The sequence below is a fragment of the Solea solea genome, unplaced genomic scaffold (assembly GCF_958295425.1).
Source record: "Solea solea unplaced genomic scaffold, fSolSol10.1 scaffold_26, whole genome shotgun sequence".
Lineage (NCBI taxonomy): Eukaryota > Metazoa > Chordata > Actinopteri > Pleuronectiformes > Soleidae > Solea > Solea solea.
In genome coordinates, this window is record NW_026704112.1 from 101,167 (window position 1) to 245,345 (window position 144,179).

Below are 144,179 nucleotides of genomic sequence, written 5' to 3' on the forward strand. Positions count from 1 at the left end.
TTACGGATTTTTTTAATTTTTCTGCTGTCCCATAACATAAACCTCACAAATGAAGTTAACATCTTAAAAGATTTAGTTCTGTACACTCACTGTTTGATTTTGCATTGATTTCACTGTTTGGATGTGTTTTTCTATTGGTGTCTGTTTGTGTGCGCATACAGCTGAGATAAGGCTGTTTTCGGATTTTTTTCATTTTTCTACTTTCCCATAATATAAACCTAACAAACGAACTTAACATCTTATAAGATATACTTCTTTACCCTCAGTGTTTAATTTTGCAAAGATTTCACTGTTTGGATGTGTTTTTCTATTGGTGTCTGTTTGTGTGCGCATTCAGCTGAGATAAGGCTGTTTACGGATTTTTTTAATTTTTCTGCTGTCCCATAACATAAACCTCACAAATGAAGTTAACATCTTAAAAGATTTAGTTCTGTACCCTCAGTGTTTGATTTTGCAATGATTTCACTGTTGGGATGTGTTTTTCTACAAGTGTCTGTTTGTGTGCGCATTCAGCTGAGATAAGGCTGTTTACGGATTTTTTTCATTTTTCTGCTGTCCCATAACATAAACCTCACAAATGAAGTTAACATCTTAAAATATTTAGTTCTGTACCCTCAAGTGTTTGATTTTGCAATGGTTTCACTGTTGGGATGTGTTTTTCTACAAGTGTCTGTTTGTGTGCGCATTCAGCTGAGATAAGGCTGTTTTCGGATTTTTTTCATTTTTCTACTTTCCCATAATATAAACCTAACAAATGAACTTAACATCTTATAAGATATACTTCTTTACCCTCAGTGTTTAATTTTGCAAAGATTTCACTGTTTGGATGTGTGTTTCTATTGAAGTCTGTTTGTGTGCGCATTCAGCTGAGATAAGGCTGTTTCCGGATTTTTTTAATTTTTCTGCTGTCCCATAACATAAACCTCACAAATGAAGTTAACATCTTAAAATATTTAGTTCTGTACCCTCAGTGTTTGATTTTGCAATGGTTTCACTGTTGGGATGTGTTTTTCTACAAGTGTCTGTTTGTGTGCGCATTCAGCTGACATAAGGCTGTTTACGGATTTTTTTAATTTTTCTGCTGTCCCATAACATAAACCTCACAAATGAAGTTAACATCTTAAAAGATTTAGTTCTGTACCCTCAGTGTTTGATTTTGCAATGATTTCACTGTTGGGATGTTTTTTTCTACAAGTGCCTGTTTGTGTGCGCATTCAGCTGAGATAAGGCTGTTTACGGATTTTTTTAATTTTTCTGCTGTCCCATAACATAAACCTCACAAATGAAGTTAACATCTTAAAAGATTTAGTTCTGTACACTCACTGTTTGATTTTGCATTGATTTCACTGTTTGGATGTGCTTTTCTATTGGTGTCTGTTTGTGTGCGCATACAGCTGAGATAAGGCTGTTTTCGGATTTTTTTCATTTTTCTACTTTCCCATAATATAAACCTAACAAATGAACTTAACATCTTATAAAATATACTTCTTTACCCTCAGTGTTTAATTTTGCAAAGATTTCACTGTTTGGATGTGTTTTTCTATTGGTGTCTGTTTGTGTGCGCATTCAGCTGAGATAAGGCTGTTTACGGATTTTTTTAATTTTTCTGCTGTCCCATAACATAAACCTCACAAATGAAGTTAACATCTTAAAAGATTTAGTTCTGTACCCTCAGTGTTTGATTTTGCAATGATTTCACTGTTGGGATGTGTTTTTCTACAAGTGTCTGTTTGTGTGCGCATTCAGCTGAGATAAGGCTGTTTACGGATTTTTTTCATTTTTCTACTGTCCCATAACATAAACCTCACAAATGAAGTTAACATCTTAAAATATTTAGTTCTGTACCCTCAGTGTTTGATTTTGCAATGGTTTCACTGTTGGGATGTTTTTTTCTACAAGTGTCTGTTTGTGTGCGCATTCAGCTGAGATAAGGCTGTTAACGGATTTTTTAAATTTTTCTGCTGTCCCATAACATAAACCTCACAAATGAAGTTAACATCTTAAAAGATTTAGTTCTGTACACTCACTGTTTGATTTTGCATTGATTTCACTGTTTGGATGTGTTTTTCTATTGGTGTCTGTTTGTGTGCGCATACAGCTGAGATAAGGCTGTTTTCGGATTTTTTTCATTTTTCTACTTTCCCATAATATAAACCTAACAAATGAACTTAACATCTTAAAATATTTAGTTCTGTACCCTCAGTGTTTGATTTTGCAATGGTTTCACTGTTGGGATGTGTTTTTCTACAAGTGTCTGTTTGTGTGCGCATTCAGCTGAGATAAGGCTGTTTCCGGATTTGTTTAATTTTTCTGCTGTCCCATAACATAAACCTCACAAATGAAGTTAACATCTTAAAAGATTTAGTTCTGTACCCTCAGTGTTTGATTTTGCAATGGTTTCACTGTTGGGATGTGTTTTTCTACAAGTGTCTGTTTGTGTGCGCATTCAGCTGAGATAAGGCTGTTTTCGGATTTTTTTCATTTTTCTACTTTCCCATAATATAAACCTAACAAATGAACTTAACATCTTATAAGATATACTTCTTTACCCTCAGTGTTTAATTTTGCAAAGATTTCACTGTTTGGATGTGTGTTTCTATTGAAGTCTGTTTGTGTGCGCATTCAGCTGAGATAAGGCTGTTTCCGGATTTTTTTAATTTTTCTGCTGTCCCATAACATAAACCTCACAAATGAAGTTAACATCTTAAAATATTTAGTTCTATACCCTCAGTGTTTGATTTTGCAATGGTTTCACTGTTGGGATGTGTTTTTCTACAAGTGTCTGTTTGTGTGCGCATTCAGCTGACATAAGGCTGTTTACGGATTTTTTTAATTTTTCTGCTGTCCCATAACATAAACCTCACAAATGAAGTTAACATCTTAAAAGATTTAGTTCTGTACACTCACTGTTTGATTTTGCATTGATTTCACTGTTTGGATGTGTTTTTCTATTGGTGTCTGTTTGTGTGCGCATACAGCTGAGATAAGGCTGTTTTCGGATTTTTTTCATTTTTCTACTTTCCCATAATATAAACCTAACAAACGAACTTAACATCTTATAAGATATACTTCTTTACCCTCAGTGTTTAATTTTGCAAAGATTTCACTGTTTGGATGTGTGTTTCTATTGAAGTCTGTTTGTGTGCGCATTCAGCTGAGATAAGGCTGTTTCCGGATTTTTTTAATTTTTCTGCTGTCCCATAACATAAACCTCACAAATGAAGTTAACATCTTAAAATATTTAGTTCTGTACCCTCAGTGTTTGATTTTGCAATGGTTTCACTGTTGGGATGTGTTTTTCTACAAGTGTCTGTTTGTGTGCGCATTCAGCTGACATAAGGCTGTTTACGGATTTTTTTAATTTTTCTGCTGTCCCATAACATAAACCTCACAAATGAAGTTAACATCTTAAAAGATTTAGTTCTGTACCCTCAGTGTTTGATTTTGCAATGATTTCACTGTTGGGATGTTTTTTTCTACAAGTGCCTGTTTGTGTGCGCATTCAGCTGAGATAAGGCTGTTTACGGATTTTTTTAATTTTTCTGCTGTCCCATAACATAAACCTCACAAATGAAGTTAACATCTTAAAAGATTTAGTTCTGTACACTCACTGTTTGATTTTGCATTGATTTCACTGTTTGGATGTGTTTTTCTATTGGTGTCTGTTTGTGTGCGCATACAGCTGAGATAAGGCTGTTTTCGGATTTTTTTCATTTTTCTACTTTCCCATAATATAAACCTAACAAATGAACTTAACATCTTATAAGATATACTTCTTTACCCTCAGTGTTTAATTTTGCAAAGATTTCACTGTTTGGATGTGTGTTTCTATTGAAGTCTGTTTGTGTGCGCATTCAGCTGAGATAAGGCTGTTTACGGATTTTTTTCATTTTTCTGCTGTCCCATAACATAAACCTCACAAATGAAGTTAACATCTTAAAAGATTTAGTTCTGTACCCTCAGTGTTTGATTTTGCAATGATTTCACTGTTTGGATGTGTTTTTCTATTGGTGTCTGTTTGTGTGCGCATTCAGCTGAGATAAGGCTGTTTTCTGATTTTTTTTCATTTTCTACTGTCCCATAACATAAACCTCACAAATAAAGTTAACATCTTATAAGATATACTAATGTACCCTCGTCGTTCCGCTCATCTTGGGACCCCAAACGACATATGAAATATTCACACTCCTGCGACCTGTAGTTCCTCTTTCACTCTGGCCAAAAGGGTCTAACCCTGGATTTCCACTGGACGCGGAACGGCCGCAGAACGGCCGCGGAACGGCCGCGGAACGGCCGCGGAACGGTAGCCGTTGCAAATCGCTTCCATTCTAATCAATGTGAGCATTCCCACCGGCCGCACTGTGGCCCGGATCAGCAGCGGCCCAGAAGCGGCTCGCCGCGCCGCAGCGCTATCGATAGGAATCAGTTCTATTTTTTCCGTTGCCGCTGCTGAACCTCGTAAATTTCAACGAAGCAGATCGCACAAGACAGGAAGTCCGACACAGTATCAAAGTAAAACACTTCCGCCCCCCTTTCAAAATAAAACACAATACGCAGGTCACAACTTCACCTCAACGTTACGGTGCTCCCAGGTCAACAGTCATTTGATCCGAGGGTCTCGGAGACAATGGACGACGAGAGACTGATTATGGAAGTGGAGAAATGAAAGAAGCTGTGTTGTTGTTGTTGTTTCCTTTATACACACAGTCTATCGCGGGATCTCGCGTCCGTTCGAGATTATCGCGCGATCTTCCGTGAATACCGCTGGCTCCCAAGGCTCCGCGCCGCTGCCGTAACGCGCCCGGTGGGGATTGATGTTTGGGAGAGGACGAAGCAGAACCGCGCCACGGCCGTTCCGCAGCCGTTCCGCGGCCGTTCCGCGTCCAGTGGAAATCCAGGGTAAGACTGTATAGAGTCTGACATGACCTGATTTTCAGTTTTTGGATACAGGACTTTGGGCTTTTTTCCCCCGGCCAAAAAAAACTGCCAAAAACACAGTCTGTAAAATTCAAACGTAAGAAAGGTGGGAAACTGTCTTTTCTTCAATAATTCCTAAAGGCAATGAGCCCGGAGGCTGATCTTTCCGTATGTGTATCAGGGATTTAGGCTTATCCCCGGTGCAGAGTTTCAGACCTGTGCAACCTTCGGAAAGGTCAATGGTCAGCCGTTGGGGTGTGTTTTTTGTAATAATTCCTAAAGGCATTCAGCCAGTGGTCTGATTTTTCCGTATCTGTATCAGGGACTAAGGCTTATCCAGGGTGCCAAGTTTCAGACCCGTGCAACCTTTGGAAAGGTCAAAGGTCAGCCGTTCGGGTGTGTTTTTTGTAATAATTCCTAAAGGCCTTAAGCCAGGAGTCTGATTTTTCCGTATGTGTATCAGGGACTAAAGCTTATCCCGGTTGCCGAGTTTCAGACCTGTGCAACCTTCGGAAAGGTCAATGGTCAGCCGTTCGGGTGTGTTTTTTGTAATAATTCCTAAAGGCATTCAGCCAGTGGTCTGATTTTTCCGTATCTGTATCAGGGACTAAGGCTTATCCAGGGTGCCAAGTTTCAGACCCGTGCAACCTTTGGAAAGGTCAAAGGTCAGCCGTTCGGGTGTGTTTTTTGTAATAATTCCTAAAGGCATTGAGCCAGGAGTCTGATTTTTCCGTATGTGTATCAGGGACTAAAGCTTATCCCGGTTGCCGAGTTTCAGACCTGTGCAACCCTCGGAAAGGTCAATGGTCAGCCGTTCGGGTGTTTTTTTTGTAATAATTCCTAAAGGCATTGAGCCAGGAGTCTGATTTTTCCGTATGTGCATCAGGGACTAAGGCTAAGAGAGGAACCTCTTTTGAGCTTTTCTTAATCGTGCATTAATATTTGTAGTATCTCCTAATAAGCAGGTTTGAGGATCTAATGGGAGATGTAGTCCTAGGAGTTTTGTCATGATGCCAGAGAAATCATGCCAGAATGTGTTAAGTTTTGTGCATAACCAAGTGCAGTGTAGGAATGAACCCTCTTCTATACTACATCTAAAGCACAGGTTGGATATCTCAGGTTTATATTTATGTAATTTCTGTGGCGTAAGATAGGTTTGATGAAGAAAGTTATAATAAGTCAGCCTGTATCTAGAATTAAGAGTGGCAGTTAGACTTTTTTGACACAATTCAGCCCAGAGCTCTGTACCCATTGTCACACCCAAGTCAGACTCCCATTTCTCCCTTGATTTATGTAAACCTGGTTTTGGAGCATCATCCATCAAGAGGGAGTAGACTTTTGCAATAAGATGGGGTGCGTTACCCTCCTGAAGCAGTTTTTCCAGATCGCTGAGCATGGGTAAAGTAATTTCAGATCCCAAAACAGATTTAAGAAATGATCTTAACTGTAAATAACAAAAAAAGTTTCTACTGGACAGATCATATTTCCTCCTTAGGTCCTCAAAAGACATCAGGCATCCATCCTTATAACAGTCCTCCAAATGATGAATCCCTTTCTGGTGCCACGTTTCCAGGATCTTATTATCCACTGACATAGGTATGAGTTCGTTCTGTTTCAATGGTGTCCTGGGTGAAAATATATTTTTTAGTCCAGTATTTTTCCGGACTTCATGCCATGTTTTGATGATATGGGTCAAAACAGGGTTGTCAGTTCTTCTGGAGATGGTTGTAGGTGTCCATTTATAGCTGAAGTCTGCAGGAACCTTTTCTTTAACAGCATACATTCCAATTGAAACCCAAGGTGGGACATTTTCCCTTTCAAATAAAAAAGAAACAAGTCGCATCTGGGCAGCCAAATAATGCTTTTCAAGGTTAGGCAGTCGAAGACCCCCCAGTTTATAATCCCATGTAAGTTTTTCCATTGAAACCCTTGGAGTCTTACCATTCCATATGAATTGTCTAATATGTTTATTCAGGTTTTTAAAAAAGCTGGATGGCACTGGGATTGGTAAGGACTGAAAGAGGTACTGCAGCCTTGGTAATATATTCATTTTAATGCAATTTATTCGGCCGATCAAAGTGATAGGTAAGCTCATCCATTTCTGTAAATCCTCTATTATTCGACTAACTAGTGGTGAGTAGTTGAGTTTGTACACATTTTTAAGGTTGTTATCCACCATAATTCCAAGGTATCTTATCCCGCTTGGAGACCATTTAAATGGACCTCTTTGCTGATGTTCAGTGTAGTCAAAATTTGAAAGTGGAAGAATTTCACATTTATCGTAATTTACCTTATATCCAGAGACATATCCAAATGCATGCAAAACGGTTTTCAATTTAGCAAGGGAATCAGATGGTTTTGTTAAATACAGAATTATATCATCTGCCATCAGATTGATTTTATGTATCGTCTGGTCCACTTTCACACCTTTTATCTCTGAATCGTGTCTGATTGTCTCGGCCAGAGGTTCAATAGCTATAACGAAAAGCCCAGGGGATAAGGGACACCCTTGTCTGCTCGATCTACTGAGGGGGAAGACAGTGGACATTTGTCCATTAGTAATTATTCTGGCCTGTGGATTCTTATACAGCATTCTGACCCAATTAATAAAATAGGATCCAAATCCAAATTTACATAGAACCTTGAATAGATAGGGCCACTCAAGCCTATCAAAGGCCTTTTCCGCGTCCAGCGTAACGGCTATACTAGGTTCAGTACTGGAGGTTGCCATATGAATAACGTTAAGTAACCTACACATGTTATTGGCAGAGGATCTCTTCTGGATAAAGCCAACCTGGTCTCGGTTTATCAATTTTGGTAAGAATTCACTCAACCTGTTTGCTATAGCTTTAGAAAACAATTTATAATCCGCATTCAAGAGTGAAATTGGTCGGAAAGAGGAGCATTTTAAGGGGTCTTGGTTTTTTTTATGGATCACTGTAATTATAGCCATTGAAAATGAATCAGGGAGGCTTTGTGTTTTAGATGCTAGATTAATTACATCCATAAGGAGAGGTATAAGCAAATCCTTAAACTCTTTATAAAATTCGGGGGGAAACCCATCCTCCCCTGGTGATTTATTAGATTGCAGCGTTGCTAGAGCGTTTTCGATCTCTTTGGAGGTAAATGGTGAATCTAAATACCTCTGGTCGTCTTGACTCAGTTTAGGCAAATCAATATTATTTAAGAATGTATCTATTGTGGACAGATCTTCTGGTGATTCCGACTTGTATAAATTAACATAAAACTTTTTAAAAGTTTCATTTATTTCTTTTGGGTTCTGTGTAATACAGCCATGTTCGTCTTCAATTTGGTTAATTGTTTTTGAACTCTCCTCTTTCTTTAATTGCCAGGATAGGACTTTATGAGCCTTCTCCCCCAGTTCGTAGTACCTTTGTTTCGTTCTCAAAATGTCTTTCTCAGCACTATAAGTGCATAGTGTATTATACTTGAGTTTTCTTTTTACCAATAAACTGTATATCTTCTTATCCCTATGTTGCTGAAAGTCTTTTTCCAGCCCAAGAATTTCTTTTTCAAATTTTTCCACTTCTGCTACATATGATTTTTTAAGTCCTTTTGTATATGAGATTATTTGTCCTCTTAAATAAGCTTTTAATGTATCCCATAGTATGAAACTATTAGGGGAAGAAGGACAGTTTGTTTCACAGAATAGTTTGATTTGATCCCTGACAAATTTACAGAAGTCACTTTTTTTAAGGAGGGTCGGATTCAAACGCCACCTGTACATGCTGGCCATTTTCTCAGGCATTACTATAGATAGAGTGAGTGGAGAATGATCAGAAAGTATCCTTGGCAGATAATCAGACTCTAATGCTCTGTAAGCCACATGTGTTGACAGTAAGAAAAGATCAATTCTAGTATGTGAATTATTACGGTTTGAATAAAAAGAATAGTCTATGGTTTGGGGATGTATTTGCCTCCAAACATCTGTTAGATTTAAATCTTTCATAAATGATAGAGTAGTTGAGGCTGACTTAGACTTTGCAGTGGAGGTTACTGATTTATCCAAAATTGGGTCTAAACAGAAATTAAAATCTCCTCCCATAAGAATATGTTCACGACCCCCTGATACTTTAAGAAAAATGTCTTGAATAAAGGAAGTGTCATCATAATTAGGGGCGTAAAGGTTTAGCAAGGTCCATTGTTCAGAGTAAATTAGACAGTTTATTAAGACATAGCGGCCTAGTGGATCACTTATTGTTTCCTGAACAGTGATGGGAATGTTTTTGTTTATCAAAATAGCAACTCCTCTGGCTTTAGAGCTGAGAGATGAAGAGAAGACTTGGCCGATCCATCCTCTTTTTAATTTATTATGTTCCTGCGCTGTCAGATGAGTCTCCTGGATAAAGGCTATATCTGTTTGAATCTTTTTTAAATATGTTAACACCCTCTTCCTTTTAACGGGTCCGTTAAGACCATTGACATTAAAACTGACAAATTTCAACACCTTATTCATGTAAAAAGATTAAGGATTTGACAGTGACTTAGTAGTCTTTCAACAATAAGCTTAAAGAAAATGCCTCTCTGGAAACAAACAGAAAAAAAACAAATAGAAACAAAACCTCCCCGTTCCCCCAGGCACTGACCCCCTGAACACTCGGCGCCATCCAAAAACACCAATCGGGACCTCCGTTGAATGCTCCCTAAAACTATCATACCCAACTAATACCTTGGGCCCAGAGCTCTCTTGTATATAAGTTTGTAATCACTCGGTATATAAACAACCTCAAATGTAAACATTGTTAACACCCGCTTTAACCAGAAGTAAATGAAAGTTCAAGTGCAACCTCACAGCAATAGGATAAGTTAGCTTTTTGTCCATAATGTCCAAAAATAAATTATTTCAAAATAAAATAAAAGTAAAAATAAAATAAAAATAAATGAAAAAATACGTGAAAAGAAAAAATAAATAAATATGGCGGGGGATCGTTGCACTTACATAAGAGTCACTGGATAGTTCAAGGATATGCAGGAATCGCTCTCCCTCAGAGTTAGAGGAGTTGTGGTGCTGCACCTGTAGTCACCTGTGAGACGCAGGATTAATCACCTCCCGGGAAGTCTCGGAGAAAAGATGCCGCTGCTTCTGGTGATTTGAAGAACTTTTTCTCTCCATTAGGTAGGATGACTCTCAAGGTCGCTGGGTGGAGGAGGCTGAATTGGAGCTTCTTTGCGTGCAACTCCTTATTAACATGATTGTATTCCTTTCTTTGCTTCACCAGGTTTGCACTCAGATCTGGGAAAAACATCACTGCCTCTCCCTTGAAAGTGATCGGCCCACCTTTTTCTCTGGATGTCTTAGCAGCCATTGGGAGGATTTTATCCCGGTCCTGGTACTTGAGTAGGCGGATGAGAATGGGTCTGGGTCGCTTATCTCCTGGCGTGCGGAATGTTGGGGACCGATGCGCTCTTTCAATAATCAGCGGCTCGGGAAAGTGCTGTCGTCCCAGCACAGAGGGGATCCAATCTGTAAAGAACCGCACCGGGTCGTTTCCCTCTCCGCCCTCCTGCAGGTTAACGATGCGGACATTATTGCGTCGGCTTTGATTCTCTAGTTGGTCTACTTTGTCCACGAGAAAGTCCTTCTCCTTCATCAGACGGAGGACATGGGAGTCTAATTCAGTTAGCTTATCTTCAGCTGTGCTAATTCGCTCCTCTGCCTCCGTGATGCGTGAGCACATCCCGTCTACCACAGTTTTCAACCCCGAAATAGAATGATTAATCTCGGCAGTTTTGGCATCGAGCTTCTGTGAGAGTGCTTCATTACCGCGTTTTATTTCTTGTAGTATGGCGTGGCTTCCTTCCACTTCACGTTGCTCTTCCGCAGCCATGTTGTGCTCGGTGCTCGTTTCACGTGTTGCGGCTTGAGAAGAAAAATGGTCGATAATTGAGCTTTGCATCTTATTTCGAGATCTCAAGTCCATATTTCACCAGTTGGATAAAGTTTCAGGTACAGCGGGCGTTATTTATAACTTAAAACCGAGTTTTCCTGAAGAGCTCCGGAGCACACGTCTTCCTAGCTCAGCTGCATCACCGGACGATTTTTCCGTATCTGTATCAGGGACTAAGGCTTATCCAGGATGCCAAGTTTCAGACCCGTGCAACCTTTGGAAAGGTCAAAGGTCAGCCGTTCGGGTGTGTTTTTTGTAATAATTCCTAAAGGCATTAAGCCAGGAGTCTGATTTTTCCGTATGTGTATCAGCGACTAAGGCTGATCCAGGGTGCCGAGTTTCAGACCTGTGCAACCTTCGGAAAGGTCAATGGTCAGCTGTTCGGGTGTGTTTTTTGTAATAATTCCTAAAGGCATTGAGCCAGGAGTCTGATTTTTCCGTATGTGTATCAGGGATTTAGGCTTATCCCCGGTGCAGAGTTTCAGACCTGTGCAACCTTCGGAAAGGTCAATGGTCAGCCGTTCGGGTGTGTTTTTTGTAATAATTCCTAAAGGCATTGAGCCAGGAGTCTGATTTTTCCGTATGTGTATCAGGGATTTAGGCTTATCCCGGGTGCAGAGTTTCAGGCCTGTGCAACCTTCGGAAAGGTCAATGGTCAGCCGTTCGGGTGTGTTTTTTGTAATAATTCCTAAAGGCATTGAGCCAGGAGTCTGATTTTTCCGTATGTGTATCAGGGATTTAGGCTTATCCCGGGTGCAGAGTTTCAGGCCTGTGCAACCTTCGGAAAGGTCAACGGTCAGCCGTTCGGGTGTGTTTTTTGTAATAATTCCTAAAGGCATTGAGTCAGGAGTCTGTTTTCTCCGTATGTGTATCATACACATGGTCAGCCGTTCGGGTGTGTTTTTTGTAATAATTCCTAAAGGCATTGAGTCAGGAGTCTGATTTTTCCGTGTGTGTGTCAGGGACTAAGGCTGATCTAGGGTGCCGAGTTTCAGACCTGTGCAACCTTCGGAAAGGTCAAAGGTCAGCTGTTCGGGTGTGTTTTTTGTAATAATTCCTAAAGGCATTAAGCCAGAAGTCTGATTTTTCCGTATGTGTATCTAGGGTGCCGAGTTTAAGACCCGTGCAACCTTTGGAAAGGTCAAAGGTCAGCCATTTGGGTGTGTTTTTTGTAATAATTCCTAAAGGCATTAAGCCAGGAGTCTGATTTTTCCGTATGTGTATCAGGGACTAAGGCTGATCGAGGGTATTTTAATCTTTTTTCTACTGTCCTATAATATGAAGTTAACATCTTATAAGGTATATTGATGTACCCTCAGTGTTTGAATTTATAATGATTGCACTGTTTGGATGTGTTTTTCTATTTGTGTCTGTTTTTGTGCGCATTCAGACACACCCGAACGGCTGACCTTTGACCTTTCCAAAGGTTGCACGGGTCTGAAACTGTTTCTACTGTCCCATAACATAAACCTCACAAATAAAGTTAAAATCTTATAAGATATAGTTATATACCTTCAGTGTTTGATTTTGCAATGATTTCACTGTTTGAATGTGTTTTTCTATTTTTGTCTGTTTTTGTGCGCATTCAGCTGGAATACGACTGTTTTCAGATTTTTTTTCATTTTTCTACTGTCCCATAACATAAACCTCAGAAATAAAGTTAACATCTTATAAGATATAGTTATATACCTTCAGTGTTTGATTTTGCAATGATTTCACTGTTTGAATGTGTTTTTCTATTTTTGTCTGTTTTTGTTTGCAGTAAGCTGGAATACGACTGTTTTCTGATTTTTTTTTCATTTTTCTACTGTCCCATAACATAAACCTCACAAATAAAGTTAACATCTTATAAGATATTCTTCGGTACCCTCACTGTTTGATTTTGCAATGATTTCACTGTTTGGATGTGTTTTTCTATTTGTGTCTGTTTTTGTGCGCATTCAGCTGGAATACGACTGTTTTCTGATTTTTTTTCATTTTCTACTGTCCCATAACATAAACCTCACAAATAAAGTTAACATCTTATAAGATATACTAATGTACCCTCGTCGTTCCGCTCGTCTTGGGACCCCAAACGACCTATGAAATATTCACACTCCTGCGACCTGTAGAAATGTAGTTCCTCCAAAACTTCCACTCTGGCCAAAGAGTCTAAGACTGTATAGAGTCTGACATGACCTGATTTTCAGTTTTTGGACACAGGACTTTGGGCTTTTTTCCCCCTGGCCAAAAAAAACTGCCAAAAACACAGTCTGTAAAATTCAAACGTAAGAAAGGTGGGAAACTGTCTTTTCTTCAATAATTCCTAAAGGCAATGAACCCGGATGCTGATTTCTCCGTATGTGTATCAGGGACTAAGGCTGATCGAGGGTATTTTAATCTTTTTTCTACTGTCCTATAATATGAAGTTAACATCTTATAAGGTATATTGATGTACCCTCAGTGTTTGAATTTATAATGATTTTACTGTTTGGATGTGTTTTTCTATTGGTGTCTGTTTTTGTGCGCATTCAGCAGGGATACGGCTGTTTTCGCAATTTTTTTCATTTTTCTACTGTCCCATAACATAAACCTCACAAATAAAGTTAAAATCTTATAAGATATAGTTATATACCTTCAGTGTTTGATTTTGCAATGATTTCACTGTTTGGATGTGTTTTTCTATTTGTCTCTGTTTTTGTGTGCATTCAGCAGGGATACGGCTGTTTTCTGATTTTTTTTCATTTTTCTACTGTCCCATAACATAAACCTCACAAATAAATTTAACATCTTATAAGATATAGTTATATACCTTCAGTGTTTGATTTTGCAATGATTTCACTGTTTGATTGTGTTTTTCTATTTTTGTCTGTTTTTGTTTGCAGTATGCTGGAATACGACTGTTTTCTGATTTTTTTTTCATTTTTCTACTGTCCCATAACATAAACCTCACAAATAAAGTTAACATCTTATAAGATATTCTTCGGTACCCTCAGTGTTTGATTTTGCAATAGTTTCACTGTTTGGATGTGTTTTTCTATTTGTGTCTGTTTTTGTGCGCATTCAGCTGGAATACGACTGTTTTCTGATTTTTTTTCATTTTCTACTGTCCCATAACATAAACCTCACAAATAAAGTTAACATCTTATAAGATATACTAATGTACCCTCGTCGTTCCGCTCGTCTTGGGACCCCAAACGACATATGAAATATTCACACTCCTGCGACCTGTAGAAATGTAGTTCCTCCAAAACTTCCACTCTGGCCAAAGAGTCTAAGACTGTATAGAGTCTGACATGACCTGATTTTCAGTTTTTGGACACAGGACTTTGGGCTTTTTTCCCCCTGGCCAAAAAAAACTGCCAAAAACACAGTCTGTAAAATTCAAACGTAAGAAAGGTGGGAAACTGTCTTTTCTTCAATAATTCCTAAAGGCAATGAGCCCGGATGCTGATTTCTCCGTATGTGTATCAGGGACTCCTGGCTGATCCAGGGTGCTGAGTTTCAGATCTGTGCAACCTTTGGAAAGGTCAAAGGTCAGCCACTGTGGTGTATTTTTTGTAATAATTCCTAAAGGCATTGAGTCAGGAGTCTGATTTTTCCGTATGTGTATCAGGGACTAAAGCTTATCCCGGTTGCCGAGTTTCAGACCTGTGCAACTTTCGGAAAAGGTCAATGGTTAGCCGTTCGGGTGTGTTTTTTGTAATAATTCCTAAAGGCATTAAGCCAGGAGTCTGATTTTTCTGTATGTGTATCAGGGACTAAGGCTAATCCAGGGTGCCGAGTTTCATACCCGTGCAACCTTTGGAAAGGTCAAAGGTCAGCCGTTCGGGTGTGTTTTTTGTAATAATTCCTAAAGGCATTAAGCCAGGAGTCTGGCCAAAGAGTCTAAGACTGTATAGAGTCTGACATGACCTGATTTTCAGTTTTTGGACACAGGACTTTGGGCTTTTTTCCCCCTGGCCAAAAAAAACTGCCAAAAACACAGTCTGTAAAATTCAAACGTAAGAAAGGTGGGAAACTGTCTTTTCTTCAATAATTCCTAAAGGCATTGAGCCAGGAGTCTGATTTTTCCGTATGTGTATCAGGGACTAAGGCTAATCTAGGGTGCCAAGTTTCAGACCTGTGTAACCTTCGGAAAGGTCAAAGGTCAGCCATTTAGATTCAAGATTCAAGATTCAAGATTCAAGATTTCTTCATTGTCATACTAACACACATTAGACATGAGGTCAGAACGAAAATCAGTCTCTCCAGAACCCGGTCAGCCCAGCAATAAGAAGAATAAGAAAATAAGAAATAAGAACCAACAGTTTAACTTAACAAAATATAAATTAAAAGAGATCAAAACTTTAAACCTCTGGAGGTAAGGTGCTGTGCAAAAAAGAATTTGGTGCAAGGGTGTGTACGGTACTGGGGGCATGTGCAAAGTACAGTACGTGGGGGGTGGGGGCAGCAGGGCTATGGGGTTACAGAGAGTTAAGGAGTCTGACAGCTCCAGGGAAGAAGCTGTTCCTCAGTCTCGTAGTGCTGCTCTTGATGCTCCGTAGCCTCCTGCCTGAGGGGAGGGGGGTGAACAGTGTGTGTGCCGGGTGAGTGGGATCTCTCATGATGCAGGTAGCCCTTTTCCTGCATCTGGAGGTGAAGATGTCCGTGATGGTGGGGAGGCTGCTGCCCACGGTTCTCTGTGCAGCTTTCACCACTCTGCTGCAGAGCAGCTGCCGTGCCACACAGTGATGCAGGAGCACAGGACACTCTCCACTACACATCTGTAGAAGGTGATAAGGGCTGACCTTCCTAGTCCAGCGCGTCTCAGCCTCCTGAGGAAGTAGAGGCGCTGGTGTGCCTTCCAGACCAGGCTGGAAGTGTTGCTGCTCCAGGTGAGGTCGTCCTTGAGATGCACGCCCAGGTACCTGAAGCTGGAGACCACTTCCACCGCTGTTCCTCCGATGTGCAGGGGAGAATGGGGGGGATGTCTGCTCTGATGTTTAGGTGTGTTTTTTGTAATAATTCCTAAAGGCATTAAGCCAGGAGTCTGATTTTTCCGTATGTGTATCAGGGACTAAGGCTGATCGAGGGTATTTTAATCTTTTTTCTACTGTCCTATAATATGAAGTTAACATCTTATAAGGTATATTGATGTACCCTCAGTGTTTGAATTTATAATGATTTCACTGTTTGGATGTGTTTTTCTATTTGTCTCTGTTTTTGTGTGCATTCAGCAGGGATACGGCTGTTTTCTGATGTTTTTTCATTTTTTTATTGTCCCATAACATAAACCTCACAAATAAAGTTAACATCTCATAAGATATAGTTATATACCTTCAGTGTTTGATTTTGCAATGATCTCACTGTTTGAATGTGTTTTTCTATTTTTGTCTGTTTTTGTGCGCATTCAGCTGGAATACGACTGTTTTCTGATTTTTTTTCATTTTTTAACTGTCCCATAACATAAACCTCACAAATAAAGTTAACATCTTATAAGATATAGTTATATACCTTCAGTGTTTGATTTTGCAATGATTTCACTGTTTGAATGTGTTTTTCTATTTTTGTCTGTTTTTGTGCGCATTCAGCTGGAATACGACTGTTTTCTGATTTTTTTTCATTTTTCTACTGTCCCATAACATAAACCTCACAAATAAAGTTAACATCTTATAAGATATACTAATGTACCCTCGTCGTTCCGCTCGTCTTGGGACCCCAAACGACATATGAAATATTCACACTCCTGCGACCTGTAGAAATGTAGTTCCTCCAAAACTTCCACTCTGGCCAAAGAGTCTAAGACTGTATAGAGTCTTCAGTTTTTGGACACAGGACTGTGGGCTTTTTTCCCCCTGGCCAAAAAAAACTGCCAAAAACACAGTCTGTAAAATTCAAATGTAAGAAACGTGGGAAACTGTCTTTTCTTCAATAATTCCTAAAGGCAATGAGCCCGGATGCTGATTTCTCCGTATGTGTATCAGGGACTCCTGGCTGATCCAGGGTGCTGAGTTTCAGACCCGTGCAACCTTTGGAAAGGTCAAAGGTCAGCCGCTGTGGTGTGTTTTTTTGTAATAATTCCTAAAGGCATTAAGCCGGGAGTCTGATTTTTCCGTATGTGTATCAGGGACTAAGGCTGATCGAGGGTATTTTAATCTTTTTTCTACCGTCCTATAATATGAAGTTAACATCTTATAAGGTATATTGATGTACCCTCAGTGTTTGATTTTGCAATGATTTCACTGTTTGGATGTGTTTTTCTATTTGTCTCTGTTTTTGTGCGCATTCAGCATGGATACGGCTGTTTTCGCAATTTTTTTCATTTTTCTACTGTCCCATAACATAAACCTCACAAATAAAGTTAACATCTCATAAGATATAGTTATATACCTTCAGTGTTTGATTTTGCAATGATTTCACTGTTTGGATGTGTTTTTCTATTTGTCTCTGTTTTTGTGCGCATTCAGCAGGGATACGGCTGTTTTCTGATTTTTTTCATTTTTCTACTGTCCCATAACATAAACCTCACAAAGGGTGATTTAGATTTCTCTTTTGTTTATTCACTGCATTTTGTTGATTGATGATTGATTCATTTTTTTCACAACTGCCTAAAACCTTTGCACAGTACTGTGGACAGTAGAAAAAAATCCGAAACAGCCTTATCTCGGCTGGATGCGCACACAAACAGACACCAATAGAAAAACACATCCCAACAGTGAAATCATTGCAAAATCAAACACTGAGGGTACAGAAGTATATCTTATATGATGTTAACTTCATTAGTGAGGTTTATATTATGGGACAGTAGAAAAAAGAAAAAAATCCGAAAACAGCCTAACCTCAGCTGAATACGTCCAGTGAAAGTTAAATCATAAAGTACTGATAAAAAATAAGGATTTTATACTTCATCAAAAAATGTTACCCTATTGTTTGTTGCAAAAAGTGAACTTTGACCCTATATTCCTCCAAAACGTATACAGTAAAAGTACTCCATACTACTAGTATATGAAGTATAAGTGGTACTGAGTTCAGTGAAAGTGAAATCATACACTACTAATACAAATTATGGATTTTAAACTTCATCAAAAACGGATGATCACACAGGTCATACAAAACATCTAGCTTATGTTTGATTTGATGTAATTATTTTACATGTAATCACTATAATATGATAGGGTTAGGGTTAGTTTTGATAAATTATTTAACCTTTTTCTTTTTCAGTACATTGTGACTGATGTTGATGAGGTCGAGGTCTTCAGCGTCTGAGGCTGTGTCTTTGACAGTCAGGATGAATTGAGCCCCAAACAAAGTGAAACATTGTGTTTACCTGTAATTGCGTGAGATCCCACTCACCCGGCACACACACTGTTCACCCCCCTCCCCTCAGTGCGCATGCGTCAACACGCGTGCAGCCTGTTGCAGTCGCTCCGTGTAACTTTCCTATTCTTTCGTATTTTATTCGTTTTTTCTCTTGTTAAACTTCTCTACTTTAAACTATTTTATTTTATTTAAAACCCTCTATTTAATTATGCTGGTTGTTAATATTATTGCCTTTTTGCTCGCTGTGATACTGCTACAAACCGGCATCGCCGCACAACGAGTCCAAGCCGATCAGATTGTTTACTCCAGAGAACAGCTGATCGACCTGAAGCCGGCTGGCCCAGCGGACAGACCGGCAGAGGTTCCAGCGGAGCTACGGAGAAAAACGCATCGGGGACGCAGAGGAGGATTGAAACAGAAGAAAAACGACGGGTTGAGACAGCGGAGGTTAGAAAAGCGGAGATTTAAGACGTGTCTCCCCTCTCTCATCATGGGGAACGTGAGGTCCCTGGGCAACAAGATGGACGAGCTGACAGCGCTAGCCCGGAGCCAGAAGGAGTATCGGGAATGCAGCATAATGTGTTTTACAGAGACATGGCTGCACCAGGATATTCCTGATGACAACGTCTCCATCGCGGGCTTCCACACCGTACGGGCCGACAGAGACTGCGCCAAGAGCGGCAAGCGCAAAGGTGGGGGTGTCGCTGTGCTGGTAAACAACCGATGGTGCAACCCCGCTCACATCACCATCAAGGAGATCATCTGTGACCCGAACATGGAACTTTGTGCTGTTGGACTTCGACCATATTATCTGCCCAGGGAGTTTTCACAGGTAATCATGGTGGCTGTTTATGTCCCCCCCTCTGCAAACCCGACATCGGCAAATGACTCTATTCACTCTGCCATAGCCCAGCTACAGACTCAGCACCCAAGTGCATTCATTGCTATCTCGGGTGACTTTAATCATATCACCATGGACACTACACTCCCCACATTCACACAGTATGTGAGCTGTCCCACCAGAGAGGAGAGAACCATTGACTTGCTGTATGCTAATGCTAAGGAGGCATACAGCTCCTCTCCTCTCCCCCCACTTGGCAGGTCAGATCACAACCTGATTCACCTCAAACCCTGTTATGTGCCGGTGGTGAAGAGCCAGCCTGTAACCACAAAGATCGTGAGGAGATGGTCTGACGAGGCCTATGAGACACTGCGGGGATGCTTTGAAGTGACAGACTGGCAGACGCTCTGTGAGCCGCATGGAGAGGACATTGATGGGCTCACAGTGTGTGTAACGGACTATATCAACTTCTGTGTTGACACCATCGTCCCACCGGAGACTGTCCTTTGTTACCCAAATAACAAGCCGTGGGTAACAAAGGAAGTCAAAACCATCCTCAATGAGAAGAAGAGGGCTTTCACAGCTGGCAACAGGGAGGAGGTGCGAACAATCCAGAAGGAGCTGAAGGTGAAGATCAAGGAGGCCAAACAGAAGTATAGGAGGAAGCTGGAGTGGAAGCTCCAGCAGAACAACATGAGGGAGGTCTGGAGTGGAATGAGAACCATCACTGGCTTCAGACCAACCAGCAATAGAGGAGTTGGGGGCAGCATGGACTGTGCAAACGCGATGAATCTGTTTTTTAACAGATTTGACTCTGTGACCCCGGCTCATCCTCCCATGGGCTCCTCTCCTGCATGCCTGCAGTTAGCGCCCACTCCACTCTCTCTCCCTCCCCCCTCCTACAGCCACTCTTCCCCCAGTGATGGCCCCCCACACACCTCCTCCTCCCCTGGCTCCCAAAGTGACAACACTCTCCAAGACAACACCCCTACCCCTCCCCCACAGGTCACCCCCTCACTCCACATCACTGCTGACCAAATCATGAGGCAGCTGAAGAGACTCCATGCAGGCAAGTCTGCAGGACCTGATGGTGTGAGCCCCAGGGTTCTGAAAGCTTGTTCCCTCCAGCTATGTGGAGTGCTACAACACATCTTCAGCCTGAGTCTGAGTCTTCACAGGGTCCCCGTGCTGTGGAAGACGTCATGCATCGTTCCTGTGCCCAAGATACCACGCCCCAGCGGATCCAAGGACTACAGACCGGTGGCACTGACGTCACACATAATGAAGACCCTGGAGAGACTCATCCTGGATCAGCTCCGGCCCATGGTGAGACCACTGCTAGACCCCCTCCAGTTCGCCTACCAGCCCCGACTAGGAGTTGAGGATGCCATCATCTACCTGCTAGACCGTGTCTACGCTCACCTGGACAAGCCGGCGAGCACTGTAAGAGTCATGTTTTTTGACTTCTCCAGTGCATTCAACACCATCAGGCCAGCTCTACTGAGTGAGAAACTGACAGCTATGCGGGTGGAGCCCCCCCTTGTGTCCTGGATTGTGGATTACCTGACTGGCAGACCACAGTATGTGCGCCTGCAGCACTGCACATCAGACAGACTGATCAGCAACACCGGGGCACCGCAGGGGACGGTCCTCTCTCCCTTCCTCTTCACCCTGTACACCACGAACTTCAGCTGCTGCACAGAGACCTGCCATCTTCAGAAGTTTTCTGACGACTCTGCAGTAGTTGGACTTATCAGTAAGGGTGAGGACACTGAGTACAGGGGTGTGGTGGACAACTTTGTCACGTGGTGTGAGCAGAACCATCTGCAGCTCAACGCGACAAAAACTAAAGAACTGGTGGTGGACCTGAGGAGGACCAGGGCTCCAGTGACCCCCATCTCCATCCGTGGGGTTAACGTGGACATAGTTGAGGATTACAAGTACTTAGGGGTGTACTTGGACAATAAACTGGACTGGACTAAAAACACAGACGCACTCTACAGGAAGGGTCAAAGCCGTCTCTATTTTCTGAGGCGGCTGAGGTCCTTCAACATCTGCCGGAAAATGCTGCGGATGTTTTACGAGTCTGTGGTGGCCAGTGCCATTCTCTACGCTGTGGCGTGCTGGGGCAGCAGACTGAAGGTGCGGGACGCCAACAGACTTAACAAACTCATCCGCAAAGCCAGCCATGTTGTTGGAGAGGAGATTGACTCCCTGACAGCAGTGTCAGAGAGAAGGATGTTGTCCAGGATTAGGTCCATACTGGACAACTCCCTCCATCCTCTCCATGATGTGCTGACCAGCCACAGAAGCACATTCAGCAAGAGACTTATTCTACCACGCTGCACCACAGAACGCCACAGGAAATCATTCCTGCCTGTGGCCATTAAGCTGTACAATTCCTCTGTATGATAAATAGGCTTATACTTCCTCTGTATATATTGTTAATATGGGGGGAGGGGGAGGTACAAGTTTTGAAGTATATTCTGGAAATGTTTAACTCTGTAAATTTATTCTTATTTTAATAGTATTCTTTAACTTTGTAATTTTATTCTATGTTTACTCCTACTTCTTCTTATAGTTTGTAATTTTGTAATTTCCAAAAAAAATTGCTGTTACAACATTCATTACCTTTGTACACTGGAGCGCTGTGACAAAAGAATTTCCCGCAAGGGATTAATAAAGTATTTTCTATTCTATTGCACCTGTGTAAACAAAACCAGACTTTTGTTTGGGTTCACGTAGAGGGCAAGTCTTTGAAGTCCCTCAAGATGCCTGTTTCTTTTTTTTACTCAAAGGAGTGAATGTGTGTATGAGCCTCTTTGTAGGTGTAGGTGCCTGTGTATCATGTCGATTTGAACTTGATGTGAGAACAAGAAGTGCCTGGAGTCGCACATACACACAGACACACAGACACAGACACACACACACACATTTATTCCTAAACCCACATTCACACCATACTATGATATCCCTAAAATACACCCACATCATTTTAGCTTCAGATATTGATTGAATAGTGTGTTATATGATAATGAAAAATGTTGATATTCCCTGACAGTGGAAAATAACTTCACCTTCACCAAATTTGAAGCAATTTGGTGTAAGATATCCTCAAAAAAAAATCCAAACGCACAAAGAATGCAGAGGATTAATCTGTTATGTTTTTATTACAAAAAATCTTGGAAGCGAACATTTCTGCCATGCATGTGTGGTGAAACAAAGGGGCAGTTTATTTCAACTACTACTGTAGCTTTAAGATAATTATCGACCATCGTCACACTCCAACGCAACGTAGTTCCCCACCACAGCAGCAGCGGATTAATATCCAAAACGTGAACAGGTTAGTGTCTGCTCAGCAGGTGGATGAACATGTAATGGAGTTGCAGCATCAGTCGCTGACCAAGGAATTACTGGGGAAGTTGGTGGTAGAGGGAGGCTATTGACATGTCACAGGAAGATGCTCAAAAATGTAGAGGTAAGTGAAATTTTACATTATTATAATGAGCTAAACAGCAGGCCATTGCTAAAATGTGTTCGTTAATTACAGTAACTACGTCTTTTCACTACATACATACACATGCATTTAAACACACACGCATTAATCGAAATATAGTTAATACTAATATATGCACATGTAAATGTTCCATGCTCTTTTTTTTCTTTTTCGCTTTGCTGTTTTTTTTCGAAAGTTTAGTGTTTAAATGCAGTCAGTATCCTATCTCTGAGATGGTGTTGTCTGCGACGTTACACGGGAGCCAGACTTGCTGTCTGAACAGTTCCACTGTGAGAACCGATGTCCTCTCACCCGAACCCGCAGCTGCAAAGCTCCCGTTTTCGCGGAACCGCTTGCTGTGTTTCGGCTGCGTCTTCGGTTGTGAGGACTGTGGGTCACATTGCTGATCTGTTCAGAGAGCTTCGCTGGTGCTGCTGCTGCACTGTCCTGTCTATTTAACAAGTAGGCTATACACTAAATCTATCCCTCTATTCTTAAAAATTAGGTCCACTCTGAATGTTGATACAGTGTGGGTGTTGTAATTATTATTTTTTTTTTATGACAGTCTTTTCCATTCTTACAACGCACAGTTAACGTGACTGGATTCTGCTTCATCCGGGGAAAGAGGCTGACCCTCAGGCTTTGGACACCTACAGTATTTAGTTGATGACAAACTGTTTCCTTAACCCTCAGGCTTCATTATGATTCATTTCCACTGTGTTAGTGCATATGGCACACTTTCTTGTAAGAAGGTCTCTTGGCAAATTGGAATTCAAATGAAAACATTTTATTAATAGATCAATAGAACACTGAACATTGTTTTCACCATACACTTGAGTATATGGCAGGAATGTTCACTCCCAAGAATTGTTGTCATAAAAGATTAATACTTTTGTCCTGCATCAGTCCTCCTCAAAACCACCAAATATTCAATCATTTCCATATTACAAATGTCCTCTTTTCAAATTAAGAGGGGAGGGAGTACATGTTTTAGCTGATGCTACACAAAACTAACAATGCTTCAAAGTTAATATTGTGGGTAATCTTTGACATATTCAAGACTGATTAAAAAAAAATCTCCCAGCCCCCCAACATTTGTCATATCTGTTGCCAGTACAACCCATGAAATGCTCATTTGTACTTGTCAGGAAGTCACTGCAGCTCTGACCTTGTAACCTAAATATGTTTCTGCTTCAAAATCACTTTGTTTCATACATGAGGCTAATGTCTGGCAGATTATACCAATCTTAGCCAATCTTCATCACTAAGTTTTATGTTAAATCCTGATTCCCATCTTTTTTTTTATGTATTTTGTAGCATTTTTTTTTATATAGTCCCAATATAATTCTAATTGTTTTTTTTTTATGCGTTGATTATGATGATCTGGATCACACTATTCACTTCTCAGGAGGGGTCCATCCTGATCTCTTTCATATAGTAGTCTCTAAGTTGCAGGAATCCACAGAATTCATGATTGATTATCTAAATCCTTTTTTTCTGTCATATTTTGGAAACTCTCAAGCTGTCCATCTGTCACCAAAACACACCATGCTGTGATTCCCTTGGTTGTCCACTGTTTAAATCCTATATCGTACCTAGTCGGTGTAAAATTGCTATCATATTCAATAAATTAGTGTCTTTCTGTATCTTATATTTTTTTATTATGCTGAACCATATTTTGTATGTGAACATCGTGATTGTGTCTATTTGGTTTTGAATCTTCTTGTATGTTTCTTTATCCCCAATTATATTCTGTACTGGGTTTTCTCCAAACTCTTTTTCTATTTCATTTCACTGTGTCTGGTTTGCACCAACCTACAATATATCTCAATTGGGCCGCATGGTAGTATTCCTTTAATTTTGGAAGTCTCATCCCTCCTTCTTCTTTTGGCAGCTGGAGAGTTTCCAGTCTTATCGTGGGTCTTTTGCCACCCCAACTAAACTTTGATATCATTTTATTCCAGCTCATAAATTGGGGCTTGGGGGACCTCTACTGGTAGGGCTTGGAATAGGTATAAGGGTCAGGGTCAGCGAGTTGGCAGCACCCCGCTTTACCCGCAGGCTGTAGCAGAGAGCCCCCCTTACAGCAACAACTTTGGCAACAACTTATTTTAAAATAAATATATATAAATATATATATATATATATATTATAAAATCACGACAAACCCACACCATAACCCCCCAAACATTTATGACCTTCCCCAAAGTTTCATCTTGGAATGCCCATGGCATCCAATCAAATTCTTTTAGAGCCCAACAAATTAAATTCTTGTTGAAAACTGACTTTGACATATTATGTTGTCAAGAACTGAGACTGAACACAAGTAAAGAGTAACGGTATCCAGCATGTGGAACAAAGGTCTAAGTGTAATTTCTATTGGCGAAAGTAAAGCTGATGGTGGGATCTTTTTTCTAAAACTGGTGATGTCACTATTATTCGTAAAACGAATGATTTCCTAATTTAATTCCTTGTAGATTGCTCATGTTGGATTGTTTTTACCGAGGAGAAAAAATACGAACGATACACGTGTACACCTCTCATGAGAGAACAAACATTTTTCAACTTTTTAAAAGACTTAAAGAACCCCTATTGGTCGGATACAAAATAATTTTATGTGGCGACTTTAACACTGTCATCGATGTAAACGACAGAGTGAGCTCTAAAGTCTTGAAACTCAGCTCTGATGGTAATCGCTTGACTCAATTCAATTCTTATGTAGACTAATTGTGATCTTAACAAGTCCTGGCAAATTAAAGTAGGCACAAGCACCATGACGTCCAATCTGAAGCAGCATCCTGCAATTTGTCTTCTTATGTCATCACTTTTTTTCAAAGGATGTATGTTACAGTATTTTAAATAAAATACACATAATGGAAATATATTGGTACAAAATCTGAAGGAATTTTTCATCATCTCCAGAAAAGAGCATATTTCGTATTTTAAATATGTATTTTTTTTAATACATGTATCAGAAATACTTCCCATCCCTGCTTAGAGACATTACGTGAAGGTTGAAAATTGTGTTGCTTTAAATAAAACCCATAACATGAGAATGTGCTTAAATTGAAGCACAATATATAATGATTATGTATAGAAAATGCACTCTGATTTTCGCAGTTGAAGCACAAGAATCTGGATCTTTACAAAACAAATGTTATCTATCCGCAATTCCTATACTCCTATTCCAAATATGTTTGTGATTTAAACAGCATTTGTCTAGTGTAACATTAGTGATACTTTTGCAGTAGTATATTTATTGTGAGACACAATTATACATTTTTCCCAAATCTGTCCATGCCTCATCCATCTCTTCCTCTCCCTTCTTGTCTTCCTCCTCAGCACATGGAGAAGATCTCCATGCTGGCTTTCCATCCAGTTAAGATGCACAGCTGCTATGAGAAGGTGGTGAACCTGAGCCTTGAGGGTCTGCAGCAACAGTTTGACGTGAGCAGCCCGTCAGTGTTTGTCCAAAGGGCCCAGATCCCCATGAGAGAGGTGAAACCTCAACTACTGACTAACCAGTCTGATATAGGTTATTGGTTAACTGGTTAACACAATGGGAAGTTTCTATGAGAGCTAATCATTTTATTGACACTCATTATATTGCTTGATCATTTTCCTACACTGTAGCTCCTGTTTGACTAGAGTTTGTCAAATAGTTGAATGATGAGGTTCTGACTGTGGCATTGATCAAGGACACAGTAGAACTAAAGGCGAACATCTTTTGGCGGTTTGATAACTCAGTGGACAGTTAAACAGTTAAACATGCCACAATACAGACTGTGGACCTGGGTCCACATGTGATAAATAACATTATCACATTATTTCATGGGATATTCCTATATGAGTCAGTTTGTCTGGTGTTACATGCATGTATGTCACAAAGTTAGGTACAAAACTACAAATTGTGTTTTACTAGATGTTTGAGCAGATCCTTCATCAGAGTCTCGAGTCTCAGGGTACAGAGGAGCTGTGTAAGATCATCCAGCACTGCCAGGACAGAGTCATTAAGGTAATACACAAAGAAAACAGGCTTGTGCATCAAATTATTGCATCACATCTACATTAATATCTAATAATATTACACCTGGCATACTCCAGCCCTGGGAGTGAAACTTTTGGTCTGGCCTTGTTTTAGTGTTAAGGAAAATTCAGGTTCAACTTTATCAATTTATTAATTTTTGAGCAAGAGTCCAGGATACCGGGCAATTGCCCAGCTTAATCCCTTCTGTGCATCTTCCTCTGATATTTTCAAGCCTCAACTTGCCAGCTCCATGTTTATTTTTATTATATCAGAAAGTATGAGTGTGTGGATGAGCTAACTCATGCTTTTGAAGCATGATGATGGTCGCCACAGCGGTCGTCTTCCAGATAGAGATTAGATAGAAAATAAAAACTCCAAACTCAAGGAATAAACACTTGACTTTTGCGAGAACAGGTGAACGTCACATAGTGTACCCTGAGACATTATTGCTCTGGACCATAATCAAGTGGACTGATAAGAGATTACCGGCATCTTGTGAAATGTGCCAGTACACAAATAAAAGTGCCGTTTCTGTGTACTGGACAGTACCGGGCCACTTCTAGTTAATAATTGTACTGTAGTGACAGTGATGGTATTTTATGTACACTTAATGTCTCTTATGTGATGTTATTCTTTAACAAACAAGTGCACAATAAAAATTCACTGGGAATTCTAAACAGCACATTGCAATTTATTCAATTATTATCGGAGTATTGATCAGTAATACAGTGAAAATGAGAGGAAATGTTTAAGGTGTGCGCCCCTAAATGTTCTGCTTGCTCTCCTAAAACATTCAGTTATAGGGGGGGCTACTGTGCTCCTAGTAAAAAGTTAGTCTGGTGCCCTGCATACATTGTTCTAAAGGGTTTATGGTCTTAGTTCCTCTTCAGTAGAGCTGCATGTCCACAATGTAAATTTAATTTTACATTTAAATGCAGAGCTGTCAGTGTGTGATTGACAGCTCTGCATTTCATGTTTGCAAAGTTGCAGTTATAGGTGGATTTGTAGTGGACAAGCTATCAGTATCCATCCCTTCTCTTATAACTATGGTTGTTTCTGGTTTCAAAAACTAACATGGTGTTGCCCAAAATACTAAACTCCTACATTTAAACAGGGGAGTCTAGTGGCAACCCAAATAGTTGACACATCCCAACCTTATGAGAACCTGCCTCTCAAAATGGGTTATGGATTCATATTTTATCTCTGACAAATGGAATGTGAACTATGATGAGGAAGGCATGACAATATTATAGCTATATCATGACATGAGACAAGATATGATCTTAGAATTTTGATATTGTCATATCGTGATCGGGTATTTGTGATGAATTTTCCTGGTTTCAGAATTTTGGAGAAAATCAAGCTCAAAAGTCAAGATTATGACAATTATTTTGCAACAATTTGTGACTTTGCACTGCCCTCTAGTGGCCTAATATGATTTCACATGAAATATGTCACCTGCTTTGCATGCTACAGCTCCTTATTTTTCCAGTGATCCCCTATATGTCCATATCTACTTTGGACTATAGGAGAAAGTCCATCTCAAATATGAATGCTGACTGAATTCTATTGCAACCATTCCTGAATTTGCACTTCTCCCTACTGGCCGAAACGTGCATTTTTTTTAAGGTGGAATCGAAACTTAATGAAAATCGGAAGCGAATGCTGAAGGTGGCCCTACAGCATCATCATGTTATTGTTCCCAATAGAATGAGTGCGCGAGTTTTTGTTTTTTTATGTTAATATAATGTCAATGTATTAATGATATAAATATAATGATGGTGATGATAACAATAATAATATTTACAGCGATAATAATAATAATATTAATAATAATGATATGATTACAACAATAATGTGTGCTGTGAAAGCAACATTTGTTGAAAAAAACAGTGTAGAAATATTTTTTTGAAGTTTGATTATGACAAATAACCATACAGTTAACTGAACAAATGAAATGTACATCTTATAAGATATACTTCTGTACTCTCAGTGTTTGATTTTGCAATGATTTCACGGATGTGTTTTTCTATTGGTGTCTGTTTGTAAGCGCATTCTGCTGAGATATGGCTGTTTCCGGATTTTTTTAAATTTTTCTGCTGTCCCATAATATAAACCTCACAAATGAAGTTCACATCTTAAAAGATTTAGTTCTGTACACTCACTGTTTGATTTTGCAAAGATTTAACTGTTGGGATGTGTTTTTCTATTGGTGTCTGTTTGTGTGCGCATTCAGCTGAGATAAGGCTGTTTCCGGATTTTTTTCATTTTTCTGCTGTCCCATAACATAAACCTCACAAATGAAGTTAAGAACTTAAAATATTTAGTTCTGTTCCCTCAGTGTTTGATTTTGCAAAGATTTCACTGTTGGGATGTGTTTTTCTATTGGTGTCTGTTTGTGTGCGCATTCAGCTGAGATAAGGCTGTTTCCGGATTTTTTTCATTTTTCTACTTTCCCATAATATAAACCTAACAAATGAACTTAACATATTATAAGATATCCTTCTTTACCCTCAGTGTTTAATTTTGCAAAGATTTCACTGTTTGGATGTGTTTTTCTATTGGTGTCTGTTTGTGTGCGCATTCAGCTGAGATAAGGCTGTTTCCGGATTTTTTTAATTTTTCTGCTATCCCATAACATAAACCTCACAAATGAAGTTAACATCTTAAAATATTTAGTTCTGTACCCTCAGTGTTTGATTTTGCAATGGTTTCACTGTTGGGATGTGTTTTTCTACAAGTGTCTGTTTGTGTGCGCATTCAGCTGAGATAAGGCTGTTTACGGATTTTTTTAATTTTTCTGCTGTCCCATAACATAAACCTCACAAATGAAGTTAACATCTTAAAAGATTTAGTTCTGTACACTCACTGTTTTATTTTGCATTGATTTCACTGTTTGGATGTGTTTTTCTATTGGTGTCTGTTTGTGTGCGCATACAGCTGAGATAAGGCTGTTTTCGGATTTTTTTCATTTTTCTACTTTCCCATAATATAAACCTAACAAATGAACTTAACATCTTATAAGATATACTTCTTTACCCTCAGTGTTTAATTTTGCAAAGATTTCACTGTTTGGATGTGTTTTTCTACAAGTGTCTGTTTGTGTGCGCATTCAGCTGAGATAAGGCTGTTTACGGATTTTTTTAATTTTTCTGCTGTCCCATAACATAAACCTCACAAATGAAGTTAACATCTTAAAAGATTTAGTTCTGTACACTCACTGTTTGATTTTGCATTGATTTCACTGTTTGGATGTGCTTTTCTATTGGTGTCTGTTTGTGTGCGCATACAGCTGAGATAAGGCTGTTTTCGGATTTTTTTCATTTTTCTACTTTCCCATAATATAAACCTAACAAATGAACTTAACATCTTATAAGATATACTTCTTTACCCTCAGTGTTTAATTTTGCAAAGATTTCACTGTTTGGATGTGTTTTTCTATTGGTGTCTGTTTGTGTGCGCATACAGCTGAGATAAGGCTGTTTTCGGATTTTTTTCATTTTTCTACTTTCCCATAATATAAACCTAACAAATGAACTTAACATCTTATAAGATATACTTCTTTACCCTCAGTGTTTCATTTTGCAAAGATTTCACTGTTTGGATGTGTTTTCTATTGGTGTCTGTTTGTGTGCGCATACAGCTGAGATAAGGCTGTTTTCGGATTTTTTTCATTTTTCTACTTTCCCATAATATAAACCTAACAAATGAACTTAACATCTTAAAATATTTAGTTCTGTACCCTCAGTGTTTGATTTTGCAATGGTTTCACTGTTGGGATGTGTTTTTCTACAAGTGTCTGTTTGTGTGCGCATTCAGCTGAGATAAGGCTGTTTTCGGATTTTTTTCATTTTTCTACTTTCCCATAATATAAACCTAACAAATGAACTTAACATCTTATAAGATATACTTCTTTACCCTCAGTGTTTCATTTTGCAAAGATTTCACTGTTTGGATGTGTGTTTCTATTGAAGTCTGTTTGTTTGCGCATTCAGCTGAGATAAGGCTGTTTACGGATTTTTTTCATTTTTCTGCTGTCCCATAACATAAACCTCACAAATGAAGTCAACATCTTAAAATATTTAGTTCTGTACCCTCAAGTGTTTGATTTTGCAATGGTTTCACTGTTGGGATGTGTTTTTCTACAAGTGTCTGTTTGTGTGCGCATTCAGCTGAGATAAGGCTGTTTTCGGATTTTTTTCATTTTTCTACTTTCCCATAATATAAACCTAACAAATGAACTTAACATCTTATAAGATATACTTCTTTACCCTTAGTGTTTAATTTTGCAAAGATTTCACTGTTTGGATGTGTGTTTCTATTGAAGTCTGTTTGTGTGCGCATTCAGCTGAGATAAGGCTGTTTCCGGATTTTTTTAATTTTTCTGCTGTCCCATAACATAAACCTCACAAATGAAGTTAACATCTTAAAATATTTAGTTCTGTACCCTCAGTGTTTGATTTTGCAATGGTTTCACTGTTGGGATGTGTTTTTCTACAAGTGTCTGTTTGTGTGCGCATTCAGCTGACATAAGGCTGTTTACGGATTTTTTTAATTTTTCTGCTGTCCCATAACATAAACCTCACAAATGAAGTTAACATCTTAAAAGATTGGTGTCTGTTTGTGTGCGCATAACATAAACCTCACAAATGAAGTTAACATCTTAAAATATTTAGTTCTGTACACTCACTGTTTGATTTTGCATTGATTTCACTGTTTGGATATGTTTTTCTATTGGTGTCTGTTTGTGTGCGCATACAGCTGAGATAAGGCTGTTTTCGGATTTTTTTCATTTTTCTACTTTCCCATAATATAAACCTAACAAATGAACTTAACATCTTATAAGATATACTTCTTTACCCTCAGTGTTTAATTTTGCAAAGATTTCACTGTTTGGATGTGTTTTTCTATTGGTGTCTGTTTGTGTGCGCATTCAGCTGAGATAAGGCTGTTTCCGGATTTGTTTAATTTTTCTGCTGTCCCATAACATAAACCTCACAAATGAAGTTAACATCTTAAAAGATTTATTTCTGTACACTCACTGTTTGATTTTGCATTGATTTCACTGTTTGGATGTGTTTTTCTATTGGTGTCTGTTTGTGTGCGCATACAGCTGAGATAAGGCTGTTTTCGGATTTTTTTCATTTTTCTACTTTCCCATAATATAAACCTAACAAATGAACTTAACATCTTATAAGATATACTTCTTTACCCTTAGTGTTTAATTTTGCAAAGATTTCACTGTTTGGATGTGTGTTTCTATTGAAGTCTGTTTGTGTGCGCATTCAGCTGAGATAAGGCTGTTTCCGGATTTTTTTAATTTTTCTGCTGTCCCATAACATAAACCTCACAAATGAAGTTAACATCTTAAAATATTTAGTTCTGTACCCTCAGTGTTTGATTTTGCAATGGTTTCACTGTTGGGATGTGTTTTTCTACAAGTGTCTGTTTGTGTGCGCATTCAGCTGACATAAGGCTGTTTACGGATTTTTTTAATTTTTCTGCTGTCCCATAACATAAACCTCACAAATGAAGTTAACATCTTAAAAGATTGGTGTCTGTTTGTGTGCGCATAACATAAACCTCACAAATGAAGTTAACATCTTAAAATATTTAGTTCTGTACACTCACTGTTTGATTTTGCATTGATTTCACTGTTTGGATATGTTTTTCTATTGGTGTCTGTTTGTGTGCGCATACAGCTGAGATAAGGCTGTTTTCGGATTTTTTTCATTTTTCTACTTTCCCATAATATAAACCTAACAAATGAACTTAACATCTTATAAGATATACTTCTTTACCCTCAGTGTTTAATTTTGCAAAGATTTCACTGTTTGGATGTGTTTTTCTATTGGTGTCTGTTTGTGTGCGCATTCAGCTGAGATAAGGCTGTTTCCGGATTTGTTTAATTTTTCTGCTGTCCCATAACATAAACCTCACAAATGAAGTTAACATCTTAAAAGATTTATTTCTGTACACTCACTGTTTGATTTTGCATTGATTTCACTGTTTGGATGTGTTTTTCTATTGGTGTCTGTTTGTGTGCGCATACAGCTGAGATAAGGCTGTTTTCGGATTTTTTTCATTTTTCTACTTTCCCATAATATAAACCTAACAAATGAACTTAACATCTTATAAGATATACTTCTTTACCCTCAGTGTTTAATTTTGCAAAGATTTCACTGTTTGGATGTGTTTTTCTATTGGTGTCTGTTTGTGTGCGCATTCAGCTGAGATAAGGCTGTTTCCGGATTTGTTTAATTTTTCTGCTGTCCCATAACATAAACCTCACAAATGAAGTTAACATCTTAAAAGATTTATTTCTGTACACTCACTGTTTGATTTTGCATTGATTTCACTGTTTGGATGTGTTTTTCTATTGGTGTCTGTTTGTGTGCGCATACAGCTGAGATAAGGCTGTTTTCGGATTTTTTTCATTTTTCTACTTTCCCATAATATAAACCTAACAAATGAACTTAACATCTTAAAATATTTAGTTCTGTACCCTCAGTGTTTGATTTTGCAATGGTTTCACTGTTGGGATGTGTTTTTCTACAAGTGTCTGTTTGTGTGCGCATTCAGCTGAGATAAGGCTGTTTTCGGATTTTTTTCATTTTTCTACTTTCCCATAATATAAACCTAACAAATGAACTTAACATCTTATAAGATATACTTCTTTACCCTCAGTGTTTCATTTTGCAAAGATTTCACTGTTTGGATGTGTGTTTCTATTGAAGTCTGTTTGTGTGCGCATTCAGCTGAGATAAGGCTGTTTACGGATTTTTTTCATTTTTCTGCTGTCCCATAACATAAACCTCACAAATGAAGTCAACATCTTAAAATATTTAGTTCTGTACCCTCAAGTGTTTGATTTTGCAATGGTTTCACTGTTGGGATGTGTATTTCTACAAGTGTCTGTTTGTGTGCGCATTCAGCTGAGATAAGGCTGTTTTCGGATTTTTTTCATTTTTCTACTTTCCCATAATATAAACCTAACAAATGAACTTAACATCTTATAAGATATACTTCTTTACCCTCAGTGTTTCATTTTGCAAAGATTTCACTGTTTGGATGTGTTTTCTATTGGTGTCTGTTTGTGTGCGCATACAGCTGAGATAAGGCTGTTTTCGGATTTTTTTCATTTTTCTACTTTCCCATAACATAAACCTCACAAATGAAGTTAACATCTTAAAAGATTTAGTTCTGTACACTCACTGTTTGATTTTGCATTGATTTCACTGTTTGGATGTGTTTTTCTATTGAAGTCTGTTTGTGTGCGCATTCAGCTGAGATAAGGCTGTTTCCGGATTTTTTTAATTTTTCTGCTGTCCCATAACATAAACCTCACAAATGAAGTTAACATCTTAAAATATTTAGTTCTGTACCCTCAGTGTTTGATTTTGCAATGGTTTCACTGTTGGGATGTGTTTTTCTACAAGTGTCTGTTTGTGTGCGCATTCAGCTGAGATAAGGCTGTTTACGGATTTTTTTAATTTTTCTGCTGTCCCATAACATAAACCTCACAAATGAAGTTAACATCTTAAAAGATTTAGTTCTGTACACTCACTGTTTGATTTTGCATTGATTTCACTGTTTGGATGTGCTTTTCTATTGGTGTCTGTTTGTGTGCGCATACAGCTGAGATAAGGCTGTTTTCGGATTTGTTTCATTTTTCTACTTTCCCATAATATAAACCTAACAAATGAACTTAACATCTTATAAGATATACTTCTTTACCCTCAGTGTTTAATTTTGCAAAGATTTCACTGTTTGGATGTGTGTTTCTATTGAAGTCTGTTTGTGTGCGCATTCAGCTGAGATAAGGCTGTTTCCGGATTTTTTTAATTTTTCTGCTGTCCCATAACATAAACCTCACAAATGAAGTTAACATCTTAAAAGATTTAGTTCTGTACACTCACTGTTTGATTTTGCATTGATTTCACTGTTTGGATATGTTTTTCTATTGGTGTCTGTTTGTGTGCGCATACAGCTGAGATAAGGCTGTTTTCGGATTTTTTTCATTTTTCTACTTTCCCATAATATAAACCTAACAAATGAACTTAACATCTTATAAGATATACTTCTTTACCCTCAGTGTTTAATTTTGCAAAGATTTCACTGTTTGGATGTGTTTTTCTATTGGTGTCTGTTTGTGTGCGCATTCAGCTGAGATAAGGCTGTTTCCGGATTTGTTTAATTTTTCTGCTGTCCCATAACATAAACCTCACAAATGAAGTTAACATCTTAAAAGATTTATTTCTGTACACTCACTGTTTGATTTTGCATTGATTTCACTGTTTGGATGTGTTTTTCTATTGGTGTCTGTTTGTGTGCGCATACAGCTGAGATAAGGCTGTTTTCGGATTTTTTTCATTTTTCTACTTTCCCATAATATAAACCTAACAAATGAACTTAACATCTTATAAGATATACTTCTTTACCCTCAGTGTTTCATTTTGCAAAGATTTCACTGTTTGGATGTGTTTTCTATTGGTGTCTGTTTGTGTGCGCATACAGCTGAGATAAGGCTGTTTTCGGATTTTTTTCATTTTTCTACTTTCCCATAATATAAACCTAACAAATGAACTTAACATCTTAAAATATTTAGTTCTGTACCCTCAGTGTTTGATTTTGCAATGGTTTCACTGTTGGGATGTGTTTTTCTACAAGTGTCTGTTTGTGTGCGCATTCAGCTGAGATAAGGCTGTTTTCGGATTTTTTTCATTTTTCTACTTTCCCATAATATAAACCTAACAAATGAACTTAACATCTTATAAGATATACTTCTTTACCCTCAGTGTTTCATTTTGCAAAGATTTCACTGTTTGGATGTGTGTTTCTATTGAAGTCTGTTTGTGTGCGCATTCAGCTGAGATAAGGCTGTTTACGGATTTTTTTCATTTTTCTGCTGTCCCATAACATAAACCTCACAAATGAAGTCAACATCTTAAAATATTTAGTTCTGTACCCTCAAGTGTTTGATTTTGCAATGGTTTCACTGTTGGGATGTGTTTTTCTACAAGTGTCTGTTTGTGTGCGCATTCAGCTGAGATAAGGCTGTTTTCGGATTTTTTTCATTTTTCTACTTTCCCATAATATAAACCTAACAAATGAACTTAACATCTTATAAGATATACTTCTTTACCCTTAGTGTTTAATTTTGCAAAGATTTCACTGTTTGGATGTGTGTTTCTATTGAAGTCTGTTTGTGTGCGCATTCAGCTGAGATAAGGCTGTTTCCGGATTTTTTTAATTTTTCTGCTGTCCCATAACATAAACCTCACAAATGAAGTTAACATCTTAAAATATTTAGTTCTGTACCCTCAGTGTTTGATTTTGCAATGGTTTCACTGTTGGGATGTGTTTTTCTACAAGTGTCTGTTTGTGTGCGCATTCAGCTGACATAAGGCTGTTTACGGATTTTTTTAATTTTTCTGCTGTCCCATAACATAAACCTCACAAATGAAGTTAACATCTTAAAAGATTGGTGTCTGTTTGTGTGCGCATAACATAAACCTCACAAATGAAGTTAACATCTTAAAAGATTTAGTTCTGTACACTCACTGTTTGATTTTGCATTGATTTCACTGTTTGGATGTGTTTTTCTATTGGTGTCTGTTTGTGTGCGCATACAGCTGAGATAAGGCTGTTTTCGGATTTTTTTCATTTTTCTACTTTCCCATAATATAAACCTAACAAATGAACTTAACATCTTAAAATATTTAGTTCTGTACCCTCAGTGTTTGATTTTGCAATGGTTTCACTGTTGGGATGTGTTTTTCTACAAGTGTCTGTTTGTGTGCGCATTCAGCTGAGATAAGGCTGTTTTCGGATTTTTTTCATTTTTCTACTTTCCCATAATATAAACCTAACAAATGAACTTAACATCTTATAAGATATACTTCTTTACCCTCAGTGTTTCATTTTGCAAAGATTTCACTGTTTGGATGTGTGTTTCTATTGAAGTCTGTTTGTGTGCGCATTCAGCTGAGATAAGGCTGTTTACGGATTTTTTTCATTTTTCTGCTGTCCCATAACATAAACCTCACAAATGAAGTCAACATCTTAAAATATTTAGTTCTGTACCCTCAAGTGTTTGATTTTGCAATGGTTTCACTGTTGGGATGTGTATTTCTACAAGTGTCTGTTTGTGTGCGCATTCAGCTGAGATAAGGCTGTTTTCGGATTTTTTTCATTTTTCTACTTTCCCATAATATAAACCTAACAAATGAACTTAACATCTTATAAGATATACTTCTTTACCCTTAGTGTTTAATTTTGCAAAGATTTCACTGTTTGGATGTGTGTTTCTATTGAAGTCTGTTTGTGTGCGCATTCAGCTGAGATAAGGCTGTTTCCGGATTTTTTTAATTTTTCTGCTGTCCCATAACATAAACCTCACAAATGAAGTTAACATCTTAAAATATTTAGTTCTGTACCCTCAGTGTTTGATTTTGCAATGGTTTCACTGTTGGGATGTGTTTTTCTACAAGTGTCTGTTTGTGTGCGCATTCAGCTGACATAAGGCTGTTTACGGATTTTTTTAATTTTTCTGCTGTCCCATAACATAAACCTCACAAATGAAGTTAACATCTTAAAAGATTGGTGTCTGTTTGTGTGCGCATAACATAAACCTCACAAATGAAGTTAACATCTTAAAATATTTAGTTCTGTACACTCACTGTTTGATTTTGCATTGATTTCACTGTTTGGATATGTTTTTCTATTGGTGTCTGTTTGTGTGCGCATACAGCTGAGATAAGGCTGTTTTCGGATTTTTTTCATTTTTCTACTTTCCCATAATATAAACCTAACAAATGAACTTAACATCTTATAAGATATACTTCTTTACCCTCAGTGTTTAATTTTGCAAAGATTTCACTGTTTGGATGTGTTTTTCTATTGGTGTCTGTTTGTGTGCGCATTCAGCTGAGATAAGGCTGTTTCCGGATTTGTTTAATTTTTCTGCTGTCCCATAACATAAACCTCACAAATGAAGTTAACATCTTAAAAGATTTATTTCTGTACACTCACTGTTTGATTTTGCATTGATTTCACTGTTTGGATGTGTTTTTCTATTGGTGTCTGTTTGTGTGCGCATACAGCTGAGATAAGGCTGTTTTCGGATTTTTTTCATTTTTCTACTTTCCCATAATATAAACCTAACAAATGAACTTAACATCTTATAAGATATACTTCTTTACCCTCAGTGTTTAATTTTGCAAAGATTTCACTGTTTGGATGTGTTTTTCTATTGGTGTCTGTTTGTGTGCGCATTCAGCTGAGATAAGGCTGTTTCCGGATTTGTTTAATTTTTCTGCTGTCCCATAACATAAACCTCACAAATGAAGTTAACATCTTAAAAGATTTATTTCTGTACACTCACTGTTTGATTTTGCATTGATTTCACTGTTTGGATGTGTTTTTCTATTGGTGTCTGTTTGTGTGCGCATACAGCTGAGATAAGGCTGTTTTCGGATTTTTTTCATTTTTCTACTTTCCCATAATATAAACCTAACAAATGAACTTAACATCTTAAAATATTTAGTTCTGTACCCTCAGTGTTTGATTTTGCAATGGTTTCACTGTTGGGATGTGTTTTTCTACAAGTGTCTGTTTGTGTGCGCATTCAGCTGAGATAAGGCTGTTTTCGGATTTTTTTCATTTTTCTACTTTCCCATAATATAAACCTAACAAATGAACTTAACATCTTATAAGATATACTTCTTTACCCTCAGTGTTTAGTTTCCGGATTTTTTTAATTTTTCTGCTGTCCCATAACATAAACCTCACAAATGAAGTTAACATCTTAAAATATTTAGTTCTGTACCCTCAGTGTTTGATTTTGCAATGGTTTCACTGTTGGGATGTGTTTTTCTACAAGTGTCTGTTTGTGTGCGCATTCAGCTGACATAAGGCTGTTTACGGATTTTTTTAATTTTTCTGCTGTCCCATAACATAAACCTCACAAATGAAGTTAACATCTTAAAAGATTGGTGTCTGTTTGTGTGCGCATAACATAAACCTCACAAATGAAGTTAACATCTTAAAATATTTAGTTCTGTACCCTCAGTGTTTGATTTTGCAATGGTTTCACTGTTGGGATGTGTTTTTCTACAAGTGTCTGTTTGTGTGCGCATTCAGCTGACATAAGGCTGTTTACGGATTTGTTTAATTTTTCTGCTGTCCCATAACATAAACCTCACAAATGAAGTTAACATCTTAAAAGATTTAGTTCTGTACCCTCAGTGTTTGATTTTGCAATGATTTCACTGTTGGGATGTGTTTTTCTACAAGTGTCTGTTTGTGCCCCATTGAGCTGAGATAAGGCTATTTTCGAAATGTTTTCATTTTTCTACTTTCCCATAATATAAACCTAACAAATGAAATTAACATCTTATAAGATATACTTCTTTGCCCTCAGTGTTTAATTTTGCAAATATTTCACTGTTTGGATGTGTTTTTCTATTGGTGTCTGTTTGTGTTCGCATTCAGCTGAGATAAGGCTGTTTCCGGATTTTTTTAATTTTTCTGCTGTCCCATAACATAAACCTCACAAATGAAGTTAACATCTTATAAGATATACTTCTTTACCCTCAGTGTTTAATTTTGCAACGATTTCACTGTTGGGATGTGTTTTTCTACAAGTATCTGTTTGTGTGCGCATTCAGCTGAGATAAGGCTGTTTAAGGATTTTATTTAATTTTTCTGCTGTCCCATAACATAAACCTCACAAATGAAGTTAACATCTTAAAAGATTTAGTTCTGTACCCTCAGTGTTTGATTTTGCAATGATTTCACTGTTTGGATGTGTTTTTCTATTGGTGTCTGTTTGTGTGCGCATTCAGCTGAGATAAGGCTGTTTTCTGATTTTTTTTCATTTTCTACTGTCCCATAACATAAACCTCACAAATAAAGTTAACATCTTATAAGATATACTAATGTACCCTCGTCGTTCCGCTCATCTTGGGACCCCAAACGACATATGAAATATTCACACTCCTGCGACCTGTAGTTCCTCTTTCACTCTGGCCAAAAGGGTCTAACCCTGGATTTCCACTGGACGCGGAACGGCCGCAGAACGGCCGCGGAACGGCCGCGGAACGGCCGCGGAACGGTAGCCGTTGCAAATCGCTTCCATTCTAATCAATGTGAGCATTCCCACCGGCCGCACTGTGGCCCGGATCAGCAGCGGCCCAGAAGCGGCTCGCCGCGCCGCAGCGCTATCGATAGGAATCAGTTCTATTTTTTCCGTTGCCGCTGCTGAACCTCGTAAATTTCAACGAAGCAGATCGCACAAGACAGGAAGTCCGACACAGTATCAAAGTAAAACACTTCCGCCCCCCTTTCAAAAAAAAACACAATACGCAGGTCACAACTTCACCTCAACGTTACGGTGCTCCCAGGTCAACAGTCATTTGATCCGAGGGTCTCGGAGACAATGGACGACGAGAGACTGATTATGGAAGTGGAGAAATGAAAGAAGCTGTGTTGTTGTTTCCTTTATACACACAGTCTATCGCGGGATCTCGCGTCTGTTCGAGATTATCGCGCGATCTTCCGTGAATACCGCTGGCTCCCAAGGCTCCGCGCCGCTGCCGTAACGCGCCCGGTGGGGATTGATGTTTGGGAGAGGACGAAGCAGAACCGCGCCACGGCCGTTCCGCGGCCGTTCCGCGGCCGTTCCGCGTCCAGTGGAAATCCAGGGTAAGACTGTATAGAGTCTGACATGACCTGGTTTTCAGTTTTTGGATACAGGACTTTGGGCTTTTTTCCCCCGGCCAAAAAAAACTGCCAAAAACACAGTCTGTAAAATTCAAACGTAAGAAAGGTGGGAAACTGTCTTTTCTTCAATAATTCCTAAAGACAATGAGCCCGGAGGCTGATCTTTCCGTATGTGTATCAGGGATTTAGGCTTATCCCCGGTGCAGAGTTTCAGACCTGTGCAACCTTCGGAAAGGTCAATGGTCAGCCGTTGGGGTGTGTTTTTTGTAATAATTCCTAAAGGCATTCAGCCAGTGGTCTGATTTTTCCGTATCTGTATCAGGGACTAAGGCTTATCCAGGGTGCCAAGTTTCAGACCCGTGCAACCTTTGGAAAGGTCAAAGGTCAGCCGTTCGGGTGTGTTTTTTGTAATAATTCCTAAAGGCCTTAAGCCAGGAGTCTGATTTTTCCGTATGTGTATCAGGGACTAAAGCTTATCCCGGTTGCCGAGTTTCAGACCTGTGCAACCCTCGGAAAGGTCAATGGTCAGCCGTTCGGGTGTGTTTTTTGTAATAATTCCTAAAGGCATTGAGTCAGGAGTCTGATTTTTCCGTATGTGTATCAGGGATTTAGGCTTATCCCGGGTGCAGAGTTTCAGGCCTGTGCAACCTTCGGAAAGGTCAATGGTCAGCCGTTCGGGTGTGTTTTTTGTAATAATTCCTAAAGGCATTCAGCCAGTGGTCTGATTTTTCCGTATCTGTATCAGGGACTAAGGCTTATCCAGGGTGCCAAGTTTCAGACCCGTGCAACCTTTGGAAAGGTCAAAGGTCAGCCGTTCGGGTGTGTTTTTTGTAATAATTCCTAAAGGCATTGAGCCAGGAGTCAGATTTTTCCGTATGTGTATCAGGGACTAAAGCTTATCCCGGTTGCCGAGTTTCAGACCTGTGCAACCCTCGGAAAGGTCAATGGTCAGCCGTTCGGGTGTTTTTTTTGTAATAATTCCTAAAGGCATTGAGCCAGGAGTCTGATTTTTCCGTATGTGCATCAGGGACTAAGGCTAAGAGAGGAACCTCTTTTGAGCTTTTCTTAATCGTGCATTAATATTTGTAGTATCTCCTAATAAGCAGGTTTGAGGATCTAATGGGAGATGTAGTCCTAGGAGTTTTGTCATGATGCCAGAGAAATCATGCCAGAATGTGTTAAGTTTTGTGCATAACCAAGTGCAGTGTAGGAATGAACCCTCTTCTATACTACATCTAAAGCACAGGTTGGATATCTCAGGTTTATATTTATGTAATTTCTGTGGCGTAAGATAGGTTTGATGAAGAAAGTTATAATAAGTCAGCCTGTATCTAGAATTAAGAGTGGCAGTTAGACTTTTTTGACACAATTCAGCCCAGAGCTCTGTACCCATTGTCACACCCAAGTCAGACTCCCATTTCTCCCTTGATTTATGTAAACCTGGTTTTGGAGCATCATCCATCAAGAGGGAGTAGACTTTTGCAATAAGATGGGGTGCGTTACCCTCCTGAAGCAGTTTTTCCAGATCGCTGAGCATGGGTAAAGTAATTTCAGATCCCAAAACAGATTTAAGAAATGATCTTAACTGTAAATAACAAAAAAAGTTTCTACTGGACAGATCATATTTCCTCCTTAGGTCCTCAAAAGACATCAGGCATCCATCCTTATAACAGTCCTCCAAATGATGAATCCCTTTCTGGTGCCACGTTTCCAGGATCTTATTATCCACTGACATAGGTATGAGTTCGTTCTGTTTCAATGGTGTCCTGGGTGAAAATATATTTTTTAGTCCAGTATTTTTCCGGACTTCATGCCATGTTTTGATGATATGGGTCAAAACAGGGTTGTCAGTTCTTCTGGAGATGGTTGTAGGTGTCCATTTATAGCTGAAGTCTGCAGGAACCTTTTCTTTAACAGCATACATTCCAATTGAAACCCAAGGTGGGACATTTTCCCTTTCAAATAAAAAAGAAACAAGTCGCATCTGGGCAGCCAAATAATGCTTTTCAAGGTTAGGCAGTCGAAGACCCCCCAGTTTATAATCCCATGTAAGTTTTTCCATTGAAACCCTTGGAGTCTTACCATTCCATATGAATTGTCTAATATGTTTATTCAGGTTTTTAAAAAAGCTGGATGGCACTGGGATTGGTAAGGACTGAAAGAGGTACTGCAGCCTTGGTAATATATTCATTTTAATGCAATTTATTCGGCCGATCAAAGTGATAGGTAAGCTCATCCATTTCTGTAAATCCTCTATTATTCGACTAACTAGTGGTGAGTAGTTGAGTTTGTACACATTTTTAAGGTTGTTATCCACCATAATTCCAAGGTATCTTATCCCGCTTGGAGACCATTTAAATGGACCTCTTTGCTGATGTTCAGTGTAGTCAAAATTTGAAAGTGGAAGAATTTCACATTTATCGTAATTTACCTTATATCCAGAGACATATCCAAATGCATGCAAAACGGTTTTCAATTTAGCAAGGGAATCAGATGGTTTTGTTAAATACAGAATTATATCATCTGCCATCAGATTGATTTTATGTATCGTCTGGTCCACTTTCACACCTTTTATCTCTGAATCGTGTCTGATTGTCTCGGCCAGAGGTTCAATAGCTATAACGAAAAGCCCAGGGGATAAGGGACACCCTTGTCTGCTCGATCTACTGAGGGGGAAGACAGTGGACATTTGTCCATTAGTAATTATTCTGGCCTGTGGATTCTTATACAGCATTCTGACCCAATTAATAAAATAGGATCCAAATCCAAATTTACATAGAACCTTGAATAGATAGGGCCACTCAAGCCTGTCAAAGGCCTTTTCCGCGTCCAGCGTAACGGCTATACTAGGTTCAGTACTGGAGGTTGCCATATGAATAACGTTAAGTAACCTACACATGTTATTGGCAGAGGATCTCTTCTGGATAAAGCCAACCTGGTCTCGGTTTATCAATTTTGGTAAGAATTCACTCAACCTGTTTGCTATAGCTTTAGAAAACAATTTATAATCCGCATTCAAGAGTGAAATTGGTCGGAAAGAGGAGCATTTTAAGGGGTCTTGGTTTTTTTTATGGATCACTGTAATTATAGCCATTGAAAATGAATCAGGGAGGCTTTGTGTTTTAGATGCTAGATTAATTACATCCATAAGGAGAGGTATAAGCAAATCCTTAAACTCTTTATAAAATTCGGGGGGAAACCCATCCTCCCCTGGTGATTTATTAGATTGCAGCGTTGCTAGAGCGTTTTCGATCTCTTTGGAGGTAAATGGTGAATCTAAATACCTCTGGTCGTCTTGACTCAGTTTAGGCAAATCAATATTATTTAAGAATGTATCTATTGTGGACAGATCTTCTGGTGATTCCGACTTGTATAAATTAACATAAAACTTTTTAAAAGTTTCATTTATTTCTTTTGGGTTCTGTGTAATACAGCCATGTTCGTCTTCAATTTGGTTAATTGTTTTTGAACTCTCCTCTTTCTTTAATTGCCAGGATAGGACTTTATGAGCCTTCTCCCCCAGTTCGTAGTACCTTTGTTTCGTTCTCAAAATGTCTTTCTCAGCCCTATAAGTGCATAGTGTATTATACTTGAGTTTTCTTTTTACCAATAAACTGTATATCTTCTTATCCCTATGTTGCTGAAAGTCTTTTTCCAGCCCAAGAATTTCTTTTTCAAATTTTTCCACTTCTGCTACATATGATTTTTTAAGTCCTTTTGTATATGAGATTATTTGTCCTCTTAAATAAGCTTTTAATGTATCCCATAGTATGAAACTATTAGGGGAAGAAGGACAGTTTGTTTCACAGAATAGTTTGATTTGATCCCTGACAAATTTACAGAAGTCACTTTTTTTAAGGAGGGTCGGATTCAAACGCCACCTGTACATGCTGGCCATTTTCTCAGGCATTACTATAGATAGAGTGAGTGGAGAATGATCAGAAAGTATCCTTGGCAGATAATCAGACTCTAATGCTCTGTAAGCCACATGTGTTGACAGTAAGAAAAGATCAATTCTAGTATGTGAATTATGACGGTTTGAATAAAAAGAATAGTCTATGGTTTGGGGATGTATTTGCCTCCAAACATCTGTTAGATTTAAATCTTTCATAAATGATAGAGTAGTTGAGGCTGACTTAGACTTTGCAGTGGAGGTTACTGATTTATCCAAAATTGGGTCTAAACAGAAATTAAAATCTCCTCCCATAAGAATATGTTCACGACCCCCTGATACTTTAAGAAAAATGTCTTGAATAAAGGAAGTGTCATCATAATTAGGGGCGTAAAGGTTTAGCAAGGTCCATTGTTCAGAGTAAATTAGACAGTTTATTAAGACATAGCGGCCTAGTGGATCACTTATTGTTTCCTGAACAGTGATGGGAATGTTTTTGTTTATCAAAATAGCAACTCCTCTGGCTTTAGAGCTGAGAGATGAAGAGAAGACTTGGCCGATCCATCCTCTTTTTAATTTATTATGTTCCTGCGCTGTCAGATGAGTCTCCTGGATAAAGGCTATATCTGTTTGAATCTTTTTTAAATATGTTAACACCCTCTTCCTTTTAACGGGTCCGTTAAGACCATTGACATTAAAACTGACAAATTTCAACACCTTATTCATGTAAAAAGATTAAGGATTTGACAGTGACTTAGTAGTCTTTCAACAATAAGCTTAAAGAAAATGCCTCTCTGGAAACAAACAGAAAAAAAACAAATAGAAACAAAACCTCCCCGTTCCCCCAGGCACTGACCCCCTGAACACTCGGCGCCATCCAAAAACACCAATCGGGACCTCCGTTGAATGCTCCCTAAAACTATCATACCCAACTAATACCTTGGGCCCAGAGCTCTCTTGTATATAAGTTTGTAATCACTCGGTATATAAACAACCTCAAATGTAAACATTGTTAACACCCGCTTTAACCAGAAGTAAATGAAAGTTCAAGTGCAACCTCACAGCAATAGGATAAGTTAGCTTTTTGTCCATAATGTCCAAAAATAAATTATTTCAAAATAAAATAAAAGTAAAAATAAAATAAAAATAAATGAAAAAATACGTGAAAAGAAAAAATAAATAAATATGGCGGGGGATCGTTGCACTTACATAAGAGTCACTGGATAGTTCAAGGATATGCAGGAATCGCTCTCCCTCAGAGTTAGAGGAGTTGTGGTGCTGCACCTGTAGTCACCTGTGAGACGCAGGATTAATCACCTCCCGGGAAGTCTCGGAGAAAAGATGCCGCTGCTTCTGGTGATTTGAAGAACTTTTTCTCTCCATTAGGTAGGATGACTCTCAAGGTCGCTGGGTGGAGGAGGCTGAATTGGAGCTTCTTTGCGTGCAACTCCTTATTAACATGATTGTATTCCTTTCTTTGCTTCACCAGGTTTGCACTCAGATCTGGGAAAAACATCACTGCCTCTCCCTTGAAAGTGATCGGCCCACCTTTTTCTCTGGATGTCTTAGCAGCCATTGGGAGGATTTTATCCCGGTCCTGGTACTTGAGTAGGCGGATGAGAATGGGTCTGGGTCGCTTATCTCCTGGCGTGCGGAATGTTGGGGACCGATGCGCTCTTTCAATAATCAGCGGCTCGGGAAAGTGCTGTCGTCCCAGCACAGAGGGGATCCAATCTGTAAAGAACCGCACCGGGTCGTTTCCCTCTCCGCCCTCCTGCAGGTTAACGATGCGGACATTATTGCGTCGGCTTTGATTCTCTAGTTGGTCTACTTTGTCCACGAGAAAGTCCTTCTCCTTCATCAGACGGAGGACATGGGAGTCTAATTCAGTTAGCTTATCTTCAGCTGTGCTAATTCGCTCCTCTGCCTCCGTGATGCGTGAGCACATCCCGTCTACCACAGTTTTCAACCCCGAAATAGAATGATTAATCTCGGCAGTTTTGGCATCGAGCTTCTGTGAGAGTGCTTCATTACCGCGTTTTATTTCTTGTAGTATGGCGTGGCTTCCTTCCACTTCACGTTGCTCTTCCGCAGCCATGTTGTGCTCGGTGCTCGTTTCACGTGTTGCGGCTTGAGAAGAAAAATGGTCGATAATTGAGCTTTGCATCTTATTTCGAGATCTCAAGTCCATATTTCACCAGTTGGATAAAGTTTCAGGTACAGCGGGCTTTATTTATAACTTAAAACCGAGTTTTCCTGAAGAGCTCCGGAGCACACGTCTTCCTAGCTCAGCTGCATCACCGGACGATTTTTCCGTATCTGTATCAGGGACTAAGGCTTATCCAGGATGCCAAGTTTCAGACCCGTGCAACCTTTGGAAAGGTCAAAGGTCAGCCGTTCGGGTGTGTTTTTTGTAATAATTCCTAAAGGCATTAAGCCAGGAGTCTGATTTTTCCGTATGTGTATCAGGGACTAAGGCTGATCCAGGGTGCCGAGTTTCAGACCTGTGCAACCTTCGGAAAGGTCAATGGTCAGCTGTTCGGGTGTGTTTTTTGTAATAATTCCTAAAGGCATTGAGCCAGGAGTCTGATTTTTCCGTATGTGTATCAGGGATTTAGGCTTATCCCCGGTGCAGAGTTTCAGACCTGTGCAACCTTCGGAAAGGTCAATGGTCAGCCGTTCGGGTGTGTTTTTTGTAATAATTCCTAAAGGCATTGAGCCAGGAGTCTGATTTTTCCGTATGTGTATCAGGGATTTAGGCTTATCCCGGGTGCAGAGTTTCAGGCCTGTGCAACCTTCGGAAAGGTCAATGGTCAGCCGTTCGGGTGTGTTTTTTGTAATAATTCCTAAAGGCATTGAGCCAGGAGTCTGATTTTTCCGTATGTGTATCAGGGATTTAGGCTTATCCCGGGTGCAGAGTTTCAGGCCTGTGCAACCTTCGGAAAGGTCAACGGTCAGCCGTTCGGGTGTGTTTTTTGTAATAATTCCTAAAGGCATTGAGTCAGGAGTCTGTTTTCTCCGTATGTGTATCATACACATGGTCAGCCGTTCGGGTGTGTTTTTTGTAATAATTCCTAAAGGCATTGAGTCAGGAGTCTGATTTTTCCGTGTGTGTGTCAGGGACTAAGGCTTATCCAGGATGCCAAGTTTCAGACCCGTGCAACCTTTGGAAAGGTCAAAGGTCAGCCGTTCGGGTGTGTTTTTTGTAATAATTCCTAAAGGCATTAAGCCAGGAGTCTGATTTTTCCGTATGTGTATCAGGGACTAAGGCTGATCCAGGGTGCCGAGTTTCAGACCTGTGCAACCTTCGGAAAGGTCAATGGTCAGCTGTTCGGGTGTGTTTTTTGTAATAATTCCTAAAGGCATTGAGCCAGGAGTCTGATTTTTCCGTATGTGTATCAGGGATTTAGGCTTATCCCGGGTGCAGAGTTTCAGACCTGTGCAACCTTCGGAAAGGTCAATGGTCAGCCGTTCGGGTGTGTTTTTTGTAATAATTCCTAAAGGCATTGAGCCAGGAGTCTGTTTTCTCCGTATGTGTATCATACACATGGTCAGCCGTTCGGGTGTGTTTTTTGTAATAATTCCTAAAGGCATTGAGTCAGGAGTCTGATTTTTCCGTGTGTGTGTCAGGGACTAAGGCTGATCTAGGGTGCCGAGTTTCAGACCTGTGCAACCTTCGGAAAGGTCAAAGGTCAGCTGTTCGGGTGTGTTTTTTGTAATAATTCCTAAAGGCATTAAGCCAGAAGTCTGATTTTTCCGTATGTGTATCTAGGGTGCCGAGTTTAAGACCCGTGCAACCTTTGGAAAGGTCAAAGGTCAGCCATTGGGGTGTGTTTTTTGTAATAATTCCTAAAGGCATTAAGCCAGGAGTCTGATTTTTCCGTATGTGTATCAGGGACTAAGGCTGATCGAGGGTATTTTAATCTTTTTTCTACTGTCCTATAATATGAAGTTAACATCTTATAAGGTATATTGATGTACCCTCAGTGTTTGAATTTATAATGATTGCACTGTTTGGATGTGTTTTTCTATTTGTGTCTGTTTTTGTGCGCATTCAGACACACCCGAACGGCTGACCTTTGACCTTTCCAAAGGTTGCACGGGTCTGAAACTGTTTCTACTGTCCCATAACATAAACCTCACAAATAAAGTTAAAATCTTATAAGATATAGTTATATACCTTCAGTGTTTGATTTTGCAATGATTTCACTGTTTGAATGTGTTTTTCTATTTTTGTCTGTTTTTGTGCGCATTCAGCTGGAATACGACTGTTTTCTGATTTTTTTTCATTTTTCTACTGTCCCATAACATAAACCTCAGAAATAAAGTTAACATCTTATAAGATATAGTTATATACCTTCAGTGTTTGATTTTGCAATGATTTCACTGTTTGAATGTGTTTTTCTATTTTTGTCTGTTTTTGTTTGCAGTAAGCTGGAATACGACTGTTTTCAGATTTTTTTTTCATTTTTCTACTGTCCCATAACATAAACCTCACAAATAAAGTTAACATCTTATAAGATATTCTTCGGTACCCTCAGTGTTTGATTTTGCAATAGTTTCACTGTTTGGATGTGTTTTTCTATTTGTGTCTGTTTTTGTGCGCATTCAGCTGGAATACGACTGTTTTCTGATTTTTTTTCATTTTCTACTGTCCCATAACATAAACCTCACAAATAAAGTTAACATCTTATAAGATATACTAATGTACCCTCGTCGTTCCGCTCGTCTTGGGACCCCAAACGACATATGAAATATTCACACTCCTGCGACCTGTAGAAATGTAGTTCCTCCAAAACTTCCACTCTGGCCAAAGAGTCTAAGACTGTATAGAGTCTGACATGACCTGATTTTCAGTTTTTGGACACAGGACTTTGGGCTTTTTTCCCCCTGGCCAAAAAAAACTGCCAAAAACACAGTCTGTAAAATTCAAACGTAAGAAAGGTGGGAAACTGTCTTTTCTTCAATAATTCCTAAAGGCAATGAGCCCGGATGCTGATTTCTCCGTATGTGTATCAGGGACTCCTGGCTGATCCATGGTGCTGAGTTTCAGATCTGTGCAACCTTTGGAAAGGTCAAAGGTCAGCCACTGTGGTGTATTTTTTGTAATAATTCCTAAAGGCATTGAGTCAGGAGTCTGATTTTTCCGTATGTGTATCAGGGACTAAAGCTTATCCCGGTTGCCGAGTTTCAGACCTGTGCAACTTTCGGAAAAGGTCAATGGTTAGCCGTTCGGGTGTGTTTTTTGTAATAATTCCTAAAGGCATTAAGCCAGGAGTCTGATTTTTCTGTATGTGTATCAGGGACTAAGGCTAATCCAGGGTGCCGAGTTTCAGACCCGTGCAACCTTTGGAAAGGTCAAAGGTCAGCCGTTCGGGTGTGTTTTTTGTAATAATTCCTAAAGGCATTAAGCCAGGAGTCTGGCCAAAGAGTCTAAGACTGTATAGAGTCTGACATGACCTGATTTTCAGTTTTTGGACACAGGACTTTGGGCTTTTTTCCCCCTGGCCAAAAAAAACTGCCAAAAACACAGTCTGTAAAATTCAAACGTAAGAAAGGTGGGAAACTGTCTTTTCTTCAATAATTCCTAAAGGCAATGAGCCCGGATGCTGATTTCTCCGTATGTGTATCAGGGACTCCTGGCTGATCCAGGGTGCCGAGTTTCAGACCTGTGCAACTTTCGGAAAAGGTCAATGGTCAGCCGTTCGGGTGTGTTTTTTGTAATAATTCATAAAGGCATCGAGCCAGGAGTCTGATTTTTCCGTATGTGTATCAGGGACTAAGGCTAATCTAGGGTGCCGAGTTTCAGACCTGTGTAACCTTCGGAAAGGTCAAAGGTCAGCCGTTTAGGTGTGTTTTTTGTAATAATTCCTAAAGGCATTAAGCCAGGAGTCTGATTTTTCCGTATGTGTATCAGGGACTAAGGCTGATCGAGGGTATTTTAATCTTTTTTCTACTGTCCTATAATATGAAGTTAACATCTTATAAGGTATATTGATGTACCCTCAGTGTTTGAATTTATAATGATTTCACTGTTTGGATGTGTTTTTCTATTTGTCTCTGTTTTTGTGTGCATTCAGCAGGGAAACGACTGTTTTCTGATTTTTTTCAATTTTCTACTGTCCCATGACATAAACCTCACAAATAAAGTTAAAATCTTATAAGATATAGTTATATACCTTCAGTGTTTGATTTTGCAATGATTTCACTGTTTGAATGTGTTTTTCTATTTTTGTCTGTTTTTGTTTGCAGTAAGCTGGAATACGACTGTTTTCAGATTTTTTTTTCATTTTTCTACTGTCCCATAACATAAACCTCACAAATAAAGTTAACATCTTATAAGATATTCTTCGGTACCCTCAGTGTTTGATTTTGCAATAGTTTCACTGTTTGGATGTGTTTTTCTATTTGTGTCTGTTTTTGTGCGCATTCAGCTGGAATACGACTGTTTTCTGATTTTTTTTCATTTTCTACTGTCCCATAACATAAACCTCACAAATAAAGTTAACATCTTATAAGATATACTAATGTACCCTCGTCGTTCCGCTCGTCTTGGGACCCCAAACGACATATGAAATATTCACACTCCTGCGACCTGTAGAAATGTAGTTCCTCCAAAACTTCCACTCTGGCCAAAGAGTCTAAGACTGTATAGAGTCTGACATGACCTGATTTTCAGTTTTTGGACACAGGACTTTGGGCTTTTTTCCCCCTGGCCAAAAAAAACTGCCAAAAACACAGTCTGTAAAATTCAAACGTAAGAAAGGTGGGAAACTGTCTTTTCTTCAATAATTCCTAAAGGCAATGAGCCCGGATGCTGATTTCTCCGTATGTGTATCAGGGACTCCTGGCTGATCCATGGTGCTGAGTTTCAGATCTGTGCAACCTTTGGAAAGGTCAAAGGTCAGCCACTGTGGTGTATTTTTTGTAATAATTCCTAAAGGCATTGAGTCAGGAGTCTGATTTTTCCGTATGTGTATCAGGGACTAAAGCTTATCCCGGTTGCCGAGTTTCAGACCTGTGCAACTTTCGGAAAAGGTCAATGGTTAGCCGTTCGGGTGTGTTTTTTGTAATAATTCCTAAAGGCATTAAGCCAGGAGTCTGATTTTTCTGTATGTGTATCAGGGACTAAGGCTAATCCAGGGTGCCGAGTTTCAGACCCGTGCAACCTTTGGAAAGGTCAAAGGTCAGCCGTTCGGGTGTGTTTTTTGTAATAATTCCTAAAGGCATTAAGCCAGGAGTCTGGCCAAAGAGTCTAAGACTGTATAGAGTCTGACATGACCTGATTTTCAGTTTTTGGACACAGGACTTTGGGCTTTTTTCCCCCTGGCCAAAAAAAACTGCCAAAAACACAGTCTGTAAAATTCAAACGTAAGAAAGGTGGGAAACTGTCTTTTCTTCAATAATTCCTAAAGGCAATGAGCCCGGATGCTGATTTCTCCGTATGTGTATCAGGGACTCCTGGCTGATCCAGGGTGCCGAGTTTCAGACCTGTGCAACTTTCGGAAAAGGTCAATGGTCAGCCGTTCGGGTGTGTTTTTTGTAATAATTCATAAAGGCATCGAGCCAGGAGTCTGATTTTTCCGTATGTGTATCAGGGACTAAGGCTAATCTAGGGTGCCGAGTTTCAGACCTGTGTAACCTTCGGAAAGGTCAAAGGTCAGCCGTTTAGGTGTGTTTTTTGTAATAATTCCTAAAGGCATTAAGCCAGGAGTCTGATTTTTCCGTATGTGTATCAGGGACTAAGGCTGATCGAGGGTATTTTAATCTTTTTTCTACTGTCCTATAATATGAAGTTAACATCTTATAAGGTATATTGATGTACCCTCAGTGTTTGAATTTATAATGATTTCACTGTTTGGATGTGTTTTTCTATTTGTCTCTGTTTTTGTGTGCATTCAGCAGGGAAACGACTGTTTTCTGATTTTTTTCAATTTTCTACTGTCCCATGACATAAACCTCACAAATAAAGTTAAAATCTTATAAGATATAGTTATATACCTTCAGTGTTTGATTTTGCAATGATTTCACTGTTTGGATGGGTTTTTCTATTTGTCTCTGTTTTTGTGTGCATTCAGCAGGGATACGGCTGTTTTCTGATTTTATTCATTTTTTTATTGTCCCATAAAATAAACCTCACAAATAAAGTTAACATCTCATAAGATATAGTTATATACCTTCAGTGTTTGATTTTGCAATGATCTCACTGTTTGAATGTGTTTTTCTATTTTTGTCTGTTTTTGTGCGCATTCAGCTGGAATACGACTGTTTTCTGATTTTTTTTCATTTTTTAACTGTCCCACAACATAAACCTCACAAATAAAGTTAACATCTTATAAGATATAGTTATATACCTTCAGTGTTTGATTTTGCAATGATTTCACTGTTTGAATGTGTTTTTCTATTTTTGTCTGTTTTTGTGCGCATTCAGCTGGAATACGACTGTTTTCTGATTTTTTTTCATTTTTCTACTGTCCCATAACATAAACCTCACAAATAAAGTTAACATCTTATAAGATATACTAATGTACCCTCGTCGTTCCGCTCGTCTTGGGACCCCAAACGACATATGAAATATTCACACTCCTGCGACCTGTAGAAATGTAGTTCCTCCGAAACTTCCACTCTGGCCAAAGAGTCTAAGACTGTATAGAGTCTGACATGACCTGATTTTCAGTTTTTGGACACAGGACTTTGGGCTTTTTTCCCCCGGGCCAAATACTGCCAAAAACACAGTTTGTAAAATTCAAACGTAAGAAAGGTGGGAAACTGTCTTTTCTTCAATAATTCCTAAAGGCAATGAGCCCGGATGCTGATTTCTCCGTATGTGTATCAGGGACTCCTGGCTGATCCAGGGTGCCGAGTTTCAGACCCGTGCAACCTTTGGAAAGGTCAAAGGTCAGCCGCTGTGGTGTGTTTTTTGTAATAATTCCTAAAGGCATTGAGTCAGGAGTCTGATTTTTCCGTATGTGTATCAGGGACTAAAGCTTATCCCGGTTGCCGAGTTTCAGACCTGTGCAACGTCCGGAAAAGGTCATTGGTCAGCCGTTCGGGTGTGTTTTTTGTAATAATTCCTAAAGGCATTAAGCCAGGAGTCTGATTTTTCCGTATGTGTATCAGGGACTAAAGCTTATCCCGGTTGCCGAGTTTCAGACCTGTGCAACGTTCGGAAAAGGTCATTGGTCAGCCGTTCGGTTGTGTTTTTTGTAATAATTCCTAAAGGCATTAAGCCAGGAGTCTGATTTTTCCGTATGTGTATCAGGGACTAAAGCTGATCCAGGGTGTCGAGTTTCAGACCCGTGCAACCTTTGGAAAGGTCAAAGGTCAGCCGTTCGGGTGTGTTTTTTGTAATAATTCCTAAAGGCATTAAGCCAGGAGTCTGATTTTTCCGTATGTGTATCAGGGACTAAGGCTGATCCAGGGTGTCGAGTTTCAGACCCGTGCAACTTTTGGAAAGGTCAAAGGTCAGCCGTTCGGGTGTGTTTTTTGTAATAATTCCTAAAGGCATTGAGCCAGGAGTCTGATTTTTCCGTATGTGTATCTAGGGTGCCGAGTTTAAGACCCGTGCAACCTTTGGAAAGGTAAAGGTCAGCCATTTGGGTGTGTTTTTTGTAATAATTCCTAAAGGCATTAAGCCAGGAGTCTGATTTTTCCGTATGTGTATCAGGGACTAAGGCTGATCGAGGGTATTTTAATCTTTTTTCTACTGTCCTATAATATGAAGTTAACATCTTATAAGGTATATTGATGTACCCTCAGTGTTTAAATTTATAATGATTTCACTGTTTGGATGTGTTTTTCTATTTGTGTCTGTTTTTGTGCGCATTCAGAAGGAATACGGCTGTTTTCGCAATTTTTTTCATTTTTCTACTGTCCCATAACATAAACCTCACAAATAAAGTTAAAATCTTATAAGATATAGTTATATACCTTCAGTGTTTGATTTTGCAATGATTTCACTGTTTGAATGTGTTTTTCTATTTTTGTCTGTTTTTGTGCGCATTCAGCTGGAATACGACTGTTTTCTGATTTTTTTTTATTTTTCTACTGTCCCATAACATAAACCTCAGAAATAAAGTTAACATCTTATAAGGTATATTGATGTACCCTCAGTGTTTAAATTTATAATGATTTCACTGTTTGGATGTGTTTTTCTATTTGTGTCTGTTTTTGTGCGCATTCAGAAGGAATACGGCTGTTTTCGCAATTTTTTTCATTTTTCTACTGTCCCATAACATAAACCTCACAAATAAAGTTAAAATCTTATAAGATATAGTTATATACCTTCGGTGTTTGATTTTGCAATGATTTCACTGTTTGAATGTGTTTTTCTATTTTTGTCTGTTTTTGTGCGCATTCAGCTGGAATACGACTGTTTTCTGATTTTTTTTTATTTTTCTACTGTCCCATAACATAAACCTCAGAAATAAAGTTAACATCTTATAAGATATTGTTATATACCTTCAGTGTTTGATTTTGCAATGATTTCACTGTTTGAATGTGTTTTTCTATTTTTGTCTGTTTTTGTGCGCATTCAGCTGGAATACGACTGTTTTCTAATTTTTTTTTCATTTTTCTACTGTCCCATAACATAAACCTCACAAATAAAGTTAACATCTTATAAGATATTCTTCGGTACCCTCAGTGTTTGATTTTGCAATGATTTCACTGTTTGGATGTGTTTTTCTATTTGTGTCTGTTTTTGTGAGCATTCAGTTGGAATAAGACTGTTTTCTGATTTTTTTTCATTTTCTACTGTCCCATAACATAAACCTCACAAATAAAGTTAACATCTTATAAGATATACTAATGTACCCTCGTCGTTCCGCTTGTCTTGGGACCCCAAACGACATATGAAATATTCACACTCCTGCGACCTGTAGAAATGTATTTCCTCCAAAACTTCCACTCTGGCCAAAGAGTCTAAGACTGTATAGAGTCTGACATGACCTGATTTTCAGTTTTTGGACAAAGGACTTTGGGCTTTTTTCCCCCTGGCCAAAAAAAACTGCCAAAAACACAGTCTGTAAAATTCAAACGTAAGAAAGGTGGGAAACTGTCTTTTCTTCAATAATTCCTAAAGGCAATGAGCCCGGATGCTGATTTCTCCGTATGTGTATCAGGGACTCCTGGCTGATCCAGGGTGCCGAGTTTCAGACCCGTGCAACCTTTGGAAAGGTCAAAGGTCAGCCGCTGTGGTGTGTTTTTTGTAATAATTCCTAAAGGCATTGAGTCAGGAGTCTGATTTTTCCGTATGTGTATCAGGGACTAAAGCTTATCCCGGTTGCCGAGTTTCAGACCTGTGCAACTTTCGGAAAAGGTCAATGGTTAGCCGTTCGGGTGTGTTTTTTGTAATAATTCCTAAAGGCATTAAGCCAGGAGTCTGATTTTTCTGTATGTGTATCAGGGACTAAGGCTAATCCAGGGTGCTGAGTTTCAGATCTGTGCAACCTTTGGAAAGGTCAAATGTCAGCCACTGTGGTGTATTTTTTGGAATAATTCCTAAAGGCATTGAGTCAGGAGTCTGATTTTTCCGTATGTGTATCAGGGACTAAAGCTTATCCCGGTTGCCGAGTTTCAGACCTGTGCAACTTTCGGAAAAGGTCAATGGTTAGCCGTTCGGGTGTGTTTTTTGTAATAATTCCTAAAGGCATTAAGCCAGGAGTCTGATTTTTCTGTATGTGTATCAGGGACTAAGGCTAATCCAGGGTGCCGAGTTTCAGACCCGTGCAACCTTTGGAAAGGTCAAAGGTCAGCCGTTCGGGTGTGTTTTTTGTAATAATTCCTAAAGGCATTGAGCCAGGAGTCTGATTTTTCCGTGTGTGTATAGGGACTAAGGCTGATCCAGGGTGCCGAGTTTCAGACCTGTGCAACCTTCGGAAAGGTCAATGGTCAGCCGTTCGGGTGTGTTTTTTGTAATAATTCATAAAGGCATCGAGCCAGGAGTCTGATTTTTCCGTATGTGTATCAGGGACTAAGGCTAATCTAGGGTGCCGAGTTTCAGACCTGTGTAACCTTCAGAAAGGTCAAAGGTCAGCCGTTTAGGTGTGTTTTTTGTAATAATTCCTAAAGGCATTAAGCCAGGAGTCTGATTTTTCCGTATGTGTATCAGGGACTAAGGCTGATCGAGGGTATTTTAATCTTTTTTCTACTGTCCTATAATATGAAGTTAACATCTTATAAGGTATATTGATGTACCCTCAGTGTTTGAATTTATAATGATTTCACTGTTTGGATGTGTTTTTCTATTTGTCTCTGTTTTTGTGTGCATTCAGCAGGGATACGGCTGTTTTCTGATGTTTTTTCATTTTTTTATTGTCCCATAACATAAACCTCACAAATAAAGTTAACATCTCATAAGATATAGTTATATACCTTCAGTGTTTGATTTTGCAATGATCTCACTGTTTGAATGTGTTTTTCTATTTTTGTCTGTTTTTGTGCGCATTCAGCTGGAATACGACTGTTTTCTGATTTTTTTCAATTTTCTACTGTCCCATAACATAAACCTCACAAATAAAGTTAACATCTCATAAGATATAGTTATATACCTTCAGTGTTTGATTTTGCAATGATCTCACTGTTTGAATGTGTTTTTCTATTTTTGTCTGTTTTTGTTCGCATTCAGCTGGAATACGACTGTTTTCTGATTTTTTTTCATTTTTTAACTGTCCCATAACATAAACCTCACAAATAAAGTTAACATCTTATAAGATATAGTTATATACCTTCAGTGTTTGATTTTGCAATGATTTCACTGTTTGAATGTGTTTTTCTATTTTTGTCTGTTTTTGTGCGCATTCAGCTGGAATACGACTGTTTTCTGATTTTTTTTCATTTTTCTACTGTCCCATAACATAAACCTCACAAATAAAGTTAAAATCTTATAAGATATAGTTATATACCTTCAGTGTTTGATTTTGCAATGATTTCACTGTTTGAATGTGTTTTTCTATTTTTGTCTGTTTTTGTGCGCATTCAGCTGGAATACGACTGTTTTCTGATTTTTTTTCATTTTTCTACTGTCCCATAACATAAACCTCAGAAATAAAGTTAACATCTTATAAGATATTGTTATATACCTTCAGTGTTTGATTTTGCAATGATTTCACTGTTTGAATGTGTTTTTCTATTTTTGTCTGTTTTTGTGCGCATTCAGCTGGAATACGACTGTTTTCTGATTTTTTTTCATTTTTCTACTGTCCCATAACATAAACCTCACAAATAAAGTTAACATCTTATAAGATATACTAAGTACCCTCGTCGTTCCGCTCGTCTTGGGACCCCAAACGACATATGAAATATTCACACTCCTGCGACCTGTAGAAATGTAGTTCCTCCAAAACTTCCACTCTGGCCAAAGAGTCTAAGACTGTATAGAGTCTTCAGTTTTTGGACACAGGACTGTGGGCTTTTTTCCCCCGGGCCAAAAAAAACTGCCAAAAACACAGTCTGTAAAATTCAAATGTAAGAAAGGTGGGAAACTGTCTTTTCTTCAATAATTCCTAAAGGCAATGAGCCCGGATGCTGATTTCTCCGTATGTGTATCAGGGACTAAAGCTTATCCCGGTTGCCGAGTTTCAGACCTGTGCAACTTTCGGAAAAGGTCAATGGTTAGCCGTTCGGGTGTGTTTTTTGTAATAATTCCTAAAGGCATTAAGCCAGGAGTCTGATTTTTCTGTATGTGTATCAGGGACTAAGGCTAATCCAGGGTGCCGAGTTTCAGACCCGTGCAACCTTTGGAAAGGTCAAAGGTCAGCCGTTCGATTGTGTTTTTTGTAATAATTCCTAAAGGCATTAAGCCAGGAGTCTGGCCAAAGAGTCTAAGACTGTATAGAGTCTGACATGACCTGATTTTCAGTTTTTGGACACAGGACTTTGGGCTTTTTTCCCCCTGGCCAAAAAAAACTGCCAAAAACACAGTCTGTAAAATTCAAACGTAAGAAAGGTGGGAAACTGTCTTTTCTTCAATAATTCCTAAAGGCAATGAGCCCGGATGCTGATTTCTCCGTATGTGTATCAGGGACTCCTGGCTGATCCAGGGTGCTGAGTTTCAGATCTGTGCAACCTTTGGAAAGGTCAAAGGTCAGCCACTGTGGTGTATTTTTTGTAAGGCATTGAGTCAGGAGTCTGATTTCGGGTGTGTTTTTTGTAATAATTCCTAAAGGCATTAAGCCAGGAGTCTGATTTTTCCGTATGTGTATCAGGGACTAAGGCTAATCCAGGGTGTCGAGTTTCAGACCCGTGCAACCTTTGGAAAGGTCAAAGGTCAGCCGCTGTGGTGTGTTTTTTGTAATAATTCCTAAAGGCATTAAGCCAGGAGTCTGATTTTTCCGTATGTGTATCAGGGACTAAGGCTGATCGAGGGTATTTTAATCTTTTTTCTACTGTCCTATAATATGAAGTTAACATCTTATAAGGTATATTGATGTACCCTCAGTGTTTAAATTTATATTGATTTCACTGTTTGGATGTGTTTTTCTATTTGTGTCTGTTTTTGTGCGCATTCAGCAGGGATACGGCTGTTTTCGCAATTTTTTTCATTTTTCTACTCTCCCATAACATAAACCTCACAAATAAAGTTAAAATCTTATAAGATATAGTTATATACCTTCAGTGTTTGATTTTGCAATGATTTCACTGTTTGGATGTGTTTTTCTATTTGTCTCTGTTTTTGTGTGCATTCAGCAGGGATACGGCTGTTTTCTGATTTTATTCATTTTTTTATTGTCCCATAACATAAACCTCACAAATAAAGTTAACATCTCATAAGATATAGTTATATACCTTCAGTGTTTGATTTTGCAATGATTTCACTGTTTGAATGTGTTTTTCTATTTTTGTCTGTTTTGTGCTCATTCAGCTGTAATACGACTGTTTTCTGATTTTTTTTCATTTTTCTACTGTCCCATAACATAAACCTCACAAATAAAGTTAACATCTTATAAGATATACTAATGTACCTTCGTCGTTCCGCTCGTCTTGGGACCCCAAACGACATATGAAATATTCACACTCCTGCGACCTGTAGAAATGTATTTCCTCCAAAACTTCCACTCTGGCCAAAGAGTCTAAGACTGTATAGAGTCTGACATGACTTGATTTTCAGTTTTTGGACAAAGGACTTTGGGCTTTTTTCCCCCTGGCCAAAAAAAACTGCCAAAAACACAGTCTGTAAAATTCAAACGTAAGAAAGGTGGGAAACTGTCTTTTCTTCAATAATTCCTAAAGGCAATGAGCCCGGATGCTGATTTCTCCGTATGTGTCTCAGGGACTCCTGGCTGATCCAGGGTGCAGAGTTTCAGACCCGTGCAACCTTTGGAAAGGTCAAAGGTCAGCCGCTGTGGTGTGTTTTTTGTAATAATTCCTAAAGGCATTGAGTCAGGAGTCTGATTTTTCCGTATGTGTATCAGGGACTAAAGCTTATCCCGGTTGCCGAGTTTCAGACCCGTGCAACCTTTGGAAAGGTCAAAGGTCAGCCGTTCGGGTGTGTTTTTTGTAATAATTCCTAAAGGCATTGAGCCAGGAGTCTGATTTTTCCGTATGTGTATCTAGGGTGCCGAGTTTAAGACCCGTGCAACCTTTGGAAAGGTAAAGGTCAGCCATTTGGGTGTGTTTTTTGTAATAATTCCTAAAGGCATTAAGCCAGGAGTCTGATTTTTCCGTATGTGTATCAGGGACTAAGGCTGATCGAGGGTATTTTAATCTTTTTTCTACTGTCCTATAATATGAAGTTAACATCTTATAAGGTATATTGATGTACCCTCAGTGTTTAAATTTATAATGATTTCACTGTTTGGATGTGTTTTTCTATTTGTGTCTGTTTTTGTGCGCATTCAGAAGGAATACGGCTGTTTTCGCAATTTTTTTCATTTTTCTACTGTCCCATAACATAAACCTCACAAATAAAGTTAAAATCTTATAAGATATAGTTATATACCTTCAGTGTTTGATTTTGCAATGATTTCACTGTTTGAATGTGTTTTTCTATTTTTGTCTGTTTTTGTGCGCATTCAGCTGGAATACGACTGTTTTCTGATTTTTTTTTATTTTTCTACTGTCCCATAACATAAACCTCAGAAATAAAGTTAACATCTTATAAGGTATATTGATGTACCCTCAGTGTTTAAATTTATAATGATTTCACTGTTTGGATGTGTTTTTCTATTTGTGTCTGTTTTTGTGCGCATTCAGAAGGAATACGGCTGTTTTCGCAATTTTTTTCATTTTTCTACTGTCCCATAACATAAACCTCACAAATAAAGTTAAAATCTTATAAGATATAGTTATATACCTTCGGTGTTTGATTTTGCAATGATTTCACTGTTTGAATGTGTTTTTCTATTTTTGTCTGTTTTTGTGCGCATTCAGCTGGAATACGACTGTTTTCTGATTTTTTTTTATTTTTCTACTGTCCCATAACATAAACCTCAGAAATAAAGTTAACATCTTATAAGATATTGTTATATACCTTCAGTGTTTGATTTTGCAATGATTTCACTGTTTGAATGTGTTTTTCTATTTTTGTCTGTTTTTGTGCGCATTCAGCTGGAATACGACTGTTTTCTAATTTTTTTTTCATTTTTCTACTGTCCCATAACATAAACCTCACAAATAAAGTTAACATCTTATAAGATATTCTTCGGTACCCTCAGTGTTTGATTTTGCAATGATTTCACTGTTTGGATGTGTTTTTCTATTTGTGTCTGTTTTTGTGAGCATTCAGTTGGAATAAGACTGTTTTCTGATTTTTTTTCATTTTCTACTGTCCCATAACATAAACCTCACAAATAAAGTTAACATCTTATAAGATATACTAATGTACCCTCGTCGTTCCGCTTGTCTTGGGACCCCAAACGACATATGAAATATTCACACTCCTGCGACCTGTAGAAATGTATTTCCTCCAAAACTTCCACTCTGGCCAAAGAGTCTAAGACTGTATAGAGTCTGACATGACCTGATTTTCAGTTTTTGGACAAAGGACTTTGGGCTTTTTTCCCCCTGGCCAAAAAAAACTGCCAAAAACACAGTCTGTAAAATTCAAACGTAAGAAAGGTGGGAAACTGTCTTTTCTTCAATAATTCCTAAAGGCAATGAGCCCGGATGCTGATTTCTCCGTATGTGTATCAGGGACTCCTGGCTGATCCAGGGTGCCGAGTTTCAGACCCGTGCAACCTTTGGAAAGGTCAAAGGTCAGCCGCTGTGGTGTGTTTTTTGTAATAATTCCTAAAGGCATTGAGTCAGGAGTCTGATTTTTCCGTATGTGTATCAGGGACTAAAGCTTATCCCGGTTGCCGAGTTTCAGACCTGTGCAACTTTCGGAAAAGGTCAATGGTTAGCCGTTCGGGTGTGTTTTTTGTAATAATTCCTAAAGGCATTAAGCCAGGAGTCTGATTTTTCTGTATGTGTATCAGGGACTAAGGCTAATCCAGGGTGCTGAGTTTCAGATCTGTGCAACCTTTGGAAAGGTCAAATGTCAGCCACTGTGGTGTATTTTTTGGAATAATTCCTAAAGGCATTGAGTCAGGAGTCTGATTTTTCCGTATGTGTATCAGGGACTAAAGCTTATCCCGGTTGCCGAGTTTCAGACCTGTGCAACTTTCGGAAAAGGTCAATGGTTAGCCGTTCGGGTGTGTTTTTTGTAATAATTCCTAAAGGCATTAAGCCAGGAGTCTGATTTTTCTGTATGTGTATCAGGGACTAAGGCTAATCCAGGGTGCCGAGTTTCAGACCCGTGCAACCTTTGGAAAGGTCAAAGGTCAGCCGTTCGGGTGTGTTTTTTGTAATAATTCCTAAAGGCATTGAGCCAGGAGTCTGATTTTTCCGTGTGTGTATAGGGACTAAGGCTGATCCAGGGTGCCGAGTTTCAGACCTGTGCAACCTTCGGAAAGGTCAATGGTCAGCCGTTCGGGTGTGTTTTTTGTAATAATTCATAAAGGCATCGAGCCAGGAGTCTGATTTTTCCGTATGTGTATCAGGGACTAAGGCTAATCTAGGGTGCCGAGTTTCAGACCTGTGTAACCTTCAGAAAGGTCAAAGGTCAGCCGTTTAGGTGTGTTTTTTGTAATAATTCCTAAAGGCATTAAGCCAGGAGTCTGATTTTTCCGTATGTGTATCAGGGACTAAGGCTGATCGAGGGTATTTTAATCTTTTTTCTACTGTCCTATAATATGAAGTTAACATCTTATAAGGTATATTGATGTACCCTCAGTGTTTGAATTTATAATGATTTCACTGTTTGGATGTGTTTTTCTATTTGTCTCTGTTTTTGTGTGCATTCAGCAGGGATACGGCTGTTTTCTGATGTTTTTTCATTTTTTTATTGTCCCATAACATAAACCTCACAAATAAAGTTAACATCTCATAAGATATAGTTATATACCTTCAGTGTTTGATTTTGCAATGATCTCACTGTTTGAATGTGTTTTTCTATTTTTGTCTGTTTTTGTGCGCATTCAGCTGGAATACGACTGTTTTCTGATTTTTTTCAATTTTCTACTGTCCCATAACATAAACCTCACAAATAAAGTTAACATCTCATAAGATATAGTTATATACCTTCAGTGTTTGATTTTGCAATGATCTCACTGTTTGAATGTGTTTTTCTATTTTTGTCTGTTTTTGTTCGCATTCAGCTGGAATACGACTGTTTTCTGATTTTTTTTCATTTTTTAACTGTCCCATAACATAAACCTCACAAATAAAGTTAACATCTTATAAGATATAGTTATATACCTTCAGTGTTTGATTTTGCAATGATTTCACTGTTTGAATGTGTTTTTCTATTTTTGTCTGTTTTTGTGCGCATTCAGCTGGAATACGACTGTTTTCTGATTTTTTTTCATTTTTCTACTGTCCCATAACATAAACCTCACAAATAAAGTTAAAATCTTATAAGATATAGTTATATACCTTCAGTGTTTGATTTTGCAATGATTTCACTGTTTGAATGTGTTTTTCTATTTTTGTCTGTTTTTGTGCGCATTCAGCTGGAATACGACTGTTTTCTGATTTTTTTTCATTTTTCTACTGTCCCATAACATAAACCTCAGAAATAAAGTTAACATCTTATAAGATATTGTTATATACCTTCAGTGTTTGATTTTGCAATGATTTCACTGTTTGAATGTGTTTTTCTATTTTTGTCTGTTTTTGTGCGCATTCAGCTGGAATACGACTGTTTTCTGATTTTTTTTCATTTTTCTACTGTCCCATAACATAAACCTCACAAATAAAGTTAACATCTTATAAGATATACTAAGTACCCTCGTCGTTCCGCTCGTCTTGGGACCCCAAACGACATATGAAATATTCACACTCCTGCGACCTGTAGAAATGTAGTTCCTCCAAAACTTCCACTCTGGCCAAAGAGTCTAAGACTGTATAGAGTCTTCAGTTTTTGGACACAGGACTGTGGGCTTTTTTCCCCCGGGCCAAAAAAAACTGCCAAAAACACAGTCTGTAAAATTCAAATGTAAGAAAGGTGGGAAACTGTCTTTTCTTCAATAATTCCTAAAGGCAATGAGCCCGGATGCTGATTTCTCCGTATGTGTATCAGGGACTAAAGCTTATCCCGGTTGCCGAGTTTCAGACCTGTGCAACTTTCGGAAAAGGTCAATGGTTAGCCGTTCGGGTGTGTTTTTTGTAATAATTCCTAAAGGCATTAAGCCAGGAGTCTGATTTTTCTGTATGTGTATCAGGGACTAAGGCTAATCCAGGGTGCCGAGTTTCAGACCCGTGCAACCTTTGGAAAGGTCAAAGGTCAGCCGTTCGATTGTGTTTTTTGTAATAATTCCTAAAGGCATTAAGCCAGGAGTCTGGCCAAAGAGTCTAAGACTGTATAGAGTCTGACATGACCTGATTTTCAGTTTTTGGACACAGGACTTTGGGCTTTTTTCCCCCTGGCCAAAAAAAACTGCCAAAAACACAGTCTGTAAAATTCAAACGTAAGAAAGGTGGGAAACTGTCTTTTCTTCAATAATTCCTAAAGGCAATGAGCCCGGATGCTGATTTCTCCGTATGTGTATCAGGGACTCCTGGCTGATCCAGGGTGCTGAGTTTCAGATCTGTGCAACCTTTGGAAAGGTCAAAGGTCAGCCACTGTGGTGTATTTTTTGTAAGGCATTGAGTCAGGAGTCTGATTTCGGGTGTGTTTTTTGTAATAATTCCTAAAGGCATTAAGCCAGGAGTCTGATTTTTCCGTATGTGTATCAGGGACTAAGGCTAATCCAGGGTGTCGAGTTTCAGACCCGTGCAACCTTTGGAAAGGTCAAAGGTCAGCCGCTGTGGTGTGTTTTTTGTAATAATTCCTAAAGGCATTAAGCCAGGAGTCTGATTTTTCCGTATGTGTATCAGGGACTAAGGCTGATCGAGGGTATTTTAATCTTTTTTCTACTGTCCTATAATATGAAGTTAACATCTTATAAGGTATATTGATGTACCCTCAGTGTTTAAATTTATATTGATTTCACTGTTTGGATGTGTTTTTCTATTTGTGTCTGTTTTTGTGCGCATTCAGCAGGGATACGGCTGTTTTCGCAATTTTTTTCATTTTTCTACTCTCCCATAACATAAACCTCACAAATAAAGTTAAAATCTTATAAGATATAGTTATATACCTTCAGTGTTTGATTTTGCAATGATTTCACTGTTTGGATGTGTTTTTCTATTTGTCTCTGTTTTTGTGTGCATTCAGCAGGGATACGGCTGTTTTCTGATTTTATTCATTTTTTTATTGTCCCATAACATAAACCTCACAAATAAAGTTAACATCTCATAAGATATAGTTATATACCTTCAGTGTTTGATTTTGCAATGATTTCACTGTTTGAATGTGTTTTTCTATTTTTGTCTGTTTTGTGCTCATTCAGCTGTAATACGACTGTTTTCTGATTTTTTTTCATTTTTCTACTGTCCCATAACATAAACCTCACAAATAAAGTTAACATCTTATAAGATATACTAATGTACCTTCGTCGTTCCGCTCGTCTTGGGACCCCAAACGACATATGAAATATTCACACTCCTGCGACCTGTAGAAATGTATTTCCTCCAAAACTTCCACTCTGGCCAAAGAGTCTAAGACTGTATAGAGTCTGACATGACTTGATTTTCAGTTTTTGGACAAAGGACTTTGGGCTTTTTTCCCCCTGGCCAAAAAAAACTGCCAAAAACACAGTCTGTAAAATTCAAACGTAAGAAAGGTGGGAAACTGTCTTTTCTTCAATAATTCCTAAAGGCAATGAGCCCGGATGCTGATTTCTCCGTATGTGTCTCAGGGACTCCTGGCTGATCCAGGGTGCAGAGTTTCAGACCCGTGCAACCTTTGGAAAGGTCAAAGGTCAGCCGCTGTGGTGTGTTTTTTGTAATAATTCCTAAAGGCATTGAGTCAGGAGTCTGATTTTTCCGTATGTGTATCAGGGACTAAAGCTTATCCCGGTTGCCGAGTTTCAGACCCGTGCAACCTTTGGAAAGGTCAAAGGTCAGCCGTTCGGGTGTGTTTTTTGTAATAATTCCTAAAGGCATTAAGCCAGGAGTCTGATTTTTCCGTATGTGTATCAGGGACTAAGGCTAATCCAGGGTGTCGAGTTTCAGACCCGTGCAACCTTTGGAAAGGTCAAAGGTCAGCCGTTCGGGTGTGTTTTTTGTAATAATTCCTAAAGTCATTGAGCCAGGAGTCTGATTTTTCCGTGTGTGTATCAGGGACTAAGGCTGATCTAGGGTGCCGAGTTTCAGACCTGTGCAACCTTCGGAAAGGTCAAAGGTCAGCCGTTCGGGTGTGTTTTTTGTAGAGCTGGGCATAGATTAATTTTTTTAATCTAGATTAATCTCACTGCAATCTTGGAGTTAATCTAGATTAATCTAGATTAAAATGGCTCATTTGAATTCTGATGAAGGCATTCAAAATATGTGTGCGCTACTTAAATAATGACCAGAAGTAAGTCCTTGAGAACGGGTTTCTCAGGCCAGCTGGTCCATTAGACCAGAAGCCCATCTCCTGTTTGGAAAATGCATCAAAAACTGCTTGATAAAGTTATTGGTAATGAAATATGAAATAATGTTCAGTAAAATGTATGTGTTTATGTAATTCTTTATTCAGATAAACACAAAATAACCAGTAGGCAATTTAACCAGTACAGGCAATTTGAACAACCCCCATTTCTGGGATAATATGACATTAATTGAACAACTGTAGGCCTACATGAGAGGTTACATAACGTAACGTTACCTAGGGCGAAAGAGTGAAGCTCCCAGCTGGCATCGATGAGGTGTACAGTAACACCAAGGTAGTTTTCATTGTTAACAGACGATCAATGATCCCCAGTCAGTGCCACACAAGTTGCCCCAGCCAACTTCTCCTCTTTCGCCGCTTTCTGTGCGGCGTGCTGGTCATTGATTCTCCGTACGATGGTTCGCCTCGCAGGAAGTTTATAAGATGGGTCACCTGTGGCCGCCTGGAGAAGAAGCTCCAGCCCCTCATCTTCAACCACACTGATAGGCCGGCAGTTGAGGGCAATCCACTGAGCTAAGAGGCCCGTTAGTTTAGCTGACAGAGCTGTGCTGACGGGCTTGCCTCGGTTGCATTCAAACATTGTAGTCTGACGAACACGACTTTTCTCGGCTTCAGTGCTTGCTCCGGCACCTTTCACATCAGCAAAGGGATGCTTTGCGTTTAGGTGGTACTTCAGACTTGACGAACTTCTACAGTAAACTAACTCGGCGTTGCACAAAGTGCATACAACCCTAGTTTTATCGAGGTTTCCATTGGGAAGCTTCTTGAAAATAAATTTCCCCTGAAGCAACCCGGCGGGCTTCGCAGCAGCGTCCATGTCAGCTGACGTTTGATGCACACGGTTCGGACTCACGCGGCACGCCCCAGCCCCCACAGCGTAATTCGGCCAGGTATACATCCGCGCTCAGCCAGGTCAGAGCCTTCTGGGCCAGGTATACATCCGCGCTAACATATCAAAGTGAAATTCATAGCTTGCTCACTATGTGGACCCAGGTCCCAGACCCAACTTTGAGAATAGATTAACGGCGATAATTTTCTTATCGCGCGATAAGAGTCTCGCGTTAACGCAGCACGTTAACGCCGTTAACGGCCCAGCACTAGTTTTTTGTAATAATTCCTAAAGGCATTAAGCCAGGAGTCTGATTTTTCCGTATGTGTATCAGGGACTAAGGCTGATCGAGGGTATTTTAATCTTTTTTCTACTGTCCTATAATATGAAGTTAACATCTTATAAGGTATATTGATGTACCCTCAGTGTTTGATTTTGCAATGATTTCACTGTTTGAATGTGTTTTTCTATTTTTGTCTGTTTTTGTGCGCATTCAGCTGGAATACGACTGTTTTCTGATTTTTTTTCATTTTTCTACTGTCCCATAACATAAACCTCAGAAATAAAGTTAACATCTTATAAGATATTGTTATATACCTTCAGTGTTTGATTTTGCAATGATTTCACTGTTTGAATGTGTTTTTCTATTTTTGTCTGTTTTTGTGCGCATTCAGCTGGAATACGACTGTTTTCTGATTTTTTTTCATTTTTCTACTGTCCCATAACATAAACCTCACAAATAAAGTTAACATCTTATAAGATATACTAAGTACCCTCGTCGTTCCGCTCGTCTTGGGACCCCAAACGACATATGAAATATTCACACTCCTGCGACCTGTAGAAATGTAGTTCCTCCAAAACTTCCACTCTGGCCAAAGAGTCTAAGACTGTATAGAGTCTTCAGTTTTTGGACACAGGACTGTGGGCTTTTTTCCCCCGGGCCAAAAAAAACTGCCAAAAACACAGTCTGTAAAATTCAAATGTAAGAAAGGTGGGAAACTGTCTTTTCTTCAATAATTCCTAAAGGCAATGAGCCCGGATGCTGATTTCTCCGTATGTGTATCAGGGACTAAAGCTTATCCCGGTTGCCGAGTTTCAGACCTGTGCAACTTTCGGAAAAGGTCAATGGTTAGCCGTTCGGGTGTGTTTTTTGTAATAATTCCTAAAGGCATTAAGCCAGGAGTCTGATTTTTCTGTATGTGTATCAGGGACTAAGGCTAATCCAGGGTGCCGAGTTTCAGACCCGTGCAACCTTTGGAAAGGTCAAAGGTCAGCCGTTCGATTGTGTTTTTTGTAATAATTCCTAAAGGCATTAAGCCAGGAGTCTGGCCAAAGAGTCTAAGACTGTATAGAGTCTGACATGACCTGATTTTCAGTTTTTGGACACAGGACTTTGGGCTTTTTTCCCCCTGGCCAAAAACACAGTCTGTAAAATTCAAACGTAAGAAAGGTGGGAAACTGTCTTTTCTTCAATAATTCCTAAAGGCAATGAGCCCGGATGCTGATTTCTCCGTATGTGTATCAGGGACTCCTGGCTGATCCAGGGTGCTGAGTTTCAGATCTGTGCAACCTTTGGAAAGGTCAAAGGTCAGCCACTGTGGTGTATTTTTTGTAAGGCATTGAGTCAGGAGTCTGATTTCAGTGTGTTTTTTGTAATAATTCCTAAAGGCATTAAGCCAGGAGTCTGATTTTTCCGTATGTGTATCAGGGACTAAGGCTAATCCAGGGTGTCGAGTTTCAGACCCGTGCAACCTTTGGAAAGGTCAAAGGTCAGCCGCTGTGGTGTGTTTTTTGTAATAATTCCTAAAGGCATTAAGCCAGGAGTCTGATTTTTCCGTATGTGTATCAGGGACTAAGGCTGATCGAGGGTATTTTAATCTTTTTTCTACTGTCCTATAATATGAAGTTAACATCTTATAAGGTATATTGATGTACCCTCAGTGTTTAAATTTATATTGATTTCACTGTTTGGATGTGTTTTTCTATTTGTGTCTGTTTTTGTGCGCATTCAGCAGGGATACGGCTGTTTTCGCAATTTTTTTCATTTTTCTACTCTCCCATAACATAAACCTCACAAATAAAGTTAAAATCTTATAAGATATAGTTATATACCTTCAGTGTTTGATTTTGCAATGATTTCACTGTTTGGATGTGTTTTTCTATTTGTCTCTGTTTTTGTGTGCATTCAGCAGGGATACGGCTGTTTTCTGATTTTATTCATTTTTTTATTGTCCCATAACATAAACCTCACAAATAAAGTTAACATCTCATAAGATATAGTTATATACCTTCAGTGTTTGATTTTGCAATGATTTCACTGTTTGAATGTGTTTTTCTATTTTTGTCTGTTTTTGTGCGCATTCAGCTGGAATACGACTGTTTTCTGATTTTTTTTCATTTTTCTACTGTCCCATAACATAAACCTCACAAATAAAGTTAACATCTTATAAGATATACTAATGTACCTTCGTCGTTCCGCTCGTCTTGGGACCCCAAACGACATATGAAATATTCACACTCCTGCGACCTGTAGAAATGTATTTCCTCCAAAACTTCCACTCTGGCCAAAGAGTCTAAGACTGTATAGAGTCTGACATGACTTGATTTTCAGTTTTTGGACAAAGGACTTTGGGCTTTTTTCCCCCTGGCCAAAAAAAACTGCCAAAAACACAGTCTGTAAAATTCAAACGTAAGAAAGGTGGGAAACTGTCTTTTCTTCAATAATTCCTAAAGGCAATGAGCCCGGATGCTGATTTCTCCGTATGTGTCTCAGGGACTCCTGGCTGATCCAGGGTGCAGAGTTTCAGACCCGTGCAACCTTTGGAAAGGTCAAAGGTCAGCCGCTGTGGTGTGTTTTTTGTAATAATTCCTAAAGGCATTGAGTCAGGAGTCTGATTTTTCCGTATGTGTATCAGGGACTAAAGCTTATCCCGGTTGCCGAGTTTCAGACCCGTGCAACCTTTGGAAAGGTCAAAGGTCAGCCGTTCGGGTGTGTTTTTTGTAATAATTCCTAAAGGCATTAAGCCAGGAGTCTGATTTTTCCGTATGTGTATCAGGGACTAAGGCTAATCCAGGGTGTCGAGTTTCAGACCCGTGCAACCTTTGGAAAGGTCAAAGGTCAGCCGTTCGGGTGTGTTTTTTGTAATAATTCCTAAAGTCATTGAGCCAGGAGTCTGATTTTTCCGTGTGTGTATCAGGGACTAAGGCTGATCTAGGGTGCCGAGTTTCAGACCTGTGCAACCTTCGGAAAGGTCAAAGGTCAGCCGTTCGGGTGTGTTTTTTGTAGAGCTGGGCATAGATTAATTTTTTTAATCTAGATTAATCTCACTGCAATCTTGGAGTTAATCTAGATTAATCTAGATTAAAATGGCTCATTTGAATTCTGATGAAGGCATTCAAAATATGTGTGCGCTACTTAAATAATGACCAGAAGTAAGTCCTTGAGAACGGGTTTCTCAGGCCAGCTGGTCCATTAGACCAGAAGCCCATCTCCTGTTTGGAAAATGCATCAAAAACTGCTTGATAAAGTTATTGGTAATGAAATATGAAATAATGTTCAGTAAAATGTATGTGTTTATGTAATTCTTTATTCAGATAAACACAAAATAACCAGTAGGCAATTTAACCAGTACAGGCAATTTGAACAACCCCCATTTCTGGGATAATATGACATTAATTGAACAACTGTAGGCCTACATGAGAGGTTACATAACGTAACGTTACCTAGGGCGAAAGAGTGAAGCTCCCAGCTGGCATCGATGAGGTGTACAGTAACACCAAGGTAGTTTTCATTGTTAACAGACGATCAATGATCCCCAGTCAGTGCCACACAAGTTGCCCCAGCCAACTTCTCCTCTTTCGCCGCTTTCTGTGCGGCGTGCTGGTCATTGATTCTCCGTACGATGGTTCGCCTCGCAGGAAGTTTATAAGATGGGTCACCTGTGGCCGCCTGGAGAAGAAGCTCCAGCCCCTCATCTTCAACCACACTGATAGGCCGGCAGTTGAGGGCAATCCACTGAGCTAAGAGGCCCGTTAGTTTAGCTGACAGAGCTGTGCTGACGGGCTTGCCTCGGTTGCATTCAAACATTGTAGTCTGACGAACACGACTTTTCTCGGCTTCAGTGCTTGCTCCGGCACCTTTCACATCAGCAAAGGGATGCTTTGCGTTTAGGTGGTACTTCAGACTTGACGAACTTCTACAGTAAACTAACTCGGCGTTGCACAAAGTGCATACAACCCTAGTTTTATCGAGGTTTCCATTGGGAAGCTTCTTGAAAATAAATTTCCCCTGAAGCAACCCGGCGGGCTTCGCAGCAGCGTCCATGTCAGCTGACGTTTGATGCACACGGTTCGGACTCACGCGGCACGCCCCAGCCCCCACAGCGTAATTCGGCCAGGTATACATCCGCGCTCAGCCAGGTCAGAGCCTTCTGGGCCAGGTATACATCCGCGCTAACATATCAAAGTGAAATTCATAGCTTGCTCACTATGTGGACCCAGGTCCCAGACCCAACTTTGAGAATAGATTAACGGCGATAATTTTCTTATCGCGCGATAAGAGTCTCGCGTTAACGCAGCACGTTAACGCCGTTAACGGCCCAGCACTAGTTTTTTGTAATAATTCCTAAAGGCATTAAGCCAGGAGTCTGATTTTTCCGTATGTGTATCAGGGACTAAGGCTGATCGAGGGTATTTTAATCTTTTTTCTACTGTCCTATAATATGAAGTTAACATCTTATAAGGTATATTGATGTACCCTCAGTGTTTGATTTTGCAATGATTTCACTGTTTGAATGTGTTTTTCTATTTTTGTCTGTTTTTGTGCGCATTCAGCTGGAATACGACTGTTTTCTGATTTTTTTTCATTTTTCTACTGTCCCATAACATAAACCTCAGAAATAAAGTTAACATCTTATAAGATATTGTTATATACCTTCAGTGTTTGATTTTGCAATGATTTCACTGTTTGAATGTGTTTTTCTATTTTTGTCTGTTTTTGTGCGCATTCAGCTGGAATACGACTGTTTTCTGATTTTTTTTCATTTTTCTACTGTCCCATAACATAAACCTCACAAATAAAGTTAACATCTTATAAGATATACTAAGTACCCTCGTCGTTCCGCTCGTCTTGGGACCCCAAACGACATATGAAATATTCACACTCCTGCGACCTGTAGAAATGTAGTTCCTCCAAAACTTCCACTCTGGCCAAAGAGTCTAAGACTGTATAGAGTCTTCAGTTTTTGGACACAGGACTGTGGGCTTTTTTCCCCCGGGCCAAAAAAAACTGCCAAAAACACAGTCTGTAAAATTCAAATGTAAGAAAGGTGGGAAACTGTCTTTTCTTCAATAATTCCTAAAGGCAATGAGCCCGGATGCTGATTTCTCCGTATGTGTATCAGGGACTAAAGCTTATCCCGGTTGCCGAGTTTCAGACCTGTGCAACTTTCGGAAAAGGTCAATGGTTAGCCGTTCGGGTGTGTTTTTTGTAATAATTCCTAAAGGCATTAAGCCAGGAGTCTGATTTTTCTGTATGTGTATCAGGGACTAAGGCTAATCCAGGGTGCCGAGTTTCAGACCCGTGCAACCTTTGGAAAGGTCAAAGGTCAGCCGTTCGATTGTGTTTTTTGTAATAATTCCTAAAGGCATTAAGCCAGGAGTCTGGCCAAAGAGTCTAAGACTGTATAGAGTCTGACATGACCTGATTTTCAGTTTTTGGACACAGGACTTTGGGCTTTTTTCCCCCTGGCCAAAAACACAGTCTGTAAAATTCAAACGTAAGAAAGGTGGGAAACTGTCTTTTCTTCAATAATTCCTAAAGGCAATGAGCCCGGATGCTGATTTCTCCGTATGTGTATCAGGGACTCCTGGCTGATCCAGGGTGCTGAGTTTCAGATCTGTGCAACCTTTGGAAAGGTCAAAGGTCAGCCACTGTGGTGTATTTTTTGTAAGGCATTGAGTCAGGAGTCTGATTTCAGTGTGTTTTTTGTAATAATTCCTAAAGGCATTAAGCCAGGAGTCTGATTTTTCCGTATGTGTATCAGGGACTAAGGCTAATCCAGGGTGTCGAGTTTCAGACCCGTGCAACCTTTGGAAAGGTCAAAGGTCAGCCGCTGTGGTGTGTTTTTTGTAATAATTCCTAAAGGCATTAAGCCAGGAGTCTGATTTTTCCGTATGTGTATCAGGGACTAAGGCTGATCGAGGGTATTTTAATCTTTTTTCTACTGTCCTATAATATGAAGTTAACATCTTATAAGGTATATTGATGTACCCTCAGTGTTTAAATTTATATTGATTTCACTGTTTGGATGTGTTTTTCTATTTGTGTCTGTTTTTGTGCGCATTCAGCAGGGATACGGCTGTTTTCGCAATTTTTTTCATTTTTCTACTCTCCCATAACATAAACCTCACAAATAAAGTTAAAATCTTATAAGATATAGTTATATACCTTCAGTGTTTGATTTTGCAATGATTTCACTGTTTGGATGTGTTTTTCTATTTGTCTCTGTTTTTGTGTGCATTCAGCAGGGATACGGCTGTTTTCTGATTTTATTCATTTTTTTATTGTCCCATAACATAAACCTCACAAATAAAGTTAACATCTCATAAGATATAGTTATATACCTTCAGTGTTTGATTTTGCAATGATTTCACTGTTTGAATGTGTTTTTCTATTTTTGTCTGTTTTTGTGCGCATTCAGCTGGAATACGACTGTTTTCTGATTTTTTTTCATTTTTCTACTGTCCCATAACATAAACCTCACAAATAAAGTTAACATCTTATAAGATATACTAATGTACCTTCGTCGTTCCGCTCGTCTTGGGACCCCAAACGACATATGAAATATTCACACTCCTGCGACCTGTAGAAATGTATTTCCTCCAAAACTTCCACTCTGGCCAAAGAGTCTAAGACTGTATAGAGTCTGACATGACTTGATTTTCAGTTTTTGGACAAAGGACTTTGGGCTTTTTTCCCCCTGGCCAAAAAAAACTGCCAAAAACACAGTCTGTAAAATTCAAACGTAAGAAAGGTGGGAAACTGTCTTTTCTTCAATAATTCCTAAAGGCAATGAGCCCGGATGCTGATTTCTCCGTATGTGTCTCAGGGACTCCTGGCTGATCCAGGGTGCAGAGTTTCAGACCCGTGCAACCTTTGGAAAGGTCAAAGGTCAGCCGCTGTGGTGTGTTTTTTGTAATAATTCCTAAAGGCATTGAGTCAGGAGTCTGATTTTTCCGTATGTGTATCAGGGACTAAAGCTTATCCCGGTTGCCGAGTTTCAGACCCGTGCAACCTTTGGAAAGGTCAAAGGTCAGCCGTTCGGGTGTGTTTTTTGTAATAATTCCTAAAGGCATTAAGCCAGGAGTCTGATTTTTCCGTATGTGTATCAGGGACTAAGGCTAATCCAGGGTGTCGAGTTTCAGACCCGTGCAACCTTTGGAAAGGTCAAAGGTCAGCCGTTCGGGTGTGTTTTTTGTAATAATTCCTAAAGTCATTGAGCCAGGAGTCTGATTTTTCCGTGTGTGTATCAGGGACTAAGGCTGATCTAGGGTGCCGAGTTTCAGACCTGTGCAACCTTCGGAAAGGTCAAAGGTCAGCCGTTCGGGTGTGTTTTTTGTAGAGCTGGGCATAGATTAATTTTTTTAATCTAGATTAATCTCACTGCAATCTTGGAGTTAATCTAGATTAATCTAGATTAAAATGGCTCATTTGAATTCTGATGAAGGCATTCAAAATATGTGTGCGCTACTTAAATAATGACCAGAAGTAAGTCCTTGAGAACGGGTTTCTCAGGCCAGCTGGTCCATTAGACCAGAAGCCCATCTCCTGTTTGGAAAATGCATCAAAAACTGCTTGATAAAGTTATTGGTAATGAAATATGAAATAATGTTCAGTAAAATGTATGTGTTTATGTAATTCTTTATTCAGATAAACACAAAATAACCAGTAGGCAATTTAACCAGTACAGGCAATTTGAACAACCCCCATTTCTGGGATAATATGACATTAATTGAACAACTGTAGGCCTACATGAGAGGTTACATAACGTAACGTTACCTAGGGCGAAAGAGTGAAGCTCCCAGCTGGCATCGATGAGGTGTACAGTAACACCAAGGTAGTTTTCATTGTTAACAGACGATCAATGATCCCCAGTCAGTGCCACACAAGTTGCCCCAGCCAACTTCTCCTCTTTCGCCGCTTTCTGTGCGGCGTGCTGGTCATTGATTCTCCGTACGATGGTTCGCCTCGCAGGAAGTTTATAAGATGGGTCACCTGTGGCCGCCTGGAGAAGAAGCTCCAGCCCCTCATCTTCAACCACACTGATAGGCCGGCAGTTGAGGGCAATCCACTGAGCTAAGAGGCCCGTTAGTTTAGCTGACAGAGCTGTGCTGACGGGCTTGCCTCGGTTGCATTCAAACATTGTAGTCTGACGAACACGACTTTTCTCGGCTTCAGTGCTTGCTCCGGCACCTTTCACATCAGCAAAGGGATGCTTTGCGTTTAGGTGGTACTTCAGACTTGACGAACTTCTACAGTAAACTAACTCGGCGTTGCACAAAGTGCATACAACCCTAGTTTTATCGAGGTTTCCATTGGGAAGCTTCTTGAAAATAAATTTCCCCTGAAGCAACCCGGCGGGCTTCGCAGCAGCGTCCATGTCAGCTGACGTTTGATGCACACGGTTCGGACTCACGCGGCACGCCCCAGCCCCCACAGCGTAATTCGGCCAGGTATACATCCGCGCTCAGCCAGGTCAGAGCCTTCTGGGCCAGGTATACATCCGCGCTAACATATCAAAGTGAAATTCATAGCTTGCTCACTATGTGGACCCAGGTCCCAGACCCAACTTTGAGAATAGATTAACGGCGATAATTTTCTTATCGCGCGATAAGAGTCTCGCGTTAACGCAGCACGTTAACGCCGTTAACGGCCCAGCACTAGTTTTTTGTAATAATTCCTAAAGGCATTAAGCCAGGAGTCTGATTTTTCCGTATGTGTATCAGGGACTAAGGCTGATCGAGGGTATTTTAATCTTTTTTCTACTGTCCTATAATATGAAGTTAACATCTTATAAGGTATATTGATGTACCCTCAGTGTTTAAATTTATATTGATTTCACTGTTTGGATGTGTTTTTCTATTTGTGTCTGTTTTTGTGCGCATTCAGCAGGGATACGGCTGTTTTCGCAATTTTTTTCATTTTTCTACTCTCCCATAACATAAACCTCACAAATAAAGTTAAAATCTTATAAGATATAGTTATATACCTTCAGTGTTTGATTTTGCAATGATTTCACTGTTTGGATGTGTTTTTCTATTTGTCTCTGTTTTTGTGTGCATTCAGCAGGGATACGGCTGTTTTCTGATTTTATTCATTTTTTTATTGTCCCATAACATAAACCTCACAAATAAAGTTAACATCTCATAAGATATAGTTATATACCTTCAGTGTTTGATTTTGCAATGATTTCACTGTTTGAATGTGTTTTTCTATTTTTGTCTGTTTTAGTGCGCATTCAGCTGGAATACGACTGTTTTCTGATTTTTTTTCATTTTTCTACTGTCCCATAACATAAACCTCAGAAATAAAGTTAACATCTTATAAGATATACTAATGTACCTTCGTCGTTCCGCTCGTCTTGGGACCCCAAACGACATATGAAATATTCACACTCCTGCGACCTGTAGAAATGTAGTTCCTCCAAAACTTCCACTCTGGCCAAACAGTCTAAGACTGTATAGAGTCTTCAGTTTTTGGACACAGGACTGTGGGCTTTTTTCCCCCTGGCCAAAAAAAACTGCCAAAAACACAGTCTGTAAAATTCAAATGTAAGAAACGTGGGAAACTGTCTTTTCTTCAATAATTCCTAAAGGCAATGAGCCCGGATGCTGATTTCTCCGTATGTGTATCAGGGACTCCTGGCTGATCCAGGGTGCCGAGTTTCAGACCCGTGCAACCTTTGGAAAGGTCAAAGGTCAGCCGTTCGGGTGTGTTTTTTGTAATAATTCCTAAAGGCATAGAGTCAGGAGTCTGATTTTTCCGTATGTGTATCTAGGGTGCCGAGTTTAAGACCCATGCAACCTTTGGAAAGGTCAAAGGTCAGCCATTTGGGTGTGTTTTTTGTAATAATTCCTAAAGACATTAAGCCAGGAGTCTGATTTTTCCGTATGTGTATCAGGGACTAAGGCTGATCGAGGGTATTTTAATCTTTTTTCTACTGTCCTATAATATGAAGTTAACATCTTATAAGGTATATTGATGTACCCTCAGTGTTTAAATTTATAATGATTTCACTGTTTGGATGTGTTTTTCTATTTGTGTCTGTTTTTGTGCGCATTCAGAAGGAATACGGCTGTTTTCACAATTTTTTTCATTTTTCTACTGTCCCATAACATAAACCTCACAAATAAAGTTAAAATCTTATAAGATATAGTTATATACCTTCAGTGTTTGATTTTGCAATGATTTCACTGTTTGAATGTGTTTTTCTATTTTTGTCTGTTTTTGTGCGCATTCAGCTGGAATACGACTGTTTTCTGATTTTTTTTCATTTTTCTACTGTCCCATAACATAAACCTCAGAAATAAAGTTAACATCTTATAAGATATAGTTATATACCTTCAGTGTTTGATTTTGCACTGATTTCACTGTTTGAATGTGTTTTTCTATTTTTGTCTGTTTTTGTTTGCAGTAAGCTGGAATACGACTGTTTTCAGATTTTTTTTTCATTTTTCTACTGTCCCATAACATAAACCTCACAAATAAAGTTAACATCTTATAAGATATTCTTCGGTACCCTCAGTGTTTGATTTTGCAATAGTTTCACTGTTTGGATGTGTTTTTCTATTTGTGTCTGTTTTTGTGCGCATTCAGCTGGAATACGACTGTTTTCTGATTTTTTTTCATTTTCTACTGTCCCATAACATAAACCTCACAAATAAAGTTAACATCTTATAAGATATACTAATGTACCCTCGTCGTTCCGCTCGTCTTGGGACCCCAAACGACATATGAAATATTCACACTCCTGCGACCTGTAGAAATGTAGTTCCTCCAAAACTTCCACTCTGGCCAAAGAGTCTAAGACTGTATAGAGTCTGACATGACCTGATTTTCAGTTTTTGGACACAGGACTTTGGGCTTTTTTCCCCCTGGCCAAAAAAAACTGCCAAAAACACAGTCTGTAAAATTCAAACGTAAGAAAGGTGGGAAACTGTCTTTTCTTCAATAATTCCTAAAGGCAATGAGCCCGGATGCTGATTTCTCCGTATGTGTATCAGGGACTCCTGGCTGATCCATGGTGCTGAGTTTCAGATCTGTGCAACCTTTGGAAAGGTCAAAGGTCAGCCACTGTGGTGTATTTTTTGTAATAATTCCTAAAGGCATTGAGTCAGGAGTCTGATTTTTCCGTATGTGTATCAGGGACTAAAGCTTATCCCGGTTGCCGAGTTTCAGACCTGTGCAACTTTCGGAAAAGGTCAATGGTTAGCCGTTCGGGTGTGTTTTTTGTAATAATTCCTAAAGGCATTAAGCCAGGAGTCTGATTTTTCTGTATGTGTATCAGGGACTAAGGCTAATCCAGGGTGTCGAGTTTCAGACCCGTGCAACCTTTGGAAAGGTCAAAGGTCAGCCGCTGTGGTGGGTTTTTTGTAATAATTCCTAAAGGCATTAAGCCAGGAGTCTGATTTTTCCGTATGTGTATCAGGGACTAAGGCTAATCCAGGGTGTCGAGTTTCAGACCCGTGCAACCTTTGGAAAGGTCAAAGGTCAGCCGCTGTGGTGTGTTTTTTGTAATAATTCCTAAAGGCATTAAGCCAGGAGTCTGATTTTTCCGTATGTGTATCAGGGACTAAGGCTGATCGAGGGTATTTTAATCTTTTTTCTACTGTCCTATAATATATATCCTATAAATATAATATTTTCTGATTTTTTTTCATTTTTCTACTGTCCCATAACATAAACCTCAGAAATAAAGTTAACATCTTATAAGATATTGTTATATACCTTCAGTGTTTGATTTTGCAATGATTTCACTGTTTGAATGTGTTTTTCTATTTTTGTCTGTTTTTGTGCGCATTCAGCTGGAATACGACTGTTTTCTGATTTTTTTTCATTTTTCTACTGTCCCATAACATAAACCTCACAAATAAAGTTAACATCTTATAAGATATACTAAGTACCCTCGTCGTTCCACTCGTCTTGGGACCCCAAACGACATATGAAATATTCACACTCCTGCGACCTGTAGAAATGTAGTTCCTCCAAAACTTCCACTCTGGCCAAAGAGTCTAAGACTGTATAGAGTCTTCAGTTTTTGGACACAGGACTGTGGGCTTTTTTCCCCCTGGCCAAAAAAAACTGCCAAAAACACAGTCTGTAAAATTCAAACGTAAGAAAGGTGGGAAACTGTCTTTTCTTCAATAATTCCTAAAGGCAATGAGCCCGGATGCTGATTTCTCCGTATGTGTATCAGGGACTAAAGCTTATCCCGGTTGCCGAGTTTCAGACCTGTGCAACTTTCGGAAAAGGTCAATGGTTAGCCGTTCGGGTGTGTTTTTTGTAATAATTCCTAAAGGCATTAAGCCAGGAGTCTGATTTTTCTGTATGTGTATCAGGGACTAAGGCTAATCCAGGGTGCCGAGTTTCAGACCCGTGCAACCTTTGGAAAGGTCAAAGGTCAGCCGTTCGGGTGTGTTTTTTGTAATAATTCCTAAAGGCATTAAGCCAGGAGTCTGATTTTTCCGTATGTGTATCAGGGACTAAGGCTAATCCAGGGTGTCGAGTTTCAGACCCGTGCAACCTTTGGAAAGGTCAAAGGTCAGCCGCTGTGGTGTGTTTTTTGTAATAATTCCTAAAGGCATTAAGCCAAGAGTCTGATTTTTCCGTATGTGTATCAGGGACTAAGGCTGATCGAGGGTATTTTAATCTTTTTTCTACTGTCCTATAATATGAAGTTAACATCTTATAAGGTATATTGATGTACCCTCAGTGTTTAAATTTATATTGATTTCACTGTTTGGATGTGTTTTTCTATTTGTGTCTGTTTTTGTGCGCATTCAGCAGGGATACGGCTGTTTTCGCAATTTTTTTCATTTTTCTACTCTCCCATAACATAAACCTCACAAATAAAGTTAAAATCTTATAAGATATAGCTATATACCTTCAGTGTTTGATTTTGCAATGATTTCACTGTTTGGATGTGTTTTTCTATTTGTCTCTGTTTTTGTGTGCATTCAGCAGGGATACGGCTGTTTTCTGATTTTATTCATTTTTTTATTGTCCCATAACATAAACCTCACAAATAAAGTTAACATCTCATAAGATATAGTTATATACCTTCAGTGTTTGATTTTGCAATGATTTCACTGTTTGAATGTGTTTTTCTATTTTTGTCTGTTTTAGTGCGCATTCAGCTGGAATACGACTGTTTTCTGATTTTTTTTCATTTTTCTACTGTCCCATAACATAAACCTCAGAAATAAAGTTAACATCTTATAAGATATACTAATGTACCTTCGTCGTTCCGCTCGTCTTGGGACCCCAAACGACATATGAAATATTCACACTCCTGCGACCTGTAGAAATGTAGTTCCTCCAAAACTTCCACTCTGGCCAAACAGTCTAAGACTGTATAGAGTCTTCAGTTTTTGGACACAGGACTGTGGGCTTTTTTCCCCCTGGCCAAAAAAAACTGCCAAAAACACAGTCTGTAAAATTCAAATGTAAGAAACGTGGGAAACTGTCTTTTCTTCAATAATTCCTAAAGGCAATGAGCCCGGATGCTGATTTCTCCGTATGTGTATCAGGGACTCCTGGCTGATCCAGGGTGCCGAGTTTCAGACCCGTGCAACCTTTGGAAAGGTCAAAGGTCAGCCGTTCGGGTGTGTTTTTTGTAATAATTCCTAAAGGCATTAAGCCAGGAGTCTGATTTTTCCGTATGTGTATCAGGGACTAAGGCTGATCGAGGGTATTTTAATCTTTTTTCTACTGTCCTATAATATATATCCTATAAATATAATATTTTCTGATTTTTTTTCATTTTTCTACTGTCCCATAACATAAACCTCAGAAATAAAGTTAACATCTTATAAGATATTGTTATATACCTTCAGTGTTTGATTTTGCAATGATTTCACTGTTTGAATGTGTTTTTCTATTTTTGTCTGTTTTTGTGCGCATTCAGCTGGAATACGACTGTTTTCTGATTTTTTTTCATTTTTCTACTGTCCCATAACATAAACCTCACAAATAAAGTTAACATCTTATAAGATATACTAAGTACCCTCGTCGTTCCACTCGTCTTGGGACCCCAAACGACATATGAAATATTCACACTCCTGCGACCTGTAGAAATGTAGTTCCTCCAAAACTTCCACTCTGGCCAAAGAGTCTAAGACTGTATAGAGTCTTCAGTTTTTGGACACAGGACTGTGGGCTTTTTTCCCCCTGGCCAAAAAAAACTGCCAAAAACACAGTCTGTAAAATTCAAACGTAAGAAAGGTGGGAAACTGTCTTTTCTTCAATAATTCCTAAAGGCAATGAGCCCGGATGCTGATTTCTCCGTATGTGTATCAGGGACTAAAGCTTATCCCGGTTGCCGAGTTTCAGACCTGTGCAACTTTCGGAAAAGGTCAATGGTTAGCCGTTCGGGTGTGTTTTTTGTAATAATTCCTAAAGGCATTAAGCCAGGAGTCTGATTTTTCTGTATGTGTATCAGGGACTAAGGCTAATCCAGGGTGCCGAGTTTCAGACCCGTGCAACCTTTGGAAAGGTCAAAGGTCAGCCGTTCGGGTGTGTTTTTTGTAATAATTCCTAAAGGCATTAAGCCAGGAGTCTGATTTTTCCGTATGTGTATCAGGGACTAAGGCTAATCCAGGGTGTCGAGTTTCAGACCCGTGCAACCTTTGGAAAGGTCAAAGGTCAGCCGCTGTGGTGTGTTTTTTGTAATAATTCCTAAAGGCATTAAGCCAAGAGTCTGATTTTTCCGTATGTGTATCAGGGACTAAGGCTGATCGAGGGTATTTTAATCTTTTTTCTACTGTCCTATAATATGAAGTTAACATCTTATAAGGTATATTGATGTACCCTCAGTGTTTAAATTTATATTGATTTCACTGTTTGGATGTGTTTTTCTATTTGTGTCTGTTTTTGTGCGCATTCAGCAGGGATACGGCTGTTTTCGCAATTTTTTTCATTTTTCTACTCTCCCATAACATAAACCTCACAAATAAAGTTAAAATCTTATAAGATATAGCTATATACCTTCAGTGTTTGATTTTGCAATGATTTCACTGTTTGGATGTGTTTTTCTATTTGTCTCTGTTTTTGTGTGCATTCAGCAGGGATACGGCTGTTTTCTGATTTTATTCATTTTTTTATTGTCCCATAACATAAACCTCACAAATAAAGTTAACATCTCATAAGATATAGTTATATACCTTCAGTGTTTGATTTTGCAATGATTTCACTGTTTGAATGTGTTTTTCTATTTTTGTCTGTTTTAGTGCGCATTCAGCTGGAATACGACTGTTTTCTGATTTTTTTTCATTTTTCTACTGTCCCATAACATAAACCTCAGAAATAAAGTTAACATCTTATAAGATATACTAATGTACCTTCGTCGTTCCGCTCGTCTTGGGACCCCAAACGACATATGAAATATTCACACTCCTGCGACCTGTAGAAATGTAGTTCCTCCAAAACTTCCACTCTGGCCAAACAGTCTAAGACTGTATAGAGTCTTCAGTTTTTGGACACAGGACTGTGGGCTTTTTTCCCCCTGGCCAAAAAAAACTGCCAAAAACACAGTCTGTAAAATTCAAATGTAAGAAACGTGGGAAACTGTCTTTTCTTCAATAATTCCTAAAGGCAATGAGCCCGGATGCTGATTTCTCCGTATGTGTATCAGGGACTCCTGGCTGATCCAGGGTGCCGAGTTTCAGACCCGTGCAACCTTTGGAAAGGTCAAAGGTCAGCCGTTCGGGTGTGTTTTTTGTAATAATTCCTAAAGGCATTAAGCCAGGAGTCTGATTTTTCCGTATGTGTATCAGGGACTAAGGCTGATCGAGGGTATTTTAATCTTTTTTCTACTGTCCTATAATATATATCCTATAAATATAATATTTTCTGATTTTTTTTCATTTTTCTACTGTCCCATAACATAAACCTCAGAAATAAAGTTAACATCTTATAAGATATTGTTATATACCTTCAGTGTTTGATTTTGCAATGATTTCACTGTTTGAATGTGTTTTTCTATTTTTGTCTGTTTTTGTGCGCATTCAGCTGGAATACGACTGTTTTCTGATTTTTTTTCATTTTTCTACTGTCCCATAACATAAACCTCACAAATAAAGTTAACATCTTATAAGATATACTAAGTACCCTCGTCGTTCCACTCGTCTTGGGACCCCAAACGACATATGAAATATTCACACTCCTGCGACCTGTAGAAATGTAGTTCCTCCAAAACTTCCACTCTGGCCAAAGAGTCTAAGACTGTATAGAGTCTTCAGTTTTTGGACACAGGACTGTGGGCTTTTTTCCCCCTGGCCAAAAAAAACTGCCAAAAACACAGTCTGTAAAATTCAAACGTAAGAAAGGTGGGAAACTGTCTTTTCTTCAATAATTCCTAAAGGCAATGAGCCCGGATGCTGATTTCTCCGTATGTGTATCAGGGACTAAAGCTTATCCCGGTTGCCGAGTTTCAGACCTGTGCAACTTTCGGAAAAGGTCAATGGTTAGCCGTTCGGGTGTGTTTTTTGTAATAATTCCTAAAGGCATTAAGCCAGGAGTCTGATTTTTCTGTATGTGTATCAGGGACTAAGGCTAATCCAGGGTGCCGAGTTTCAGACCCGTGCAACCTTTGGAAAGGTCAAAGGTCAGCCGTTCGGGTGTGTTTTTTGTAATAATTCCTAAAGGCATTAAGCCAGGAGTCTGATTTTTCCGTATGTGTATCAGGGACTAAGGCTAATCCAGGGTGTCGAGTTTCAGACCCGTGCAACCTTTGGAAAGGTCAAAGGTCAGCCGCTGTGGTGTGTTTTTTGTAATAATTCCTAAAGGCATTAAGCCAAGAGTCTGATTTTTCCGTATGTGTATCAGGGACTAAGGCTGATCGAGGGTATTTTAATCTTTTTTCTACTGTCCTATAATATGAAGTTAACATCTTATAAGGTATATTGATGTACCCTCAGTGTTTAAATTTATATTGATTTCACTGTTTGGATGTGTTTTTCTATTTGTGTCTGTTTTTGTGCGCATTCAGCAGGGATACGGCTGTTTTCGCAATTTTTTTCATTTTTCTACTCTCCCATAACATAAACCTCACAAATAAAGTTAAAATCTTATAAGATATAGCTATATACCTTCAGTGTTTGATTTTGCAATGATTTCACTGTTTGGATGTGTTTTTCTATTTGTCTCTGTTTTTGTGTGCATTCAGCAGGGATACGGCTGTTTTCTGATTTTATTCATTTTTTTATTGTCCCATAACATAAACCTCACAAATAAAGTTAACATCTCATAAGATATAGTTATATACCTTCAGTGTTTGATTTTGCAATGATTTCACTGTTTGAATGTGTTTTTCTATTTTTGTCTGTTTTAGTGCGCATTCAGCTGGAATACGACTGTTTTCTGATTTTTTTTCATTTTTCTACTGTCCCATAACATAAACCTCAGAAATAAAGTTAACATCTTATAAGATATACTAATGTACCTTCGTCGTTCCGCTCGTCTTGGGACCCCAAACGACATATGAAATATTCACACTCCTGCGACCTGTAGAAATGTAGTTCCTCCAAAACTTCCACTCTGGCCAAACAGTCTAAGACTGTATAGAGTCTTCAGTTTTTGGACACAGGACTGTGGGCTTTTTTCCCCCTGGCCAAAAAAAACTGCCAAAAACACAGTCTGTAAAATTCAAATGTAAGAAACGTGGGAAACTGTCTTTTCTTCAATAATTCCTAAAGGCAATGAGCCCGGATGCTGATTTCTCCGTATGTGTATCAGGGACTCCTGGCTGATCCAGGGTGCCGAGTTTCAGACCCGTGCAACCTTTGGAAAGGTCAAAGGTCAGCCGTTCGGGTGTGTTTTTTGTAATAATTCCTAAAGGCATTAAGCCAGGAGTCTGATTTTTCCGTATGTGTATCAGGGACTAAGGCTGATCGAGGGTATTTTAATCTTTTTTCTACTGTCCTATAATATATATCCTATAAATATAATATTTTCTGATTTTTTTTCATTTTTCTACTGTCCCATAACATAAACCTCAGAAATAAAGTTAACATCTTATAAGATATTGTTATATACCTTCAGTGTTTGATTTTGCAATGATTTCACTGTTTGAATGTGTTTTTCTATTTTTGTCTGTTTTTGTGCGCATTCAGCTGGAATACGACTGTTTTCTGATTTTTTTTCATTTTTCTACTGTCCCATAACATAAACCTCACAAATAAAGTTAACATCTTATAAGATATACTAAGTACCCTCGTCGTTCCACTCGTCTTGGGACCCCAAACGACATATGAAATATTCACACTCCTGCGACCTGTAGAAATGTAGTTCCTCCAAAACTTCCACTCTGGCCAAAGAGTCTAAGACTGTATAGAGTCTTCAGTTTTTGGACACAGGACTGTGGGCTTTTTTCCCCCTGGCCAAAAAAAACTGCCAAAAACACAGTCTGTAAAATTCAAACGTAAGAAAGGTGGGAAACTGTCTTTTCTTCAATAATTCCTAAAGGCAATGAGCCCGGATGCTGATTTCTCCGTATGTGTATCAGGGACTAAAGCTTATCCCGGTTGCCGAGTTTCAGACCTGTGCAACTTTCGGAAAAGGTCAATGGTTAGCCGTTCGGGTGTGTTTTTTGTAATAATTCCTAAAGGCATTAAGCCAGGAGTCTGATTTTTCTGTATGTGTATCAGGGACTAAGGCTAATCCAGGGTGCCGAGTTTCAGACCCGTGCAACCTTTGGAAAGGTCAAAGGTCAGCCGTTCGGGTGTGTTTTTTGTAATAATTCCTAAAGGCATTAAGCCAGGAGTCTGATTTTTCCGTATGTGTATCAGGGACTAAGGCTAATCCAGGGTGTCGAGTTTCAGACCCGTGCAACCTTTGGAAAGGTCAAAGGTCAGCCGCTGTGGTGTGTTTTTTGTAATAATTCCTAAAGGCATTAAGCCAAGAGTCTGATTTTTCCGTATGTGTATCAGGGACTAAGGCTGATCGAGGGTATTTTAATCTTTTTTCTACTGTCCTATAATATGAAGTTAACATCTTATAAGGTATATTGATGTACCCTCAGTGTTTAAATTTATATTGATTTCACTGTTTGGATGTGTTTTTCTATTTGTGTCTGTTTTTGTGCGCATTCAGCAGGGATACGGCTGTTTTCGCAATTTTTTTCATTTTTCTACTCTCCCATAACATAAACCTCACAAATAAAGTTAAAATCTTATAAGATATAGCTATATACCTTCAGTGTTTGATTTTGCAATGATTTCACTGTTTGGATGTGTTTTTCTATTTGTCTCTGTTTTTGTGTGCATTCAGCAGGGATACGGCTGTTTTCTGATTTTATTCATTTTTTTATTGTCCCATAACATAAACCTCACAAATAAAGTTAACATCTCATAAGATATAGTTATATACCTTCAGTGTTTGATTTTGCAATGATTTCACTGTTTGAATGTGTTTTTCTATTTTTGTCTGTTTTAGTGCGCATTCAGCTGGAATACGACTGTTTTCTGATTTTTTTTCATTTTTCTACTGTCCCATAACATAAACCTCAGAAATAAAGTTAACATCTTATAAGATATACTAATGTACCTTCGTCGTTCCGCTCGTCTTGGGACCCCAAACGACATATGAAATATTCACACTCCTGCGACCTGTAGAAATGTAGTTCCTCCAAAACTTCCACTCTGGCCAAACAGTCTAAGACTGTATAGAGTCTTCAGTTTTTGGACACAGGACTGTGGGCTTTTTTCCCCCTGGCCAAAAAAAACTGCCAAAAACACAGTCTGTAAAATTCAAATGTAAGAAAGGTGGGAAACTGTCTTTTCTTCAATAATTCCTAAAGGCAATGAGCCCGGATGCTGATTTCTCCGTATGTGTATCAGGGACTCCTGGCTGATCCAGGGTGCCGAGTTTCAGACCCGTGCAACCTTTGGAAAGGTCAAAGGTCAGCCGCTGTGGTGTGTTTTTTGTAATAATTCCTAAAGGCATTGAGTCAGGAGTCTGATTTTTCCCTATGTGTATCAGGGACTAAAGCTTATCCCGGTTGCCGAGTTTCAGACCTGTGCAACTTTCGGAAAAGGTCAATGGTCAGCCGTTCGGGTGTGTTTTTTGTAATAATTCCTAAAGGCATTAAGCCAGGAGTCTGATTTTTCCGTATGTGTATCAGGGACTAAGGCTAATCCAGGGTGCCAAGTTTCAGACCCGTGCAAGCTTTGGAAAGGTCAAAGGTCAGCCGTTCGGGTGTGTTTTTTGTAATAATTCCTAAAGGCATTGAGCCAGGTGTCTGATTTTTCCGTGTGTGTATCAGGGACTAAGGCTGATCCAGGGTGCCGAGTTTCAGACCTGTGCAACCTTCGGAAAGGTCAATGGTCAGCCATTCGGGTGTGTTTTTTGTAATAATTCCTAAAGGCATTGAGCCAGGAGTCTGATTTTTCCGTATGTGTATCAGGGACTAAGGCTAATCTAGGGTGCCGAGTTTCAGACCTGTGTAACCTTCGGAAAGGTCAAAGGTCAGCCGTTTAGGTGTGTTTTTTGTAATAATTCCTAAAGGCATTAAGCCAGGAGTCTGATTTTTCCGTATGTGTATCAGGGACTAAGGCTGATCGAGGGTATTTTAATCTTTTTTCTACTGTCCTATAATATGAAGTTAACATCTTATAAGGTATATTGATGTACCCTCAGTGTTTGAATTTATAATGATTTTACTGTTTGGATGTGTTTTTCTATTTGTGTCTGTTTTTGTGTGCATTCAGCAGGGATACGGCTGTTTTCGCAATTTTTTTCATTTTTCTACTGTCCCATAACATAAACCTCACAAATAAAGTTAAAATCTTATAAGATATAGTTATATACATTCAGTGTTTGATTTTGCAATGATTTCACTGTTTGGATGTGTTTTTCTATTTGTCTCTGTTTTTGTGTGCATTCAGCAGGGATACGGCTGTTTTCTGATTTTTTTTCATTTTTCTACTGTCCCATAACATAAACCTCACAAATAAATTTAACATCTTATAAGATATAGTTATATACCTTCAGTGTTTGATTTTGCAATGATTTCACTGTTTGATTGTGTTTTTCTATTTTTGTCTGTTTTTGTTTGCAGTATGCTGGAATACGACTGTTTTCTGATTTTTTTTTCATTTTTCTACTGTCCCATAACATAAACCTCACAAATAAAGTTAACATCTTATAAGATATTCTTCGGTACCCTCAGTGTTTGATTTTGCAATAGTTTCACTGTTTGGATGTGTTTTTCTATTTGTGTCTGTTTTTGTGCGCATTCAGCTGGAATACGACTGTTTTCTGATTTTTTTTCATTTTCTACTGTCCCATAACATAAACCTCACAAATAAAGTTAACATCTTATAAGATATACTAATGTACCCTCGTCGTTCCGCTCGTCTTGGGACCCCAAACGACATATGAAATATTCACACTCCTGCGACCTGTAGAAATGTAGTTCCTCCAAAACTTCCACTCTGGCCAAAGAGTCTAAGACTGTATAGAGTCTGACATGACCTGATTTTCAGTTTTTGGACACAGGACTTTGGGCTTTTTTCCCCCTGGCCAAAAAAAACTGCCAAAAACACAGTCTGTAAAATTCAAACGTAAGAAAGGTGGGAAACTGTCTTTTCTTCAATAATTCCTAAAGGCAATGAGCCCGGATGCTGATTTCTCCGTATGTGTATCAGGGACTCCTGGCTGATCCAGGGTGCTGAGTTTCAGATCTGTGCAACCTTTGGAAAGGTCAAAGGTCAGCCACTGTGGTGTATTTTTTGTAATAATTCCTAAAGGCATTGAGTCAGGAGTCTGATTTTTCCGTATGTGTATCAGGGACTAAAGCTTATCCCGGTTGCCGAGTTTCAGACCTGTGCAACTTTCGGAAAAGGTCAATGGTTAGCCGTTCGGGTGTGTTTTTTGTAATAATTCCTAAAGGCATTAAGCCAGGAGTCTGATTTTTCTGTATGTGTATCAGGGACTAAGGCTAATCCAGGGTGCCGAGTTTCATACCCGTGCAACCTTTGGAAAGGTCAAAGGTCAGCCGTTCGGGTGTGTTTTTTGTAATAATTCCTAAAAGCATTAAGCCAGGAGTCTGGCCAAAGAGTCTAAGACTGTATAGAGTCTGACATGACCTGATTTTCAGTTTTTGGACACAGGACTTTGGGCTTTTTTCCCCCTGGCCAAAAAAAACTGCCAAAAACACAGTCTGTAAAATTCAAACGTAAGAAAGGTGGGAAACTGTCTTTTCTTCAATAATTCCTAAAGGCAATGAGCCCGGATGCTGATTTCTCCGTATGTGTATCAGGGACTCCTGGCTGATCCAGGGTGCCGAGTTTCAGACCCGTGCAACCTTTGGAAAGGTCAAAGGTCAGCCGCTGTGGTGTGTTTTTTGTAATAATTCCTAAAGGCATTGAGCCAGGAGTGCGATTTTTCCGTGTGTGTATAGGGACTAAGGCTGATCCAGGGTGCCGAGTTTCAGACCTGTGCAACCTTCGGAAAGGTCAATGGTCAGCCGTTCGGGTGTGTTTTTTGTAATAATTCATAAAGGCATCGAGCCAGGAGTCTGATTTTTCCGTATGTGTATCAGGGACTAAGGCTTATCTAGGGTGCCGAGTTTCAGACCTGTGTAACCTTCGGAAAGGTCAAAGGTCAGCCGTTCGGGTGTGTTTTTTGTAATAATTCCTAAAGGCATTAAGCCAGGAGTCTGATTTTTCCGTATGTGTATCAGGGACTAAGGCTGATCGAGGGTATTTTAATCTTTTTTCTACTGTCCTATAATATGAAGTTAACATCTTATAAGGTATATTGATGTACCCTCAGTGTTTGAATTTATAATGATTTCACTGTTTGGATGTGTTTTTCTATTTGTCTCTGTTTTTGTGTGCATTCAGCAGGGATACGGCTGTTTTCTGATTTTATTCATTTTTTTATTGTCCCATAACATAAACCTCACAAATAAAGTTAACATCTCATAAGATATAGTTATATACCTTCAGTGTTTGATTTTGCAATGATCTCACTGTTTGAATGTGTTTTTCTATTTTTGTCTGTTTTTGTGCGCATTCAGCTGGAATACGACTGTTTTCTGATTTTTTTTCATTTTTTAACTGTCCCATAACATAAACCTCACAAATAAAGTTAACATCTTATAAGATATACTAATGTACCCTCGTCGTTCCGCTCGTCTTGGGACCCCAAACGACATATGAAATATTCACACTCCTGCGACCTGTAGAAATGTAGTTCCTCCAAAACTTCCACTCTGGCCAAAGAGTCTAAGACTGTATAGAGTCTTCAGTTTTTGGACACAGGACTGTGGGCTTTTTTCCCCCTGGCCAAAAAAAACTGCCAAAAACACAGTCTGTAAAATTCAAATGTAAGAAACGTGGGAAACTGTCTTTTCTTCAATAATTCCTAAAGGCAATGAGCCCGGATGCTGATTTCTCCGTATGTGTATCAGGGACTCCTGGCTGATCCAGGGTGCCGAGTTTCAGACCCGTGCAACCTTTGGAAAGGTCAAAGGTCAGCCGTTCGGGTGTGTTTTTTGTAATAATTCCTAAAGGCATAGAGTCAGGAGTCTGATTTTTCCGTATGTGTATCTAGGGTGCCGAGTTTAAGACCCATGCAACCTTTGGAAAGGTCAAAGGTCAGCCATTTGGGTGTGTTTTTTGTAATAATTCCTAAAGACATTAAGCCAGGAGTCTGATTTTTCCGTATGTGTATCAGGGACTAAGGCTGATCGAGGGTATTTTAATCTTTTTTCTACTGTCCTATAATATGAAGTTAACATCTTATAAGGTATATTGATGTACCCTCAGTGTTTAAATTTATAATGATTTCACTGTTTGGATGTGTTTTTCTATTTGTGTCTGTTTTTGTGCGCATTCAGAAGGAATACGGCTGTTTTCACAATTTTTTTCATTTTTCTACTGTCCCATAACATAAACCTCACAAATAAAGTTAAAATCTTATAAGATATAGTTATATACCTTCAGTGTTTGATTTTGCAATGATTTCACTGTTTGAATGTGTTTTTCTATTTTTGTCTGTTTTTGTGCGCATTCAGCTGGAATACGACTGTTTTCTGATTTTTTTTCATTTTTCTACTGTCCCATAACATAAACCTCAGAAATAAAGTTAACATCTTATAAGATATAGTTATATACCTTCAGTGTTTGATTTTGCACTGATTTCACTGTTTGAATGTGTTTTTCTATTTTTGTCTGTTTTTGTTTGCAGTAAGCTGGAATACGACTGTTTTCAGATTTTTTTTTCATTTTTCTACTGTCCCATAACATAAACCTCACAAATAAAGTTAACATCTTATAAGATATTCTTCGGTACCCTCAGTGTTTGATTTTGCAATAGTTTCACTGTTTGGATGTGTTTTTCTATTTGTGTCTGTTTTTGTGCGCATTCAGCTGGAATACGACTGTTTTCTGATTTTTTTTCATTTTCTACTGTCCCATAACATAAACCTCACAAATAAAGTTAACATCTTATAAGATATACTAATGTACCCTCGTCGTTCCGCTCGTCTTGGGACCCCAAACGACATATGAAATATTCACACTCCTGCGACCTGTAGAAATGTAGTTCCTCCAAAACTTCCACTCTGGCCAAAGAGTCTAAGACTGTATAGAGTCTGACATGACCTGATTTTCAGTTTTTGGACACAGGACTTTGGGCTTTTTTCCCCCTGGCCAAAAAAAACTGCCAAAAACACAGTCTGTAAAATTCAAACGTAAGAAAGGTGGGAAACTGTCTTTTCTTCAATAATTCCTAAAGGCAATGAGCCCGGATGCTGATTTCTCCGTATGTGTATCAGGGACTCCTGGCTGATCCATGGTGCTGAGTTTCAGATCTGTGCAACCTTTGGAAAGGTCAAAGGTCAGCCACTGTGGTGTATTTTTTGTAATAATTCCTAAAGGCATTGAGTCAGGAGTCTGATTTTTCCGTATGTGTATCAGGGACTAAAGCTTATCCCGGTTGCCGAGTTTCAGACCTGTGCAACTTTCGGAAAAGGTCAATGGTTAGCCGTTCGGGTGTGTTTTTTGTAATAATTCCTAAAGGCATTAAGCCAGGAGTCTGATTTTTCTGTATGTGTATCAGGGACTAAGGCTAATCCAGGGTGTCGAGTTTCAGACCCGTGCAACCTTTGGAAAGGTCAAAGGTCAGCCGCTGTGGTGGGTTTTTTGTAATAATTCCTAAAGGCATTAAGCCAGGAGTCTGATTTTTCCGTATGTGTATCAGGGACTAAGGCTAATCCAGGGTGTCGAGTTTCAGACCCGTGCAACCTTTGGAAAGGTCAAAGGTCAGCCGCTGTGGTATGTTTTTTGTAATAATTCCTAAAGGCATTAAGCCAGGAGTCTGATTTTTCCGTATGTGTATCAGGGACTAAGGCTGATCGAGGGTATTTTAATCTTTTTTCTACTGTCCTATAATATATATCCTATAAATATAATATTTTCTGATTTTTTTTCATTTTTCTACTGTCCCATAACATAAACCTCAGAAATAAAGTTAACATCTTATAAGATATTGTTATATACCTTCAGTGTTTGATTTTGCAATGATTTCACTGTTTGAATGTGTTTTTCTATTTTTGTCTGTTTTTGTGCGCATTCAGCTGGAATACGACTGTTTTCTGATTTTTTTTCATTTTTCTACTGTCCCATAACATAAACCTCACAAATAAAGTTAACATCTTATAAGATATACTAAGTACCCTCGTCGTTCCACTCGTCTTGGGACCCCAAACGACATATGAAATATTCACACTCCTGCGACCTGTAGAAATGTAGTTCCTCCAAAACTTCCACTCTGGCCAAAGAGTCTAAGACTGTATAGAGTCTTCAGTTTTTGGACACAGGACTGTGGGCTTTTTTCCCCCTGGCCAAAAAAAACTGCCAAAAACACAGTCTGTAAAATTCAAACGTAAGAAAGGTGGGAAACTGTCTTTTCTTCAATAATTCCTAAAGGCAATGAGCCCGGATGCTGATTTCTCCGTATGTGTATCAGGGACTAAAGCTTATCCCGGTTGCCGAGTTTCAGACCTGTGCAACTTTCGGAAAAGGTCAATGGTTAGCCGTTCGGGTGTGTTTTTTGTAATAATTCCTAAAGGCATTAAGCCAGGAGTCTGATTTTTCTGTATGTGTATCAGGGACTAAGGCTAATCCAGGGTGCCGAGTTTCAGACCCGTGCAACCTTTGGAAAGGTCAAAGGTCAGCCGTTCGGGTGTGTTTTTTGTAATAATTCCTAAAGGCATTAAGCCAGGAGTCTGATTTTTCCGTATGTGTATCAGGGACTAAGGCTAATCCAGGGTGTCGAGTTTCAGACCCGTGCAACCTTTGGAAAGGTCAAAGGTCAGCCGCTGTGGTGTGTTTTTTGTAATAATTCCTAAAGGCATTAAGCCAAGAGTCTGATTTTTCCGTATGTGTATCAGGGACTAAGGCTGATCGAGGGTATTTTAATCTTTTTTCTACTGTCCTATAATATGAAGTTAACATCTTATAAGGTATATTGATGTACCCTCAGTGTTTAAATTTATATTGATTTCACTGTTTGGATGTGTTTTTCTATTTGTGTCTGTTTTTGTGCGCATTCAGCAGGGATACGGCTGTTTTCGCAATTTTTTTCATTTTTCTACTCTCCCATAACATAAACCTCACAAATAAAGTTAAAATCTTATAAGATATAGCTATATACCTTCAGTGTTTGATTTTGCAATGATTTCACTGTTTGGATGTGTTTTTCTATTTGTCTCTGTTTTTGTGTGCATTCAGCAGGGATACGGCTGTTTTCTGATTTTATTCATTTTTTTATTGTCCCATAACATAAACCTCACAAATAAAGTTAACATCTCATAAGATATAGTTATATACCTTCAGTGTTTGATTTTGCAATGATTTCACTGTTTGAATGTGTTTTTCTATTTTTGTCTGTTTTAGTGCGCATTCAGCTGGAATACGACTGTTTTCTGATTTTTTTTCATTTTTCTACTGTCCCATAACATAAACCTCAGAAATAAAGTTAACATCTTATAAGATATACTAATGTACCTTCGTCGTTCCGCTCGTCTTGGGACCCCAAACGACATATGAAATATTCACACTCCTGCGACCTGTAGAAATGTAGTTCCTCCAAAACTTCCACTCTGGCCAAACAGTCTAAGACTGTATAGAGTCTTCAGTTTTTGGACACAGGACTGTGGGCTTTTTTCCCCCTGGCCAAAAAAAACTGCCAAAAACACAGTCTGTAAAATTCAAATGTAAGAAACGTGGGAAACTGTCTTTTCTTCAATAATTCCTAAAGGCAATGAGCCCGGATGCTGATTTCTCCGTATGTGTATCAGGGACTCCTGGCTGATCCAGGGTGCCGAGTTTCAGACCCGTGCAACCTTTGGAAAGGTCAAAGGTCAGCCGTTCGGGTGTGTTTTTTGTAATAATTCCTAAAGGCATTAAGCCAGGAGTCTGATTTTTCCGTATGTGTATCAGGGACTAAGGCTGATCGAGGGTATTTTAATCTTTTTTCTACTGTCCTATAATATATATCCTATAAATATAATATTTTCTGATTTTTTTTCATTTTTCTACTGTCCCATAACATAAACCTCAGAAATAAAGTTAACATCTTATAAGATATTGTTATATACCTTCAGTGTTTGATTTTGCAATGATTTCACTGTTTGAATGTGTTTTTCTATTTTTGTCTGTTTTTGTGCGCATTCAGCTGGAATACGACTGTTTTCTGATTTTTTTTCATTTTTCTACTGTCCCATAACATAAACCTCACAAATAAAGTTAACATCTTATAAGATATACTAAGTACCCTCGTCGTTCCACTCGTCTTGGGACCCCAAACGACATATGAAATATTCACACTCCTGCGACCTGTAGAAATGTAGTTCCTCCAAAACTTCCACTCTGGCCAAAGAGTCTAAGACTGTATAGAGTCTTCAGTTTTTGGACACAGGACTGTGGGCTTTTTTCCCCCTGGCCAAAAAAAACTGCCAAAAACACAGTCTGTAAAATTCAAACGTAAGAAAGGTGGGAAACTGTCTTTTCTTCAATAATTCCTAAAGGCAATGAGCCCGGATGCTGATTTCTCCGTATGTGTATCAGGGACTAAAGCTTATCCCGGTTGCCGAGTTTCAGACCTGTGCAACTTTCGGAAAAGGTCAATGGTTAGCCGTTCGGGTGTGTTTTTTGTAATAATTCCTAAAGGCATTAAGCCAGGAGTCTGATTTTTCTGTATGTGTATCAGGGACTAAGGCTAATCCAGGGTGCCGAGTTTCAGACCCGTGCAACCTTTGGAAAGGTCAAAGGTCAGCCGTTCGGGTGTGTTTTTTGTAATAATTCCTAAAGGCATTAAGCCAGGAGTCTGATTTTTCCGTATGTGTATCAGGGACTAAGGCTAATCCAGGGTGTCGAGTTTCAGACCCGTGCAACCTTTGGAAAGGTCAAAGGTCAGCCGCTGTGGTGTGTTTTTTGTAATAATTCCTAAAGGCATTAAGCCAAGAGTCTGATTTTTCCGTATGTGTATCAGGGACTAAGGCTGATCGAGGGTATTTTAATCTTTTTTCTACTGTCCTATAATATGAAGTTAACATCTTATAAGGTATATTGATGTACCCTCAGTGTTTAAATTTATATTGATTTCACTGTTTGGATGTGTTTTTCTATTTGTGTCTGTTTTTGTGCGCATTCAGCAGGGATACGGCTGTTTTCGCAATTTTTTTCATTTTTCTACTCTCCCATAACATAAACCTCACAAATAAAGTTAAAATCTTATAAGATATAGCTATATACCTTCAGTGTTTGATTTTGCAATGATTTCACTGTTTGGATGTGTTTTTCTATTTGTCTCTGTTTTTGTGTGCATTCAGCAGGGATACGGCTGTTTTCTGATTTTATTCATTTTTTTATTGTCCCATAACATAAACCTCACAAATAAAGTTAACATCTCATAAGATATAGTTATATACCTTCAGTGTTTGATTTTGCAATGATTTCACTGTTTGAATGTGTTTTTCTATTTTTGTCTGTTTTAGTGCGCATTCAGCTGGAATACGACTGTTTTCTGATTTTTTTTCATTTTTCTACTGTCCCATAACATAAACCTCAGAAATAAAGTTAACATCTTATAAGATATACTAATGTACCTTCGTCGTTCCGCTCGTCTTGGGACCCCAAACGACATATGAAATATTCACACTCCTGCGACCTGTAGAAATGTAGTTCCTCCAAAACTTCCACTCTGGCCAAACAGTCTAAGACTGTATAGAGTCTTCAGTTTTTGGACACAGGACTGTGGGCTTTTTTCCCCCTGGCCAAAAAAAACTGCCAAAAACACAGTCTGTAAAATTCAAATGTAAGAAAGGTGGGAAACTGTCTTTTCTTCAATAATTCCTAAAGGCAATGAGCCCGGATGCTGATTTCTCCGTATGTGTATCAGGGACTCCTGGCTGATCCAGGGTGCCGAGTTTCAGACCCGTGCAACCTTTGGAAAGGTCAAAGGTCAGCCGCTGTGGTGTGTTTTTTGTAATAATTCCTAAAGGCATTGAGTCAGGAGTCTGATTTTTCCCTATGTGTATCAGGGACTAAAGCTTATCCCGGTTGCCGAGTTTCAGACCTGTGCAACTTTCGGAAAAGGTCAATGGTCAGCCGTTCGGGTGTGTTTTTTGTAATAATTCCTAAAGGCATTAAGCCAGGAGTCTGATTTTTCCGTATGTGTATCAGGGACTAAGGCTAATCCAGGGTGCCAAGTTTCAGACCCGTGCAAGCTTTGGAAAGGTCAAAGGTCAGCCGTTCGGGTGTGTTTTTTGTAATAATTCCTAAAGGCATTGAGCCAGGTGTCTGATTTTTCCGTGTGTGTATCAGGGACTAAGGCTGATCCAGGGTGCCGAGTTTCAGACCTGTGCAACCTTCGGAAAGGTCAATGGTCAGCCATTCGGGTGTGTTTTTTGTAATAATTCCTAAAGGCATTGAGCCAGGAGTCTGATTTTTCCGTATGTGTATCAGGGACTAAGGCTAATCTAGGGTGCCGAGTTTCAGACCTGTGTAACCTTCGGAAAGGTCAAAGGTCAGCCGTTTAGGTGTGTTTTTTGTAATAATTCCTAAAGGCATTAAGCCAGGAGTCTGATTTTTCCGTATGTGTATCAGGGACTAAGGCTGATCGAGGGTATTTTAATCTTTTTTCTACTGTCCTATAATATGAAGTTAACATCTTATAAGGTATATTGATGTACCCTCAGTGTTTGAATTTATAATGATTTTACTGTTTGGATGTGTTTTTCTATTTGTGTCTGTTTTTGTGTGCATTCAGCAGGGATACGGCTGTTTTCGCAATTTTTTTCATTTTTCTACTGTCCCATAACATAAACCTCACAAATAAAGTTAAAATCTTATAAGATATAGTTATATACATTCAGTGTTTGATTTTGCAATGATTTCACTGTTTGGATGTGTTTTTCTATTTGTCTCTGTTTTTGTGTGCATTCAGCAGGGATACGGCTGTTTTCTGATTTTTTTTCATTTTTCTACTGTCCCATAACATAAACCTCACAAATAAATTTAACATCTTATAAGATATAGTTATATACCTTCAGTGTTTGATTTTGCAATGATTTCACTGTTTGATTGTGTTTTTCTATTTTTGTCTGTTTTTGTTTGCAGTATGCTGGAATACGACTGTTTTCTGATTTTTTTTTCATTTTTCTACTGTCCCATAACATAAACCTCACAAATAAAGTTAACATCTTATAAGATATTCTTCGGTACCCTCAGTGTTTGATTTTGCAATAGTTTCACTGTTTGGATGTGTTTTTCTATTTGTGTCTGTTTTTGTGCGCATTCAGCTGGAATACGACTGTTTTCTGATTTTTTTTCATTTTCTACTGTCCCATAACATAAACCTCACAAATAAAGTTAACATCTTATAAGATATACTAATGTACCCTCGTCGTTCCGCTCGTCTTGGGACCCCAAACGACATATGAAATATTCACACTCCTGCGACCTGTAGAAATGTAGTTCCTCCAAAACTTCCACTCTGGCCAAAGAGTCTAAGACTGTATAGAGTCTGACATGACCTGATTTTCAGTTTTTGGACACAGGACTTTGGGCTTTTTTCCCCCTGGCCAAAAAAAACTGCCAAAAACACAGTCTGTAAAATTCAAACGTAAGAAAGGTGGGAAACTGTCTTTTCTTCAATAATTCCTAAAGGCAATGAGCCCGGATGCTGATTTCTCCGTATGTGTATCAGGGACTCCTGGCTGATCCAGGGTGCTGAGTTTCAGATCTGTGCAACCTTTGGAAAGGTCAAAGGTCAGCCACTGTGGTGTATTTTTTGTAATAATTCCTAAAGGCATTGAGTCAGGAGTCTGATTTTTCCGTATGTGTATCAGGGACTAAAGCTTATCCCGGTTGCCGAGTTTCAGACCTGTGCAACTTTCGGAAAAGGTCAATGGTTAGCCGTTCGGGTGTGTTTTTTGTAATAATTCCTAAAGGCATTAAGCCAGGAGTCTGATTTTTCTGTATGTGTATCAGGGACTAAGGCTAATCCAGGGTGCCGAGTTTCATACCCGTGCAACCTTTGGAAAGGTCAAAGGTCAGCCGTTCGGGTGTGTTTTTTGTAATAATTCCTAAAAGCATTAAGCCAGGAGTCTGGCCAAAGAGTCTAAGACTGTATAGAGTCTGACATGACCTGATTTTCAGTTTTTGGACACAGGACTTTGGGCTTTTTTCCCCCTGGCCAAAAAAAACTGCCAAAAACACAGTCTGTAAAATTCAAACGTAAGAAAGGTGGGAAACTGTCTTTTCTTCAATAATTCCTAAAGGCAATGAGCCCGGATGCTGATTTCTCCGTATGTGTATCAGGGACTCCTGGCTGATCCAGGGTGCCGAGTTTCAGACCCGTGCAACCTTTGGAAAGGTCAAAGGTCAGCCGCTGTGGTGTGTTTTTTGTAATAATTCCTAAAGGCATTGAGCCAGGAGTGCGATTTTTCCGTGTGTGTATAGGGACTAAGGCTGATCCAGGGTGCCGAGTTTCAGACCTGTGCAACCTTCGGAAAGGTCAATGGTCAGCCGTTCGGGTGTGTTTTTTGTAATAATTCATAAAGGCATCGAGCCAGGAGTCTGATTTTTCCGTATGTGTATCAGGGACTAAGGCTTATCTAGGGTGCCGAGTTTCAGACCTGTGTAACCTTCGGAAAGGTCAAAGGTCAGCCGTTCGGGTGTGTTTTTTGTAATAATTCCTAAAGGCATTAAGCCAGGAGTCTGATTTTTCCGTATGTGTATCAGGGACTAAGGCTGATCGAGGGTATTTTAATCTTTTTTCTACTGTCCTATAATATGAAGTTAACATCTTATAAGGTATATTGATGTACCCTCAGTGTTTGAATTTATAATGATTTCACTGTTTGGATGTGTTTTTCTATTTGTCTCTGTTTTTGTGTGCATTCAGCAGGGATACGGCTGTTTTCTGATTTTATTCATTTTTTTATTGTCCCATAACATAAACCTCACAAATAAAGTTAACATCTCATAAGATATAGTTATATACCTTCAGTGTTTGATTTTGCAATGATCTCACTGTTTGAATGTGTTTTTCTATTTTTGTCTGTTTTTGTGCGCATTCAGCTGGAATACGACTGTTTTCTGATTTTTTTTCATTTTTTAACTGTCCCATAACATAAACCTCACAAATAAAGTTAACATCTTATAAGATATACTAATGTACCCTCGTCGTTCCGCTCGTCTTGGGACCCCAAACGACATATGAAATATTCACACTCCTGCGACCTGTAGAAATGTAGTTCCTCCAAAACTTCCACTCTGGCCAAAGAGTCTAAGACTGTATAGAGTCTTCAGTTTTTGGACACAGGACTGTGGGCTTTTTTCCCCCTGGCCAAAAAAAACTGCCAAAAACACAGTCTGTAAAATTCAAATGTAAGAAACGTGGGAAACTGTCTTTTCTTCAATAATTCCTAAAGGCAATGAGCCCGGATGCTGATTTCTCCGTATGTGTATCAGGGACTCCTGGCTGATCCAGGGTGCCGAGTTTCAGACCCGTGCAACCTTTGGAAAGGTCAAAGGTCAGCCGTTCGGGTGTGTTTTTTGTAATAATTCCTAAAGGCATAGAGTCAGGAGTCTGATTTTTCCGTATGTGTATCTAGGGTGCCGAGTTTAAGACCCATGCAACCTTTGGAAAGGTCAAAGGTCAGCCATTTGGGTGTGTTTTTTGTAATAATTCCTAAAGACATTAAGCCAGGAGTCTGATTTTTCCGTATGTGTATCAGGGACTAAGGCTGATCGAGGGTATTTTAATCTTTTTTCTACTGTCCTATAATATGAAGTTAACATCTTATAAGGTATATTGATGTACCCTCAGTGTTTAAATTTATAATGATTTCACTGTTTGGATGTGTTTTTCTATTTGTGTCTGTTTTTGTGCGCATTCAGAAGGAATACGGCTGTTTTCACAATTTTTTTCATTTTTCTACTGTCCCATAACATAAACCTCACAAATAAAGTTAAAATCTTATAAGATATAGTTATATACCTTCAGTGTTTGATTTTGCAATGATTTCACTGTTTGAATGTGTTTTTCTATTTTTGTCTGTTTTTGTGCGCATTCAGCTGGAATACGACTGTTTTCTGATTTTTTTTCATTTTTCTACTGTCCCATAACATAAACCTCAGAAATAAAGTTAACATCTTATAAGATATAGTTATATACCTTCAGTGTTTGATTTTGCACTGATTTCACTGTTTGAATGTGTTTTTCTATTTTTGTCTGTTTTTGTTTGCAGTAAGCTGGAATACGACTGTTTTCAGATTTTTTTTTCATTTTTCTACTGTCCCATAACATAAACCTCACAAATAAAGTTAACATCTTATAAGATATTCTTCGGTACCCTCAGTGTTTGATTTTGCAATAGTTTCACTGTTTGGATGTGTTTTTCTATTTGTGTCTGTTTTTGTGCGCATTCAGCTGGAATACGACTGTTTTCTGATTTTTTTTCATTTTCTACTGTCCCATAACATAAACCTCACAAATAAAGTTAACATCTTATAAGATATACTAATGTACCCTCGTCGTTCCGCTCGTCTTGGGACCCCAAACGACATATGAAATATTCACACTCCTGCGACCTGTAGAAATGTAGTTCCTCCAAAACTTCCACTCTGGCCAAAGAGTCTAAGACTGTATAGAGTCTGACATGACCTGATTTTCAGTTTTTGGACACAGGACTTTGGGCTTTTTTCCCCCTGGCCAAAAAAAACTGCCAAAAACACAGTCTGTAAAATTCAAACGTAAGAAAGGTGGGAAACTGTCTTTTCTTCAATAATTCCTAAAGGCAATGAGCCCGGATGCTGATTTCTCCGTATGTGTATCAGGGACTCCTGGCTGATCCATGGTGCTGAGTTTCAGATCTGTGCAACCTTTGGAAAGGTCAAAGGTCAGCCACTGTGGTGTATTTTTTGTAATAATTCCTAAAGGCATTGAGTCAGGAGTCTGATTTTTCCGTATGTGTATCAGGGACTAAAGCTTATCCCGGTTGCCGAGTTTCAGACCTGTGCAACTTTCGGAAAAGGTCAATGGTTAGCCGTTCGGGTGTGTTTTTTGTAATAATTCCTAAAGGCATTAAGCCAGGAGTCTGATTTTTCTGTATGTGTATCAGGGACTAAGGCTAATCCAGGGTGCCGAGTTTCAGACCCGTGCAACCTTTGGAAAGGTCAAAGGTCAGCCGTTCGGGTGTGTTTTTTGTAATAATTCCTAAAGGCATTAAGCCAGGAGTCTGGCCAAAGAGTCTAAGACTGTATAGAGTCTGACATGACCTGATTTTCAGTTTTTGGACACAGGACTTTGGGCTTTTTTCCCCCTGGCCAAAAAAAACTGCCAAAAACACAGTCTGTAAAATTCAAACGTAAGAAAGGTGGGAAACTGTCTTTTCTTCAATAATTCCTAAAGGCAATGAGCCCGGATGCTGATTTCTCCGTATGTGTATCAGGGACTAAAGCTTATCCCGGTTGCCGAGTTTCCGACCTGTGCAACTTTCGGAAAAGGTCAATGGTCAGCCGTTCGGGTGTGTTTTTTGTAATAATTCCTAAAGGCATTAAGCCAGGAGTCTGATTTTTCCGTATGTGTATCAGGGACTAAGGCTAATCCAGGGTGCCAAGTTTCAGACCCGTGCAAGCTTTGGAAAGGTCAAAGGTCAGCCGTTCGGGTGTGTTTTTTGTAATAATTCCTTAAGGCATTGAGCCAGGTGTCTGATTTTTCCGTGTGTGTATCAGGGACTAAGGCTGATCCAGGGTGCCGAGTTTCAGACCTGTGCAACCTTCGGAAAGGTCAATGGTCAGCCATTCGGGTGTGTTTTTTGTAATAATTCCTAAAGGCATTGAGCCAGGAGTCTGATTTTTCCGTATGTGTATCAGGGACTAAGGCTAATCTAGGGTGCCGAGTTTCAGACCTGTGTAACCTTCGGAAAGGTCAAAGGTCAGCCGTTTAGGTGTGTTTTTTGTAATAATTCCTAAAGGCATTAAGCCAGGAGTCTGATTTTTCCGTATGTGTATCAGGGACTAAGGCTGATCGAGGGTATTTTAATCTTTTTTCTACTGTCCTATAATATGAAGTCAACATCTTATAAGGTATATTGATGTACCCTCAGTGTTTGAATTTATAATGATTTTACTGTTTGGATGTGTTTTTCTATTTGTGTCTGTTTTTGTGCGCATTCAGCAGGGATACGGCTGTTTTCGCAATTTTTTTCATTTTTCTACTGTCCCATAACATAAACCTCACAAATAAAGTTAAAATCTTATAAGATATAGTTATATACCTTCAGTGTTTGATTTTGCAATGATTTCACTGTTTGGATGTGTTTTTCTATTTGTCTCTGTTTTTGTGTGCATTCAGCAGGGATACGGCTGTTTTCTGATTTTTTTTCATTTTTCTACTGTCCCATAACATAAACCTCACAAATAAATTTAACATCTTATAAGATATAGTTATATACCTTCAGTGTTTGATTTTGCAATGATTTCACTGTTTGATTGTGTTTTTCTATTTTTGTCTGTTTTTGTTTGCAGTATGCTGGAATACGACTGTTTTCTGATTTTTTTTTCATTTTTCTACTGTCCCATAACATAAACCTCACAAATAAAGTTAACATCTTATAAGATATTCTTCGGTACCCTCAGTGTTTGATTTTGCAATAGTTTCACTGTTTGGATGTGTTTTTCTATTTGTGTCTGTTTTTGTGCGCATTCAGCTGGAATACGACTGTTTTCTGATTTTTTTTCATTTTCTACTGTCCCATAACATAAACCTCACAAATAAAGTTAACATCTTATAAGATATACTAATGTACCCTCGTCGTTCCGCTCGTCTTGGGACCCCAAACGACATATGAAATATTCACACTCCTGCGACCTGTAGAAATGTAGTTCCTCCAAAACTTCCACTCTGGCCAAAGAGTCTAAGACTGTATAGAGTCTGACATGACCTGATTTTCAGTTTTTGGACACAGGACTTTGGGCTTTTTTCCCCCTGGCCAAAAAAAACTGCCAAAAACACAGTCTGTAAAATTCAAACGTAAGAAAGGTGGGAAACTGTCTTTTCTTCAATAATTCCTAAAGGCAATGAGCCCGGATGCTGATTTCTCCGTATGTGTATCAGGGACTCCTGGCTGATCCAGGGTGCTGAGTTTCAGATCTGTGCAACCTTTGGAAAGGTCAAAGGTCAGCCACTGTGGTGTATTTTTTGTAATAATTCCTAAAGGCATTGAGTCAGGAGTCTGATTTTTCCGTATGTGTATCAGGGACTAAAGCTTATCCCGGTTGCCGAGTTTCAGACCTGTGCAACCTTTGGAAAGGTCAAAGGTCAGCCGTTCGGGTGTGTTTTTTGTAATAATTCCTAAAGGCATTAAGCCAGGAGTCTGGCCAAAGAGTCTAAGACTGTATAGAGTCTGACATGACCTGATTTTCAGTTTTTGGACACAGGACTTTGGGCTTTTTTCCCCCTGGCCAAAAAAAACTGCCAAAAACACAGTCTGTAAAATTCAAACGTAAGAAAGGTGGGAAACTGTCTTTTCTTCAATAATTCCTAAAGGCATTGAGCCAGGAGTCTGATTTTTCCGTATGTGTATCAGGGACTAAGGCTAATCTAGGGTGCCAAGTTTCAGACCTGTGTAACCTTCGGAAAGGTCAAAGGTCAGCCGTTTAGATTCAAGATTCAAGATTCAAGATTCAAGATTTCTTCATTGTCATACTAACACACATTAGACATGAGGTCAGAACGAAAATCAGTCTCTCCAGAACCCGGTCGGCCCAGCAATAAGAAGAATAAGAAAATAAGAAATAAGAACCAACAGTTTAACTTAACAAAATATAAATTAAAAGAGATCAAAACTTTAAACCTCTGGAGGTAAGGTGCTGTGCAAAAAAGAATTTGGTGCAAGGGTGTGTACGGTACTGGGGGCATGTGCAAAGTACAGTACGTGGGGGGTGGGGGCAGCAGGGCTATGGGGTTACAGAGAGTTAAGGAGTCTGACAGCTCCAGGGAAGAAGCTGTTCCTCAGTCTCGTAGTGCTGCTCTTGATGCTCCGTAGCCTCCTGCCTGAGGGGAGGGGGGTGAACAGTGTGTGTGCCGGGTGAGTGGGATCTCTCATGATGCAGGTAGCCCTTTTCCTGCATCTGGAGGTGAAGATGTCCGTGATGGTGGGGAGGCTGCTGCCCACGGTTCTCTGTGCAGCTTTCACCACTCTGCTGCAGAGCAGCTGCCGTGCCACACAGTGATGCAGGAGCACAGGACACTCTCCACTACACATCTGTAGAAGGTGATAAGGGCTGACCTTCCTAGTCCAGCGCGTCTCAGCCTCCTGAGGAAGTAGAGGCGCTGGTGTGCCTTCCAGACCAGGCTGGAAGTGTTGCTGCTCCAGGTGAGGTCGTCCTTGAGATGCACGCCCAGGTACCTGAAGCTGGAGACCACTTCCACCGCTGTTCCTCCGATGTGCAGGGGAGAATGGGGGGGATGTCTGCTCTGATGTTTAGGTGTGTTTTTTGTAATAATTCCTAAAGGCATTAAGCCAGGAGTCTGATTTTTCCGTATGTGTATCAGGGACTAAGGCTGATCGAGGGTATTTTAATCTTTTTTCTACTGTTCTATAATATGAAGTTAACATCTTATAAGGTATATTGATGTACCCTCAGTGTTTGAATTTATAATGATTTCACTGTTTGGATGTGTTTTTCTATTTGTCTCTGTTTTTGTGTGCATTCAGCAGGGATACGGCTGTTTTCTGATGTTTTTTCATTTTTTTATTGTCCCATAACATAAACCTCACAAATAAAGTTAACATCTCATAAGATATAGTTATATACCTTCAGTGTTTGATTTTGCAATGATCTCACTGTTTGAATGTGTTTTTCTATTTTTGTCTGTTTTTGTGCGCATTCAGCTGGAATACGACTGTTTTCTGATTTTTTTTCATTTTTTAACTGTCCCATAACATAAACCTCACAAATAAAGTTAACATCTTATAAGATATAGTTATATACCTTCAGTGTTTGATTTTGCAATGATTTCACTGTTTGAATGTGTTTTTCTATTTTTGTCTGTTTTTGTGCGCATTCAGCTGGAATACGACTGTTTTCTGATTTTTTTTCATTTTTCTACTGTCCCATAACATAAACCTCACAAATAAAGTTAACATCTTATAAGATATACTAATGTACCCTCGTCGTTCCGCTCGTCTTGGGACCCCAAACGACATATGAAATATTCACACTCCTGCGACCTGTAGAAATGTAGTTCCTCCAAAACTTCCACTCTGGCCAAAGAGTCTAAGACTGTATAGAGTCTTCAGTTTTTGGACACAGGACTGTGGGCTTTTTTCCCCCTGGCCAAAAAAAACTGCCAAAAACACAGTCTGTAAAATTCAAATGTAAGAAACGTGGGAAACTGTCTTTTCTTCAATAATTCCTAAAGGCAATGAGCCCGGATGCTGATTTCTCCGTATGTGTATCAGGGACTCCTGGCTGATCCAGGGTGCTGAGTTTCAGACCCGTGCAACCTTTGGAAAGGTCAAAGGTCAGCCGCTGTGGTGTGTTTTTTTGTAATAATTCCTAAAGGCATTAAGCCAGGAGTCTGATTTTTCCGTATGTGTATCAGGGACTAAGGCTGATCGAGGGTATTTTAATCTTTTTTCTACCGTCCTATAATATGAAGTTAACATCTTATAAGGTATAGTTATATACCTTCAGTGTTTGATTTTGCAATGATTTCACTGTTTGGATGTGTTTTTCTATTTGTCTCTGTTTTTGTGCGCATTCAGCAGGGATACGGCTGTTTTCTGATTTTTTTCATTTTTCTACTGTCCCATAACATAAACCTCACAAAGGGTGATTTAGATTTCTCTTTTGTTTATTCACTGCATTTTGTTGATTGATGATTGATTCATTTTTTTCACAACTGCCTAAAACCTTTGCACAGTACTGTGGACAGTAGAAAAAAATCCGAAACAGCCTTATCTCGGCTGGATGCACACACAAACAGACACCAATAGAAAAACACATCCCAACAGTGAAATCATTGCAAAATCAAACACTGAGGGTACAGAAGTATATCTTATATGATGTTAACTTCATTAGTGAGGTTTATATTATGGGACAGTAGAAAAAAGAAAAAAATCCGAAAACAGCCTAACCTCAGCTGAATACGTCCAGTGAAAGTTAAATCATAAAGTACTGATAAAAAATAAGGATTTTATACTTCATCAAAAAATGTTACCCTATTGTTTGTTGCAAAAAGTGAACTTTGACCCTATATTCTTCCAAAACGTATACAGTAAAAGTACTCCATACTACTAGTATATGAAGTATAAGTGGTACTGAGTTCAGTGAAAGTGAAATCATACACTACTAATACAAATTATGGATTTTAAACTTCATCAAAAACGGATGATCACACAGGTCATACAAAACATCTAGCTTATGTTTGATTTGATGTAATTATTTTACATGTAATCACTATAATATGATAGGGTTAGGGTTAGTTTTGATAAATTATTTAACCTTTTTCTTTTTCAGTACATTGTGACTGATGTTGATGAGGTCGAGGTCTTCAGCGTCTGAGGCTGTGTCTTTGACAGTCAGGATGAATTGAGCCCCAAACAAAGTGAAACATTGTGTTTACCTGTAATTGCACCTGTGTAAACAAAACCAGACTTTTGTTTGGGTTCACGTAGAGGGCAAGTCTTTGAAGTCCCTCAAGATGCCTGTTTCTTTTTTTTACTCAAAGGAGTGAATGTGTGTATGAGCCTCTTTGTAGGTGTAGGTGCCTGTGTATCATGTCGATTTGAACTTGATGTGAGAACAAGAAGTGCCTGGAGTCGCACATACACACAGACACACAGACACAGACACACACACACACATTTATTCCTAAACCCACATTCACACCATACTATGATATCCCTAAAATACACCCACATCATTTTAGCTTCAGATATTGATTGAATAGTGTGTTATATGATAATGAAAAATGTTGATATTCCCTGACAGTGGAAAATAACTTCACCTTCACCAAATTTGAAGCAATTTGGTGTAAGATATCCTCAAAAAAAAATCCAAACGCACAAAGAATGCAGAGGATTAATCTGTTATGTTTTTATTACAAAAAATCTTGGAAGCGAACATTTCTGCCATGCATGTGTGGTGAAACAAAGGGGCAGTTTATTTCAACTACTACTGTAGCTTTAAGATAATTATCGACCATCGTCACACTCCAACGCAACGTAGTTCCCCACCACAGCAGCAGCGGATTAATATCCAAAACGTGAACAGGTTAGTGTCTGCTCAGCAGGTGGATGAACATGTAATGGAGTTGCAGCATCAGTCGCTGGACCAAGGAATTACTGGGGAAGTTGGTGGTAGAGGGAGGCTATTGACATGTCACAGGAAGATGCTCAAAAATGTAGAGGTAAGTGAAATTTTACATTATTATAATGAGCTAAACAGCAGGCCATTGCTAAAATGTGTTCGTTAATTACAGTAACTACGTCTTTTCACTACATACATACACATGCATTTAAACACACACGCATTAATCGAAATATAGTTAATACTAATATATGCACATGTAAATGTTCCATGCTCTTTTTTTTCTTTTTCGCTTTGCTGTTTTTTTTCGAAAGTTTAGTGTTTAAATGCAGTCAGTATCCTATCTCTGAGATGGTGTTGTCTGCGACGTTACACGGGAGCCAGACTTGCTGTCTGAACAGTTCCACTGTGAGAACCGATGTCCTCTCACCCGAACCCGCAGCTGCAAAGCTCCCGTTTTCGCGGAACCGCTTGCTGTGTTTCGGCTGCGTCTTCGGTTGTGAGGACTGTGGGTCACATTGCTGATCTGTTCAGAGAGCTTCGCTGGTGCTGCTGCTGCACTGTCCTGTCTATTTAACAAGTAGGCTATACACTAAATCTATCCCTCTATTCTTAAAAATTAGGTCCACTCTGAATGTTGATACAGTGTGGGTGTTGTAATTATTATTTTTTTTTTATGACAGTCTTTTCCATTCTTACAACGCACAGTTAACGTGACTGGATTCTGCTTCATCCGGGGAAAGAGGCTGACCCTCAGGCTTTGGACACCTACAGTATTTAGTTGATGACAAACTGTTTCCTTAACCCTCAGGCTTCATTATGATTCATTTCCACTGTGTTAGTGCATATGGCACACTTTCTTGTAAGAAGGTCTCTTGGCAAATTGGAATTCAAATGAAAACATTTTATTAATAGATCAATAGAACACTGAACATTGTTTTCACCATACACTTGAGTATATGGCAGGAATGTTCACTCCCAAGAATTGTTGTCATAAAAGATTAATACTTTTGTCCTGCATCAGTCCTCCTCAAAACCACCAAATATTCAATCATTTCCATATTACAAATGTCCTCTTTTCAAATTAAGAGGGGAGGGAGTACATGTTTTAGCTGATGCTACACAAAACTAACAATGCTTCAAAGTTAATATTGTGGGTAATCTTTGACATATTCAAGACTGATTAAAAAAAAATCTCCCAGCCCCCCAACATTTGTCATATCTGTTGCCAGTACAACCCATGAAATGCTCATTTGTACTTGTCAGGAAGTCACTGCAGCTCTGACCTTGTAACCTAAATATGTTTCTGCTTCAAAATCACTTTGTTTCATACATGAGGCTAATGTCTGGCAGATTATACCAATCTTAGCCAATCTTCATCACTAAGTTTTATGTTAAATCCTGATTCCCATCTTTTTTTTTATGTATTTTGTAGCATTTTTTTTTATATAGTCCCAATATAATTCTAATTGTGGTTTCTTTGTATGCGTTGATTATGATGATCTGGATCACACTATTCACTCATCAGGAGGTCAGGAGGGGTCCATCCTGATCTCTTTCATATAGTAGTCTCTAAGTTGCAGGAATCCACAGAATTCATGATTGATTATCTAAATCCTTTTTTTCTGTCATATTTTGGAAACTCTCAAGCTGTCCATCTTTCACCAAAACACACCATGCTGTGATTCCCTTGGTTGTCCACTGTTTAAATCCTATATCGTACCTAGTCGGTGTAAAATTGCTATCATATTCAATAAATTAGTGTCTTTCTGTATCTTATATTTTTTTATTATGCTGAACCATATTTTGTATGTGAACATCGTGATTGTGTCTATTTGGTTTTGAATCTTCTTGTATGTTTCTTTATCCCCAATTATATTCTGTACTGGGTTTTCTCCAAACTCTTTTTCTATTTCATTTCACTGTGTCTGGTTTGCACCAACCTACAATATATCTCAATTGGGCCGCATGGTAGTATTCCTTTAATTTTGGAAGTCTCATCCCTCCTTCTTCTTTTGGCAGCTGGAGAGTTTCCAGTCTTATCGTGGGTCTTTTGCCACCCCAACTAAACTTTGATATCATTTTATTCCAGCTCATAAATTGGGGCTTGGGGGACCTCTACTGGTAGGGCTTGGAATAGGTATAAGGGTCAGGGTCAGCGAGTTGGCAGCACCCCGCTTTACCCGCAGGCTGTAGCAGAGAGCCCCCCTTACAGCAACAACTTTGGCAACAACTTATTTTAAAATAAATATATATAAATATATATATATATATATATTATAAAATCACGACAAACCCACACCATAACCCCCCAAACATTTATGACCTTCCCCAAAGTTTCATCTTGGAATGCCCATGGCATCCAATCAAATTCTTTTATAGCCCAACAAATTAAATTCTTGTTGAAAACTGACTTTGACATATTATGTTGTCAAGAACTGAGACTGAACACAAGTAAAGAGTAACGGTATCCAGCATGTGGAACAAAGGTCTAAGTGTAATTTCTATTGGCGAAAGTAAAGCTGATGGTGGGATCTTTTTTCTAAAACTGGTGATGTCACTATTATTCGTAAAACGAATGATTTCCTAATTTAATTCCTTGTAGATTGCTCATGTTGGATTGTTTTTACCGAGGAGAAAAAATACGAACGATACACGTGTACACCTCTCATGAGAGAACAAACATTTTTCAACTTTTTAAAAGACTTAAAGAACCCCTATTGGTCGGATACAAAATTATTTTATGTGGCGACTTTAACACTGTCATCGATGTAAACGACAGAGTGAGCTCTAAAGTCTTGAAACTCAGCTCTGATGGTAATCGCTTGACTCAATTCAATTCTTATGTAGACTAATTGTGATCTTAACAAGTCCTGGCAAATTAAAGTAGGCACAAGCACCATGACGTCCAATCTGAAGCAGCATCCTGCAATTTGTCTTCTTATGTCATCACTTTTTTTCAAAGGATGTATGTTACAGTATTTTAAATAAAATACACATAATGGAAATATATTGGTACAAAATCTGAAGGAATTTTTCATCATCTCCAGAAAAGAGCATATTTCGTATTTTAAATATGTATTTTTTTTAATACATGTATCAGAAATACTTCCCATCCCTGCTTAGAGACATTACGTGAAGGTTGAAAATTGTGTTGCTTTAAATAAAACCCATAACATGAGAATGTGCTTAAATTGAAGCACAATATATAATGATTATGTATAGAAAATGCACTCTGATTTTCGCAGTTGAAGCACAAGAATCTGGATCTTTACAAAACAAATGTTATCTATCCGCAATTCCTATACTCCTATTCCAAATATGTTTGTGATTTAAACAGCATTTGTCTAGTGTAACATTAGTGATACTATTGCAGTAGTATATTTATTGTGAGACACAATTATACATTTTTCCCAAATCTGTCCATGCCTCATCCATCTCTTCCTCTCCCTTCTTGTCTTCCTCCTCAGCACATGGAGAAGATCTCCATGCTGGCTTTCCATCCAGTTAAGATGCACAGCTGCTATGAGAAGGTGGTGAACCTGAGCCTTGAGGGTCTGCAGCAACAGTTTGACGTGAGCAGCCCGTCAGTGTTTGTCCAAAGGGCCCAGATCCCCATGAGAGAGGTGAAACCTCAACTACTGACTAACCAGTCTGATATAGGTTATTGGTTAACTGGTTAACACAATGGGAAGTTTCTATGAGAGCTAATCATTTTATTGACACTCATTATATTGCTTGATCATTTTCCTACACTGTAGCTCCTGTTTGACTAGAGTTTGTCAAATAGTTGAATGATGAGGTTCTGACTGTGGCATTGATCAAGGACACAGTAGAACTAAAGGCGAACATCTTTTGGCGGTTTGATAACTCAGTGGACAGTTAAACAGTTAAACATGCCACAATACAGACTGTGGACCTGGGTCCACATGTGATAAATAACATTATCACATTATTTCATGGGATATTCCTATATGAGTCAGTTTGTCTGGTGTTACATGCATGTATGTCACAAAGTTAGGTACAAAACTACAAATTGTGTTTTACTAGATGTTTGAGCAGATCCTTCATCAGAGTCTCAAGTCTCAAGGTACAGAGGAGCTGTGTAAGATCATCCAGCACTGCCAGGACAGAGTCATTAAGGTAATACACAAAGAAAACAGGCTTGTGCATCAAATTATTGCATCACATCTACATTAATATCTAATAATATTACACCTGGCATACTCCAGCCCTGGGAGTGAAACTTTTGGTCTGGCCTTGTTTTAGTGTTAAGGAAAATTCAGGTTCAACTTTATCAATTTATTAATTTTTGAGCAAGAGTCCAGGATACCGGGCTATTGCCCAGCTTAATCCCTTCTGTGCATCTTCCTCTGATATTTTCAAGCCTCAACTTGCCAGCTCCATGTTTATTTTTATTATATCAGAAAGTATGAGTGTGTGGATGAGCTAACTCATGCTTTTGAAGCATGATGATGGTCGCCACAGCGGTCGTCTTCCAGATAGAGATTAGATAGAAAATAAAAACTCCAAACTCAAGGAATAAACACTTGACTTTTGCGAGAACAGGTGAACGTCACATAGTGTACCCTGAGACATTATTGCTCTGGACCATAATCAAGTGGACTGATAAGAGATTACCGGCATCTTGTGAAATGTGCCAGTACACAAATAAAAGTGCCGTTTCTGTGTACTGGACAGTACCGGGCCACTTCTAGTTAATAATTGTACTGTAGTGACAGTGATGGTATTTTATGTACACTTAATGTCTCTTATGTGATGTTATTCTTTAACAAACAAGTGCACAATAAAAATTCACTGGGAATTCTAAACAGCACATTGCAATTTATTCAATTATTATCGGAGTATTGATCAGTAATACAGTGAAAATGAGAGGAAATGTTTAAGGTGTGCGCCCCTAAATGTTCTGCTTGCTCTCCTAAAACATTCAGTTATAGGGGGGGCTACTGTGCTCCTAGTAAAAAGTTAGTCTGGTGCCCTGCATACATTGTTCTAAAGGGTTTATGGTCTTAGTTCCTCTTCAGTAGAGCTGCATGTCCACAATGTAAATTTAATTTTACATTTAAATGCAGAGCTGTCAGTGTGTGATTGACAGCTCTGCATTTCATGTTTGCAAAGTTGCAGTTATAGGTGGATTTGTAGTGGACAAGCTATCAGTATCCATCCCTTCTCTTATAACTATGGTTGTTTCTGGTTTCAAAAACTAACATGGTGTTGCCCAAAATACTAAACTCCTACATTTAAACAGGGGAGTCTAGTGGCAACCCAAATAGTTGACACATCCCAACCTTATGAGAACCTGCCTCTCAAAATGGGTTATGGATTCATATTTTATCTCTGACAAATGGAATGTGAACTATGATGAGGAAGGCATGACAATATTATAGCTATATCATGACATGAGACAAGATATGATCTTAGAATTTTGATATTGTCATATCGTGATCGGGTATTTGTGATGAATTTTCCTGGTTTGAGAATTTTGGAGAAAATCAAGCTCAAAAGTCAAGCTTTTGACAATTATTTTGCAACAATTTGTGACTTTGCACTGCCCTCTAGTGGCCTAATATGATTTCACATGAAATATGTCACCTGCTTTGCATGCTACAGCTCCTTATTTTTCCAGTGATCCCCTATATGTCCATATCTACTTTGGACTATAGGAGAAAGTCCATCTCAAATATGAATGCTGACTGAATTCTATTGCAACCATTCCTGAATTTGCACTTCTCCCTACTGGCCGAAACGTGCATTTTTTTTAAGGTGGAATCGAAACTTAATGAAAATCGGAAGCGAATGCTGAAGGTGGCCCTACAGCATCATCATGTCATTGTTCCCAATAGAATGAGTGCGCGAGTTTTTGTTTTTTTATGTTAATATAATGTCAATGTATTAATGATATAAATATAATGATGGTGATGATAACAATAATAATATTTACAGCGATAATAATAATAATATTAATAATAATGATATGATTACAACAATAATGTGTGCTGTGAAAGCAACATTTGTTGAAAAAAACAGTGTAGAAATATTTTTTTGAAGTTTGATTATGACAAATAACCATACAGTTAACTGAACAAATGAAGTTAACATCTTAAAAGATTTAGTTCTGTACACTCACTGTTTGATTTTGCATTGATTTCACTGTTTGGATGTGTTTTTCTATTGGTGTCTGTTTTTGTGCGCATACAGCTGAGATAAGGCTGTTTTCGGATTTTTTTCATTTTTCTACTTTCCCATAATATAAACCTAACAAATGAACTTAACATCTTATAAGATATACTTCTTTACCCTCAGTGTTTAATTTTGCAAAGATTTCACTGTTTGGATGTGTTTTTCTATTGGTGTCTGTTTGTGTGCGCATTCAGCTGAGATAAGGCTGTTTACGGATTTTTTTCATTTTTCTACTTTCCCATAATATAAACCTAACAAATGAACTTAACATCTTATAAGATATACTTCTTTACCCTCAGTGTTTAATTTTGCAAAGATTTCACTGTTTGGATGTGTTTTTCTATTGAAGTCTGTTTGTGTGCGCATTCAGCTGAGATAAGGCTGTTTACGGATTTTTTTAATTTTTCTGCTGTCCCATAACATAAACCTCACAAATGAAGTTAACATCTTAAAAGATTTAGTTCTGTACCCTCAGTGTTTGATTTTGCAATGATTTCACTGTTGGGATGTGTTTTTCTACAAGTGTCTGTTTGTGTGCGCATTCAGCTGAGATAAGGCTGTTTACGGATTTTTTTCATTTTTCTACTGTCCCATAACATAAACCTCACAAATGAAGTTAACATCTTAAAATATTTAGTTCTGTACCCTCAGTGTTTGATTTTGCAATGGTTTCACTGTTGGGATGTTTTTTTCTACAAGTGTCTGTTTGTGTGCGCATTCAGCTGAGATAAGGCTGTTAACGGATTTTTTAAATTTTTCTGCTGTCCCATAACATAAACCTCACAAATGAAGTTAACATCTTAAAAGATTTAGTTCTGTACACTCACTGTTTGATTTTGCATTGATTTCACTGTTTGGATGTGTTTTTCTATTGGTGTCTGTTTGTGTGCGCATACAGCTGAGATAAGGCTGTTTTCGGATTTTTTCATTTTTCTACTTTCCCATAATATAAACCTAACAAATGAACTTAACATCTTATAAGATATACTTCTTTACCCTCAGTGTTTAATTTTGCAAAGATTTCACTGTTTGGATGTGTTTTTCTATTGGTGTCTGTTTGTGTGCGCATTCAGCTGAGATAAGGCTGTTTCCGGATTTGTTTAATTTTTCTGCTGTCCCATAACATAAACCTCACAAATGAAGTTAACATCTTAAAAGATTTAGTTCTGTACCCTCAGTGTTTGATTTTGCAATGATTTCACTGTTGGGATGTGTTTTTCTACAAGTGCCTGTTTGTGTGCGCATTCAGCTGAGATAAGGCTGTTCACGGATTTTTTTAATTTTTCTGCTGTCCCATAACATAAACCTCACAAATGAAGTTAACATCTTAAAAGATTTAGTTCTGTACACTCACTGTTTGATTTTGCATTGATTTCACTGTTTGGATGTGTTTTTCTATTGGTGTCTGTTTGTGTGCGCATACAGCTGAGATAAGGCTGTTTTCGGATTTTTTTCATTTTTCTACTTTCCCATAATATAAACCTAACAAATGAACTTAACATCTTATAAAATATACTTCTTTACCCTCAGTGTTTAATTTTGCAAAGATTTCACTGTTTGGATGTGTTTTTCTATTGGTGTCTGTTTGTGTGCGCATTCAGCTGAGATAAGGCTGTTTACGGATTTTTTTAATTTTTCTGCTGTCCCATAACATAAACCTCACAAATGAAGTTAACATCTTAAAAGATTTAGTTCTGTACCCTCAGTGTTTGATTTTGCAATGATTTCACTGTTGGGATGTGTTTTTCTACAAGTGTCTGTTTGTGTGCGCATTCAGCTGAGATAAGGCTGTTTCCGGATTTTTTTAATTTTTCTGCTGTCCCATAACATAAACCTCACAAATGAAGTTAACATCTTAAAATATTTAGTTCTGTACACTCACTGTTTGATTTTGCATTGATTTCACTGTTTGGATGTGTTTTTCTATTGGTGTCTGTTTGTGTGCGCATACAGCTGAGATAAGGCTGTTTTCGGATTTTTTTCATTTTTCTACTTTCCCATAATATAAACCTAACAAATGAACTTAACATCTTATAAGATATACTTCTTTACCCTCAGTGTTTAATTTTGCAAAGATTTCACTGTTTGGATGTGTTTTTCTATTGGTGTCTGTTTGTGTGCGCATTCAGCTGAGATAAGGCTGTTTCCGGATTTGTTTAATTTTTCTGCTGTCCCATAACATAAACCTCACAAATGAAGTTAACATCTTAAAAGATTTAGTTCTGTACCCTCAGTGTTTGATTTTGCAATGATTTCACTGTTGGGATGTGTTTTTCTACAAGTGTCTGTTTGTGTGCGCATTCAGCTGAGATAAGGCTGTTTACGGATTTTTTAAATTTTTCTGCTGTCCCATAACATAAACCTCACAAATGAAGTTAACATCTTAAAAGATTTAGTTCTGTACACTCACTGTTTGATTTTGCATTGATTTCACTGTTTGGATGTGTTTTTCTATTGGTGTCTGTTTGTGTGCGCATACAGCTGAGATAAGGCTGTTTTCGGATTTTTTTCATTTTTCTACTTTCCCATAATATAAACCTAACAAATGAACTTAACATCTTATAAGATATACTTCTTTACCCTCAGTGTTTAATTTTGCAAAGATTTCACTGTTTGGATGTGTTTTTCTATTGGTGTCTGTTTGTGTGCGCATTCAGCTGAGATAAGGCTGTTTACGGATTTTTTTCATTTTTCTGCTGTCCCATAACATAAACCTCACAAATGAAGTTAACATCTTAAAATATTTAGTTCTTTACCCTCAGTGTTTGATTTTGCAATGGTTTCACTGTTGGGATGTGTTTTTCTACAAGTGTCTGTTTGTGTGCGCATTCAGCTGAGATAAGGCTGTTTTCGGATTTTTTTCATTTTTCTACTTTCCCATAATATAAACCTAACAAATGAACTTAACATCTTATAAGATATACTTCTTTACCCTCAGTGTTTAATTTTGCAAAGATTTCACTGTTTGGATGTGTGTTTCTATTGAAGTCTGTTTGTGTGCGCATTCAGCTGAGATAAGGCTGTTTCCGGATTTGTTTAATTTTTCTGCTGTCCCATAACATAAACCTCACAAATGAAGTTAACATCTTAAAATATTTAGTTCTGTACCCTCAGTGTTTGATTTTGCAATGGTTTCACTGTTGGGATGTGTTTTTCTACAAGTGTATGTTTGTGTGCGCATTCAGCTGAGATAAGGCTGTTTTCGGATTTTTTTCATTTTTCTACTTTCCCATAATATAAACCTAACAAATGAACTTAACATCTTATAAGATATACTTCTTTACCCTCAGTGTTTAATTTTGCAAAGATTTCACTGTTTGGATGTGTGTTTCTATTGAAGTCTGTTTGTGTGCGCATTCAGCTGAGATAAGGCTGTTTCCGGATTTTTTTAATTTTTCTGCTGTCCCATAACATAAACCTCACAAATGAAGTTAACATCTTAAAAGATTTAGTTCTGTACCCTCAGTGTTTGATTTTGCAATGATTTCACTGTTGGGATGTGTTTTTCTACAAGTGTCTGTTTGTGTGCGCATTCAGCTGAGATAAGGCTGTTTACGGATTTTTTTCATTTTTCTGCTGTCCCATAACATAAACCTCACAAATGAAGTTAACATCTTAAAATATTTAGTTCTGTACCCTCAAGTGTTTGATTTTGCAATGGTTTCACTGTTGGGATGTGTTTTTCTACAAGTGTCTGTTTGTGTGCGCATTCAGCTGAGATAAGGCTGTTTTCGGATTTTTTTCATTTTTCTACTTTCCCATAATATAAACCTAACAAATGAACTTAACATCTTATAAGATATACTTCTTTACCCTCAGTGTTTAATTTTGCAAAGATTTCACTGTTTGGATGTGTTTTTCTATTGGTGTCTGTTTGTGTGCGCATTCAGCTGAGATAAGGCTGTTTACGGATTTTTTTCATTTTTCTGCTGTCCCATAACATAAACCTCACAAATGAAGTTAACATCTTAAAATATTTAGTTCTGTACCCTCAGTGTTTGATTTTGCAATGGTTTCACTGTTGGGATGTGTTTTTCTACAAGTGTCTGTTTGTGTGCGCATTCAGCTGAGATAAGGCTGTTTCCGGATTTGTTTAATTTTTCTGCTGTCCCATAACATAAACCTCACAAATGAAGTTAACATCTTAAAAGATTTAGTTCTGTACCCTCAGTGTTTGATTTTGCAATGATTTCACTGTTGGGATGTGTTTTTCTATTGGTGTCTGTTTGTGTGCGCATACAGCTGAGATAAGGCTGTTTTCGGATTTTTTTCATTTTTCTACTTTCCCATAATATAAACCTAACAAATGAACTTAACATCTTATAAAATATACTTCTTTACCCTCAGTGTTTAATTTTGCAAAGATTTCACTGTTTGGATGTGTTTTTCTATTGGTGTCTGTTTGTGTGCGCATTCAGCTGAGATAAGGCTGTTTCCGGATTTGTTTAATTTTTCTGCTGTCCCATAACATAAACCTCACAAATGAAGTTAACATCTTAAAAGATTTATTTCTGTACACTCACTGTTTGATTTTGCATTGATTTCACTGTTTGGATATGTTTTTCTATTGGTGTCTGTTTGTGTGCGCATACAGCTGAGATAAGGCTGTTTTCGGATTTTTTTCATTTTTCTACTTTCCCATAATATAAACCTAACACATGAACTTAATATCTTATAAGATATACTTCTTTACCCTCAGTGTTTAATTTTGCAAAGATTTCACTGTTTGGATGTGTGTTTCTATTGAAGTCTGTTTGTGTGCGCATTCAGCTGAGATAAGGCTGTTTCCGGATTTTTTTAATTTTTCTGCTGTCCCATAACATAAACCTCACAAATGAAGTTAACATCTTAAAAGATTTAGTTCTGTACACTCACTGTTTGATTTTGCATTGATTTCACTGTTTGGATGTGTTTTTCTATTGGTGTCTGTTTGTGTGCGCATACAGCTGAGATAAGGCTGTTTTCGGATTTTTTTCATTTTTCTACTTTCCCATAATATAAACCTAACAAATGAACTTAACATCTTATAAGATATACTTCTTTACCCTCAGTGTTTAATTTTGCAAAGATTTCACTGTTTGGATGTGTTTTTCTATTGGTGTCTGTTTGTGTGCGCATTCAGCTGAGATAAGGCTGTTTACGGATTTTTTTCATTTTTCTGCTGTCCCATAACATAAACCTCACAAATGAAGTTAACATCTTAAAATATTTAGTTCTGTACCCTCAGTGTTTGATTTTGCAATGGTTTCACTGTTGGGATGTGTTTTTCTACAAGTGTCTGTTTGTGTGCGCATTCAGCTGAGATAAGGCTGTTTTCGGATTTTTTTCATTTTTCTACTTTCCCATAATATAAACCTAACAAATGAACTTAACATCTTATAAGATATACTTCTTTACCCTCAGTGTTTAATTTTGCAAAGATTTCACTGTTTGGATGTGTGTTTCTATTGAAGTCTGTTTGTGTGCGCATTCAGCTGAGATAAGGCTGTTTCCGGATTTTTTTAATTTTTCTGCTGTCCCATAACATAAACCTCACAAATGAAGTTAACATCTTAAAATATTTAGTTCTATACCCTCAGTGTTTGATTTTGCAATGGTGATGTTGGGATGTGTTTTTCTACAAGTGTCTGTTTGTGTGCGCATTCAGCTGACATAAGGCTGTTTACGGATTTTTTTAATTTTTCTGCTGTCCCATAACATAAACCTCACAAATGAAGTTAACATCTTAAAAGATTTAGTTCTGTACACTCACTGTTTGATTTTGCATTGATTTCACTGTTTGGATGTGTTTTTCTATTGGTGTCTGTTTGTGTGCGCATACAGCTGAGATAAGGCTGTTTTCGGATTTTTTTCATTTTTCTACTTTCCCATAATATAAACCTAACAAATGAACTTAACATCTTATAAAATATACTTCTTTACCCTCAGTGTTTAATTTTGCAAAGATTTCACTGTTTGGATGTGTTTTTCTATTGGTGTCTGTTTGTGTGCGCATTCAGCTGAGATAAGGCTGTTTCCGGATTTGTTTAATTTTTCTGCTGTCCCATAACATAAACCTCACAAATGAAGTTAACATCTTAAAAGATTTATTTCTGTACACTCACTGTTTGATTTTGCATTGATTTCACTGTTTGGATATGTTTTTCTATTGGTGTCTGTTTGTGTGCGCATACAGCTGAGATAAGGCTGTTTTCGGATTTTTTTCATTTTTCTACTTTCCCATAATATAAACCTAACAAATGAACTTAACATCTTATAAGATATACTTCTTTACCCTCAGTGTTTAATTTTGCAAAGATTTCACTGTTTGGATGTGTTTTTCTATTGGTGTCTGTTTGTGTGCGCATTCAGCTGAGATAAGGCTGTTTCCGGATTTGTTTAATTTTTCTGCTGTCCCATAACATAAACCTCACAAATGAAGTTAACATCTTAAAAGATCTATTTCTGTACACTCACTGTTTGATTTTGCATTGATTTCAATGTTTGGATGTGTTTTTCTATTGGTGTCTGTTTGTGTGCGCATACAGCTGAGATAAGGCTGTTTTCGGATTTTTTTCATTTTTCTACTTTCCCATAATATAAACCTAACAAATGAAGTTAACATCTTAAAATATTTAGTTCTGTACCCTCAGTGTTTGATTTTGCAATGGTTTCACTGTTGGGATGTGTTTTTCTACAAGTGTCTGTTTGTGTGCGCATTCAGCTGAGATAAGGCTGTTTACGGATTTTTTTCATTTTTCTGCTGTCCCATAACATAAACCTCACAAATGAAGTTAACATCTTAAAATATTTAGTTCTGTACCCTCAAGTGTTTGATTTTGCAATGGTTTCACTGTTGGGATGTGTTTTTCTACAAGTGTCTGTTTGTGTGCGCATTCAGCTGAGATAAGGCTGTTTTCGGATTTTTTTCATTTTTCTACTTTCCCATAATATAAACCTAACAAATGAACTTAACATCTTATAAGATATACTTCTTTACCCTCAGTGTTTAATTTTGCAAAGATTTCACTGTTTGGATGTGTGTTTCTATTGAAGTCTGTTTGTGTGCGCATTCAGCTGAGATAAGGCTGTTTCCGGATTTTTTTAATTTTTCTGCTGTCCCATAACATAAACCTCACAAATGAAGTTAACATCTTAAAAGATTTAGTTCTGTACACTCACTGTTTGATTTTGCAATGATTTCACTGTTGGGATGTGTTTTTCTATTGGTGTCTGTTTGTGTGCGCATACAGCTGAGATAAGGCTGTTTTCGGATTTTTTTCATTTTTCTACTTTCCCATAATATAAACCTAACAAATGAACTTAACATCTTATAAAATATACTTCTTTACCCTCAGTGTTTAATTTTGCAAAGATTTCACTGTTTGGATGTGTTTTTCTATTGGTGTCTGTTTGTGTGCGCATTCAGCTGAGATAAGGCTGTTTCCGGATTTGTTTAATTTTTCTGCTGTCCCATAACATAAACCTCACAAATGAAGTTAACATCTTAAAAGATTTATTTCTGTACACTCACTGTTTGATTTTGCATTGATTTCACTGTTTGGATATGTTTTTCTATTGGTGTCTGTTTGTGTGCGCATACAGCTGAGATAAGGCTGTTTTCGGATTTTTTTCATTTTTCTACTTTCCCATAATATAAACCTAACAAATGAACTTAACATCTTATAAGATATACTTCTTTACCCTCAGTGTTTAATTTTGCAAAGATTTCACTGTTTGGATGTGTTTTTCTATTGGTGTCTGTTTGTGTGCGCATTCAGCTGAGATAAGGCTGTTTACGGATTTTTTTCATTTTTCTGCTGTCCCATAACATAAACCTCACAAATGAAGTTAACATCTTAAAATATTTAGTTCTGTACCCTCAGTGTTTGATTTTGCAATGGTTTCACTGTTGGGATGTGTTTTTCTACAAGTGTCTGTTTGTGTGCGCATTCAGCTGAGATAAGGCTGTTTTCGGATTTTTTTCATTTTTCTACTTTCCCATAATATAAACCTAACAAATGAACTTAACATCTTATAAGATATACTTCTTTACCCTCAGTGTTTGATTTTGCAATGGTGATGTTGGGATGTGTTTTTCTACAAGTGTCTGTTTGTGTGCGCATTCAGCTGACATAAGGCTGTTTACGGATTTTTTTAATTTTTCTGCTGTCCCATAACATAAACCTCACAAATGAAGTTAACATCTTAAAAGATTTAGTTCTGTACACTCACTGTTTGATTTTGCAATGATTTCACTGTTGGGATGTGTTTTTCTATTGGTGTCTGTTTGTGTGCGCATACAGCTGAGATAAGGCTGTTTTCGGATTTTTTTCATTTTTCTACTTTCCCATAATATAAACCTAACAAATGAACTTAACATCTTATAAAATATACTTCTTTACCCTCAGTGTTTAATTTTGCAAAGATTTCACTGTTTGGATGTGTTTTTCTATTGGTGTCTGTTTGTGTGCGCATTCAGCTGAGATAAGGCTGTTTCCGGATTTGTTTAATTTTTCTGCTGTCCCATAACATAAACCTCACAAATGAAGTTAACATCTTAAAAGATTTATTTCTGTACACTCACTGTTTGATTTTGCATTGATTTCACTGTTTGGATATGTTTTTCTATTGGTGTCTGTTTGTGTGCGCATACAGCTGAGATAAGGCTGTTTTCGGATTTTTTTCATTTTTCTACTTTCCCATAATATAAACCTAACAAATGAACTTAACATCTTATAAGATATACTTCTTTACCCTCAGTGTTTAATTTTGCAAAGATTTCACTGTTTGGATGTGTTTTTCTATTGGTGTCTGTTTGTGTGCGCATTCAGCTGAGATAAGGCTGTTTACGGATTTTTTTCATTTTTCTGCTGTCCCATAACATAAACCTCACAAATGAAGTTAACATCTTAAAATATTTAGTTCTGTACCCTCAGTGTTTGATTTTGCAATGGTTTCACTGTTGGGATGTGTTTTTCTACAAGTGTCTGTTTGTGTGCGCATTCAGCTGAGATAAGGCTGTTTTCGGATTTTTTTCATTTTTCTACTTTCCCATAATATAAACCTAACAAATGAACTTAACATCTTATAAGATATACTTCTTTACCCTCAGTGTTTGATTTTGCAATGGTGATGTTGGGATGTGTTTTTCTACAAGTGTCTGTTTGTGTGCGCATTCAGCTGACATAAGGCTGTTTACGGATTTTTTTAATTTTTCTGCTGTCCCATAACATAAACCTCACAAATGAAGTTAACATCTTAAAAGATTTAGTTCTGTACACTCACTGTTTGATTTTGCATTGATTTCACTGTTTGGATGTGTTTTTCTATTGGTGTCTGTTTGTGTGCGCATACAGCTGAGATAAGGCTGTTTTCGGATTTTTTTCATTTTTCTACTTTCCCATAATATAAACCTAACAAATGAACTTAACATCTTATAAAATATACTTCTTTACCCTCAGTGTTTAATTTTGCAAAGATTTCACTGTTTGGATGTGTTTTTCTATTGGTGTCTGTTTGTGTGCGCATTCAGCTGAGATAAGGCTGTTTCCGGATTTGTTTAATTTTTCTGCTGTCCCATAACATAAACCTCACAAATGAAGTTAACATCTTAAAAGATTTATTTCTGTACACTCACTGTTTGATTTTGCATTGATTTCACTGTTTGGATATGTTTTTCTATTGGTGTCTGTTTGTGTGCGCATACAGCTGAGATAAGGCTGTTTTCGGATTTTTTTCATTTTTCTACTTTCCCATAATATAAACCTAACAAATGAACTTAACATCTTATAAGATATACTTCTTTACCCTCAGTGTTTAATTTTGCAAAGATTTCACTGTTTGGATGTGTTTTTCTATTGGTGTCTGTTTGTGTGCGCATTCAGCTGAGATAAGGCTGTTTCCGGATTTGTTTAATTTTTCTGCTGTCCCATAACATAAACCTCACAAATGAAGTTAACATCTTAAAAGATTTATTTCTGTACACTCACTGTTTGATTTTGCATTGATTTCAATGTTTGGATGTGTTTTTCTATTGGTGTCTGTTTGTGTGCGCATACAGCTGAGATAAGGCTGTTTTCGGATTTTTTTCATTTTTCTACTTTCCCATAATATAAACCTAACAAATGAAGTTAACATCTTAAAATATTTAGTTCTGTACCCTCAGTGTTTGATTTTGCAATGGTTTCACTGTTGGGATGTGTTTTTCTACAAGTGTCTGTTTGTGTGCGCATTCAGCTGAGATAAGGCTGTTTACGGATTTTTTTCATTTTTCTGCTGTCCCATAACATAAACCTCACAAATGAAGTTAACATCTTAAAATATTTAGTTCTGTACCCTCAAGTGTTTGATTTTGCAATGGTTTCACTGTTGGGATGTGTTTTTCTACAAGTGTCTGTTTGTGTGCGCATTCAGCTGAGATAAGGCTGTTTTCGGATTTTTTTCATTTTTCTACTTTCCCATAATATAAACCTAACAAATGAACTTAACATCTTATAAGATATACTTCTTTACCCTCAGTGTTTAATTTTGCAAAGATTTCACTGTTTGGATGTGTGTTTCTATTGAAGTCTGTTTGTGTGCGCATTCAGCTGAGATAAGGCTGTTTCCGGATTTTTTTAATTTTTCTGCTGTCCCATAACATAAACCTCACAAATGAAGTTAACATCTTAAAAGATTTAGTTCTGTACACTCACTGTTTGATTTTGCATTGATTTCACTGTTTGGATGTGTTTTTCTATTGGTGTCTGTTTGTGTGCGCATACAGCTGAGATAAGGCTGTTTTCGGATTTTTTTCATTTTTCTACTTTCCCATAATATAAACCTAACAAATGAACTTAACATCTTATAAGATATACTTCTTTACCCTCAGTGTTTAATTTTGCAAAGATTTCACTGTTTGGATGTGTTTTTCTATTGGTGTCTGTTTGTGTGCGCATTCAGCTGAGATAAGGCTGTTTACGGATTTTTTTAATTTTTCTGCTGTCCCATAACATAAACCTCACAAATGAAGTTAACATCTTAAAATATTTAGTTCTGTACCCTCAGTGTTTGATTTTGCAATGGTTTCACTGTTGGGATGTGTTTTTCTACAAGTGTCTGTTTGTGTGCGCATTCAGCTGAGATAAGGCTGTTTTCGGATTTTTTTCATTTTTCTACTTTCCCATAATATAAACCTAACAAATGAACTTAACATCTTATAGGATATACTTCTTTACCCTCAGTGTTTAATTTTGCAAAGATTTCACTGTTTGGATGTGTGTTTCTATTGAAGTCTGTTTGTGTGCGCATTCAGCTGAGATAAGGCTGTTTCCGGATTTTTTTAATTTTTCTGCTGTCCCATAACATAAACCTCACAAATGAAGTTAACATCTTAAAATATTTAGTTCTATACCCTCAGTGTTTGATTTTGCAATGGTTTCACTGTTGGGATGTGTTTTTCTACAAGTGTCTGTTTGTGTGCGCATTCAGCTGACATAAGGCTGTTTACGGATTTTTTTAATTTTTCTGCTGTCCCATAACATAAACCTCACAAATGAAGTTAACATCTTAAAAGATTTAGTTCTGTACACTCACTGTTTGATTTTGCATTGATTTCACTGTTTGGATATGTTTTTCTATTGGTGTCTGTTTGTGTGCGCATACAGCTGAGATAAGGCTGTTTTCGGATTTTTTTCATTTTTCTACTTTCCCATAATATAAACCTAACAAATGAACTTAACATCTTATAAGATATACTTCTTTACCCTCAGTGTTTAATTTTGCAAAGATTTCACTGTTTGGATGTGTTTTTCTATTGGTGTCTGTTTGTGTGCGCATTCAGCTGAGATAAGGCTGTTTCCGGATTTGTTTAATTTTTCTGCTGTCCCATAACATAAACCTCACAAATGAAGTTAACATCTTAAAAGATTTATTTCTGTACACTCACTGTTTGATTTTGCATTGATTTCAATGTTTGGATGTGTTTTTCTATTGGTGTCTGTTTGTGTGCGCATACAGCTGAGATAAGGCTGTTTTCGGATTTTTTTCATTTTTCTACTTTCCCATAATATAAACCTAACAAATGAAGTTAACATCTTAAAATATTTAGTTCTGTACCCTCAGTGTTTGATTTTGCAATGGTTTCACTGTTGGGATGTGTTTTTCTACAAGTGTCTGTTTGTGTGCGCATTCAGCTGAGATAAGGCTGTTTACGGATTTTTTTCATTTTTCTGCTGTCCCATAACATAAACCTCACAAATGAAGTTAACATCTTAAAATATTTAGTTCTGTACCCTCAAGTGTTTGATTTTGCAATGGTTTCACTGTTGGGATGTGTTTTTCTACAAGTGTCTGTTTGTGTGCGCATTCAGCTGAGATAAGGCTGTTTTCGGATTTTTTTCATTTTTCTACTTTCCCATAATATAAACCTAACAAATGAACTTAACATCTTATAAGATATACTTCTTTACCCTCAGTGTTTAATTTTGCAAAGATTTCACTGTTTGGATGTGTGTTTCTATTGAAGTCTGTTTGTGTGCGCATTCAGCTGAGATAAGGCTGTTTCCGGATTTTTTTAATTTTTCTGCTGTCCCATAACATAAACCTCACAAATGAAGTTAACATCTTAAAATATTTAGTTCTGTACCCTCAGTGTTTGATTTTGCAATGGTTTCACTGTTGGGATGTGTTTTTCTACAAGTGTCTGTTTGTGTGCGCATTCAGCTGACATAAGGCTGTTTACGGATTTTTTTAATTTTTCTGCTGTCCCATAACATAAACCTCACAAATGAAGTTAACATCTTAAAAGATTTAGTTCTGTACACTCACTGTTTGATTTTGCATTGATTTCACTGTTTGGATGTGTTTTTCTATTGGTGTCTGTTTGTGTGCGCATACAGCTGAGATAAGGCTGTTTTCGGATTTTTTTCATTTTTCTACTTTCCCATAATATAAACCTAACAAACGAACTTAACATCTTATAAGATATACTTCTTTACCCTCAGTGTTTAATTTTGCAAAGATTTCACTGTTTGGATGTGTTTTTCTATTGGTGTCTGTTTGTGTGCGCATTCAGCTGAGATAAGGCTGTTTACGGATTTGTTTAATTTTTCTGCTGTCCCATAACATAAACCTCACAAATGAAGTTAACATCTTAAAAGATTTAGTTCTGTACCCTCAGTGTTTGATTTTGCAATGATTTCACTGTTGGGATGTGTTTTTCTACAAGTGTCTGTTTGTGCCCCATTGAGCTGAGATAAGGCTATTTTCGAAATGTTTTCATTTTTCTACTTTCCCATAATATAAACCTAACAAATGAAATTAACATCTTATAAGATATACTTCTTTGCCCTCAGTGTTTAATTTTGCAAATATTTCACTGTTTGGATGTGTTTTTCTATTGGTGTCTGTTTGTGTTCGCATTCAGCTGAGATAAGGCTGTTTTCTGATTTTTTTTCATTTTCTGCTGTCCCATAACATAAACCTCACAAATGAAGTTAACATCTTAAAAGATTTAGTTCTGTACACTCACTGTTTGATTTTGCATTGATTTCAATGTTTGGATGTGTTTTTCTATTGGTGTCTGTTTGTGTGCGCATACAGCTGAGATAAGGCTGTTTTCGGATTTTTTTCATTTTTCTACTTTCCCATAATATAAACCTAACAAATGAAGTTAACATCTTAAAATATTTAGTTCTGTACCCTCAGTGTTTGATTTTGCAATGGTTTCACTGTTGGGATGTGTTTTTCTACAAGTGTCTGTTTGTGTGCGCATTCAGCTGAGATAAGGCTGTTTACGGATTTTTTTCATTTTTCTGCTGTCCCATAACATAAACCTCACAAATGAAGTTAACATCTTAAAAGATTTAGTTCTGTACCCTCAAGTGTTTGATTTTGCAATGGTTTCACTGTTGGGATGTGTTTTTCTACAAGTGTCTGTTTGTGTGCGCATTCAGCTGAGATAAGGCTGTTTTCGGATTTTTTTCATTTTTCTACTTTCCCATAATATAAACCTAACAAATGAACTTAACATCTTATAAGATATACTTCTTTACCCTCAGTGTTTAATTTTGCAAAGATTTCACTGTTTGGATGTGTGTTTCTATTGAAGTCTGTTTGTGTGCGCATTCAGCTGAGATAAGGCTGTTTCCGGATTTTTTTAATTTTTCTGCTGTCCCATAACATAAACCTCACAAATGAAGTTAACATCTTAAAATATTTAGTTCTGTACCCTCAGTGTTTGATTTTGCAATGGTTTCACTGTTGGGATGTGTTTTTCTACAAGTGTCTGTTTGTGTGCGCATTCAGCTGACATAAGGCTGTTTACGGATTTTTTTAATTTTTCTGCTGTCCCATAACATAAACCTCACAAATGAAGTTAACATCTTAAAAGATTTAGTTCTGTACACTCACTGTTTGATTTTGCATTGATTTCACTGTTTGGATGTGTTTTTCTATTGGTGTCTGTTTGTGTGCGCATACAGCTGAGATAAGGCTGTTTTCGGATTTTTTTCATTTTTCTACTTTCCCATAATATAAACCTAACAAACGAACTTAACATCTTATAAGATATACTTCTTTACCCTCAGTGTTTAATTTTGCAAAGATTTCACTGTTTGGATGTGTTTTTCTATTGGTGTCTGTTTGTGTGCGCATTCAGCTGAGATAAGGCTGTTTACGGATTTGTTTAATTTTTCTGCTGTCCCATAACATAAACCTCACAAATGAAGTTAACATCTTAAAAGATTTAGTTCTGTACCCTCAGTGTTTGATTTTGCAATGATTTCACTGTTGGGATGTGTTTTTCTACAAGTGTCTGTTTGTGCCCCATTGAGCTGAGATAAGGCTATTTTCGAAATGTTTTCATTTTTCTACTTTCCCATAATATAAACCTAACAAATGAAATTAACATCTTATAAGATATACTTCTTTGCCCTCAGTGTTTAATTTTGCAAATATTTCACTGTTTGGATGTGTTTTTCTATTGGTGTCTGTTTGTGTTCGCATTCAGCTGAGATAAGGCTGTTTTCTGATTTTTTTTCATTTTCTGCTGTCCCATAACATAAACCTCACAAATGAAGTTAACATCTTAAAAGATTTAGTTCTGTACACTCACTGTTTGATTTTGCATTGATTTCAATGTTTGGATGTGTTTTTCTATTGGTGTCTGTTTGTGTGCGCATACAGCTGAGATAAGGCTGTTTTCGGATTTTTTTCATTTTTCTACTTTCCCATAATATAAACCTAACAAATGAAGTTAACATCTTAAAATATTTAGTTCTGTACCCTCAGTGTTTGATTTTGCAATGGTTTCACTGTTGGGATGTGTTTTTCTACAAGTGTCTGTTTGTGTGCGCATTCAGCTGAGATAAGGCTGTTTACGGATTTTTTTCATTTTTCTGCTGTCCCATAACATAAACCTCACAAATGAAGTTAACATCTTAAAATATTTAGTTCTGTACCCTCAAGTGTTTGATTTTGCAATGGTTTCACTGTTGGGATGTGTTTTTCTACAAGTGTCTGTTTGTGTGCGCATTCAGCTGAGATAAGGCTGTTTTCGGATTTTTTTCATTTTTCTACTTTCCCATAATATAAACCTAACAAATGAACTTAACATCTTATAAGATATACTTCTTTACCCTCAGTGTTTAATTTTGCAAAGATTTCACTGTTTGGATGTGTGTTTCTATTGAAGTCTGTTTGTGTGCGCATTCAGCTGAGATAAGGCTGTTTCCGGATTTTTTTAATTTTTCTGCTGTCCCATAACATAAACCTCACAAATGAAGTTAACATCTTAAAATATTTAGTTCTGTACCCTCAGTGTTTGATTTTGCAATGGTTTCACTGTTGGGATGTGTTTTTCTACAAGTGTCTGTTTGTGTGCGCATTCAGCTGACATAAGGCTGTTTACGGATTTTTTTAATTTTTCTGCTGTCCCATAACATAAACCTCACAAATGAAGTTAACATCTTAAAAGATTTAGTTCTGTACACTCACTGTTTGATTTTGCATTGATTTCACTGTTTGGATGTGTTTTTCTATTGGTGTCTGTTTGTGTGCGCATACAGCTGAGATAAGGCTGTTTTCGGATTTTTTTCATTTTTCTACTTTCCCATAATATAAACCTAACAAACGAACTTAACATCTTATAAGATATACTTCTTTACCCTCAGTGTTTAATTTTGCAAAGATTTCACTGTTTGGATGTGTTTTTCTATTGGTGTCTGTTTGTGTGCGCATTCAGCTGAGATAAGGCTGTTTACGGATTTGTTTAATTTTTCTGCTGTCCCATAACATAAACCTCACAAATGAAGTTAACATCTTAAAAGATTTAGTTCTGTACCCTCAGTGTTTGATTTTGCAATGATTTCACTGTTGGGATGTGTTTTTCTACAAGTGTCTGTTTGTGCCCCATTGAGCTGAGATAAGGCTATTTTCGAAATGTTTTCATTTTTCTACTTTCCCATAATATAAACCTAACAAATGAAATTAACATCTTATAAGATATACTTCTTTGCCCTCAGTGTTTAATTTTGCAAATATTTCACTGTTTGGATGTGTTTTTCTATTGGTGTCTGTTTGTGTTCGCATTCAGCTGAGATAAGGCTGTTTTCTGATTTTTTTTCATTTTCTGCTGTCCCATAACATAAACCTCACAAATGAAGTTAACATCTTAAAAGATTTAGTTCTGTACACTCACTGTTTGATTTTGCATTGATTTCACTGTTTGGATGTGTTTTTCTATTTGTTGTCTGTTTGTGTGCGCATACAGCTGAGATAAGGCTGTTTCCGGATCTTTTTAATTTTTCTGCTGTCCCATAACATAAACCTCACAAATGAAGTTAACATCTTAAAAGATTTAGTTCTGTACACTCCCTGTTTGATATTGCAATGATTTCACTGTTTGGATGTGTTTTTCTATTGGTGTCTGTTTGTGTGCGCATTCAGCTGAGATAAGGCTGTTTACGGATTTTTTTCATTTTTCTGCTGTCCCATAACATAAACCTCACAAATGAAGTTAACATCTTAAAATATTTAGTTCTGTACCCTCAAGTGTTTGATTTTGCAATGGTTTCACTGTTGGGATGTGTTTTTCTACAAGTGTCTGTTTGTGTGCGCATTCAGCTGAGATAAGGCTGTTTCCGGATTTTTTTAATTTTTCTGCTGTCCCATAACATAAACCTCACAAATGAAGTTAACATCTTATAAGATATACTTCTTTACCCTCAGTGTTTAATTTTGCAACGATTTCACTGTTGGGATGTGTTTTTCTACAAGTATCTGTTTGTGTGCGCATTCAGCTGAGATAAGGCTGTTTAAGGATTTTTTTTAATTTTTCTGCTGTCCCATAACATAAACCTCACAAATGAAGTTAACATCTTAAAAGATTTAGTTCTGTACCCTCAGTGTTTGATTTTGCAATGATTTCACTGTTTGGATGTGTTTTTCTATTGGTGTCTGTTTGTGTGCGCATTCAGCTGAGATAAGGCTGTTTTCTGATTTTTTTTCATTTTCTACTGTCCCATAACATAAACCTCACAAATAAAGTTAACATCTTATAAGATATACTAATGTACCCTCGTCGTTCCGCTCATCTTGGGACCCCAAACGACATATGAAATATTCACACTCCTGCGACCTGTAGTTCCTCTTTCACTCTGGCCAAAAGGGTCTAACCCTGGATTTCCACTGGACGCGGAACAGCCGCAGAACGGCCGCGGAACGGCCGCGGAACGGTAGCCGTTGCAAATCGCTTCCATTCTAATCAATGTGAGCATTCCCACCGGCCGCACTGTGGCCCGGATCAGCAGCGTCCCAGAAGCGGCTCGCCGCGCCGCAGCGCTATCGATAGGAATCAGTTCTATTTTTTCCGTTGCCGCTGCTGAACCTCGTAAATTTCAACGAAGCAGATCGCACAAGACAGGAAGTCCGACACAGTATCAAAGTAAAACACTTCCGCCCCCCTTTCAAAATAAAACACAATACGCAGGTCACAACTTCACCTCAACGTTACGGTGCTCCCAGGTCAACAGTCATTTGATCCGAGGGTCTCGGAGACAATGGACGACGAGAGACTGATTATGGAAGTGGAGAAATGAAAGAAGCTGTGTTGTTGTTGTTGTTTCCTTTATACACACAGTCTATCTCGCGTCCGTTCGAGATTATCGCGCGATCTTCCGTGAATACCGCTGGCTCCCAAGGCTCCGCGCCGCTGCCGTAACGCGCCCGGTGGGGATTGATGTTTGGGAGAGGACGAAGCAGAACCGCGCCACGGCCGTTCCGCGGCCGTTCCGCGGCCGTTCCGCGGCCGTTCCGCGTCCAGTGGAAATCCAGGGTAAGACTCTATAGAGTCTGACATGACCTGATTTTCAGTTTTTGGATACAGGACTTTGGGCTTTTTTCCCCCGGCCAAAAAAAACTGCCAAAAACACAGTCTGTAAAATTCAAACGTAAGAAAGGTGGGAAACTGTCTTTTCTTCAATAATTCCTAAAGGCAATGAGCCCGGAGGCTGATCTTTCCGTATGTGTATCAGGGATTTAGGCTTATCCCCGGTGCAGAGTTTCAGACCTGTGCAACCTTCGGAAAGGTCAATGGTCAGCCGTTGGGGTGTGTTTTTTGTAATAATTCCTAAAGGCATTCAGCCAGTGGTCTGATTTTTCCGTATCTGTATCAGGGACTAAGGCTTATCCAGGGTGCCAAGTTTCAGACCCGTGCAACCTTTGGAAAGGTCAAAGGTCAGCCGTTCGGGTGTGTTTTTTGTAATAATTCCTAAAGGCCTTAAGCCAGGAGTCTGATTTTTCCGTATGTGTATCAGGGACTAAAGCTTATCCCGGTTGCCGAGTTTCAGACCTGTGCAACCCTCGGAAAGGTCAATGGTCAGCCGTTCGGGTGTGTTTTTTGTAATAATTCCTAAAGGCATTGAGTCAGGAGTCTGATTTTTCCGTATGTGTATCAGGGATTTAGGCTTATCCCGGGTGCAGATTTTCAGGCCTGTGCAACCTTCGGAAAGGTCAATGGTCAGCCGTTGGGGTGTGTTTTTTGTAATAATTCCTAAAGGCATTCAGCCAGTGGTCTGATTTTTCCGTATCTGTATCAGGGACTAAGGCTTATCCAGGGTGCCAAGTTTCAGACCCGTGCAACCTTTGGAAAGGTCAAAGGTCAGCCGTTCGGGTGTGTTTTTTGTAATAATTCCTAAAGGCCTTAAGCCAGGAGTCTGATTTTTCCGTATGTGTATCAGGGACTAAAGCTTATCCCGGTTGCCGAGTTTCAGACCTGTGCAACCCTCGGAAAGGTCAATGGTCAGCCGTTCGGGTGTTTTTTTTGTAATAATTCCTAAAGGCATTGAGCCAGGAGTCTGATTTTTCCGTATGTGCATCAGGGACTAAGGCTAATCTAGGGTGCCGAGTTTCAGACCAGTGCAACCTTCGGAAAGGTCAATGGTCAGCCGTTCGGGTGTGTTTTTTGTAATAATTCCTAAAGGCATTGAGCCAGGAGTCTGATTTTTCCGTATGTGTATCAGGGACTAAAGCTTATCCCGCTAGCCGAGTTTCAGACCTGTGCAACCTTCGGAAAGGTCAATGGTCAGCCGTTCGGGTGTGTTTTTTGTAATAATTCCTAAAGGCATTGAGCCAGGAGTCTGATTTTTCCGTATGTGTATCAGGGATTTAGGCTTATCCCGGTAGCCGAGTTTCAGACCTGTGCAACCTTCGGAAAGGTCAATGGTCAGCCGTTCGGGTGTGTTTTTTGTAATAATTCCTAAAGGCATTGAGCCAGGAGTCTGATTTTTCCGTATGTGTATCAGGGATTTAGGCTTATCCCGGGTGCAGAGTTTCAGGCCTGTGCAACCTTCGGAAAGGTCAATGGTCAGCCGTTCGGGTGTGTTTTTTGTAATAATTCCTAAAGGCATTCAGCCAGTGGTCTGATTTTTCCGTATCTGTATCAGGGACTAAGGCTTATCCAGGGTGCCAAGTTTCAGACCCGTGCAACCTTTGGAAAGGTCAAAGGTCAGCCGTTCGGGTGTGTTTTTTGTAATAATTCCTAAAGGCATTGAGCCAGTGGTCTGATTTTTCCGTATCTGTATCAGGGACTAAGGCTTATCCAGGGTGCCAAGTTTCAGACCCGTGCAACCTTTGGAAAGGTCAAAGGTCAGCCGTTCGGGTGTGTTTTTTGTAATAATTCCTAAAGGCCTTAAGCCAGGAGTCTGATTTTTCCGTATGTGTATCAGGGACTAAAGCTTATCCCGGTTGCCGAGTTTCAGACCTGTGCAACCCTCGGAAAGGTCAATGGTCAGCCGTTCGGGTGTTTTTTTTGTAATAATTCCTAAAGGCATTGAGCCAGGAGTCTGATTTTTCCGTATGTGCATCAGGGACTAAGGCTAATCTAGGGTGCCGAGTTTCAGACCAGTGCAACCTTCGGAAAGGTCAATGGTCAGCCGTTCGGGTGTGTTTTTTGTAATAATTCCTAAAGGCATTGAGCCAGGAGTCTGATTTTTCCGTATGTGTATCAGGGACTAAAGCTTATCCCGCTAGCCGAGTTTCAGACCTGTGCAACCTTCGGAAAGGTCAATGGTCAGCCGTTCGGGTGTGTTTTTTGTAATAATTCCTAAAGGCATTGAGCCAGGAGTCTGATTTTTCCGTATGTGTATCAGGGATTTAGGCTTATCCCGGTAGCCGAGTTTCAGACCTGTGCAACCTTCGGAAAGGTCAATGGTCAGCCGTTCGGGTGTGTTTTTTGTAATAATTCCTAAAGGCATTGAGCCAGGAGTCTGATTTTTCCGTATGTGTATCAGGGATTTAGGCTTATCCCGGGTGCAGAGTTTCAGGCCTGTGCAACCTTCGGAAAGGTCAATGGTCAGCCGTTCGGGTGTGTTTTTTGTAATAATTCCTAAAGGCATTCAGCCAGTGGTCTGATTTTTCCGTATCTGTATCAGGGACTAAGGCTTATCCAGGGTGCCAAGTTTCAGACCCGTGCAACCTTTGGAAAGGTCAAAGGTCAGCCGTTCGGGTGTGTTTTTTGTAATAATTCCTAAAGGCATTGAGCCAGGAGTCTGATTTTTCCGTATGTGTATCAGGGACTAAAGCTTATCCCGGTTGCCGAGTTTCAGACCTGTGCAACCCTCGGAAAGGTCAATGGTCAGCCGTTCGGGTGTTTTTTTTGTAATAATTCCTAAAGGCATTGAGCCAGGAGTCTGATTTTTCCGTATGTGCATCAGGGACTAAGGCTAAGAGAGGAACCTCTTTTGAGCTTTTCTTAATCGTGCATTAATATTTGTAGTATCTCCTAATATGCAGGTTTGAGGATCTAATGGGAGATGTAGTCCTAGGAGTTTTGTCATGATGCCAGAGAAATCATGCCAGAATGTGTTAAGTTTTGTGCATAACCAAGTGCAGTGTAGGAATGAACCCTCTTCTATACTACATCTAAAGCACAGGTTGGATATCTCAGGTTTATATTTATGTAATTTCTGTGGCGTAAGATAGGTTTGATGAAGAAAGTTATAATAAGTCAGCCTGTATCTAGAATTAAGAGTGGCAGTTAGACTTTTTTGACACAATTCAGCCCAGAGCTCTGTACCCATTGTCACACCCAAGTCAGACTCCCATTTCTCCCTTGATTTATGTAAACCTGGTTTTGGAGCATCATCCATCAAGAGGGAGTAGACTTTTGCAATAAGATGGGGTGCGTTACCCTCCTGAAGCAGTTTTTCCAGATCGCTGAGCATGGGTAAAGTAATTTCAGATCCCAAAACAGATTTAAGAAATGATCTTAACTGTAAATAACAAAAAAAGTTTCTACTGGACAGATCATATTTCCTCCTTAGGTCCTCAAAAGACATCAGGCATCCACCCATAACAGTCCTCCAAATGATGAATCCCTTTCTGGTGCCACGTTTCCAGGATCTTATTATCCACTGACATAGGTATGAGTTCGTTCTGTTTCAATGGTGTCCTGGGTGAAAATATATTTTTTAGTCCAGTATTTTTCCGGACTTCATGCCATGTTTTGATGATATGGGTCAAAACAGGGTTGTCAGTTCTTCTGGAGATGGTTGTAGGTGTCCATTTATAGCTGAAGTCTGCAGGAACCTTTTCTTTAACAGCATACATTCCAATTGAAACCCAAGGTGGGACATTTTCCCTTTCAAATAAAAAAGAAACAAGTCGCATCTGGGCAGCCAAATAATGCTTTTCAAGGTTAGGCAGTCGAAGACCCCCCAGTTTATAATCCCATGTAAGTTTTTCCATTGAAACCCTTGGAGTCTTACCATTCCATATGAATTGTCTAATATGTTTATTCAGGTTTTTAAAAAAGCTGGATGGCACTGGGATTGGTAAGGACTGAAAGAGGTACTGCAGCCTTGGTAATATATTCATTTTAATGCAATTTATTCGGCCGATCAAAGTGATAGGTAAGCTCATCCATTTCTGTAAATCCTCTATTATTCGACTAACTAGTGGTGAGTAGTTGAGTTTGTACACATTTTTAAGGTTGTTATCCACCATAATTCCAAGGTATCTTATCCCGCTTGGAGACCATTTAAATGGACCTCTTTGCTGATGTTCAGTGTAGTCAAAATTTGAAAGTGGAAGAATTTCACATTTATCGTAATTTACCTTATATCCAGAGACATATCCAAATGCATGCAAAACGGTTTTCAATTTAGCAAGGGAATCAGATGGTTTTGTTAAATACAGAATTATATCATCTGCCATCAGATTGATTTTATGTATCGTCTGGTCCACTTTCACACCTTTTATCTCTGAATCGTGTCTGATTGTCTCGGCCAGAGGTTCAATAGCTATAACGAAAAGCCCAGGGGATAAGGGACACCCTTGTCTGCTCGATCTACTGAGGGGGAAGACAGTGGACATTTGTCCATTAGTAATTATTCTGGCCTGTGGATTCTTATACAGCATTCTGACCCAATTAATAAAATAGGATCCAAATCCAAATTTACATAGAACCTTGAATAGATAGGGCCACTCAAGCCTATCAAAGGCCTTTTCCGCGTCCAGCGTAACGGCTATACTAGGTTCAGTACTGGAGGTTGCCATATGAATAACGTTAAGTAACCTACACATGTTATTGGCAGAGGATCTCTTCTGGATAAAGCCAACCTGGTCTCGGTTTATCAATTTTGGTAAGAATTCACTCAACCTGTTTGCTATAGCTTTAGAAAACAATTTATAATCCGCATTCAAGAGTGAAATTGGTCGGAAAGAGGAGCATTTTAAGGGGTCTTGGGTTTTTTTATGGATCACTGTAATTATAGCCATTGAAAATGAATCAGGGAGGCTTTGTGTTTTAGATGCTAGATTAATTACATCCATAAGGAGAGGTATAAGCAAATCCTTAAACTCTTTATAAAATTCGGGGGGAAACCCATCCTCCCCTGGTGATTTATTAGATTGCAGCGTTGCTAGAGCGTTTTCGATCTCTTTGGAGGTAAATGGTGAATCTAAATACCTCTGGTCGTCTTGACTCAGTTTAGGCAAATCAATATTATTTAAGAATGTCTCTATTGTGGACAGATCTTCTGGTGATTCCGACTTGTATAAATTAACATAAAACTTTTTAAAAGTTTCATTTATTTCTTTTGGGTTCTGTGTAATACAGCCATGTTCGTCTTCAATTTGGTTAATTGTTTTTGAACTCTCCTCTTTCTTTAATTGCCAGGATAGGACTTTATGAGCCTTCTCCCCCAGTTCGTAGTACCTTTGTTTCGTTCTCAAAATGTCTTTCTCAGCCCTATAAGTGCATAGTGTATTATACTTGAGTTTTCTTTTTACCAATAAACTGTATATCTTCTTATCCCTATGTTGCTGAAAGTCTTTTTCCAGCCCAAGAATTTCTTTTTCAAATTTTTCCACTTCTGCTACATATGATTTTTTAAGTCCTTTTGTATATGAGATTATTTGTCCTCTTAAATAAGCTTTTAATGTATCCCATAGTATGAAACTATTAGGGGAAGAAGGACAGTTTGTTTCACAGAATAGTTTGATTTGATCCCTGACAAATTTACAGAAGTCACTTTTTTTAAGGAGGGTCGGATTCAAACGCCACCTGTACATGCTGGCCATTTTCTCAGGCATTACTATAGATAGAGTGAGTGGAGAATGATCAGAAAGTATCCTTGGCAGATAATCAGACTCTAATGCTCTGTAAGCCACATGTGTTGACAGTAAGAAAAGATCAATTCTAGTATGTGAATTATGACGGTTTGAATAAAAAGAATAGTCTATGGTTTGGGGATGTATTTGCCTCCAAACATCTGTTAGATTTAAATCTTTCATAAATGATAGAGTAGTTGAGGCTGACTTAGACTTTGCAGTGGAGGTTACTGATTTATCCAAAATTGGGTCTAAACAGAAATTAAAATCTCCTCCCATAAGAATATGTTCACGACCCCCTGATACTTTAAGAAAAATGTCTTGAATAAAGGAAGTGTCATCATAATTAGGGGCGTAAAGGTTTAGCAAGGTCCATTGTTCAGAGTAAATTAGACAGTTTATTAAGACATAGCGGCCTAGTGGATCACTTATTGTTTCCTGAACAGTGATGGGAATGTTTTTGTTTATCAAAATAGCAACTCCTCTGGCTTTAGAGCTGAGAGATGAAGAGAAGACTTGGCCGATCCATCCTCTTTTTAATTTATTATGTTCCTGCGCTGTCAGATGAGTCTCCTGGATAAAGGCTATATCTGTTTGAATCTTTTTTAAATATGTTAACACCCTCTTCCTTTTAACGGGTCCGTTAAGACCATTGACATTAAAACTGACAAATTTCAACACCTTATTCATGTAAAAAGATTAAGGATTTGACAGTGACTTAGTAGTCTTTCAACAATAAGCTTAAAGAAAATGCCTCTCTGGAAACAAACAGAAAAAAAACAAATAGAAACAAAACCTCCCCGTTCCCCCAGGCACTGACCCCCTGAACACTCGGCGCCATCCAAAAACACCAATCGGGACCTCCGTTGAATGCTCCCTAAAACTATCATACCCAACTAATACCTTGGGCCCAGAGCTCTCTTGTATATAAGTTTGTAATCACTCGGTATATAAACAACCTCAAATGTAAACATTGTTAACACCCGCTTTAACCAGAAGTAAATGAAAGTTCAAGTGCAACCTCACAGCAATAGGATAAGTTAGCTTTTTGTCCATAATGTCCAAAAATAAATTATTTCAAAATAAAATAAAAGTAAAAATAAAATAAAAATAAATGAAAAAATACGTGAAAAGAAAAAATAAATAAATATGGCGGGGGATCGTTGCACTTACATAAGAGTCACTGGATAGTTCAAGGATATGCAGGAATCGCTCTCCCTCAGAGTTAGAGGAGTTGTGGTGCTGCACCTGTAGTCACCTGTGAGACGCAGGATTAATCACCTCCCGGGAAGTCTCGGAGAAAAGATGCCGCTGCTTCTGGTGATTTGAAAAACTTTTTCTCTCCATTAGGTAGGATGACTCTCAAGGTCGCTGGGTGGAGGAGGCTGAATTGGAGCTTCTTTGCGTGCAACTCCTTATTAACATGATTGTATTCCTTTCTTTGCTTCACCAGGTTTGCACTCAGATCTGGGAAAAACATCACTGCCTCTCCCTTGAAAGTGATCGGCCCACCTTTTTCTCTGGATGTCTTAGCAGCCATTGGGAGGATTTTATCCCGGTCCTGGTACTTGAGTAGGCGGATGAGAATGGGTCTGGGTCGCTTATCTCCTGGCGTGCGGAATGTTGGGGACCGATGCGCTCTTTCAATAATCAGCGGCTCGGGAAAGTGCTGTCGTCCCAGCACAGAGGGGATCCAATCTGTAAAGAACCGCACCGGGTCGTTTCCCTCTCCGCCCTCCTGCAGGTTAACGATGCGGACATTATTGCGTCGGCTTTGATTCTCTAGTTGGTCTACTTTGTCCACGAGAAAGTCCTTCTCCTTCATCAGACGGAGGACATGGGAGTCTAATTCAGTTAGCTTATCTTCAGCTGTGCTAATTCGCTCCTCTGCCTCCGTGATGCGTGAGCACATCCCGTCTACCACAGTTTTCAACCCCGAAATAGAATGATTAATCTCGGCAGTTTTGGCATCGAGCTTCTGTGAGAGTGCTTCATTACCGCGTTTTATTTCTTGTAGTATGGCGTGGCTTCCTTCCACTTCACGTTGCTCTTCCGCAGCCATGTTGTGCTCGGTGCTCGTTTCACGTGTTGCGGCTTGAGAAGAAAAATGGTCGATAATTGAGCTTTGCATCTTATTTCGAGATCTCAAGTCCATATTTCACCAGTTGGATAAAGTTTCAGGTACAGCGGGCGTTATTTATAACTTAAAACCGAGTTTTCCTGAAGAGCTCCGGAGCACACGTCTTCCTAGCTCAGCTGCATCACCGGACGATTTTTCCGTATCTGTATCAGGGACTAAGGCTTATCCAGGATGCCAAGTTTCAGACCCGTGCAACCTTTGGAAAGGTCAAAGGTCAGCCGTTCGGGTGTGTTTTTTGTAATAATTCCTAAAGGCATTAAGCCAGGAGTCTGATTTTTCCGTATGTGTATCAGGGACTAAGGCTGATCCAGGGTGCCGAGTTTCAGACCTGTGCAACCTTCGGAAAGGTCAATGGTCAGCTGTTCGGGTGTGTTTTTTGTAATAATTCCTAAAGGCATTGAGCCAGGAGTCTGATTTTTCCGTATGTGTATCAGGGATTTAGGCTTATCCCCGGTGCAGAGTTTCAGACCTGTGCAACCTTCGGAAAGGTCAATGGTCAGCCGTTCGGGTGTGTTTTTTGTAATAATTCCTAAAGGCATTGAGCCAGGAGTCTGATTTTTCCGTATGTGTATCAGGGATTTAGGCTTATCCCGGGTGCAGAGTTTCAGGCCTGTGCAACCTTCGGAAAGGTCAATGGTCAGCCGTTCGGGTGTGTTTTTTGTAATAATTCCTAAAGGCATTGAGCCAGGAGTCTGATTTTTCCGTATGTGTATCAGGGATTTAGGCTTATCCCGGGTGCAGAGTTTCAGGCCTGTGCAACCTTCGGAAAGGTCAACGGTCAGCCGTTCGGGTGTGTTTTTTGTAATAATTCCTAAAGGCATTGAGTCAGGAGTCTGTTTTCTCCGTATGTGTATCATACACATGGTCAGCCGTTCGGGTGTGTTTTTTGTAATAATTCCTAAAGGCATTGAGTCAGGAGTCTGATTTTTCCGTGTGTGTGTCAGGGACTAAGGCTGATCTAGGGTGCCGAGTTTCAGACCTGTGCAACCTTCGGAAAGGTCAAAGGTCAGCCGTTCGGGTGTGTTTTTTGTAATAATTCCTAAAGGCATTAAGCCAGAAGTCTGATTTTTCCGTATGTGTATCTAGGGTGCCGAGTTTAAGACCCGTGCAACCTTTGGAAAGGTCAAAGGTCAGCCATTTGGGTGTGTTTTTTGTAATAATTCCTAAAGGCATTAAGCCAGGAGTCTGATTTTTCCGTATGTGTATCAGGGACTAAGGCTGATCGAGGGTATTTTAATCTTTTTTCTACTGTCCTATAATATGAAGTTAACATCTTATAAGGTATATTGATGTACCCTCAGTGTTTGAATTTATAATGATTGCACTGTTTGGATGTGTTTTTCTATTTGTGTCTGTTTTTGTGCGCATTCAGACACACCCGAACGGCTGACCTTTGACCTTTCCAAAGGTTGCACGGGTCTGAAACTGTTTCTACTGTCCCATAACATAAACCTCACAAATAAAGTTAAAATCTTATAAGATATAGTTATATACCTTCAGTGTTTGATTTTGCAATGATTTCACTGTTTGAATGTGTTTTTCTATTTTTGTCTGTTTTTGTGCGCATTCAGCTGGAATACGACTGTTTTCTGATTTTTTTTTCATTTTTCTACTGTCCCATAACATAAACCTCACAAATAAAGTTAACATCTTATAAGATATTCTTCGGTACCCTCAGTGTTTGATTTTGCAATGATTTCACTGTTTGGATGTGTTTTTCTATTTGTGTCTGTTTTTGTGCGCATTCAGCTGGAATACGACTGCTTTCTGATTTTTTTTCATTTTCTACTGTCCCATAACATAAACCTCACAAATAAAGTTAACATCTTATAAGATATACTAATGTACCCTCGTCGTTCCGCTCGTCTTGGGACCCCAAACGACATATGAAATATTCACACTCCTGCGACCTGTAGAAATGTAGTTCCTCCGAAACTTCCACTCTGGCCAAAGAGTCTAAGACTGTATAGAGTCTGACATGACCTGATTTTCAGTTTTTGGACACAGGACTTTGGGCTTTTTTCCCCCTGGCCAAAAAAAACTGCCAAAAACACAGTCTGTAAAATTCAAACGTAAGAAAGGTGGGAAACTGTCTTTTCTTCAATAATTCCTAAAGGCAATGAGCCCGGATGCTGATTTCTCCGTATGTGTATCAGGGACTCCTGGCTGATCCAGGGTGCCGAGTTTCAGACCCGCGCAACCTTTGGAAAGGTCAAAGGTCAGCCGCTGTGGTGTGTTTTTTGTAATAATTCCTAAAGGCATTGAGTCAGGAGTCTGATTTTTCCGTATGTGTATCAGGGACTAAAGCTTATCCCGGTTGCCGAGTTTCAGACCTGTGCAACCTTCGGAAAGGTCAATGGTCAGCCGTTCGGGTGTGTTTTTTGTAATAATTCCTAAAGGCATTGAGCCAGGAGTCTGATTTTTCCGTATGTGTATCAGGGATTTAGGCTTATCCCGGGTGCAGAGTTTCAGGCCTGTGCAACCTTCGGAAAGGTCAATGGTCAGCCGTTCGGGTGTGTTTTTTGTAATAATTCCTAAAGGCATTGAGCCAGGAGTCTGATTTTTCCGTATGTGTATCAGGGATTTAGGCTTATCCCGGGTGCAGAGTTTCAGGCCTGTGCAACCTTCGGAAAGGTCAACGGTCAGCCGTTCGGGTGTGTTTTTTGTAATAATTCCTAAAGGCATTGAGTCAGGAGTCTGTTTTCTCCGTATGTGTATCATACACATGGTCAGCCGTTCGGGTGTGTTTTTTGTAATAATTCCTAAAGGCATTGAGTCAGGAGTCTGATTTTTCCGTGTGTGTGTCAGGGACTAAGGCTGATCTAGGGTGCCGAGTTTCAGACCTGTGCAACCTTCGGAAAGGTCAAAGGTCAGCTGTTCGGGTGTGTTTTTTGTAATAATTCCTAAAGGCATTAAGCCAGAAGTCTGATTTTTCCGTATGTGTATCTAGGGTGCCGAGTTTAAGACCCGTGCAACCTTTGGAAAGGTCAAAGGTCAGCCATTTGGGTGTGTTTTTTGTAATAATTCCTAAAGGCATTAAGCCAGGAGTCTGATTTTTCCGTATGTGTATCAGGGACTAAGGCTGATCGAGGGTATTTTAATCTTTTTTCTACTGTCCTATAATATGAAGTTAACATCTTATAAGGTATATTGATGTACCCTCAGTGTTTGAATTTATAATGATTGCACTGTTTGGATGTGTTTTTCTATTTGTGTCTGTTTTTGTGCGCATTCAGACACACCCGAACGGCTGACCTTTGACCTTTCCAAAGGTTGCACGGGTCTGAAACTGTTTCTACTGTCCCATAACATAAACCTCACAAATAAAGTTAAAATCTTATAAGATATAGTTATATACCTTCAGTGTTTGATTTTGCAATGATTTCACTGTTTGAATGTGTTTTTCTATTTTTGTCTGTTTTTGTGCGCATTCAGCTGGAATACGACTGTTTTCTGATTTTTTTTCATTTTTCTACTGTCCCATAACATAAACCTCAGAAATAAAGTTAACATCTTATAAGATATAGTTATATACCTTCAGTGTTTGATTTTGCAATGATTTCACTGTTTGAATGTGTTTTTCTATTTTTGTCTGTTTTTGTTTGCAGTAAGCTGGAATACGACTGTTTTCAGATTTTTTTTTCATTTTTCTACTGTCCCATAACATAAACCTCACAAATAAAGTTAACATCTTATAAGATATTCTTCGGTACCCT